Raw genomic sequence first — 117,336 nt, 5'->3', positions numbered from 1 at the left:
TGGACTCTACATCCAATAATTGTGAGACAGCTGTGGGTGCGTTACGGCCGGGCCGCGGTGGATCTGTTCGCATCAAAAGAAAACGCTCAATGTCAGCTGTTCTTTTCAATGCGCGATTTAAACGCACCGTTAGGCGTGGACGCGCTCGCGCACCCTTGGCCTCCGGTCCTTCTGTACGCGTTCCCACCTCTGGCTCTGATACCCCCAACTCTGGCCAGAGTGAGAGAACAACGCCACACACTGAATAGCTCCACACTGGCCTACAATGTACTGGCTGGCGGAGATATATCAGCTGCTGTGCGGGCAGCCGTGGCAGCTCCCGCTACGCAGGGACATACTGTCTCAGGCGGGGGGGACGATTTTTCACCCACACCCAGAGCGCTTGGCACTATGGGCCTGGCCCGTGAGTGGTATAACCTGAATACAGTGGGACTCCCTCAGAAGGTGATAAACACTATTCAGAGTGCAAGAGCTTCCTCCACCAGGTCCCTCTATGACTGTAAGTGGAGGGTGTTTGAGGAGTGGTGCCTTCAAAAAGGACACATCTCTTTTCAATGTCCTGTCGGGGTGATTCTATCATTTCTACAGGACCTGATTGATAAACACAGAGATTTCTCTACGATCAAAGTGTACCTGGCTGCTATTGCTGCATGCCATGTGGGCTTTGAGGGAAAGACGGCTAGCCAATATCCCTTGGTCTGCCGTTTTATGAAAGGGGCTCGCAGGCTCCTCCCTGTTTCCAGGTCACTGGTGCCCTTATGGGACTTGGCAGTGGTTTTAGATGGGCTCACTCGACCTCCATTTGAACCCCTGGAAGAAGCTGACATGAAACACCTGTCACTGAAGACAGTGTTGTTACTGGCTCTGGCATCTGCCAAGCGAGTCAGTGACATTCATGCGCTCTCTGTACAGCCTTCATGCACTCAGTTTGCCCCGGGGAAAACGAGTGTGTTGCTGAAGCCCAACCCTGCCTTTGTACCTAAGGTGGTTGGCTCATGTACCCCCATTGACATTGAGGCATTTCCTCCGCCACTGTGTTCCTCTGAGGAACAGCGGCCGAATTTGCTGTGCCCAGTCCGTGCTTTACGCACCTATATGGACAGGTCAAAAGAGTTTCAATGCAATGACCAACTCTTTGTATCCTGGGCTAACCCTCATAAGGGCAAGCCCGTTACCAGGCAACGGCTCTCCCACTGGATTGTGGAAGCGATTGCTCTGGCTTATACGAGTCAGGGTTTGCTGGCACCAACGGGCCTGCGTGCTCATTCTACTCATGGACTGGCTACATCCTGGGCTTTGTTCAAGGGTGTTTCCATCCAAGACATTTGTGCAGCAGCGAGCTGGTCCTCACCGCTCACTTTTGTCCGCTTTTAAAGGCTAGATGTTTCTACTCCAAGTGTGGCCCGCGCAGTGCTGGGCCCCGTGTTGAGACAGGGTTCTACCTGTTAAGTTCTAGTTGTTTTGGTGATTTTCGAGATAAGCATGTCTAGCAATACGGGAGTTTCAATATCCCATAGTGAGACATCGAACGGAATGTTATGAATGAGAACTATAGGTTACTTACGTAACCCCAGTTCTCAGAGTAACATGAAGTGAGATGTCTCACCAGACGGCCCTTCTTGCTAAGGCGAAGCGAGAAGAGGTGCTTATTTTGAATGACGCTGCGACGTAGCGCAAGCTACTTAAAGGGTGGGTGGATTCCCTGACGTAGACGTCAAGATCACCAGCCAATCAGGATTGGCGTAATGAGATTGATGCTTCTGTTTGCATACGCGTTGAGGCGCATCCCATAGTGAGACATCTCACTTCATGTTACTCTGAGAACTGGGGTTACGTAAGTAACCTATAGTTTTCTATACAGCGGACTACAACATGGATGTATAATAAGAACGACGGACTCATCTAGAGACTGCACCGTGCTCTGATGCTGTTGCTTTATGAACAACAGAGAAACATATTCTCCATGACCAAAGTTGGAATGGAAATAAAAAAGTGAAACTTATGCTCATCACCCTCTCCCTCCGGTCCACATTAATACAAATGATCCCAATACGTATGATTGTATGAACTATGAAAATATCTTAAAATCAATACAAATGTATTTATTATAAACGTTAGTCTTTAACACCTATCACTGTGTATATCACCATTCAAACATCTTTTAAAAGTTGAACAACCCCACACAGCTCAGTAAAGACTGTGAAATGTTGACTTTATTTGATCATTTCAGTAAAAACTAACGTTCATATTTCTCTTTTTGATTATAATACTGATGAACGTTCAAAACAAAGCACTTTGGCAACTTACCACATACGTTTTAAAATGCTTAATAAGCACCGTAACTTTCATGATATCATTTCTCCGTCATAATCGTTTGTGTCCGTGAACGGCCGACTGTTGTGTGACGTCAAATGCTGCGGCTGCAAGGCATTGTGGGGCAGCATTTTCTCCTCTCCTTTCGGTTAGGGAGGTCCAGTAGTTCCTAAGCTAAAGGAGGTTATAAAGGAAGTTTGAAACCTCCTTTCCTATCATTTTAGAGAATTCGAACGGCACTTATCATGGCTGCCACTGAGGGACTTCCAGGTCATTTCACTTGGTTAGGAAGGTTCCTAAGCTAAATGGACTATTCGACTGCAGCCCTGCTCTCTCCCAAATGGAGCTTTTCCCTACCTAACTTCACTCCTTCCTCCTTTGAATTCCATGCCGTTACAGTAACCCAGCCTATACAATTAACCATTGTTGTTCTCTACCGTCCACCAGAGGCCTGTACTACGAAGCTGGTTCAACCTAACCTGGATATGTTTGAGTTAGCCGGTTGGCCTAATCCAAAACATACGCGCTCTCGCTAAACGGTACTACGACGCGGGTTATCAAGTGGATCGCTCAAGCCAGCCGTGTCCTATCTAGTTAGGTGCGCGTTCACATAAAACGGGTGGTATCTGGAGCATTCGACCAATCACAAACATGGACAAGCGTACTGACAGCGCAGCGCGTCCTACTTCCTGAATGAAAAGTCAACTATATAATTAGACAAATATGAAGACGTTAAACTTTAAACATCCATGAGTTAAACACTTTATCCAGGACAAAAGCCACATAGTTCACCTGCAAGGTGCATACAGCTGGTAAAAGAAAAAGTGTTTGAATGGGTACATTAACAGGTTTATGATATCACTGCCCCGTCTAAGACACGATCTGACTTTAATTACATTTGACTCGAGTGTTTCGTCAACTTAATGTGTTGCTTAATATAATACTTCTGCATACAGTATGTGACACTGTGAGTGTTGCATGGCCAGATACGGCTCAAGAAGCTGACTCAGATAAGGAGATATATGATACATTATGATGTGATATGCAGCGGACTGTAGGCTACTGTTACTTTGATCCGGTTACTTATGTTGTGGCAGATGTTTAATTAAGCTTTCTTAATGCTAATGTTATAATAGTCAGATTGCTCTGAAGATGGGAGGTGATATTCTATTAATGTTCACGTTCACACAGTCGGTGATTTTTGCCGGCCGTCTTTCCTGCAAGTTTCCTTTCTCCTGTAATATGACTTTAAACTCTGCACACTGAGCTCTGATTGGTCAGCAGGCAGTGCTTTCACTGAGTTGATCTCTTAGCCTGCAACCTAACCTGCTCCGGGGCAGGTTAGCCGCTCAGCATAAGTTACCATGGAGATCTAGCCTGCTAAAAAGAGAACCAGCGTCGTAGGACCAGAAACCCAGAGTTTTCCCTGAAGTTAGCTCGCTAAGCGAAAATCCTGCTTCGTAGTACAGGCCTCAGGCGCCTTGGGGGACTTCTTGGAGGAATTAGATAATGTCCTCTCACACATCCCTGAAACTGGCCCTTCCGCTGTACTTCTCGGAGACTTCAACCTCCAGACAGAGAAGATATCTGAACTAACATCTCTTTTAACCGCCTTTGCCTTCTCACTGTCTCCATCCCCACCAACTCATAAAGCTGGCAATGTCCTTGATCTCATATTCTCAAGGAACTGCTCTACTTCTAACCTCTCTGTAAACCCGCTTCACACCTCGGATCACTTTTTCATTTCATTCTCTCTACCCTTTTCCAAACATAACAAACTAATCTCTTCTCATTCTGCACCTGTCCGCCGCAACCTTCGTTCCCTCTCCCCCTCTACCCTTGCCTCATCGTGGTCTCAGCCCTCCCTTCCTCTGACTCGTTCCAACTCCTGCCTCCAAACTCTGCTGCAGAAACTCTCTTCTCCACTCTCTCATCTTCTCTGGACTCTCTCTGTCCTCTCACATCTCGGCAGGCTTGTCCGTCCCCTCCTGCTCCATGGCTAAATGACGCACTGCGTGCTAATAGAACCATCCTTCGGGCAGCTGAGCGGAAATGGTGGAAATCCAAACACCCTGACAACCTCCTAACCTATCAATCTCTCCTCTCCTCTTTCTCATCTTCAATCTCTCAGGCAAAAAGTACTTTCAAGATAAGATCCATTTTTCCTATTCCAATCCCCAAAAACTATTTTCTATCTTAGCCCCTTCCCCCTCCTCCCTTCTTCCAAGCGACTTTGTTAACTACTTTGAAAAAAAGGTTGATGATATTCACTCTTCTTTTTCCGACTCACCACTGGGTCACCAGACCCACTGTTCACCCACACATTAACCTCCTTTTCCCCTCTCTCTCCAAGTGAGGTTCTTACCCTCATTACCTCTGCCCGCCGCTACCACCTGTCCTCTGGATCCTATCCCCTCAAACCTCCTTCAGACTATCGCTCCTGATATTCTACTGTTTCTCACCCATTTCATCAACACTTCTCTAACTTCTGGTCATTTTCCAAACAGTCTCAAGGAGGCAAGAGTAAACCCTCTCCTAAAGAAACCCACTCTCAACCCGTCCGATGTTATAAACTACAGGCCTGTCTCTCTCCTCCCGTTTCTGTCTAAAACACTTGAAAGCGCTGTCTTTAAATAACTCTCCTGTTATCTCCATCAGAACAACCTTCTGGATCTGTATCAGTCTGGTTTCAAGGCAGGTCACTCCACAGAAACTGCTCTCCTTGCTGTCTCTGAGGAACTGCACACTGCTAAAGCAGCCTCCCTCTCCTCTGTCATCATCCTGGAGTTTCAGGCTCTGCACTTTCCCTCCTCACTTCATACCTCAAAAGGCGCATTCACACCGCAGTACTTTTCCCACAAAGGTTCATGAGAACTCTTTTGTCACGTTCACACCAAAAATAGCCGGTACTAAAATTAGTTCATGAGAACCTTTTTACCCCCACGAAAGTCCCTGCTAGAGAGCAGAGAGCTGCTAGAGAGCAGGGACTTTCATGCGGCTCTCTTGTGAGAAAAGAGCTATATTTCTGATTGACTGGGCGGATTGCAAACCACGCCCCGTAAAACTCCCAAAAAGTTTTGTGAAGCCGCCATTTTATTATCCTCGCATTAGCATTATTAGCATTAGCATTAGCCCAGCGCAGAAACGCAGAGAGAGACTTATGGCAACACAAAATAAAACATGGGAGCGGTGGAGATGAGGAGGTGTCGGCGTTCTGGCGATTTAGTCGGAAGTCCAACTCCGGGGACTTCCGGCCGGGGACTTTGGGCGGCAGTATACGCCGTGAAGTGGTTTGCGGCCTGCCAGTAAACCCAAAGCAGAAGAAGAAGAAGTGACGTCAGCGGCTTCATTTGCCTAATCCACCCCCAGGGACTTATTCCGGTGTGAACGCGATCTGTACTTAGTTCATGAGAACTAAAGAGTTCTCATGAACTAAGTTCTCATGAACCTTTGTGGGAAAAGTACTGCGGTGTGAATGCGCCTAAAGACCGTACCTACAGGGTAACTTGGAGAGGGTCAGAGTCCGACCCTTGTCAATTAACTACAGGGGTCCCTCAGGGCTCTGTCCTTGGTCCCCTCCTCTTCTCTCTGTACACAAAGCCTGCATGGTTTTTCATACCACTGCTATGCTGACGACACCCAATTCATTCTGTCTTTTCCCCGTTATGGTTGTCGCACGCATCTCTGCTTGTCTAGCAGACATCTCTCAGTGGATGTCTGCTCACCACCTCAAGCTCAACCTTGACAAGACTGAACTGCTTTTTCTTCCGGGAAAAGAGTGTACCACCCTTGACCTAACAATCAACATCGGCCCCTCTGTTGTTTCCACGACTCAGACTGCAAGGAATCTGGGTGTGACCCTAGATAACAACCTGTCCTTCACTGCAAACATCGCTGCAACAACCCGCTGCTGCAGATACACACTTTACAACATCAGGAGGATACGTCCCCTCCTGACCCAGAAAGCGCCGCAGCTTCTGGTCCAGGCTCTCGTCATCTCACGCTTAGACTACTGCAACTCCCTCCTGGCTGGTCTACCTGCATGTGCCATCCGACTTCTGCAGCTCATCCAGAATGCAGCGGCTCGTCTGGTCTTCAACCTTCCTAAATGTTCCCACACCACACCGCTCCTCTGCTCCCTTCACTGGCTTCCAGTAATTGCTAGAATCCACTTCAAGACACTGGTACTTGCGTACCATGCTGCGAATGGATCTGGCCCTTCCTACATCCAGGACATGGTTAAACTGTACACCCCAGCACGTGCACTACGCTCTGCATCAGCCAAACGGCTCGCTGCACCAGTGCTGCGAGGGGGACCCAAGTTTCCATCAGCAAAAACACGTCGGTTTGCTATCCTGGCTCCAAAATGGTGGAATGAGCTCCCCATTGACATCAGGACAGCAGAAAGCTTAGACATCTTCCGGCGCAGATTGAAAACTCATCTCTTTCGACTTCACTTCGAGCGATAAAATGAATTAAAAATGAAATGAAAAACCGCACTTAGATACTAACTAAGCACTTACATACTAACAAAGGACTGGCTTATCTAAAGCTAGTTGAGTAGCACTTGAAATATTTTGGCTCTATGAAACCTGATGTACTTATATGATTCGGTTTTCTTCAAGTTTGTATCTTCTTGGTCGAATGCACTTATTGTAAGTCGCTTTGGATAAAAGCGTCAGCTAAATGAAATGTAATGTAATAGCGTAAATAACATAGAACAGAATTATGTAATATGGTAACAAAAAAAGCCATTGCACATTAAGTTACGCTATATTACGTTATGTAACGTTATATTACATTACCCCGGCTCAGAGGAAACATGATAGGAGGCATAGAACTATTATGTGCAAAACAAAGTTTATTTCATAAAGTCAAGCAAAGGTTAGGAACAGGAAGTGATGGCTGATTACAATGCTGCCTGGGAGAGACAGAGGAAGTGGGCGGAGCCTGACAGCTGGCCAACAGGTGCCAAGTAATCAAGAAAGGATAGAGGGAGCACTTCCAGGGCTGAAGTCGAAAAGTCCAGGGGCGGACTGGGACTAAAGATCAGCCCTGGAATCCTGAAATATTTCTTATAGTCCAAAGTGGACTATGGCAAAGAAAAGCACAAAAGCTTCAAAGCTGTACTGATAAAACAAATGAGAACATATTGTAAATCAAGGCACATATAATTTAAACCAGCTCATGGTTTGAAATGGCAAACATTGAAAAGCAAAAGTATTATTAAAACCATGTACTATATCATCACCTTGGTCCCATCATATACTCTGGGAAGAGAATATTTATTGTGCTTGAAAACTGGTATCACATCATCATGTGAGGTTGACTTTGTGACCTGGAGAACATTTCAGCTGCAACATTAGCTTGTTGATAAGCTTGAGATGTGAGATCTTTTTGTAGCCATTCGTGGTGAAGGCATCTGTGCTATTGTATGCATTATTTTTGACCCAACATTTCTACAGGCATGGCAGAATATGGCACTATTTTCACATGAATATTCTAGCCCTTATCTATTTGTATACCACGAGCTGCAACATGACCGCCTAACTAACCCCACTGTATAGGCGAGTTATTGTTTAGATATACCTGGGGAGGCTCTGTTTTGCCGTGGTATCCTCGCACCTGCGGGCCGCAGAGGGGCGGCGTAGTTTGGGGAGACGAAGACTGCTGCTCCGGGGGCGAGTCAGGGGGGAGTAAGCTAGTGTCCACAACGGAGGGTAACGTGATGTCCCCATCTGACCCGTTGCTACTGTCTGCAGTAGATGCAGTGTTGCTGGCGTTTAGTGATGGTTGCTTTAACCATTTTCGTATAAATGATTATCCACAGATGTGTGTCACTGCTGTGAAAGCACTTTGGAAATGATGCACGCGCAGCTGCCCCGAAGATCCCGACGCGAAGCCTTAAGGGTAATCACACCAGGTTTACTAATCTACCCGCACAATTTGTCCGGTGTCGGATATGTCTCGCTATGTTACATTCTTAAAAAACAAAACACCATTTAATTTCGGGTTGAACTGTGTTGTAACTGCGTTACTGGGCATTGTAACGGGTAATATATTACCCACATTTAATAAGTAATACGTTACATTACTTCGTTACAGCAAAAAGTTATACTGTAACTCCGTTACTTTCGTAACACGTTACACCCAACACTGGTCACCACCAGGGGCGTCGCCTGGACCTGAAAACATTCGGGGCTTAGCTCACAGTGGCGCTACAGTGGAATTTTCTACTGCAACACTCCTCACACGCAAACACACAGTACACCCGCGACTGTTACAATGAAGGCTCGATAATCAGCTCACGGCATATAGGCAGGGGGTACAGTGCTATTTTTGTTATGAGTGGGGGGCGGACCTCACCTCCCCCCCGGGAAGATTTTTTTTAAATATTGAAGTTAAAAGCATCAATCTGGTGTAGGCTACTCTGAGAGCAACATTAAGAGATCTATGGATACCTCTCTCAACACATTACATTTCATTTTAGCTGACGCTTTTATCCAAAGCGACTTACAATGACCAATTACAGGGACATTCTCCCTGGAGTAACTAAGGGCTAAGTGCCTTACTCAAGGGCACACTAGTGGTGGTGTTCCAGACGGGAACACCCATATGAAACAGAACTGTTAACAGATTTTCTTTTTCTTTATGGATATTTTACAAATCACTCCCCTTTTAAACTGTACTCTTGTTTTACTGCCATATAGTAGATTTCATAACTGTTTTTCCTTTATTCTCTTGTTTTTTGTATAACTATAAAGATCATATGAAGGTGTGCGGCGGAAATAATCTTTTGAATAATTTGTGACCAAACCGTTTGAGACCCACTGAGATAACTTAGACTAAAGTTAACTATCTAAACACTCAGAGAGTCCTTTGTTTAGCTCACTGAGCCTCTCAGTCTGACAGGAGAGGACTCTCAGTCTGAGAGGACTCTCCTCCAGCTTGTTGTGGAACAAACAGCTCCTTATGTCCGTTAGTGCAGCTAGCTAACCAGATGGGGGGCGCCAGGCTTCAGATGATTTGAGGCCAAATATCATATTTAGACTTTTTTCAAAAAAAATGTGTAACATATAATTGTAACGCAATACATGATTGTCGCAAAAAGCCTTGTCTCTACAATACAATAAAATATAAAAAATAATTGATTAATTAATTTTAATAACAATTCAAGTTAGTAGCTATTATAGGCATAAAAATACATAAATGTATCATTCTTTCTTTAATAGAAATGTTTCTTCTGCCCGTAAATTGTCCAAACCGGGCTTTTCTGGATAAGCGCATTTTTTAAAACATAGTCATTGTCCATGCCGGTTTCAGTTGGATTATTTGTCACAGTTGCTCCGATCAGATCGTTCTCCTCCATTTTGTGGATTATTTACGAATCCACATAAACACATCGGCAAAATCCGGCTTACTTTGAGCATGTGTTTTAAACAGTTTAATCCCTTTGTGAATTGTTTCCACTTGCGCCGTCCTTTAATTTCTTCATACAGCGGGAATCCAAATGAATTAATCCTGAGTCCAATAACCATCAAAGTCACTCCAATAGTGCTCCTTAATTACGCTTTCATCCTCCTTTAACAAAATACTTCACATTCATCCAGTTTGTGACAGTAGTTGTTGCATTTTTGAGACTTTGAAACTTTAATTACCACTGTTGCGCCCCCCCTTGTGTGTGTGTGTGTGTGGGGGGGGGGGGCGCAACTTCCAACAGGAGTCATTTGGGGGGGCTCTTGGGAAAAAAGGTTGGGAACCCCTGTTCTAGATGATAGAATGGACCTCCCTCACCGAAAGGAGAGGAGAAAATGCTGCCCCACAATGCCTTGCAGCCGCAGCATTTGCCGTCACACAACAGTCGCCGTTCACGGAAACAACCGATTATGACCGAGAAATTATATCATGAAAGTTACGGTGCTTATTAAGCATTTTAAACGTATGTGGTAAGTTGCCAAAGTGCTTTGTTTTGAACGTTCATCAGTATTATAATCAAAAGGAGAAATATGAACGTTAGTTTTTACTGAAATGATCAAATAAAGTCAACATTTCACAGTCTTTACTGAGCTGTGTGGAGTTTGTTCAACTTTTAAAAGATGTTTGAATGGTGATATAAGTTTCACCGTCCTTTTTTATTTCAATTCCAACTTTGGTCATGAAGAATATGTTTCTCTGTTGTCCACGTTCATAAAGCATAAAACAACAGCATCAGAGCACGGTGCAGAGTCTCTAGATGAGTTTACAGTAGTCCCTCCTTCTTCTTATACATCCATGTTGTAGTCCGCTATAGAAAACTGTAGTTTCCATAGTTTCCCCACAGCAGCAGACGCACAAAATGACGTCCGCTGGCGCATCATAAACACGTCGGATAGTGATAGTGCAGTCGGATTCTCTAAAGTACCGCAGTCTCTTCTCCTAAGTCCTTTTGAATTCTCCTATCCACTATCCCTTAACCCCATGACGTTTCACTCAGAGGTCAAGGAATAGATGATAGGGTTAGACGTTAGGAGCTGATTTTTGGATTATCCGACCGCAACCCAGGTCCCCTGCAGAATATGTCATACAGAACAACAGAGCAGCTTAGACAGAACATATGTCATGAGGTCATAGGAAAGTCAGAGTATATAGTAGGTCATAAAAACTCATCATAATCATAATATAGAGGTCAAAAAGTAATTGAAAAGAATGTCGAAAATGTAAGGGTAAAGTATTTCTAAAAACATATTTTTTAAAGTCATAGTATAGTATTTAAAAAACATGGAAATAAAATCCTAGTATAGTATTTCAAAAAATATTGAAAAGTAGTTTAGTATGTCATAAAAACGTTCATTCACAGTCCCAGCAACAAAAGTAGGATTGGAAAATAACACCATCGAGCCCCCCCCTCATTTCAACCTATGTAATCTTATGTTCAGAAAGGCCAAATTAAAGCCAGTATAAAGAAAAGGAAAATGACAAGGGTGGCCAATAACTCAAAAGTGAGTATTGAAATGGAATAGCATTAAAAAAACAAACTCTTTAATATTCTTTAATTTTATTTGTCAAATATAAAAATGCTCATAAATCACAAAATATAATTATAAAAACAATTGAAGGCACTTGGTCTTAATTAAAAAATAAAGTACAATTAGATAACATTATTTAAAATATTTTTGCAGCAAAAATGTATGCTAACAGAATAGTTTATAAATGTTTGTTAAAATATTTGGACAGCATGGTTACAAAACAGAAAATATATATTCTGTTTTCTGGACGTGGTTCTTCTGGTCGGGTCGAGACTCGGGGGGTTATGCCTTTTCTGTAAAGTTTGATGCAACAACACATTTGATTAAGCTGCATCTTTTTCACAGGTGTTTACATATTTAAAACCTCTTACTTGTTTGCTCCTGTGTGAAAGTGATGTAGGAGTACACCAGACTGCCTGCGATGCTGGGGAAACAAAGAGAAACACACGTCAGACAGAAACAGCAGCCAGCGCCATGACAGCACTGTTTCAGTCCTGGGTGTCGTACCTGATGTTCAAACCTAGGAAGTTAGTCCAGCTGAATATGTAGTCTCCTCCGAACACCATCCCAAGGTACGTCACAAGGATATTCTGCAGGAGTCAGAGATAGAGTCGTTACACACATCTGTATTTCTGGGTATGGAGGGAGGGAGGGAGGGAGGGAGGGAGGGAGGCAGGTGAAAGACCTACCTTAATACAGCCCACGATGGAGGTGGTGAGTGCTGAGTTGTACTGCGTGCACAGCATGATGGAGTACATTAAAATGAAGCTGTGAGACACATAGAGGAGTTAGACAAGAGCTGCATTGTGGGATATACTCTATTAAAGGCTACAACAATTATGTTAGAAACGTATTGACATGACGAAAAGTAAGGAATATTGACCAGGATTCCTGCACAGAAAACCCTTTTAATAACCGGTGGGTAAAAGGCCCAAACTTGGGTATGGTTATTGTAATGCCCCTCCTACAGCACTGGGGCAACATAGTATTCAGTGGTGTGCAATACAAATGTCATCAGAATACTAATAGTCTAATATCTGATGAAAAAAAAGTCATTAAAAAGTAATTGTATGTTATTATATAAATCATGTCTTGGTATAGTATGTCGTAAAACAGTTATATTAAGTTTGTCATAAAAAAAGTTGTTACAAGCCATAGTATAGTAAGCCAAAACATAATACTATGCTAGGTCACAAAAAAGTAAAGACAATTCATTTCTTTTTTTCTATACAATGCTGTTATTTCCTGATATTTTCGGAATACCATAATATTACTTTTTTTCTCATATTTTCAACAAAGTATACTATGTTGTTTTTCTAATATTTTTAAACATAGGACTTGTGTTTCTCTTTAAATGATATAAGGCAACATATAGTACTGATTCACCGAACTGTAGCTTGCTCTGAATTACTTTAAGCAAAGTACCTTTCAAGTAATGCACATTTATCTGAAAACGATGTTGTCTTTTTTCTTATTTTCAACATATTATAGAGTGGTGCAGAGAGGACGTATTTACCCAGAAGTAAGCTGCTGGTTCCCTCGACAAAAAAGCAATGGGATTTCTCCATAGGATTTTGGAAAATAGCTCGAAATAAGGTCTGTGGAAAACGAACCTGTTTGATAAATACACGTTTTGTTCAGCCGGATAATTTCCACATGTCTACCCTACTTTTATAATTTTCGAATCATAAATCTAATCGCCAGAAGCAAAATGCTAACGTTATGCTTTAAACGAACTACAGCAGGGTCGCTGCTTCAACGTCACGCCAACTTAAGATCCATATTCAAAAATACAGATTCAAAATTGTACAAGTTGAAGCTTTTGTTTTAACAGTTTGCAGGAGGCAGGGACTTGCTTTCAAGCAGAACACGGCAAACAAACTTAGAGGAGTGTTTACGTGTTCGGTGTAATGACGTACAACGTCCTCCACAACTTCTGTAGTCCTATTCAGCCACTTGGTAACAACCATCGTTTTTCAGACATGTAAACTCTTCAAAGATCACCAGTGGGGTCACTGCTGATGGATTTCATGTCGTAGAACCAAACGTGATCCGTCTCTTAAATGTGTTTCAACCACAGACCTTATTTCCAGCTATTTTCCAAAACCCTATGGAGAAATCCCATTGACTCTGAGACGAGGGAACCGGTAGTGGTTAAAATGCTGACTCACTTCCGGGTTTTAGGACTCGTCACTGCACCACTCTATACTATATAGTTTTAATGAATATTCTTGAAATGGAATACTATTACTTTTCTGTTTTTTGTAAGTCATTAAAAATGCAATCTATAGTACTATTCGTCCGACAGAAGTAGTTATTTGACAGGCCTAATGAATAAACAAATGATGGATAAAGAGTTTACCCCATGACGCAGGAGAGCACAAACTGCATCACAAACAGCTGATCAGACCATCCATCAAACTCCAAGCCCTGCACACAAACACACAGAGAAGACATCCGCTTTAGTTGTCCCAAACTAAAATAAAAATATAAACATGAATTTATTTGCGATAAAAAAAGCAATCCTTACCACTTGCAGGTCCCCTGAGAAGTAAGCGTATGCCGCAGTGGGGAATATCATGATTAAAGCGTTGTAGTACAGAAGCCCATATTTGCCGAGCTCCTATGGGAACAGCAGAACAATCCTTCACAAACAAAGCAGCAAACAAACATCGCACACAGTGAGGGGGGGTACAACTAGGAGCTCCTCACCTTGGAATCAAGTTTCTGCTTCGTATACACCCCACCGGCCGCTGTCAGAGCATTGTTCAGCATTATGCACATGTATCCTTCAAGGTCGAAAGCTAAATCGGCGCTACAAAAACATGTGAGAATAAGACACTGTGAATCGGATAATACCAGTGTTTTGTGTACTGGTATGTATGGTGGCCGACTCGTGAAAACGCGTTACAACGGCCTGAAACACATACATTAGGAGGAACACGCTACACATTCAAACCAATGTAAATATAAAAACACAAATGTGCCAAAACACATGCAAATGAAGAAACATCTTCACCAAATTGCAAAACATGCGCAGCATTTACTAAAAGCGTTGCATAAACAAAACGCTGCAAGTAAAAAAACTCAGCATGAAGCTGAAAACACCACGCATCGTTTCTGAAAGTGTACCGCGTTTCTCCTAATGGACGTGTTTTAGGCCGTTGTTGCGTGTTGACGCCTTTTGGCCACCGTATATTGTGGATATCTTACCTTGCAGCAATAAAAGCCCCAAATATCATGGTAAACACTGTAATCTTGATTGACGTAGAGAACGTTTTCCTGCCAGGAGAGGAAACCATTTTTTTAATTATTTATTGGCGGGTGAAAGAACAATCTTGTAAAATATTAATGAGGAAACTTACTTCAGCAGGAGTCCCTCAAACACCATGGTGAGGAAAATACTGAACCTCCTCAAAACTGTAAACATGGGTAGACTAGGAAAAGGGGAAAATGTGGTTTAATTTGCGATTTCCTATTAAGGAAAATATGTTTCATATCATTCATATTTTAAATAAAAGCTCTAACTTGAGTCGTTGTGTCCCAAACAGCCCTGATATCTGATTCCCGACATACAGTAGAGGCAGTGGAAACATCTGGAAGGACAAAAGAAATGTTGAAAGCAGTAGTTTTGATCGTATTCTTGTGTATCACAGAGAATTGATTCACAGTGTCACCTTGCGAGGTATACTCAGATCCGTATCTGGAAAGGAGATAATGCCAAGCGCCTTCCCGATCCTCAGAACTACGACTGTAGCCAACATCTGCAGATATATGGAAGCACCCACACACAGTCAGGAGAGGCTTCTCAATTCTTAAATTTCCCCTCCTCGACTCCTCGGTCCTCCGGTAGTGACCCGGAAATGGATTTCAGCGCGCCATGTTGAAGGACATCTAATTTCTCTAAATGCACTTCGAGGACCGAGGATCGAGCGTCGAGGAGGCTCTCTGGAGGAGCTCTAACCGAGGAGACACTGATGGGTCCTCCACGGCTCCTTCGTGGATGCATTTCCGGGAACGGTGGAGTCGTGACGCACGGCCGGACTTATCTCAGCCAACATATCCAGTCTCTGATTGTGTTACGTTATTATGAGAGTGCTCTCATACTTGTTTGAATCTGAAATTGTATATATTTATTTATATATGTGTGTGTGTGTGTGTGTATATGTCCGCATCTGTAGCCTGTTATTGTCTCATTATACCGCACTGTGAATGAATCAAAGTAAATATATAAGTGGTCATGAACACATCTGTCCATCAGACAGAGGGCTGCTGTGCCTCCTGTCATCATTAATGGAGGTCTCTTTAAAATGCCCGCTCAAAGGAGAGGAGTTCTCATTTCTCTAACCGCCTGCTGCTTCCCCTCCTCTCTCCTCCGCTCGCATCTCCTGTGGGCGGGACTAAGTCTCGAGGAGGGGAGTCGAGGAGGGGAGTCGAGGAGGGGGAATTTAAGAATTGAGAAGCCTCTAGGGTCTGTTCAGGAGGACAGGAAGTGTCTATGATCAGAATAAAGACACACTTACCTGGCCGAGTCCGACACATGTTGACGATGGAAATCTGTCAAACACGTACAAAATGGTATGATTTAGGAAAAAAAGTTTGTTTTAGGCACAAAAAGGAAATGAAAGACTTTTAGATTTAGCATTTTGCATTCTATAATAGAATTGCTTTGTTGCATTTGAAAATAAAGTAGTAACAGTGATTGAAAGTGAATTTGATAAATAACTGTACTAAAATACCATGTCAGTAGAGGTGCTTGTATTTGAATACTTAACATAAAAGCTATTTGGTGTTCACTTTAAAAAGGCGTGACCGACCTGTTATGCAATACAAATATTTGTTTCTTAAACAAACATAGGGTAAAGTGATGAATAAGCTGCACTTTGGCCACATACAACATGCTAACACATTAATGCACATTGTTGTTCAGTAACACTGAAAGATTCATTCTGCTGCATGAACACCTTTACTTACATTTAGTTTAGCAACTTTTTATGTAACTTTTAGCAATTAACAGACAACAATTTAATATTAGAGAAAACAGTAAATGGCAAAACCTAGTTTACCAGTAACAGCATTCATACATAATAGTCATACAGTCATTGAACTGAGTCTGACTATGCCTCAGTGGTAACAGCAGACCAAGACCCTGTGAGTGAGTGGACAGGGAAAGCGTTTAACTGCTTATGAAGTCAACTTTTTTCTTTAGGATAGGAACAAATGTACATACTTTGCTTCATGACATTTCCAATGCAGGAGTATCACATTAATAGAGTATGTTTACATTGTAAAATGCATACTATTACACAAATAATATGTTGAACACATTTTTCCTATAGTGTTTAGAGATATCTGAAGATGATATAGTTGACATTTTGAAGATTTTTCTCTGAAGATTGTACATAGTTTGAAGTGAAGGGGGGTCGGGGGACATATTGCTTCAGTATTTATGTAGGTATACAGTAACTTAGTACATACTTCTATTCTAAATATTGTACTTGGCGTTCCACTGCAGATCTTGTAACATTAATGTTATAAGACAGATGTGTAAGGAAGACTTTTTTCTGAGTCCAGAATCTCTAAATAAAGGTATTTCCCCCTGCTGTCACTGCTCATAACGTGTCCGAAACGCAGCTTCCGCCAGGGTAACTTGAACTTTGCCCCTTTACCTGTAGCTGGTGAGGACGCTTTTGTTGACAATAACGATGATGAATGAGCTGACTCCGTAAAACCCCGCAGCAAACAGCCTCAGATACACCGAGTAGCTATCACCGGAAGTGGCTGTGTTTGTTGCGGAGGATGGTCGTGTAGGTGACGGCTTTCTGTCTCCGATCTCATGTCGCCGTCTGTGCGGCTCAGCCATTGTTTATGTAATGAACACTATGGACGTTTCTAACGGAAGCCCACGAGTTCTGCTGCGCATGCGTACAACTATCTGAAAGACGATATCGGTGAAGAATGAAACGGAGAGGGAATCATCTTGACTCAACGTCATACTTTGAACATTCAGGGGGATAAAAAAACACAGACTTTATACTTTTTTTTATTTACAGTCTATAGTTAAAACGCTAGATAGAACATTGCTTTTTTCAGTACGTACATATTATCATATTTTGGTGAGGACATTTTACCTAAAGAACACGATTTCTTATTAAAATTCTGCCATCCTAATTTCTCCAACAATACATTTTAGCCAAATGTTACAGTCATTGCAATTATCAATATATTTAAACAAACATATCTTTAAACACTATTACATGAAAAACATGTAATAAATAAATTAAACAAAATGAGTAATTCATGCAAAATGTCTAATATCAAGTTTTGTCTGGGTTCTCGTTTGCTATTTAAAAAAAAATTGAATTCATAATTCTATTCAACAAACTTATTTGTTGTTTTTTAACTATTTCATCCATATTTTACCACATTTCCTTAAGACTGTCCAAAATGCATTGTTAAAAAAATATTGTTCAACTAAAGTAAAACAAAACATTGGAGTATTTAACACTGTTTTAGTTTTAAATACTTTAAAACACGCCTGAAGTTACTTTTGGAGAGTAATTTCTCGAAATACATGTAATTCCTGCTTTTAAAAATTGCACTTTACATATAAAAAACAGTTAATGGAGTACTTTTATTGAGTTTGTTGTTTAAAATGTTCTTACTCGGGACAGCCTCAATTTTTATGTTGCACATTATCACCGGTGCCTGTTTCAAAGACTTTGGTTTAAAAATCTCACTATTATTGACAAAACATCATTTTATGTAACTGTACGCAAAGAATGGTTACATTTACAGGTAATACGACAAAACGTTATGGTCATTCTGGAGGCAATAGTGTGTGGTGCTGGTGAATTTAACCAATCAATTTTTATACATTAACATTATAAACATCTTCTCGGTACAAATTAAAAGATACATCAACATTAAAGCCATGGAATGAAGGATGATGTATTAGTAAAATGCCTCAGTTGTAGTTAGTTGTACCGAAAATAACTAGAAGCTTAAATAACACTACGATGGTTGCCGCTTCAAGCAATGACGAGAGTCCAAAGCACGTTTTTTTTTACACCTTTAAAATCACAGTAATGATTTTAAACAACCCAAACAGCCATTGGCAGAATACATGTAACACCTCTAAAGCGATTTATTAGAACAGGGATGTTTGCAGAGAAAGTTTCACTGTCATGTGTCTCAAACAGAAAGAAAGAAAGGCTCCAGCCGTCTGTATCAGTGCATCAAGCCAGCCAGTGTTTGCAGAGCACAGCATGTAAAGCTTTCAATTCTCTCCTTTTTAATAACCCCCACCTAATGTTAAATACACCCGCTTCACTCAAATATAAACACTCGGTGGATATGCTGACACAGGGGCTAAAGCTCCGTTAGCCTATATTACATTCTGTAGCTCCAGATTGTTCCAAAAATGGCATTTGTTTCAGACAAATTATGCATTGGTGCTGGTTAAATAAAAAATAAATAAAAATAAAACGTTTACAGAAGAGGGGAAACAATCTTTAGAGAACTGGTGCCGGTAAAACCAAGTGCTTCAAAAGACATTCGAGATGCTCTAAGAGCAAAGATATGTCCACAGTCTATGTTTCTCACTCGGGCACCGCGTCCACATATTGCTTTTGCCTGGAAATATATTGTTTCTTTCACAACTACAACCGACTGGATAACTAATTCTCACACTTTGGCTGAATGAGCTTCAGCACTCGGTCTAACAGCTGTAGAGCGAGAAGGACGATTTGTATAATGAGAAAAAGTACAGCACTCGTAGATGTTGTACATATTAAAGTACAACACTCAGCCAGTGGCAGCAACAGTTAAGGCCGACCTGCCAAGCTGCTCCAACAAATCCACTTTTTGGTTCAGTTAGGGGCCCTATTAAGCTCTTTATCTTTCTCATACTGCAGCACCTCTTTTCACCCTCTGTCTGAAACCAGAGCCCAGTCTGCTCTGATTGGTTAGCTGGCCGGCTCTGTTGTGATTGGTCAACCACCTAAAAGGTGTCCTGCCCCTTACCCTATCACGTACGTACAAAGTGTCGGAGCACTAGCCAATAGAAGCACGACTGTTACGTAATGATGTCACTAAGCTACAGTCCAATGGTATATACAGTACAGGAAAGGGAAAACCACCAAAAGCATAATCGGTAAATATTATAAAATACAACTGAAATGACTGCTGAAAAAAGGTGGAGAACTCAGAAAAAAGCGCTATGTGGACTCAGGCCTTTAAATCTTTACCATCACTTCTCAAAAGACTGTATGAACTACCTCAGGTGAGAGGAGTACTTCAATTCTAAGTAGCCAGCTGTCAAATTCACTCATTCATTCTTTGCACACACACTCACAGCCACACACATATCCTTAACAACAAAAATACAATATTTCCTTAGTGGTCCAGAAGTAACATTAGCAGTCGGTATGACCTACGAGGACCAACCTAAAAAAATATACACATTGGGCCGTGGGACACCCTGAAAACACAGGTAGCACATCTGGATCAGGGGCAACAAAGCATCACTAACCACTGGTCCACCAAATAATGGCAAGCTATCAAAAAATTGGAATAGAGGCATTTACCTTCACTGCACAACAAGCAGAAAATTACCAAGCTTTTAAAGTCACTGCCTGGTTACCCATCCAAAATTTGTGCCTTGCAAAAAAGGGGATGGGTATTCAGAATCAGAGCGATGACACTTTAAATGCAGTTTAAGCCATACTCCAATAGCATGTAGTAGATATCTAGAACACGTTTCCTATGTGGTGTAGTGCTACCACATCAGTGTGTATTACTGGGAGGAAAACCCTCCAGTACAAAGTCTTTTCTAAGATCACCCCGTAATACTGAGCTGAAGTCATGAGGGGCATAAAAAGCACAAAAGCTTCCGAAGGGGGGGGGGGGAGATACACACACTTCAATCTAAATCGCAAAAATTCATTAATTTAAGCAGCACAACAAATATCAATGAAGTATGTATCATCTCTGAAAAGAAAAAAATAAAGAATGAAAACATCCCTGCTTTCATGTTCCTAAATACAAAACTTCATTGTAACAAGAGCTCCTTTTCCCGCCTTTTGTTCTCCTTTAAAACAGGTCATTTAGAGTCCTCTGGTGGTGCGAGTGGTATGGGATGACAGTCTCTCTTAAGTCATTTAAAATCTTTTTTTCCCTCTGTTTTTAGTTATATATTTGAAGATGTGGTGAGCATGCAAGCCTTGTAGAGGAGGGGCCCGGAAGGGGCTGATGGGGGGGGGGGGGCTGCTGGTAGAAGAGGGGGGGGCCTTCAGGCCAGTGCGGGGAAGGCCTCAGGGTCGTCCACGTTGGGGACGGACACTCCGCCAGCCTGGGGAGAAACACAGACACACCAGGACACATTAGGAGAGCTGTAATCAGTCCATTAAATACACATTCTTTTATAATATTATTTTTTTTTAAACATTCAGCAACTTCAATGTTTAGGTTCACTTGCTGTGTTTGTTCAACTCTGTCTGCAGAAAAGTTATTATTAAAGTTGCTATAGGTCACTGTTAGAGTTTATTGAAGGATACAAATGTGTTTTCATAATGTATTCTCATTTGCTGTGTTACAAAATGTGTTGATGGAGGAACAAAGCATAGTCTGTTTAAAATGACACACACACACACACACACAGATTCACATGACTGAGAGACACAAGATCCACACGAACAAATAAGGCGTTGGTCAAGAACACATGATTGTCTCATGTTACTGTATTGTTGAAATAAAAGGACTGCACTGAGAGGAGGCGAGTGGGAGTCGGTTAGAGAGTTGGCTCTCCTAGCAGAGTTGGCTCTCCTAGCTGAGAGTTGGTTAAGGAGTGGACATGGCATATGTCACTCGCCGATTCTCCTAGCTGGGAGTTGGTTTTGGAGTTGACATGACCTGTCACTCGCTGATTCTCCTTGCAGCAAGTAAACTGGAAACATGAGTCCTGTTATCTTTGTTCACTGGGTTCTGGTTATTGAACCGAGCTGGGGTTTACTCTTACAAAGTAATATATAGATACCTCACAGTCACATTTTGCTTTAACTTAAAGCTCCCCTATTATACTGTTTTTCATCAATATATTATAGCTCTCAGATATATACAAACATGTCTCTGAAGAGTTTGGCTCAAAACACCAAACTGATCATTGCAGCATTACCCATAATCCCCTCTGTTTCAGACCTGTTTCAAAAGTGCTGATTCTCTGTCTGTTACTTGATGAAAATAAGGAGCCCCTCCCCACGCCCCTCTGAGAGAGATTTGGTTAAAACAACACAATGGTGCTCTAGGAGGAGATTCAAGTGATAAGGTGGGGGGGGGTTACCTTGGTTGCTGATTGGCTAATGGTTACACAAGCCGAAAAATCGTTATGACATCATTAAGTGGCCAAAATCTGATCAGCTCATTTTCAGACAGGTTTTTATAGAAATGGATCAGGAGAAAAAGAGAGAGAATCTTTGTTCCTGAAACTTTCAGAGTCTCTTTACACAGAGGGGACACATGTTGATGTAGAAGAGAAATGAAGAAGAGGGACACATGTTGATGTAGAAGAGACATGAAGAAGAGGGGACACATGTTGATGTAGAAGAGACATGAAGAAGAGGGGACACATGTTGATGTAGAAGAGACATGAAGAAGAGGGGACACATGTTGATGTAGAAGAGACATGAAGAAGAGGGGACACATGTTGATGTAGAAGAGAAATGAAGAAGAGGGGACACATGTTGATGTAGAAGAGACATGAAGAAGAGGGGACACATGTTGATGTAGAAGAGACATGAAGAAGAGGGGACACATGTTGATGTAGAAGAGACATGAAGAAGAGGGGACACATGTTGATGAGAAGAGACATGAAGAAGAGGGGACACATGTTGATGTAGAAGAGACATGAAGAAGAGGGGACACATGTTGATGTAGAAGAGACATGAAGAAGAGGGGACACATGTTGATGTAGAAGAGACATGAAGAAGAGGGGACACATGTTGATGTAGAAGAGACATGAAGAAGAGGGGACACATGTTGATGTAGAAGAGACATGAAGAAGAGGGGACACATGTTGATGTAGAAGAGACATGAAGAAGAGGGGACACATGTTGATGTAGAAGAGACATGAACAAGTGGATTTTGCATAATAGGTCCCTTTAACATTACGAAGTAAAGGTTGATTGCCCAATGTAATGGCCATACAAATATGACACCATCTGTGTTTAAGTTTGTTCCCCATCGGCCTAGCTTTCACTGCTTTCAGCATCAACATCAGTCTGCCATCAGAGAGGAATTTGCTAAGATGCAACTCAACAAAATCGCTTACAAATCAAAACATTCTCTTATATTAGCTATGCCCAGGTAGCAGAACAACCACAGTAATGGTACAGTTGAAACTAAATGGCGAAAAAGCCCCAAATGACTGAGGAAGAAAGGTGAATTCAGAGAATGAAAAAAAAGCCATGCCTACTTATGAATACAACTGGGTGTTTTACTCTGACTTTATCGTAGCACTGAGATCAGGGCTTCTCGTTTTTTGGGATTCTTACTTGTTTCTTGTTTTTGAACAATATTGCTAACAAGGTTTTTTTTTTAATTAAATGAGAACACTCTACATTCAATAATAAATATGAAATGAGGATGCATTTGAGGCAGCTTTTGGTTATTTTTACTTTTTATAAACTGTAATTCTTACGTCCAAGCACTATCACCACCCAGTTCCCCCTGAGCGCTGAGCTGACAGCAGCCTGTTCACGGCTCTGTTATTTCAGCCTCAGTGTTTCCAAGTCACTGCTCCACGCTCACTATCTAAATCCCCTGTGGGACAGTAGCTGTTATTGTTACCTTTTCAGGACGTCCTCCTCCGCGTGCCGGCCTGCCGCCGCCGCCGCCACCCCCTCCAGCTCCACCTCCACTACCCCCGCCTCCTCCTCCTCCTCCTCCACCTCCACCTCCTCCACCTCCTCCTCCTCCTCCCCCACCACCACCTCCTCCTCCTCCTCCTCCTCCTCCTCCTCCCCCACGGCCTCCCCTGCCTCCACGAGCCCCGCCACGCCCGCGGCCGGGGCGGCCCAGGTCTCCAAAGTTGATCTCCAGCTGGGATGTGATGTCGTTGGCGGGCTTGCGGAAGTGGTGGTCACTGGACTCGTCGAGGGGGCCCTGCGGCTGGAGTCACATGAAGCACAGGTTAGAAATCACAGCCGTCAGTATAGGGATGCATACCGGTATCCGGTATTACCGAAATACCGGTTACTGGTGGCTACAGTATACCGTACCGAAATCAGATCCGGTTTCGATACTTTAAAAAAAAATAATATATATATATATATTTTTTAAATTTAATTTTAAAAGTGAGCCGTAATATCCTTAAACTCGGGCCCAAACCGTCAAATTACGATGTCAATTTCGACGTGAAACTCCACAAACGAGTCACTGTGGAGTGTGGGCTGCACCATATTGTTGACATCCGCCAGCCAATCAGATCGCGGGCCTTGCACCGGCTTCGGTGTATGTATTTTTCATTGTTTGTTCAATACTAGAAAGGTAAAAGTCCCACAAATGAACTGTGATGGGATTTGTTTTCTCTCACCAGTGAAGGTAAATGTTGATTTTAAAGATGAGATTTGTTTGTTTGTGCAATGCAGAGATCTCATGACCTTTATTCTATTATTTATTTGTTCTATAGTCGAATCTCAGGTTTAACATGAATTATAACGGTCTGTTTGCATTGACAAGATGTGCTATTCACGCGGCACACCTGATGGCGGGTGTTATAAAAGATATTCCATAATCGGTTTTCTTCATATTTGTTATGTATTTTTCATTGTTTGTTCAGAACTAAAAGGTCCAAGAAGCCCCACAATTTAATTTAATATTCATTTGACATGTTAACTATATCGTAAAGCGCTTCATGGGAGTAATTGTGGGATGATACATTTTCAAAGTATCACGATATGTATCGGTTGAGTATCGTGAAAAAGTCAACGATATGCATCCCTACGTCAGTACACACCGAGGAATGACATTAGTTTGTGTTCTCTGGCTTCAGTCAAAAGTCAAAGTCAACTTTATCGTCTATCTTCTGTGTGTGTGAGATTCAGACAGGGACATCGAAATGCTGTTTCTCACAATCCCGAGAAATATAAGTTAAAGTATCTAAAAATACCTACATAATCAAAACAGACACATATTTACAAATTCCCACATTAAGAGGCATCAATACAAAATATATATATAAAAAAGGCACAACAGTCAATATACAAAAATAACAGTCACTTATAAACGGATGAAGAGGAATTTATTACAGTAAAACTATGTACACTAGTGCCCATAGCAGCGTAGTTAAAGTACGCACCAACACTATATTTAGATTCTTGATTCATCTGGAGCCACCTTAATTAAAATTAGAGCTGCACAATTATTTTCTACATTTTATCGGAATCGCAATAGTCGTGCTGAAGGAGTCCTGAAAACCTGAAATTAGGAAGCATTTGACCAATTCCGGTCTAGAACTCAATCTTTTTTTGAAAGCGTTTTGGTGAGATGCTTTAAGTAAGGTCTGTGGTAAACACTACCTTAAGAGATTTTGCTCTACGACAGGGGTGGGGAACCTTTTTCCTCTCAAGGGCCATTTCAATTTTTTCAACATCCTCCGAGGGCCGTACAAATTATTGACCTCTGCTTAAAAATACTAAAATCACAGCCCATTCATTTGGCCTTTCTTTCATGCTGTGCAAAGAAAAAGCAACCTCTTAATCCAGATATCTTACCATGACTCGCTCATAGACACACAAGATGTGTGCAAATGGGTTTAGTTTCCTATCCATGTGGACATGATTTAAGTGGGGGGGGGACCTAACCTCCTCTAGGGGGGTCGGGGGGCATGCTCCCCCGGGAAGATTTGTTTTTATATGTTGAAGTTAAAAGCATCAATCTGGTGCACTTTTGATCTATGGATACATCTCTCAACACCCAGATGAAACAGAACTGTAAGCAGATTTATTTTTCTTTATGGGTATTTTACAAATCACTCTCCTTTCAAACTGTATTCTTGTTTATTAATAACAACTGTTTTTTACTGTCATATAGTATTTTATACCAGTTTACTTTATTCTCTTATTTGTTTTATAACTATAATGGTCATATAAAGATGTGCCTTTACCTCACTGGTTGAAGAAAAAGCTTCTTATATTCGTTAGCATAGCTAGCTAACCAGATGCTAATAACAACAAAGTTATTGACTGTATGATCAGTATGACAGATGAACAGATCGCCACTGGGCTTTCAACTAAAGACACAGCCACGTAAAAACTACGGCATGTGTACGGCTCCTTATCTGAAGTGCCGGAGCGACGTTCTGGTGGCGAGACATATACCACATGATGACACGTTATGCTCGTGTTGTGTTCAAGGACCCTGACCTTGGCCAGGAAAAACGGGCACTAGCTTGTTTAATTTTTCTGCGGTCTAGATTTATTTAATTGTTTTCTTTTTTTGCGTGTGTTTATAAATTACCTTGAGGGCCGTACCAAATGGTCTCGCGGGCCGTATACAGCCCGGGGGCCTGAGGTTCCCCACCCCTGCTCTACGATATAAAATACGTCAGTAGATAGTATACCCCACTGGTGAATGGCCGAAGCTTCTATGCGTCATAAAAACAGCTGTTGCTCAATTAGTTTTTTCCCAAAAGGTGCAGCCACACTATGCCATTAGAATATTTGGAGGTGCATTGGACCCCTCAGCTGTCTAACAGGTGGGTTTACACAGAGTGCTACACTGGTGTTTGATGGACTGTGTGGATGGAGGGCAGTGAGAGCTGCAGGCACCTTGGTGAACACGGGGGCGGGCTCCACTTCTGTCTCTGCAGCCTCGATCAAAGCCCCCACAGGCCTCTGGAACACAAAGACAACAAAGGAGCTTCATTAATATCATGTCAGATCGGCTGGAGGGACCGAAAGGCTGCAGGAGTCACCAGACCAGGTCTAACAGTGTCAATACATCTGTGAGCATCTTTATCTATTACAAAAGCTTCTGAATTAGCTGCCTTCAAACACACAATTATACAAAATAAATGGCTCAATTTACAGAAACTAAATCTATAAGTATGTTGCTTATGTATAAATAAGTAGGGCTGTCAAAGCTTGTGATTCATCTGGAAACGTGTTCAAAAGAAAATAAACGCAAAATCTTAACATCATAAATGTACGAATACAAGTAAATATTAGCATTTTAAAATGTGTGATTATCATAATTATTACACAATTAAGTGGTTTAAAAAGGACATCATATTCACATTTTCAGGTTCATATTTGTACTTTGTGTCTGTACTGAGACTCTTTATTTTTCTCATAGTGCTTAAGTTTCTAATGTAGGCTCATTCTATATCTCCTGTTGTTTTGTTTTTTTACATTCTAGACATTTAAAAAACCATTATGGTTCAAATGTAAAAGCACCAGTTACTGCTGACCGGTTTAACGTATAAAATAAAGTTCAAATGGTAAGTTTACACTCTGAAAAACAACATTTGAGACAGAAGAGACGTTAGAGGTCCCAGTGATGGAGCTGAAACATGAGAGAATGCACTCACGTCTTCACTCTTGGACTTGTGCAGCACGTATCCTTTCTTCCACTGGCTGTCGGCCCCCTCGTTGGGCTTCCGGATGTTGAACTCCACCTTGGTGCGCTCCTTGTCCTGCATGGCCTTCCACTCGTCCAGGGTCATCTCTTTTGGGCCTTCGTTCTTCACCTCTTCGACCTCGTTCTCCCTGGAAAGCCAACACACAACAATGTGGGGCGTTAGAGCTCAAACCTGACAATCCTCTTAGCTCTATACATGCTCTCTAATCCTGAGGCCAGGGGGTCAGAGACCACGGTGATCCCATTTGCACAAAAGCTTTGTGATGAGAATGCACATGCAGAGATACTGTCTGTGGCACAGAACAACTACTAGAATCAGAAGGAAAACACCTCAGTACGATGACATAACCAGGGCTCGAGCTTAAGGACGTCCCGTCGTCGAAAAGAATAGTGTCGGGGAGGATAACAAAAAAAATTTGGGACGAAATTGGGACGAGAGTTAAAATAAAAATACCCTGCTAACTCTACTACAAACGGCGATGAAAATGAAACCGACTGCACGTTTTGTGTAGCACACAGTTATTAAACCTCCTTGTCAACATAACCACACACGCACAAAACATTTAGCAACCCGCGAAATACACACACACACAGTAGGCTACGTAGCTACAGCTGTGCTTCTCGGGTCTAGCTATGTACTGAGTGTGTGTATTTCGCGGGTTGAGTGATGTACAATGGCATCCCGTGGAGGAATTCTGAAATGTTTTACCGTTACATCACAAAAACGCACAGCAGAACCAGACCCTGGAGCGCCGGCCTCTTTATTTACTTACTCCTCTTCATCCCCTATGGGTAATAAGGCTGAGATGAGAACCCTCCATCGTATTGAGTTCTTAGCAATATGCTGCCTCTCCCCATGTAGGGATGGGTACCGAGCCCCGGTATTAAACGGGCCCCGGGCCGGAATTAAAGACAGTGGTAACGTTAAGCTCCGACATTATCGGACTTTTTATCGGTACTGGAGACATTTAAAAAATATATGTCATATGTATTATTGCTACATACACATTATATCGCAGTTTTAGTTTCACCAACTCCGTTTCTAATATGCAATAAGACTACAACATGCGTCTATGATGTGTTTTCGAGCTTTCCAATCCAGACGAGATCTCTCTCTCCCGCCTGTGTGCGAGGGGGCGGGGCCGTTTGTAAAGGTCTCCTGACTGTGTTACAGACTGTCATCCTGGTTAGTGGTTACTCTGGGTTCTGTCTTCAGGACAGTGTTGGATTGTTTTGTTAATTGGATGGGACTTGATTGGATCAATATTAGAGTAACTTTCTCGTTTGTGTGTTTGTTTAAATATATTTGGCCTTTGTTTATGTGATTGAATGATTTACTCAAATAAAAAGGTTGATGAATTATCATCTAATGATTTGTATGATGTTTTATTTATGTTAAAGGTCACTTTGAATGATTTTAACTAATGATAATGTAGAAAAACTAACATTTTAAATTCGGGACGGTCCACATTAATTTCGGGACGGCTTAGATTGTATTTCGGGACGGTTCCGGGAGGATGGGGGAAAAAGTTAGTCGAGAGCCCTGGACATAACAGTGCCTTTAAACTGCTGTTTTATGGAGTCGTTAAACAGGGGAGATCCATTAGGTGAACATCAGACAGGTACTCACTTGTTCTCAGAGCCAGCAGGTGCGCTCTCCTCTCCCTCGGGGGTCGTCTCTGGAGCAGCAGTCGGTTCAGCCTCACTGGGAACACACACAGCCACTTTGTCAATAGTGATATACTGCCTGCAGCTCAGACATGATCTTTTACTAAAGTAGCTCACAAATGCACCTCTAGACTCTTTACTCTGAACTGCCTGGGGCTGCAAAGAGTTGGAACATTTCCAGGGCAAGTCAAGCTTGGGAATTTTGCACTCTAAAAATAGTTGAAAAAAGGAGCCCGATGTTCCTTTCCATGTTCATAATTTGTATTCTGTGTAGGGCTGAACGAGTAATCGATTTTAAATCGAAATTTGAAATGATGCGATTATCAAATCGGAACCAATCAGAAGTGGCCCATGATAGAAGGTGATAGACAGATTGATCCAATCACCTGCTGTGCTTTTGAAAGTGCCTGCCCTTTCCAAACGGCTTCCAATGGAGCTTTAGATGGTTTGGTGAAACCAACCATCTGAGTCAGGTTAGTAATGCTCCATCACATGTTTCTATTACAGGGTGAATCTTAAACTGAAGCTTGACTTTAAAGCAACCCAACGGAAGTTTCATGTAAGTTTAGTTCTTTCACTCGTAGCTCGGGCTGCGGGGCTGCTAGAGACGGGAGCACGTTGATACGACCTTCCTAGCCGGAGTTATGGCCGCATTTTACAATAAACTTCCGTTGGGTCGCTTAAAAACAAATATCGCAAATTGAATCGCAATCGCTGTCAGAAAAATCGCAATTAGATTATTTCCCCAAATCGTGCAGCCCTAATTGTGTGTCTCTACTGTGACATGTCTCCATGCTTTAAATCTTCAAAAAGCTCTTTATCTTTCTCATCCTGCCTGTGCTGCAGCACCTCTTTTCACCCTCTGTCTGAAACCAGAGCCCAGTCTGCTCTGATTGGTTAGCTGGCCGGCTCCGTTGTGATTGGTCAACCCCTTAGAGATGTCCCGCCCCTTAGCCATCATGTACAATGTGTTGAATCGCTAGCCAAAAGTAGTGTGAGAATTACGTAGTGATGTCACTATGTTACGGAAGTAAAACATGAACTTATTTCAAAGGTGATATTAGTTCTTATTTCATGTTTTGGTCAAAGCATGCATTAAGTTATATGTTACTTACTTTTATCCAAAGCAACTTGCATATGCTTCAATACTGTAGATATGACTACAGGAGCAGTTTGGGGGTCGATATCTGACCCAAAGACACTTCAACATGTTGAACCTCTGATTGGTAGATCAGTACATTAACTCCCTGAGCCGTATAATCCCATTAAATGGCACATGCTCCCATCACTCCTGCCAACACTACTAACAAGAGCCACAACACTAAATGCTTTCCGATGAGTTTTGATCGCAAAGCTGGAGTGAATATCTTTTTAATATTTAATGTTATTCAGTCTGCATTCAAAAGTAGCCTAAAGCAAAGTACACCGTTTATAACCTGTTTACACCTTCTGCTAGTTTATCAAGCAAGCTGTTACTACGAGGGATGTAACCAACCGAGGAGTTTCAAACATTTCCCATCATTATTTATTGTTAAAGTTGTTCACTTTTAAACTTTAAGTTTAAGCATGGCCCCAGGTTTTGTAAGCTTACATTTTCAAATAACTTTTTACAATTAGTTAAACTTTAAAAGACAACTTTTCAACAACAAGGGGCTAATGGGGAACCAATCTAAACCCTTATAGTGTTATTATTACTCAGCCATAACATTGAGTTCATAATGACAGAGCAATACATGTGTCTATGGCTACTTTAGCTTGCTAAATGGCTAACTCACCACACAGCACATTAATAATGTTTTCATGAAGCTCGTCACATTATATAAATACAGCCCGAGCAGATAACCCTTTTATTTTCCATGGAAAGTTCCCACCTTGGATATTTCCATTGCAACCCTAGTGATGAACATATTTGATCAAATTGTATTAAACACTTACAATAGTTACTGAAGTTAAAACTCATTGTGAACTTTATAGAATGATCACATATGCATTGACCCAAAAGTAAATAATGCACCCGTTAAAACTGGATTATTTGAAACGCACAGCAAGCATCATATGAACTCATATCCCCTGTGCATTATCACGCTGCAGACAGAACAGACAAGCAGGCCGTGTGTCCGTTCTTTAACCTCACCTCGGTTCATCCTTCACGGCGCCCCAGTTGTGCGAGCCGCTGCGCTTCTCCTCGATTTTCTGATTGCTGGAGCAAACGGAGAGAAAACACACACTGATTTATGCTGCCTAAAAATACACTCAGCCCACAATGAACAGTCAATTCTACCAGCAACAACAACCCTTGACCTCAATTTGGTTTTCAAAGGAAGCTTAACGGAGCGGGGTGTCTGCATTAGAAAATAATTGGTTCCTGGAAGATTTTAATAATCTGACACATGGTGAATATTCTGCTCAAATATGATGTGTGTTTATTGACCTAAACCAACTGATCAGCAGGCATAGGAAGAATGACATCATCGTTCTTTTATCACAATGCAAGTGGTAGGTTTGCGCCACTGAGATCTGCTCTACAAACAATCCAGTCTTTCGTTTATATGAACACAAATAATAATTATTGACTGCAAATATTGGCAGTCTGGTTTTTCTCCCTACATTTATCTTACCAGTACCAGCTGGCAGTTGCTAAGAAACTTTATCCCTTGCGAATCCAATTGCAGTCCAACCCATGTTACACAAACTCTGTGAAAAAGTTTCACAGCGCTGTACTCGGTCCAAAAACAGAACAAACAATCCCACACAATCCCAAGACAAAAGCTCACCGTCTGTGACTCACACAACCCAATGCTGTGTGTTTGTGAAGTAGAAATATATAATCTTCAGCACATCCCCTCTGCATCAGATTTTTTATGTATACCAAAGCGGACATTATGAGCGGAGGGATATAAATATGTGTGCATTTAACAGATTTTCTGGGTAAAAAATAGCCAGTAATTATCGGATAACGGAAACCCTGTAACTGTGATGTCATTAAAGAACGTTTTGTCAAGATGCCATTTGGATTGGACAGTTCAATGCATATCCAATATAAAGTACATGTACCTTATTGAGTAGGATACAACTGCCAATAGACTATGGAGTGGTGCAGAAATGAGCCCTAAAACCCAGGAATGAGTTCACATTTGACCACTTCCTGTCCACTCGTCTTAAAATCTATGTTTCTTTTAACATGTTTTTGGTTAGAGACCTGGATTAAAGGTTCCCTATTATACTGTTTTTCATCAATATATTATAGCTCTCAGATATATACAAACATGTCTCTGAAGTTTTTGGCTCAAAACACCAAACAGATCATTGCAGCATTACCCATAATCCCCTCTGTTTCAGCCCTGTTTCCAAAGTGCTGATTCTCTGTCTGTTACTTGATGAAAATAAGGAGCCCCTCCCCACGCCCCTCTGAGAGACATTTGGTTACAAAGAACACAACGGTGCTCTAGGAGGAGATTCAGGTGATAAGGGGGGGGGGGGTAACCTTGGTTGCTGATTGGCTAATGGTTACACAAGCCAAAACATCGTTATGACATCATAAAGTGGCCAAAATCTGATCAGCTCATTTTCAGACAGGTTTTTATAGAAATAGATCAGGACAGAAAGTGAGAGAATCTTTTTTCCTGAAACTTGCAGTCTCTTTACGCAGAGGGGACACATGTTGATGTAGAAGAGACATGAAGAAGAGGGGACACATGTTGATGTAGAAGAGACATGAAGAAGAGGGGACACATGTTGATGTAGAAGAGACATGAAGAAGAGGGGACACATGTTGATGTAGAAGAGACATGAAGAAGAGGGGACACATGTTGATGTAGAAGAGACATGAAGAAGAGGGGACACATGTTGATGTAGAAGAGACATGAAGAAGAGGGGACACATGTTGATGTAGAAGAGACATGAAGAAGAGGGGACACATGTTGATGTAGAAGAGACATGAAGAAGAGGGGACACATGTTGATGTAGAAGAGACATGAAGAAGAGGGGACACATGTTGATGTAGAAGAGACATGAAGAAGAGGGGACACATGTTGATGTAGAAGAGACATGAAGAAGTGGATTTTGCATAATAGGTGACCTTTGAAAGGTGGGGTAGGTAATTTTGGAGAACCCAGCTCGAGTGCGCTAGAATTTGAAAATTCACAGCCGGAAAAAATCTGCCACTTCCTCACAGAGCCCCTCCTCCAACACACACGAACGCGCACATGACCAATGAGGGCACGAGATAAGTTTGTGCACAGATGGAAGGCTGACAGGCAGGTAGGCCATCCAGTTATTTTAGCCGGGCCGGCTAAAATTATTGGTCGTGCTTTTTACAGTACTTCCACAGAAGACATTTTTTTAATGTATTTATTGTCAAAGCATTTAAGATATTCATTGCTATCGGGATGTTAAGAGCATTCCATGGAATATAACAAAAAGTGTTTCTGAGGTGAATTACCTACCCCACCTTTAAGGTCTGTGTTTAACACAGGTTGAAGACATTTTTAAATGTTGTGCTAACAAGTTGCTAAATAAGACTAAAGTCATAACACAGAACAGAACCGCCTTTAGCTTAGCGGTGGCAAATGATATGAAGTCATGTAGATGTGATGTAGTTTGTTTATAGGTTAGCTTTTTACTTCTGCAGATTGCTTTTACCATAGGTGCAATAATCATAAACGTATGTTTGCCACAGTTTTTGCAGAATTACAAAATCTGATGCAAAAATCACATTGTTTTTTGACGAGGGACCACCTAATACGATAACTTCCAGGTCGGACTACAACATCCTGACATCACCACTTATTTATGTGCCACTTGGTCCTGGCAACATTTGGATGTTAAAGAGCTCAAAAGCAACCTCTTGATAATAAAGATTCAAGAATGGGATGCTTTTGTAAGTAGTCATTTCTATTTATACATCCACTGGTCTGCTAAGGTCTCAGTTGAGGGCTGACTCACGATTTGTCATTGCCGCTGTGTCTGTCGAAGTCTCGTTTGCCACGGGAGTCGAAGCCCTCTCCCCGGCCCATGCCCCGTCCTCTTCCACCGCGCCCACCCCGTCCGCCACCACGCCCTCTGGGGGGCCTGTCTCCAGAAGGCCTAATGGACACAAACATAAAAATAAACCGTATCAGTCGTGATCAACACTTAAGCTCATGTGACAGAGATGCCTATCTGCTCTTAATGCCTGGGACAGTACAACGCTTCACATAAATTACAGACGGCAGTGATGTTGAGGTTAAGTGAGCTCAGATTATATCAAACACTTAATCCATGCATACACCCCCACATGGTCGTGTGACCGAGGCAGACAGCCTTGAGTTTATCAGCCTGTCTATATGTGCACTTGGTTATTCATCACAGCTACCCACTTGTCCACGGAGAACTCTCCACCTCCCTCAGGCTTGTCCTCAGTCGGCTTCTCAAAGCGCCGCTCGCGAGGAGGTCTCCGGTCCGGCCTCTTGTCTCCAGGTCGCCCTTCACCCTGCCCCCCCTGGTTCTGGGAGCCAGGCTGGCCCTGCTGGTCTGGTCTTCGGCCCACTCGCCTGATACCTTATGATCAGGAGCATAGAGTCAAACCTTCAGAAGGCAGTGATTTATAACTCTTTATTGTAGTTATTTGTGCCGGTGACGGTCAGCACTTGCTGTTTTTTAGAAAATGCTTTATTGGGCAAGAAAAAGTGGGTAAATTAAGTATGTTTTTTTAAGTAAGCCAAAAATATAATAGCCAAAACAGGATGAGGTTAATATGAATATTGAAAATGTATTATGCAAAGAATAGGGCTGCAATTCATGTATTTCACTTTCATCGCAATGTCAAATGGTGGCATAAACACAACACAAAAGACTGCATCTTTTCAATAACAACTGCAGTTAAAATCTTTTTATGTTGTTTATTTTGTGTTGAGTTCAATTTTTTTTGATAGATTCAATAAAAGAATGTCCTTTTATTTTTACAACAACAAGCAATTTGTATCATTTTAGTAGCAATCACAAGTAAGTACACTTTAATATATATATATATATATATATATTATTTGGTTAATTTTTTATTGCAATATTTTGCATATTGTTATATTATTTTCCTCATATTGTCTGCCCAAATGCAGACATTATAAATGTATACATAAATAATATATCAAACAACCAGTGGCGTAACAAGGTTGTGATTGGCCCCGGTGCAAATATTGTTTTGGGCCAACACCCATATGAAACAGAACTGTAAACAGATTTACTTTTTCTTTATGGATATTTTACTAATCACTCCTTTTAAACTGTATTCTTGTTTTACTGCCATATAGTATTTCATAACTGTTTTTCATTTATTCTCTTATTGTTTTATGCAGTGCTTCTCAAAGTGTGGTCCGCGGACCACTGGTGGTCCGTGAGTGCCCCCTAGTGGTCCGTGAGTATATTGGTCACATTTCACATTTTAAGTAAATAAATAAATGTAAGCTATCCGCACTCTCGCGGGAATATCTCTGCAATGGAGCGAGCTTAACTTTCGATTGCATGATATAGCCCAGTGCAACACCTTCATCAAACATGTTGCCACTTGTTTGTACCATTTTCAGGCGATTTGTAATCTGTTCTAGAAAAACGATGTGATTTTGGATATTTGTGGAGTTAGGTGGTCCGCGAGTGTTTTTTTTATTGGTTAAGTGGTCCTTGGTATGAAAAAGTTTGAGAAACACTGTTTTATAGCCTAACTATAATGATCATATGAAGGTGTGCCTCGGAAATACTTGTTTACATAAATCGTGACCAAACCGTTTGAGACCCACTGAGATAACTTAGACTAAAGTTAACTATCTAAACACTCAGAGAGTCCTTTAGCTCACTTGAGTCCCTCAGTCTGACAGGAGAGGACATTCCCTTCACCTTGTTGTAGAAACAGCTCTTTATATCTGTTAGTGCAGCTAGCTAAACAGATGCTAACAACACGGTCCCTGGCACCGGTGCGCTCTCTCTCTTGCTTAATCACACTAAATGCGCGCCTGCCACACACACAGCCCAGCTTGAATGAAACACAGAGACCTAGAAGTACTTGTTCTGTACTGTGGCATATTATTTTCGAATAAATAATTTTTCAAATTATGACATACATTTCTTGGGGGTGCTTGGGGGTGCTAAAGCTCCCCCTAGCGCCCCCCTGGCGCCGCCTATGACGGACATACACAACCACTCAGAAGCGCCACATGTAGGCTATCAACAACAGCCTGCCTTGGCCTCAAACCACCACAGCCTGACAACGACACAGCGAACTAAGAAGAGGATTACACCGGTTTCCTTCATGTTTGTCTCTGGGGAATGGGCCGGTAGGCCTACATGGACCGGTTGCTATAATATAGCTTTTGATCTTGGCGTCGGGGGTCTCAATAGCGCCATAGAGTCCCCTATCGGTTGGGGCCCTTGGGGGAACTGTTGGACCACTGCCGGGCACAGGCAAATCCAGCCTCTCTTCCTGGCTGTCAACATTGCTAACGCTAGCGCTCGATTTCGAGGACGATGTATGACAAAAAAATCTATTTCTAATTTCGGCAGTTTAGCTGTTACATCTCCTTGTTCTCTCTTGTCCTTTCTCTTTTGAGCGCCGCTCGTGCTTTGGTTTGCTTTACATTATAAATGCAAGCTATTACATTTTTTATAATGCTGCCGAAATTGCTGCTGCTAGCTACAGTACATTACAGGTTGATTAAACGGTTCGCTCGTCACGCAACGTATCACATGACATGAAAGGGAGCTAGGTCATTGGACAGACAAATTACAAATTAATTTAGGTTGCTTGGTTACTTTAAAGACTTCGTGAACCGGTCAATGCCATAGAGAGGCGAAGTCCCTCCCTTTCCGGGGGACCTCCATGGGACCTTATTTCGGAAAAAGTATGTATTGAAGTCAATGGCAAGAGAAAGATTATATTTCGATCCCGTTTGAATTGTGCCACGAATTACACATATGATGTTTATCAATTTAAAAGATAATTTTGCAAGTCAATTTTTTTTTAAAGTGTAGTAAAACTGTGAAGTAACACTTTTTTTTGTGTGAAACTGCTCAATGAACTACATCTCCCATCTCGCACCACACACCAAGACGGCCGTCACGTTTGCACATTTCACTTCTTTCTTTCAGAATGAGGCGGAAAGTATTAAAAGAGGTGAAAATTACTACAAGTCTGGGCATGTTGAGAGCTGTACATACACACAAGGGGAGTTAGTCGGTTCCGTAAGAGTCAGCTAAACCAGCATAGCCCAGCATGGATGTCATGCTGGTCTATGCTGGTTTTAGCTGGTCTATGCTGGTGAAGCTGGTTATGCTGGTCTACCAGCAGTCTTGCTGGCGAAACTGAAACAGACACAGACAGACAGAGAGGGCGGGACACGGGGGAACGGCGAGACGGCAGTGGTTGAAAGAAAGCGGTATGTTTTGACTGGCACTAGGTCTAGGTCAGGGGTCGGCAACCCGCATGCTTAAAGGGCCGCATGCGGCCCTTTAAGCCCTCTGCTCTGGCTCCCTTGAGCTTAGACAAAAATAAGAAGGAAATAAAATAAAAGTATTTGTAGGACTATTTATATTTTATTGCATGGTTGAAAATGTTTCGTATCTTGTATTTTGAGGTGATACTGTGACACAAATAAAAAACAAAACGGTTTTAATTAGGTCAACTAAAATATGCGTCACATCCTGCTACGGTCCCGCGCGAGCGCCTTTTCTTGGAGGCGAATAACCTGACCCCCGGCTCGATGAGCGAACTATGGATAAATCAAAGAAAAGTACCGGAGGAACACAGGATTTAATTCTGTGTGGACAGAGTTATATGCTTTCACAGCAAACGATGCTGGTTTACCGGTATGTTTGATATGTAGAGAGAAGTTGTCAACGGTGGTGCAGCCTTTACGTATCGAGGAACAACAAGGGAGAGGAAGACAGCTGACGATCTTCAGTCATAATTCAATGGGGTATGTAATTTATTTCAGAAAACACTTTTTGTTATATTCCATGGAATGCTCTTAACGTCCCGATAGCAATGAATATATTAAATGCTTTGACAATAAATACATACAAAAATTAATCTCTGGAAGCCGTGGTGCTGTAAAAAGCACGACCAATCATCTGAGCCGGCTAAAATAACTAGATGGCCTACCTGCCGGTCAGCCTTCCATCTGTGCACAAACTTATCTCGTGCCCTCATTGGTCATGTGCGCGTCCGTGTGTGTTGGAGGAGAAAAGTAAGAAAGTCTGAAGGAAGAGGCATATTTTTTCCGGTTGAGTACTTTCAAATTCTAGCGCACTCGAGCTGGTTTCTCCATTCTTACCTACCCTACCTTTAACTCTTTTTAGGGTGCAGCTATATGTTTTATTTATTTCAAAGTGGGCCCATTTTAATAATATTTGTTTTCCCTTCAAATGTGCAGAGGACTCCCCAAGTGCTGTGTTTAATTTATTTTAAAGTAGGCCTGTGTATTATTTGTAATTCTTCTTATAAGAGTTCTTTGTTTCTTATTAGAGGTTAACAGTTTTATATCATGTAATAAATAGCCTAATAAATGCAAAAAAACTGTAGTTTTTGTCTGATATAACAATAAAAAACTATGAAATATGTTTTGCGGCTCCAGACAAAAAATGTTTGGGGAAAAAGGAGCAACATGGCTCTTTTGGTCAAAAAGGTTGCAGACCCTTGGTCTAGGTCAGTGTTTCTCAAACTTTTTCATACCAAGGACCAATAAACCAATAAAAAAACACTCGCGGACCACCTAACTCCACAAATATCCCAAAACACATCGTTTTTTACAAATCGCCTGAAAATGGTACAAACAAGTGGCAACATGTGTGACGAAGGTGTTGCGCTGGGCTATATCATGCAATTGAAAGTTAAACTTAAGCTCGCTCCATTGCGAAGATATTCCCGCGAGAGTGCGGAAAACTTAAATGTATTTATTTAAAATGTGAAATGTTACCAATATACTCACGGACCACTAGGGGGCGCTCACGGACCACCAGTTGTCCGCGGACCACACATTGAGAAGCACTGGTCTAGGTGAAGATCAGTTGAACGTTTCTGTGACTCCGCCCAGCTGCTGCTCTTCTGAGAGGCACAGCTCTGTCTACTGGGAAACGCGCTAAAAGTCCTTCTGGAGGTAAGCACACTACACAATTTCACCAAGTCTGAGAGTAAAAGCTTTCTCGAAGGTTCGTTTTGCTTTCTTACAACGTTACGTTAATGTTAACTTTTAACCTTACGTTTGCTAGAAGGCTAGCTGTCTTAGCTAACAGCAGTTAGCAGCTAACGTTTTCTGCAGTTTGTGTTTCCCCTGAAAAACGTGATGCAGTTATAAGTTGTAAGTTAACTTGACGTTATCTTACAAGTTGAGAGAGTTACGTTTTGTTTAAAATCGTCAATGTAATGCCATTAGAGGTGTTGTGTTGAACATGAAGTTAGCTAACTGTAGCTCTCTACCAAAGGTTAGCATGTTAAGCTGTACTTTCTGTGGCAGCTAGCTTAATACAAAGAGGGTTTTTGTGCTTCATTGTAAACTTTTCTTACAAATGTGTGTTAATCTACCTGAAATTGTGGGGACAGTTGTTTTCTACTCAATGATACAGACCATTGTTGAGGAGATGCAAAACATACATATACTTTGAGTAATGTTACTTTGCTGCTAAAAAATGAAACATTATCAGATGAGGACATCACCAAAGTGTGTGAGTCTGTCGGGATTTGATCTGTTCTTTGCATGTCTACAGGGCCTATGTACACACTGCTCTGGTATTAATAAAAAATATAATTGTAAAATGTAAGTCTCGCTCTTGTCATCGTTCATTGCATTTGAACCCCTATGACTGGTTGCAGACTTGAAGGGAACGACTTCCTGGCCTTCCTCACATCCAGGAAAAAGGTGAGATTCTAATCTATTTCTTATCTTTCTTTCAGGTGTAACATCTACCAATGGTTGTACATGACACCACCTCTTTGCTGTCCTACTAGTCAACCCTCCTGATCAGAGCCTTTCCTAAATAGTGGTAAGTTGTTTTACAGTTCAGTGTACGTTAATTTAGCAACTTAATGCTTTACTGCTGTTGAATAAACCCTATATATATATATATATACAGCAGGACACCGCTCCACTGTTCTGTTTTATTGTTGGTTGTAACCACTGTGTTGGATAAAATAAATGATTGTTTTGGGCAACTCCGGTGTGGAACTGTTGTCCTTATGTTGCAAGCAGAGCCAGCTTGTAACATATGGGGGCTCGTCCGATCCAAGAACCAGGTGATAGTTGTTTACTTGATTTGTTTGCCTTGATTGTGTAGACAGTTTGTTCCTGGTGTGGGGCATTAAGGAGTAGCTTTGGAATTACCTTTCCTGATAGGCATAAGCAACATCTCCTTCAGGGGAGCTTGTTGGTTTGTTATTTTTGTTTGTTATTTTTGTGCATAAACATGATTTGACATTTTTTTGTCATGGGTACACGTCCGTGGCTGTCTTGGTGAGTAACAGCTTCGCTGGGGCTTTACCGGGTCATTGGGTAAGTGTTTAAAACACCTGTCGTGGCATGCATGAAGACTAGGGCGAGACAAGATAGCTAGTATTGGGTAGGCAGTTAGCTAGGGGAGAGGTATTCCAGAGTGAAACAAAAATATTATATATATATTTGTAGGTGTCTGTACACCAGGTTCAAGGGAGTTTGCATAATCATGGCTACATTGACAGATTTTGTGAAGTGTCCCAGTGTGGAACTACTGGAAAAATGTACTAAAGACCAACTGTTAAAAATTGCAGAGCATTTTGAGGTAGACGTTCCAAAGCAGGGTCGTAAAGACACCATAGTGACTATGTTACAGGCCCAGTTGGTACTGCAAGAAGTTCTGCCAGCAGTGGCTGGCGATGATGGTTCCGAGGAGGAGTTGGCTGAGAAGGCAGCTATAAATCCAGAGCGGCAGAGAAGTGCAGGTTTTTCTTTGTTTGACTTTGGTGAAATGACATTTGAACAGAGAAAGGAAATAATGCTGCTGCAGTACCAACAAGACAGTGAACGTGAGGAACGAGTAAGTGCTCGTGAGGACCGGGCTAGAGCTCGTGAACAGGAAACTGAGATGGAGCGTTTAAGGTTAACTACAGTGGTGCGGGAAGCTGAATTGCAACAAGAGCGTTACAAGTTGGACCTCATCCAAGAGGGTAAGCTTTCTTCTGGGGTGTCCCCAGCTACTTTTGATGTAGCTTATAACTTGAGGTTGTTACCGAAGTTTGAGGAGAAGACTGTAGATTCTTTTTTTGGACTTTTTGAGCAACTTAGCCAAAGATGACAGTGGTCTGATTCAGAGAAAACATTGCTGTTACAGTGTGTGTTAACTGGTAGGGCTCAAGAAGCATTTTCTGCATTAAGTATGGCTGACAGTGAAGATTACTTAAGGGTAAAGACTGCAGTGCTAAAAGCTTATGAGCTGGTGCCTGAGGCCTACCGTCAGCAGTTCAGGAAGCTAAGGAAGTCAGAAGGACAGACCTATGTGGAACTTGTTCGGGAGCTGACGATGAAATTTAAATCGGTGGGTCACGGCTTCCGAAGTAGTAAATCTTAATGATTTGAGGGAACTGTTCCTTCTTGAACAATTAAAAGATATTCTTCCAGAACGCGTTGCAACGTACCTGAATGAGAATAAGGTTAAAAATGTAACAGACGCCGGGGTATTAGCTGATGAATACACTAGTGCTGTAGCGACGCGTCGACTTTGTCGACTTCAAAATATCGTCGACGACATATTTCCGCGTCGACGCGTCGCTACACATACGTGGGTCACCCAAAGCAACAAGCAGTTCGCAATCGCACTTCAAACACAATGGAGACTGAAACGGCTACCACCTCCTCCTCACAGGATTGCGCACGAAGCCCCCAAACGAAAACATCTCGCCCTAGGTCTTCAAAAGCATGGGAATATTTTAAAGTTAGTCCAAAACGCAAAGATATTTATATATGTATATCTCACTGAGACTGCTGCATAGCCTAGCAGAAGCAGCAGCTAGCTGTGGTGGCTACCATTAGCAGCTAGCATTTGCTCTCCGATTTTTACATAAAATGGAATTATGGATTATAAATTCAATCATTTTTTTATACATAGACGTTAAAAACCTATGGATTAACCGATTCAGACGCGTTTTTTCTCATTTTATTTCCATTGAACCATAGCATTGAACACGTCTTTTGATCAGATTGACAGCTACGGTGGTGAGACGATCTCCCTAGAAGCTCTGTGAAGGTACGTGTTGTGATGACTGTATTTGCTTCCCCTGTCGCGAGTCCGGATCACTCAGTGATGATACTATATACCTACATAATCTGTGGAGTCTCAGCTTTAATCGGATATATTGTATGTGCAGCTACGATAAGTAATAAGGGTACTTTTATCTTGAGTTCTGTGCCAATGTCCGTTAGCATTTTTCGCTCAGGGGTCATTTAGATGCTTCTTATGAGACTTGTGTTTTGTTTTGGTAAACATGGTTTGTATCGTCAGTTAGCTGAGATTATTTCCGTTAATCTGGTATAACACATTAATAGGTTCTTAAATATTAAGATCCCCTGAGACACAGTATCGTGAAACAAAACATTTTTACATTACGTTTTTTTTACATTACGTTTTTTATGAATTGAACAACAGAAAAATAATCGTTCGATTAGTCGACTAATCGATCAAATAATCGCCCGATTAATCGTTTTCAAAATAATCGTTTCCCCCCAGCACTAGTTAACACACAAGATTCATTCAGGGGAGAGATTTGACTGGGGGAGCAGAAATAACTGGTCTGGTGACCCCAGATGTAAAGTAGATCTAAGTACTTGCTACTTTTGTTTGGGTAAAGGACACCAGAAAAAGGAATGCCCAGTACTTGCAAAAACCAAGGGACTCCAAAATGTTCAGTTTCCCAGGCCTGTTGCCCTTGCAGCTTCTCCCCACAAGGTTGCTAGGGATGAGGCTATGGCTGCGGTTAAACTCTATACTACCCCGCAACCAGTTGCTGCTGCGGTTTCTAACTACGGACCAGCCCTGCAAGAGGTGAAACCTCGCCCCTCCCAGTTGGCAGATTAAATTGATCCAGGGTATGCCCCTTTTATACGAGAGGGTTATGTGTCTTTGCAAGGAAGTGAAAAAAAATTCCTTGTTAAGATACTGAGAGACACAGGTGCTATCGATTCATACATAACTGAGGGTGTTCTTCCATTTTCCTCGGTAACTGACACTGGAAGTGGTGTATTGTTCAAGGGAATGGGGATGCAGTTGTTGTCTGCTCCAAAGCATCGGTTGGTGTTGTCCTGTGATTTACGGCAGGGTGAGGTTGCCATGGGAGTCCGGCCATCTTTGCCTGTTCCGGGAGTGGCAGTCATCCTCGGAAATGAATTGGCAAAGCAGGAGGATCCAACTTTGCAGGAGCTTTTGTCCCTGTGGTTGTCCACCAGTTGGTGCTGCTGTAACCTGTGTTTCTTGTAATCAGCAGTGATGGGACCTACCTGTGGCACTTGATTCCAGGATATAAGAGGGCTGCAGAACAGGCTCCTCTGTTCCGTTTTATTGTTGGTTGTAACCACTGTGTTGGATAAAATAAATGATTGTTTTGGGCAACTCCGGTGTGGAACTGTTGTCCTTATGTTGCAAGCAGAGCCAGCTTGTAACAATATATACATCCATCATCAATCAATAAAACAAATCATCCAACACTAAATAGAAGAAATCTGGACCTATTTATTTTTATACCACAGCATCTATTGGGACTGCTCATTGATGTCATCAAGAGCCATTGAGTCTACCTTTTGTAGTCGGCCTCTCAGAATGTTTAGCATTTCTTTGTCTCTTAACATTCCTATAATCATTTGTTTTTTTATTGTTGATATTGTTTTGTTCTTTATTTTTGTTGTGAGAATCACTTTGCAATTGTGTAAGTGAATAAATAGTTATACTAATATTATTGTTGTTACCATCATTACTATTATTAATAATGTCTTCTTTGTTTTCTTTATTTATCGCTGCAGAAAGGGTCAAAAAGTTTCCTGTACATGGTACCATGCCTGTCCTCTGTTCCACATGTCTTCAGTCCGTTCTGGACCCATGACTCGGACACTAGTTCTACCAAGGCTCATTAGAGGTAAGCAGTGGTAGCAGAGTGGAGTTATCTTTGTATTTAGGCTGCAAGTCAACAAGAATAGATTACAAATCGCTTAAAAAATGGTTCAGATAAGAGGCACCATGTGTTACGCAGGTGTGGCGTTGATATAGTTTATATAATATGCGGTTGAACTTTCAAATGAAATTATTTCCGGTGCAGAGACAAACACTCGAGGTGGATGTAGTACATACTGGTGTTAATAAAATATAGCGTGTATCCCTCAATTTATCGACAATAAGAATGACAATACATACTTCCGGGTGTAAAGTAATATATCTATCATGTAGATCCTACACATCCACTGGAGATAGATTCTGAAAGTAAAATATACACTTCTCACTAGAAATGTGATCATAAAGCATTATTATGGCCAAACTATCCTACAATTTAGGATTTTACACTGAAAAAAGTGTTGGATTCAAGATTCAAAGGTTTTATTCTTATATGCTCAGCAGCTACAGTGTAGAAATGTCAATGAAATTCTTCTGACCTGAGCTCCTCCAACAATGCAACATATATAATAAAATACAAAATAAAAAGTAGTGCAAAAAGTGTATACATGTAATATAATTCAAAACTAAATTTGATAAATTTTTCTTTTTCACAGTGCACATATTTAAGTAATCATAACACAAAGCTTAAAGTTAATCTGTTTTTTCTTTCTCTTTTGAAGAGTGCTTCAGAGGATGGCTGAATTAACAAAACGTGGAGAAGACCGAGAGGGAGAAGTTGGCCGGTTACTACATTTCACAAAAAATACAGGACCTTGTGAAAAACTGAAAGAAACAATTGAAGGAAACTGCTTAAAAATATGAAGTAATGGGTGCTTTGAAAATATTTTCAAATGTGTGTTAATGTTCATTGTGTTATAAATTATTTTACTGCTTCTAATCATTTGATTTATGAGTATGTATTTACATACATTCTGGTACCTTTCTGGTAAGGTAGGTGCTCTGATCTGAAATGATAGATGTTCATTGAGCTACTGCAATTGGGTGAGAGTGTTTCATCATCATATCTGACCAGCTTAACCATCAAGTAATACCAGTTAAAATTCTACTCGAGATCATACCAGTTTGACCAGCAAATGGTGACCAGCTAGAACACTGTGACCACCAGCTTTTACCAGCTAAACCAGCTATCCCGACCAGCTAATGGTAACCAGCTAGACCACTGTGACCAAACCAGCTATTCTGACCAGCTAGACCACTGTGACCACCAGCTTTTACCAGCTAAACCGACCAGCTAATGGTGACTAGCTAGACCACTGTGACCACCAGCTTTTACCAGCTAAACCGACCAGCTAATGGTGACCAGCTAGACCACTGTGACCAAACCAGCTATCCTGACCAGTGTCCAAAACCCCTCTTAACCAGCTAACTAATCCAGCCTAATATTGACTGGCTAACCAGCCTGACCAGCCTTGTTGGTCTTAGCTGGTTTTTTCAGCAGGGAGCTGTGACTTTTTTTTTTACATGGAAATTATTTTTTAAGATTGACAAACATCATGTGTAATTCGTGGCACAATTCAAACGGGATCGAAAGATAAGTGTTCTCTCTCCATTGACTTCAATACTTTTTCCGAAATAAAGGACTTCAACTCTCTATTGGGCCCCCCCCAAAAAAAAAAAAAAAAAAAAAAAAAAAAAAAAGTATACGGTGCAGCTGGTGCAACTGCAAACAACACCACAACGGAGTGTTTAGCCAGTACGAAAATAGTGCTGAGTGCAAAAGGCGCTGAAAATATATATGGAATTATTATGTTGCTTTATATAAATGAGGTATTTCAAGTGGCAGTAAGCACAGTTTATATAATATCATTCTTATATTCCTAATGGCAGTGATATTTAAACGTTACAAATAATGTTTTAACCGATGTACGTGCAGGAAAGATCAATATGTCACGCAAAGCTCCCACTGTCTCCATCCAGCAGCTTAAACAACAGCTCTCACTGCACACTAATAACAACACAGGCTAACAGGGGGCCTTCTTCATTACCTCGGTTTGTTAAATCTATTTTAGAGGACTAAACTTAAACAAAATCTAAATTCACTGTTGTAAATTTTTTTGACAGATGCAAACAAAGAGCCGTCTGTCTGGTTTCTCTGCGCAGGTGAATGTCCCGCTGCCTGCAGCCGCTAACGGAGCTGCGTAGTGCCCATCCTCCAGCGGACCCGAGCCTGGCACCGTCCTGCGGGATGCTGCGGGAAACCGTGCCCGCTCACAGGCTCTCTGGTCCGCAGCAGGTGTACCCGCGCCCCCCCCCACACGGTGCAACCTCCTCTTGGTCTCTAGCTAACCTCGGTCTGTCAGGTTGACCCCTCTGTTTTCAGTCCAGCATCAGCATCAGCAGCTAAGATGTACATGACAGTTTATAGGATAACGATGAAAATAAACATGCACTGCTCACAAGCTAAAGAGCAGGTGAATGCTTGTGTTACCTTCTTTCTTCAGTGGGACCGGAGCCTGGGGCTCGTCCTTCTTGTCCAGCAGCGGGTTCTTCCTGTCCTTCTGTGACTCCTTCTTCGGCTGCTTCGCGGCTTGAGCTGCAGTCTTGTTGGAGCCAGCGGCGGCCGCCTCCTTCTTCTTGTTTTCCGCCGCTTTTAGGATCTCAAACGGGTCGGACTCATCGTCCAGTAACTGGTCGAACCGGTTGGTTACGACACAGCCGAAGCCTTCCTGCAGGTGTCCGGGCATGATGGCGCCCCTTCAACGGGATTCACCTCCGATTCTACGAGGTTTGATGCGAACAATTCGCTGGATGCTGCCACAAGATGGCTGGGAGAGCTGCCCCTTCTCTTCCGGTGCGAGCACCATCCGGGACATCGTGCACAGCGCACCAATCTGAACACACTGAGGCTGCAATGTTTTTATTTACATTATGTAACTATGTGCTCTGATATCCTCCTACAGTAATCCGGGTTTTAATTTCTGAGAGGAAGTCACATGCAGGGGAAGCTTTCCATAGTCTGCTGGTCCTGTTTTGTCAAAAGTACATGATGCTGTACAGAACAAAACACTATTACATATTTCATGGTTTGGCTGAAGAAGTGTCACTTAGGTATTTCAATCATAAACCAATATACCTCTATTAGTCTACATTACTTAAATAAACATTACATTACATTTAGCTGACACTTTTATCCAAAGCGACTTACAATAAGTGCATTGACCAAGAAGATACAAACTTGAACAGAATCATATAAACTATAGATTCTATACAATTATTGCTGTTAAAAAATATATGCAGTGTGTTCAAGTCCTTGTATTTTGTAGCATTGACTCTGTGCTGCTACAAACACACATATCATAAGATTAAGTGGGATTTGTCAGTTTATAAAAAGCAGCAAATGTTGTGTTTAGAGCCAGCAGGGGCATGCTGAGCAACAGCTGGCGGAACAATATCTGACAAGACCGCCCTGTGCACAGACAGCTCTCAGCACTCTGAAGCTGTCACACTGGATTAAGACATATTCAGGAACTTTTTCATGTAACTCCAGTTTGTTTCACCAATGGATGTCATTGATTTTAAAAACAAGAGTGAAACTCTATTCAGGCCCAGGGCACGTGTTTATGACCATTGCTAATTTTCATCTTAGCGCTTCATTTTTTAGAGAACAACCATCCAGTCAAAATGTGTAATGAAATAAAGAAATAACCTAGAATGGTTGATTCCATACATTCACAAATAAATGGGTTTTTCCTTGGTCAATGCTACACTGTTTAATAAAGTTGAATGAAAATCAGGCAAGTAATTGTTCCCTAATGTTGCTGACAAACAAGAAAAAGCAGAGCTCGGAACATTTCACCGATTAAAGTTCAGTTACTTTTCTGAAATGGCTTTAAAAGAAGGCCTCTGATGCACATTCGTCATGTATATTTTTCTCTTATATTCCTATAATTAAAACAAAAAAAAGGCAATCATCTTGCAAACCAGTGTGCCGGGAGCAGCTAAAGCAAAACACAATGACATTAAGCAGTTGAGCCTCCAAAGCCCTATTGTTGCTACCACAAAGCAGTTATATTTTAGAATTTCAGTGAAATATCAGTAAAACAACTTGTGCATAAGAGCTTGTGAAAAGAAGAATTGTTTTACCCTGCATGTGTCTGTTAAAGACCTTGTCAGTGAGCATGTCATGCCTTTCAGCTAACCACATCATAATGTATGATCTGTGGTAAAAGGAGACCCTGGTGACAGCTGATGGAAGAGCTGGAGGTAAACCAGACCTTACAAGCAAACAGCTGATTCAAGTCTGTAAGGTTAGAAGCCCGCTGAAGAAGAACATGATACAGATATCAGGTGTGGTGGTATTTAGTTACAACATGAGACCTCTGCTGGTTATTGATCTCAGAAAGGGCAAATGCAAAGAAAAGTCTTGTGGAATTGTACTTATGTAGAAAAGACAACAGAGACACATTGTTCAGTGATACGAGACGCAAGCATGAAAAGAATAAGAGCACTTTATTCAGAGAAAAATGATCCATTACAAATGACTCACTATTTCACTGCACTAATTTCCTCGTCGGCATTTTCTTCACTCTGTTTCCTTCGGACTTCTTTCTCAAGCTCGAGGAGTTTGGAATAGAGGACATCGGACGTTCCTTCATCGATGTCCATCTGAGACAAGAATGAAAAACATTATTTTGACTTAAAAACACTTTTACTTCACTTCTTATGTTTATATAAATATTTGATTTCAACCTTTATTGGACTTTTTACTTTAGCTTCTTATGTTTATATAAATATTAGTAATCAATTTCTTTAAATGTATCTTTTATATAATTCAAAGCTGGAGCAACTCCCAAAACATTTTTCCTTGGAATAAATCAAATGTATATACATTAAAAAGTTAAGATATTCTGATTCAAATACATTCTAAATCACTGCAGTACTGTATTTAAAATATAGCCTACTTTAGTTCAATTGCACATATTGTGCTGTTTACAAATAAAGAAACAGCAGTTGTGCAAACATGCTAATGAGCCACGACTTGGCAGTGCATTTCTATATTTTTGAACAGGCCTAAAAATAAACTAGGCTTTCAATCATTAGTATAAAATAAAATATATGTATGTCAAATTGTATGTGGTCTAATGTACGAAAATGCACAAAATGAACCCTGTAAGTAGAGGATTATATTGTTATTATTATTATAAGCTAATTATTTAAACAGGTTTTGTAAAGAAATATGTCTGACACTAGCTTTGTAGTAGTAGTAGTAGTTACTGTGATCACTGTAAGTGGTTTCCACTGTACTCAGGTTCAGCTTGTTTCAATTTCACGTAAAGCAGTATGATGTCTCTCTGTGCCGGTCTCTGGTTACTCACCTGGCGAGGCTGAGTGTAGTTTGTTCCGAGTCCTGATGTTAAACTGTGATACTTTGCTCTGGGGTCCAGAGACTCAGGGTTTTGTAGAAACAGCCAGTGCTGTTAAAAAGCAGGACGTCGTGTTTATAGGAATTCATTTTAGAGATATGTGTGCATTATTTCGTACTGACAGCAACATACCAGCGCCTCTGCTCCGTTGTGTGGTGTGAGCGTGAATGTGTTGGTGAAGATCCTTATCTATTAAGCACAGAGAGTCACAATGTCAATGACACAATGTCATACTCCTTTCTGCACATATTCTGATTTCACAGTTTATATGCAAAAATTCATTCATAGCATTCTATTTTCATGTAAATTACTGCTTTATTTTATTTTTATTTTATTGCTAGTTAACTGTATTTTATTACGGTGTAAAATAATTTGTGTTTTATATTAGATTTCTTGTTTTTTATATTTTATGTATGCACCATGACATCAAGTCAAATGCCTAGTATGTGCGAACCTACCTGGCAATAAACCTGTTTCTGATTCTGAAAATACATCCCATTACATTATACAGTGCAAACCCTATGGAGTCCTTGGAGCGCCATAAAAACTAAATATGAGAAAACATTTAATGACACAAAAACATAATAAATAGGTAAATAACAAATAATGTAAAGATAAACAAATACAACAATGATTACCCAATAAAAAGATAATTAAATGCATTATCATTTTGTTCACATTTGTTTATTTTATTTTCTGTATTATGTATTTAAAAAAAAAAATACAGTATTTATTTTCCTTGTTCTTTTTTCTATTGATTTTGCTTTAAAAAAAAAATAAAACAGAAAATCTTGAGTAATTTATCTGCAAAAAACATATTTTAAGAAATAATGCATTATAATATTTCTTTATAATAATAATATATTTTTATTATGGCACTCCTATGGCTCCATAATATGCGATTCTAATCATGTTTCCCAGAGATGAGTTGGTTCACTTACCAGCCACATGACGGGCATGATGAGGGTCCAGAAGAAGGAGGGGAGGATCCCGTAGGTCAGGTTAGTCATCACCAGCCCGGGACAGATGACAGAGGAGAACAGCCCCTGTCACACACATTTATTTCAGGAACATTTTTACGATCTACCTGATGCACATTGTCAATAACTTTCTATTTAATTAACAAAGTTGATAGTGCTTTAAGAGTGGTGAGAGTTCTAAAAGTTATTTTATGCTTTAAAAAAAAAAAGGTAAATTAAACATTATTTGCAGGTCAATTAAAAAATCTAACTCTACTGGTATATCCAAAGGAGATCTAAAACTATAATATTTCACAGTGCAGATTTTTTACCCCGTCAACCAACGAAAAAATGAATTTTGCTATCATTTTATTCATTGGTCTCAAAAAAATACAAAACAAAGAGTTTAAAGAAAACAAACATAAAGGGAAACATCCGGGGAACGATAGCAGTTGCTTTTGATGGTTAATAGTATGTTAAAAAAGTATGTTCACATACATTTTTTTACTCTAACAAACATGCCTTTTGGCGCCACCTAGAGGAAACGGGACCACATTGTAACTTTTTTACACTGTTAAAAACTGTTTTACGGCCTGCTAAGACTTCTTTGCAGAAAAGGACTGCCTGCAGCCACTATAATGACCTTGTGACCAACCTAAATGTTGGAGTGTGTGTCAAACGTCACTCCTGAATCGGTAGTGTGCAGACTGTCTGATGGACTGACCTGGCTGTTCTTCTGCCTGTTGAGAGCCAGGCTGAGCATGTCTGAGGCGTACTTAGAGGAGCTGTAGGACTCCCTCCCCTCTCGGTGCTGCATGTCCTCCATGCTGAAGGCGGAGCGGCGGGCGTTACTGGAGGAGGTCCACACGAGCCTGGAGAGCAGCGGCTCCAGCTCCCTGATCTGCACCACACGGTACATGACTTATATACTATATATACTTTATGCATGTACGACTATAATACTAAATAACTATACTGTAATATCATATAGTATTCAGGACTGTATATAGGCTACAATGTCAGATTAAAGGGTTTTTTGTTATATTTTAGATTTCATATCTGTGGTGTACCAGGAGAAAATGACCGAAGAGGTTGGTGGCAAACACTTCCTGCAGACCGTCTGAGTTGAGGCGGTCCTGTTGGGTCAGGATCCCCTCGGCTGTGGCAAACATTCGGACCACATTCCTGCAGAGAGGAGAAAGTGTTACAGAACAGCATGGACACGGACAGGGTTTACAGCCATCAAACTTTAAAGACAACATTTGATGTTGAGAAGTGTGGTTGTATGAGGTAATTATCCATATTCAATTTATTACCAAATTGTAGTTATTCATAGTTGCTGTTTCACGGCAATGTTAAGCGGTGACACAATTGTAAATAAACAAATTAGATAGACTTTAACGCTTTTTTGTTTTCTTTAAGTGGGCCTTTCTTTTACGTACTTCCTGATCCACAGTAGTACATTGCTTAGATTCCTGCCTATTATTTTACCCGACTTAATTTAAATGTCTTCTTTTATAAAAGGCTCCCTTTTATTATAAAGGTCCTTAACGTTATTATTATTTTATATATATGTTGCATTGTTGGAGGAACCTCCGATTTAAGATTAAGATTTCCATTGCTAATCTACTCTGTAGCTATTGTGCAGTCACATATTTGAATCTTGGTACTCCTGTCTTCATCTCCAAACTGCCTTCGTGCTACGTTCCTCATACAAACTCACTTAAAAAAAATCGAACTTTATATAAATATGAAATCAAATTATAGGATGCAAATTAAAGTAAATTAGGAACTGGATTTTGGGACTAACCTGGAGAACAGACCCTTGAAAAAAGCATTCAAATCCAGTTGTGGATTGGGCATGATTCCTGCATTTAGATACAGGAAGTCAATTCTGTTGTATCTGCAGAGAAACACAAAGGTCAACCTCTTCAGGTGAGTGCAGGTATATCAACAGTGTCATGACATCACTGTGTCTCTGTGTCAGTACCTGGCCTTGACCTCCTGAGCGGCGCTGAGCACCGATTGGACAGAGCCCACGTCCAGCTGCAGGAGGTCCACATGTGCGTTGGAGTGAGAGGTCAGCAGGGCGGCGCGGGCAGCCTCCGCCCGCTGCATGTTCCTGCAGGCCAGACACAGCCGCAGCTGGCTGTCCTCCGTCAGCAGCCGCTCACACAGGGCCAGGCCGATGCCGCTGGACAAAGTGAGAGGAGGCAGACAAACATTAGGGTGGAAACAAACACCCCTAAGGACTCATCCTACAGACTTTGGAAGTGAAACGAGTTGTAAACATAGAAAACTTGTTATGACAGTTGTAGAAGAAATAAATATTAAAGACAGATACAGAAACAGGTTGTTGTCGCAAATTATAACACATCTAAATTAAAATGATTACAATGCATGTTGATAGTAAGAACCTATAATAGACCTACTCTGTAGAGTGTATTGAGAAAGTTTTAATGTTTTTGATGGAGGTAATAAATCACAGATAGTACCGCCGTAGATACACCAGTATTTTCTCATTTGTGTATGATTTTGTTTATCTTGGATGTATTTTTTTTGTGCAAGTTTTATTTATTATTTAAAATACATATTTACATATACATTTAAATGCATTTGAAAAAAAACCTTATGTGGATATATCTTTCAAATTGAATTAGCAATTTATGCATAACTGGTGCATAAATGTATGTTACAATTATAGTGCTAACACCATATACAATAAAATAAAACAAGTCCCATATTATTATTAAAGAATCACAGACCTGTGCATTAAAATAAATCTAAACACATTATAAATAATGTGGGTTCTTCCTCATTATAACTATGTTCCTTATGGTACATAAGTATAGTAGTACAGGTACTTTTACAACCTTTACATTTAATATATTTTGTTGTAGGCTATGGGTTGCGGTTAGCTTTTTTTGTAATTCCCCTAATGGTATCTTAATGTGCATGTTTTCCAGTGTACGTGATGGATGCACTTACAATAACATTGTGGATAAAAGAGGATTGAACTAACTAGCATTGTTATAACAGTTGTAAAACATCAGTCCGTTCATCATATTTTAGAAGCACTTCTCCCTCAGTGACGCTTTCAGCTCGTGCAGGTGTCACTCTGCAACAATGTTAAATACCGAGTGTCTCTTCATCGTTATAACGCTGTTTTAGTGACCTACCTGTTCGCGCCGGTTATGATGACAACTCTCTCCATGTCTGCCCGGAGCTAGCAGCGTCTGTACGCGAAGACGGGACCGTAATAAAGTTTAAACCAGGTGTGAATAATCTCTAAACGAAGCAGCCCATCGTCCGATTCCAATGAGATACTTTAGCCTATGTGTAGGAGCAGAGACGTGGTGTGATTGGATGTCAACAAACAACCAACCAATCAGGTCACTCACTACGGAGAGCGAAGAGGCCCAGAACAGCTAAAGAGCGCAACGACTGAAAATGTCGATTATTGATTATGTCTGTAATACGGTCCAAAACCAATTACAGATTCGAAGTAATAGTGCAAAAATACTGTGACAAGTTGAAATCCTGTCCATCTCGAAATTATTGTGTACAATTGGATTACAATTCGTGGTGCAATGTGTACATTATCTTTATGTTGCAGCTGGTAAGGTAGTTTGAACTGCTGAGTAGCTTTAAAGGTCACTTATTATGCAAAATCCACGTTTTCACGTATTTTTTACTTAAACATGTGTCCCCTCTGTGTAAAGAGATTCTGAAAGTTACAGGAAAAAAGATTCACTCACTTTTTGTCCTGATCCATTTATATCTGTCTGAAAATGAGCTGATCAGACTTTGGCCAATTTATGATGTCATAACGATTTGTTTGGCTTGTGTAACCATTAGCCAATCACCAACCAAGGTAACCCCCCCCCCCCCCCCCCCCCCCATATCACCTGAATCTCCTCTTAGAGCACCATTGTGTTCTTTTTAACTAAATCTCTCTCAGAGGGGCGTGGGGAGGGGCTCCTTATTTTCATCTAAAGTAACAGACAGAGAATCAGCACTTTGGAAACAGGGCTGAAACAGAGGGGATTATGGGTAATGCTGCAATGATCTGTTTGGTGTTTCAGAAAGACACTTCAGACACGTTTTGTATATATCTGAGACCTATAATATATTGATGTAAAACAGTATAATAGGGGAGCTTTAAATGTGACAATATATAATGAGTTACTTTATAGTTTATAGTTTTGTAAGAATAATCTAAATGTGAAGTAACTAGTAACTAAACCATTCAAAGTAGAAATAGCACATAATGGCAATACTTGAGTCTAGTAAAGAACAACAGTAAATGTAGCCTACTAAAGTATGTAATGAAAACAACAAGGAAACTGACATATAAGTAAAGATGTATTTTCTTTATTAAAAGACTCTTTGGTTTGACTTTGGTTTACTCTTTGCTACTATTCAAAGAAATATACACTTTCTGCAAAAGTCTTTAACATGTTTATAAAACATGTCTGAACAGCTGCGGAGTAAAAACAATATTACCATAATTATAATGTCATTTGTTCACCTTCAAATTACAAAGCATAAATATAAACATTCATCAAAATCCCACCTGTATTGACATCCTCTAATAAATGTGCAATAGAATTAGATTAGAAAAAGAATCAAAATAAAATCTATAGGATTACGGTAGAGTACTCTATAAATAGAAATAGAAAATCAAAAGGAATTAAAATAAATACACAAAGGAGTGAATAGTGCTAATATATATGATATCTACAATATAAAGCTTTGTTCAAGTTAATAGCTTGTTCTCTTATCTTGTTATTTACAGCGCCATTGTGGCTAACCAGTTTAAAAAAGATGGACAACATTTGATGAGCTCTTTACGAGACGAAAGTCATTCCAAATAAATCCAGACTGCATGGCGGAGGGATGATGTTTTGCATTTGCTACGCCAGGCTCTCCATCAGCTGAGTGTGGATGTCCTGGAAGCTCGGCCTCTGCTTGGCGTTCCTCCTCCAGCAGCTCAGCATCAGATCATTGTAAACTCTGTCCGGACAACACAGAGGCTTCGGCAGGTACACCTGGGAGCACGAGACACAATGTGACAGTAGGATTCATGATTAATGGGGACATTACGGGTGAGAAAAAAACAACCATTTATAGATTTCACCAGGCTTGGAGAGGAATGGAATACATGTAACAGGATTAAGATTTAGGATACAAAACTGTATTCTATTACAGGTACATACAAAAAGACACATTCAGATTACTTGTTCATTAAAAAAGAATGACGATTGCTTGCAGGGTTACAATGTTACATAACATTTAAAAAAACAAAACTGATTTATTAAGATGTGTTGAGTTTCTTGTAAGAGGAGCACCTTTCATTAAACTTTACTGTTTTGTCGGCCCATGCTTTTGTTCTTTTATTCATTTCGTATTCAGTAGGGCATTTCAGTGTGATCAGATTGTATTTTTGCTTTGATCCCTCTCCCAGGACTGACAAGCGTGAGTTATGTGTTGCGTGTGTAGATACAAAGAAATATTATAAGAAAACCACATAGATAATCCAAATGACAAAAATATGAATGTTAACACATATAAAAAACAAAGTCAAAAATATCCCAGTTGCGGCCAAATAATATTATGGTGGGCGTCAGGCAGGACCACGGCACAAAGAGAACCGAGACGATCAGAGCTTGTTCTCTGGAGGAAGTGTAACTGCTCACCTGCTTGCCCTGGTCCCTGAAGAACTCTCCTGTGTTCTCGATGACCTGCTCGTCAGAGAGCTGGGAGTACGGCTGCTTCTTACACAGAGTGAGGATCTCCCACAGAGTCACACCGTAGGCCCACACGTCACTGGCCATGGTGAACTTCCCCTGAGAGAACAGACAGCAAGAACAATGAGCATCGTCTTCATGTGGAAGCTGGTTTGTAATAATGATCACAGCTGCTATATAATGAGCAATCACAACTTCTGGATGTATGCTCAGGTTCTCAGGGAAGCCTTGTTTACCTTTATTTATATTTGATTGTCCTTTAGTTCAAACTGACAGAAATAAAATAAGTGAGATTAAAAGATAGTAAAATATAATATAAGTAATTGTAAGTAAAATGTCCAATTAAAGATGAAATCAAATGTAAAAAAAAGATCTATAAACATTGTATGTATTGCATTTTTCAATTGAGTGTAAGGCTGCCAAAACAATTATTGTTGCCAAAATGATTCACCATAATGATTGTGTTGCAATGTTTAAAACGAGGGGAGAAAAACAATAACGATCTTTGTTCATTCATCTTTTAGTTTGTTCTTGTGTAATTTGTCTCTTTTTTGGCAAATAAGGTTAGATGCCCTAAAATAAGATGTGTTGTTAACACAAGATAAACACGACTTGTGGATAATACATGTGTAATTACCCCACTTGTGAATTTCCCAAATTCTATTTGTCAAAAAAACGTGCTAACAAGAGGCCTTTCGCTCAGCGATGGTCTTGCAGATCCATGCGACCATGTTTTAGTGTGTGTATAGCCTACCGGTAGCTTTTACTTCTGCCGAATCATAAATGTGATATTAATATGTTGTATTACCCGGCTGAAAAAAACATGTTAAGTATCATAAACATGTTTTCCACATATAGTATTTTCTGCAAAATTCAATGGAAAAATCCAATTGATTTGTGCTGATTGAGCCCTTGCAATGCTAACTTTCAGATCAGCCTACTAACATACGTCCTCGCTGCAACGCTCTATATTCAATACCTTGAATCCTGTAGTTTGACTGTAGTCCAATTTAAGATGTATATAGTAAAAGCCAATGAACAACCATTTTACAAGTCTTCGAATCCAACTGGACCAACAGGACTGCTTTTTTCTCTTCCTCAGGAGCAGCGCTCACCAGCAGGATGCTCTCCCAGGACATCCAGCGGATGGGCAGCACGGCGCGGCCCTGGATCCTGTAGTAGTCCCCTCTGTACAGGTTCCTGCTCATGCCAAAGTCAGCGATCTTTATGGTGTAGTTCTTCCCCACCAGGCAGTTACGGGTCGCCAGATCACGGTGCACAAAGTTGAGAGAGGACAGGTACTTCATACCGGACGCAATCTGCACAGCCATGGCGATGAGTTTACTGTAGCTGCAGAGGCAACACAGAAACAGAACACAGTTGGAAATATGGTAAACATACAGTAGTGTTCAATGTTGGGGAGTAGCATGTCATTTAACTTGAACTATATTTTGCAACTGTAAGCTTACATTTTGGCTACATTCATAATTGCATGGTAATTGAAATGGGGACATTCGTTTGCTATGTTTGTGTTGGTATCCACTGAAAATAAATGTTGGGCTTTCAAAGAAAAAGGAATATTGTATTACTATTATTTTAACATTGCTTCTAAACGTATAACTGTTAATACTGCATAAAAAGGTCTGAAGCAGTTTTAGCTGTTAATAGTGTACAGATATTGTAAGATATTTTCCGATATTAGAAAAGGACCAGTGCAAGTTGGCAGGGGGTGAAAAGTTAGGACGATTGTAAGGGCCCGTGACTGACAGGGGCCAAAACTATTTTAGAACATTAAGAAGTAACCTTTCATCATTCATCAATAACAGTGGCGAGCCGTGACTTTTATACCTAGGCCCTCTGATCCCCCCCCCCCCCTTCCCTCGAAAAAAAAGAAAGACAAATAGTTATTACGTCACAGCGTATACTTCAGCGGAATATCAAAACAACGGCCAGGGGTGCAAAACACATCAATGACAGCCTGCCTGTTAGTTGACTAAATAGATACATATTTGCAGTTTAAAAATACAAGTTAAATGCAATTATGAATCAACGGTATTAAAAGAGTTCAGTTAAAAATAAAAGAGAAAATAAGGAAACTGTGAAGCTGAGAAAAGAGGTCAGGTGTACAGTAAATGATAATGTATTGTTAGTGTATGAGCCCACCTGACCATACTCTCCCCCTCCTCTTCCTCCGGCTCTGCCTTGTCTCCACCAGCGGCCTCCTTCAGTCGCAGCATGCAGAGGAACTGGTTCAGGTCTCCGTTCTCCATGTACTCTGTGATCATACACAGCGGGTCGGTGTCCACACACACCGCCAGCAGACGCACGATGTTGGGATCCCTGAGGCGGGACATGATCCGGATCTCCTTCAGGAAGTCGTTCCTGCAGCACAGCGGGGCAAACTATTGTCATTTACTGCTTCATTGACTGAGATTGTCACAATAACATCATTTTAAACCTGATACGACACTAGTGCAAAATGCAATACTTGACATTTATTTCGACACAAGAGGAGAAAGGGGAGAAAAGGAACACTAAATGTTTTGTTTCTCTTTTATTTTAAAAGAAAGTTATTGAACACATACCACACATCTAACTGTGTTTGTGGTAATATTCTTAAATATGTTCCTTACCTTTAAGGCCTACACATCCTTATATCTATATATATATTTTTCTTATGTCTGCCGATTCCAATTGTCTGTCTCTCTAAGAACTATAGTTGACACACACAAACATTTTTGTCATTTTTCTTTCATGGCAAATGTAAATGTAATTTTGTATTCATAAGGAAAAGTTGTTACAAGACTTTCCCTTGCCCAAACAAATCTCCAAATATAAATATATTACTGGACACATAATGTTGTTTACTAAGTTCATCCTAAGGTTGAAACACTCACTGTAGATCTGTTTGTTTTGATATGTTCGGTACTTTCAATACTATCGAAGGTAGAAGTAATGTGAATGGTAACAGTGACCTTTGACTGAAAAATAACAACCAGCTGGAGACGAACGTGCTGAGCCCCTTTGTATATTTTTAATTTAACCAAAAAAGATGAGCCTTTTACCTTGCATTCTTGTTGGCATCTTCCCGCAGTGTTTTCACAGCGACCAGCAGAGGGGACTCGTTGGTTCCCTCTATGGACAAATCCTCATCCAGAAAGTCCTGCATGCCCTCGGCCTCACACAGGTGCACCTGTTTTAAAAGCACTTTGTTAGTCCATCTCCCACTTGGCACCACTCAGAACCATGAGTTTAACACCACTTCGCGTTGGCCACTTGTCAGCATGTACTCTATTTTCATGCTTTACCACACTATCACTCAATCTTTCAAATGAGAGCTTTAAAGATACATCATCATAACTTCAGGAGGAATATTCTTTACATATTTAAACGTCCAAATCAATGCCAACAAACATTAAAGCAACAACATTACTTCTCCAAACTGGCCCTCTCCCAGTTTCTCCTTGAAGGCGAGCTTGTGTCGGGGGAACTCTCTCATGGAGGAATCGGTTCCAGAGAAGAGATTCATGTTGACGGCCGTGATGGAGTAGCAGTCTGCAGACTCCTGGAGGCTGATGATGTCCGCCTCCGCATAGTGGGGGGCTCCGTCCAACCCGCTGGATGCAAGAGCTCTGGGGGAGATGCTGGGTCCTGATGAGGTGCACACACAAACACACACACTACAGCACACAGATATGTCATCTTTAAATGGTATGGGTAATAAGTATTTAAACATGTGTTCGGTCTAGACTAAATAGTCTCTGAGAGAAAGGAAACCAATGATGCAACTGTCTCAGGGTTGTGGTCAGTTGCAACATCTCACTTTCTTTTCTTTCAAATGTATATTATGGACGATATGTCATCTGAAAATAGGATTGGTTATTTGCCGACATATGTATGTTTGATATATGAAAAAAAGAAAGCAAAAAGTGTTGCAACCAACCCTGATGTGTGTTGCAACTGTCCCAGATTTGGGGTCACTTGCAACATCTGCCTTTTTCTTCTTTTCAAATATAAATTGTGAATGATACAGTACGTCATCTTTAATTGGTATCAGTATGTAAATCATTGAATATATAAACATTTGGTTGGTCTAGACATATTAGAATCTGAGTAATGGAGAAAAATGCTAAAAGTGTTGACACCATCCGTGCTGTGTATTGCAACTGTCCCAGGGTTGGGTCAGTTGCCAGATCTGACTTCTTTCCGTTCAATTATATTGTGAACGATATATGGAATCATCTTGAAATGGTATGGCTAACTACAAGAGATATGTACGTTTGATATATAAAACAATGATTCAGTTAGATCGAACATTTTCTGAGTAACAGAGAGAAATGCAAAAGGTGTTGCAATCCTCCCCAGTCTTCCCCTATTTACGCATTGTGCTCTCGATCTTACCGAGGTGTTCCGTGGACTGAGCGAACTCGGGGAGTTTCCGGATGAGGCGGGAAGGCTCCTGGTAGTCGGAGCAGAGGGGGAAGATGCTCTCGTAGGTGGAGTTGGAGGTGGAGCCGCTATCGCTGGTCAGAGAGGAGTGGAGGGAGGAGAAAGCCTGCGTCTGCACCGCCAGGCGAGCGGTGAGTTCATGGTCCAGCAGGCGACGGGAGGCCTGTGGAGAGAAAGTGGAGGTTTGTTGTAATGGGAAATCGGTATTGGATGTCCGACTTGTTCAAAAAAGAGGACATTCTTGGAGATATTGTAACTCAAAGGGTTCCTAACCTTTTAAAGCATCATAATCAAGGACTTTTTAAGGACAACATTGCATTGCTAACGTTTTCTTTCTCTCTTGTTTTCTGCTGCTGAACCCATGTCTTTCAACTTTGATTAATAATGCCCACATGTGACTTCTTGAGGCAGGAGCGAAGACATAATGCAGACAGCAGAACCTAGTCTATTTACTAATATCAAGTACATTTGATAATAGTATAAAATAAATCCCATTTCCAGCAATTTAAATCACTTTGAATGACCCAGGCTTATTTGTATGTATTTTCCCAAATTGTAATAACAATATTTTTTTTAGCAGAACTATGTGTGCAAGAACCAAAGCTAGTGAGGTAGACAATAACAACAATTCAACCTGCAAATAAATAAATATATATATAGACATATTGTTGATATATTGTTTTGGAATTTGTGTCGAATCCATCATTTAAAGTATGGGATGACAGAGTGTGATGCATAAATACAGGAATATCTTATGCTTTTGTCTCCACATCACCACCTAAGACTCTGCAACAAGTTATTTAATGCCAATACACCACAGGCTGCTGATGGCATTGTCCGCCTGCTTGAAATCGACTTCCATGTGACTGCAGTCAATTCCAGCTCATACAGCTGGCTTATAAAAACAAGACCTCTTATTGATCTGTTTGGTCTCAAAGAATGGAATGAATACATAAAATACTCCTCACCTTCTCAAGCATCTTTTGCCAGACCTGCCTCCACAGGATGATGACGATGATAGCCAATAAGATTGCTATAATAGCTACCAGGCAGCCAATCAGGATCCTGGTGTTGCTGTCGTCCACTTTATGAAACGGATCCTCTCCTAACAGCCAGAGGAGGTTGAGTTATTTCATCTTATTAAGAGTACATCCAACACAAATGACATTATCATTGCATAATCTGCCTTATGTTTCGTTGAAGATACAGAAAGAGAAGTGACATCTATTTCCGTCAGATGTCTTCCTGCCTCTCTTCAAAAAGAACTACTTAGATATGGGAAGACTTTAATTTGATCTGGGAGCCTTCTATGGATTTTATGGAAAATAAGGATATGTCTGAAGCATTGAACAGCAAGGAAAAATAACCTTTCATTTATTATTATTATTATTATTATTATTGTATTTACTATGTATTTTTTTTTTACATTTATTTAATTCAATATTAGTATTACCTTACCATTATGAGTATATCTTCCTTTTTATAAATGTTTTGTCAGTCAGTGTATTTTGTATTCAATCATTTATTTTAGCACTGTTGTTACATTTGTTTTCTGTTGTTTTATTATTTGTCTTTTAATGTGAAAAAATAATAATGACTGGCAAAAAAAGACAATTTCAGATACTATCAGCAGGGGGCACTGTTTGACCAGAGAACATTTGAGTTCAACTTGGAAACTAACCCACACTTTTAGACTGAAATAAATCACTTTCTTTCATAGCATTATGTATGACACCAATCCCAGCTTGACTTTATTCTACATTTATAGTTTTTTAAGTTATATTTGTAGGTGACTGAAGATTATACTGGACCTGTGTTTTGTTTACCACTACATCACTTCCTAGCATCCGTATATCAAACCAGCCTCCACTCCCTCCTGCCAACATTTCTCTCCCCTGCCTGAAAGTCACTTCACCAAAATTACAACTTTTACTTAAAGGAAAACAAATCCTAAAGGGTTTAGTTTCTGACCTGGCAGTAGGTTTGTGGGACGTCCATGTTTGCGAGGAGTCAGAGATGTGTTGTACACGGCAGAGCCTGAGAGAGAAAGAAAGAGAAGGAGAAGCAAGGTTAGACTAGAGGAATGGTGCAGTAAACATGCTGCCATGTAAAAGCACAACATGTCATATTGGGCCACTTGGGGTCTCTCAATCCAAACAATAACAAAATATAAGGCTTTGTTGTGTCCAATGCTGTCATGGAAGTCAGCTTCAGTTTAGGATTTCTTCATTGTTTACCCTTTAGGAGGTTTTTACCGTAAGCCGAATTACCCCCAGAGATCTCCTGCTTTCAAAAACAAACAGACCGACTAATTAAAAGGGGGGGAAATAATGAAAAAAGCAGTTGCACATAAAAATCAGTGTTTCTCCAATTCTGCTCTGCATATAAAGGATGTCCCATGGGCTGCGAGCCAAGCTGTCGCTAATGTTTGTTCAGCTTTTTGTCTAATAAGATATAGTAGGATATAGATGTGCATGAGATTTTAATCAAGAGCTGAATTATCCCCAGAGGTCTCTTCCTCTCCAAAACAAACAGATTTACTGATTAAAAATGACAAAAGTAATATAAACAGCAGTTTCAAATACACATTTTTGTTTCTCCGATGCTGCTCTGCATATAAGGGATGTCCCATGGGCTGAGAACAAGATTACCACTGTTTGTCCAGCTTTTCCTCTGAACGTGTAAGATGTACAGTACATGTGCAGGAGATTTGAACCAAGAGCCGAATAAACCCCAGAGGTCTCCTTCCGTCTAAAACAAACAGACTAAGTTTGTTTTAAGTTAAAAACAACCAAAATGTGTAATTCTACGGAGCCCCCTAGGGGACACGGAGAAGAAAAAAAATGTATTTAAAATTAAAAAAGAAAAGAAAAAGTTTTGCGAGATATCACAAAGGTTTTGCGATATCATCTCGCAATACTTTTCATTTAGCTCAATGTACTTCCTGGTCAGTTCGGCTGCTACGTCAGCACAGAAACCACAACAATGGAGCGGTTCGCGGTTCATCGATTTTACTTTGAGCTTGGCCTTAAATATAAAGATATAACATCAGTGCTTGGCAATAGGCACGGGTTTCACACATAGACTGTATATATAAAGGGTTTCACATAAGTGAAGACACCTCAAGAGAACACTCAGAGCGAGGGGACATGCACGTCCCTCTGAGCTGAGTTATTGACAGATTCAAATTTCGCGGATCAATAACTCATGAACATAACGTTGTAAAAATACAAACAACATGACTTTACAATCATAGCAAGGTAGAGAACGAGCTACAGAGTCGTTTTTATCAGAACAGTTCGATACGCGCCGTCATCCGAGCTAAACATCAAGAATTGGTCACAATCTGCAGCTGGAGGAGGGAGAGGAGTGCTTAGGGACCGTCTACAAACTGCAACGGGGTTTTGCGATATCTCGCAAAACATTTTTTTTTCTTCTTTTGTTCAAATAAAAAAACATTTTCTTCTCCATGTCCCCTAGGGTGCTCCGTAGTAATTCTATAGAAAAATTGACTTAAAACGGGTTAAAAAGTTGACAGCGCTGACACAACAGACCAATATGTTGAGTTTAAATACAATTGGAAGCCTTTGGAATAAGCTTACATTACAACAAAGACATTTGAATGTGTAAATATAGATATTACTAATATTATACTCAGAGAGGACATCCCATCTCACCTGACTGGAAGGCCACCTCACTCAACAGCATCCACCCGTCGCTGAAGTGGAAACGACATTTGATGGCGCTGGCTGTGCGGTCACCGAGGGGAACAGTGATGAAACGGGCGCCTTGGCTTATGCGGTCCAACTCGGGCCTGAAGGTCACCGGGTCAGACTCCCAGTCCGGTCCCGAGCGGAAGTAGCAGGTGGCCTGACGGAACATCCTCACCCCTCGGCTGAACATGTTATTACAGTGGACCTGGGGGGTGGAGGTGGGATATGTAGTTTAAACCAAGCAAGATCAGCGTACTAAGAGATGTATCCTGCAAATATTATGATGATAAAACTTACAAGGGAATTAGCTATTTGTTGCTCTACCAATTGTTAAACATCAAGAATTGGTCACAATCATGAGGTTATGACATAATTTGATTAGTACAACATTCAAACCTTACGGTACGTCCACACAACAGCTTTTCAAAAATCTTGGAGCTGGGCGTGTCTGAAAGCTTGGGGATTTTTTGCGAGCAACGCGACCAACAACCAATCACATGAATCTCCTGCCCCCGACATACAAAGCAAAAAACCCCGGGGATTTTATGCGAGCAATATATATATATATATATATATATATATATAAACTCCCCAAACCGGCGAAAACCTACCAGTTTCACCCACTGTCTCTGCCACCTCCCTCCATGCCTGGTTCCTCCGGTTTGTATCCCGTTAATAGTTCTGGTCGTAAAGAACCGGGTGATTTGCTACCGTAATTTCTCGTTTGGAATATGAGGAAATGAACTGCGGTCTGGTTCTCCCTGCTTACACGCGGTTTGATTGGCTAGAGCTTCTACTGTCAGATTTGCATAAACGTGATTTGATTGGCTGACGCTTCCAGCTCAGCTTCAAAAGTTGAACATTGCTCAACTTTTGAATCCTGGAAATCCTGGAAATCTTCGCTTCGCTCCCCCACAATGCAGTTCTGCGAAAAGCGAGGCAAAGTGACGTCATCCCCATTCAAAGTCAATGGGCAGAGAAGCGTTGGAAGCGGTGGAAGATTCGTCTAAAGCTGTTGTGTGGACGTACCGTTAGACTTTATACATATTTTCATATTCAACAAGACTTGTGGACTTTAAACAGCTTTTGTAATTTATTTTATTTCATTAACCTGTACTTTTCTGATACTGTATGTTCATGTGCAATGCCAACTATAATATGTAAAAGGTTGAAGTTGTTAGACCTAGATATGGTGTCAGATTTGGGTCAATATTCTAGCGCGCAAAACAAGCTACTCACGAGCTACTCACGAGCGGAAAATGTGCTTTTACACGCGCATTAAATGACCCTCGCGCACATATTAAACCCCCGCGAGCGCCTATGTGCTCGCTCGCGAGAGAGACAGCCCTCTTGCTCCCTCGCGGGAGTGTCAGCCTCACTCGCTCGCGGAGTCTGTCTACGCGCGCGTGAAAAGTTTCTGGCACTTTGGGGCGGAGCCACTGGACTTTGATTGACAGCTGCCAGGAAGCCCGGAGTTGCCAGGTTTGATAAATGCCTGAACTACCAAGAGCCGAGGAGTGACAGCTGCAAGATCAGTTGGACGAGATTGAATGGTAAATGTGTCCATAAAAAACTATTATATTCGTAAAGTGTACAGCTAATATATATATATATATATATATATATATATTAATTAATTAATTTTATATAAAACAATATATTTTTGAGTGGGTTGTATCTGTCGAAAACTGCTAGCTACTGTCTGCTGTATGCACCTCCCTTACGAAATGAACTATAAATGTACTATAGTATTACTATAGTATATTATAAGAGTTGTATAGTGTCCTATAGTAAGTTTGTAGTGTTCTGTAGTATTTTTCACCAGCTATTCTTTCACACACAGTGACGTCACGAGCTACCCACAATGCAACGCGCGCCATATATATATATATAAATACCCCATTTTTCTGGAGGTGCAAAAATCCTGGAGGTGCTAATATAAACAGCTAGCTAACGTAGCCAGGCAGAGCGCACTAGGTTTTTTTTCTGAATTAACGACCGAAGAAATCGCTGCATGTCTTCGGATTACATCTCTGGACTTGAGGGGTGTGCTCTAGGTCGTTACCAGCGTAAACTAGACCTGTGTGGATTGTCGGATTGCCCTTACAATGTATGGAATAACGACCCTCGAAAGTGGCCTTCGGTCGATTTTGGCAGCATCTACATCTATCTTCTAGAAACACCAGGTGAATACCCCACTTGTCACAATAATATTATCATGCCAATGCATATATGTGGTATTTTAGAGTTGACTATATTGATTAAGGCAATAGACTATGATATTCTGCTTGCACCTCGCATGAAATGGCGGATACCGGAAGTACGGTGTCGCCCTCGGCCCAAAACCCGTATGTGTGTGTGAAAGAATTGTATTACTATAGTTTTTTCTGTAGTGCCATTTTATTAGCTATAGTAGCCCTATAATATTTCAATAGTAATACTCTGTATCTAGATCTTTGTAGTATTCCTATATTATTTTAAATAGTATAACTATAGTATAATATATAGTGTTTCTGTAGTTGTTTTTTAAACACACTATAGAACACTCCTAATAGCATGATATTGTCATAGTGAATGCATATTATTACTATAGTGTTTGTAAAAGTATTACTATAGTGTTTTTGTTGGTGTTTCCGTATTAAGACTATATTATTTTAAATAGTACTACTATAGTATAATATATAGTAATAGTATGATGTTGTCAGAATGAATGCCTAGAATGAATGTAATTGTTGTATATCAAATGAATTGAGATATATATATATATATATATATATATATATATATATATATATATATATATATATTAGCTGTACACTTTACGAATATAATAGTTTTTTATGGACAATTTTACCATTCAATCTCGTCCAACTGATCTTGCAGCTGTCACTCCTCGGCTCTTGGTAGTTCAGGCATTTATCAAACCTGGCAACTTCGGGGTTCCTGGCAGCTGTCAATCAAAGTCCAGTGGCTCCGCCCCAAAGTGTCAGAAACTTTGCGCGCGCGTAGACAGACTCCGCGAGTGAGGCTGACACTCCCGCGAGGGAGCAAGAGGGCTGTCTCTCTCTCTCTCTCTCGAGCGGATAGCCTCGCGGGGGTTTAATCTGCGCGCGAGAGTCATTTTATGCGCGTGTAAAAGCACATTTTCCGCTCGTGAGTAGCTTGTTTTACGCGCTAGAATATTGACCCAAATCTGACTCCATACTAGATGACAGTATGAAGCCATGCTGCAGTGATGAGCTGTATTTTCAGCTAAGCTATATTAGTGACACAGATGTATATTTGAATGTGTAAGTGTAATAAATTAGCGGTAATGCAGATCGGACATTATTCACCAACTTGACGAAACATGCGCAGCATTTTCTGTAAGTCTCATATTATTGCAGATCTGCTGAAAGCTTTCTTACCAAGTAATATCTTATGGAGTGTTGGATAACATTGTTAAAATAAGCAGATACAAGTGTCCATTGATAGTTGGCTAACTCTATGTTCCCCAAAAATGTTTCCATTGTGTTTTGAGCTTCTTGCAGTGTATTTATTGTTTGCTTGTTGAATGTTTTCCAAATGCTGTGCATGTGTTGTCAAGTTTCTTAATTTGTATGTGTTTTAGCACATTTGTTATCGTTTCTGATGCTGCAGCGCGTTTCTCCTAATGGACGTGTTTTGGGCCGTTGTAGCGCGTTTGCACCTGCCGGCCACCGTACTGTACCTATCCCTTTACTTGCTTTTTACATGCCACATTGCCTTTGCACATTATGATCCATTGTGGTGGTTGTTGCTCAAGGGCTAATGGGTGTGTACCAATCAGATGGTTGGATCCCCAGCCCCAGAATCTACATGATGAACTTTCGTTGGGTAAAAGTGGATTTCCATATAGCAGGTAATGTAAAGTGGATTCATCATTCAGCAGCTGGGTAAGAGAAGATTGTTGAAATCCACCTGGATCCATCTTCTTTTTTAACATATACACATTATCTATTCTAACATTTGGGCTGTCTATGTTGCAAATGTATTATCTTTTTAAATCTCACTGAGATCCACTCCCCTTTCTTTCCAGTTAATTGTGTTTTTTTAGGAGTTTTTTCACACACTGCATGGGTCTTATAGGGTGTAGTATGGTGTTGTAAAGCCCTTGACAAATGTTTGTGATATTGGGTTATATTTAATTAAATTGTATTGATTGATTTGTCCTTAAAATGGTGGGGTAATATCAGAGAAATGTATCAGAATGTTTCTGCATGTAGCCAATGAAATCTGATCTCTACCACAGCACGTACCCATGATAAATAGTCCAATTAAACTGAAAATATAATTTTCATACTGCAGGGCTATTTTACATGATTTTATACATTTTATGTCTCAATAAAATCTACAGCAGCTACAGGAGATGGGTGCTTTCCCGGCACAGAATGTTAGTGGCTCAGCATTTTTTTAAGTTATTCCACTTTTTCACTATGAAACCGTTTACTGTCCCCTACAACGACTCCTCCTCACCTTCATGGAAGTGAAGTTTCGGACGCGGTCGAACTCAAAGATCATCTCCACGTAACCTTTGGGGAGGCTCTTGTTGTTCCAGCCCAAGTAGTCATACCCCGGCCACATGCCGTATATGTGGCTGTGCAGAAAATCATCCAGTCCCCAGGTGCCATCTGTCAGCTGGCCCAGGCCCTTTGTCAGTCTACCAGAGGGAGAGGGGGAGAATATGAAGAGTGAAAACACAAGGATTGAGAATTATATTCATTGAGGAGTCCAGAGATCCTTTAATTCATGAATCAGAATCAGAAATCCTTTTGTCCGTCCCACTACAGGACATTTAGTGTTACAGCAAAGGGCAAAATACAATTATTAGAGTAAAACTAACATTTATTATATAAATAACTCAACATTGTGTTGATAAAACAAATTAAAATAACTACAAATCCAATAAGTAAAAGTACAAAAAGAGCAAGTGTGCCATCCATGCTCACAAATAAATTAAAGATAGGTATTTACACTGTTGTCTCATGTAGTTCAAAAAGTACTTTAAACAAAGGGAAAAAAACACTTGGTATTGAATAGTAACGGCTATACCAGGCTGCTACTCGAGCAGCACCAGAAGTACTCGGATATTTAATGATTACCGGTATCAGAATGTGGTTTTTGCTTATAATACGTTTTTTATCTCTTCTGGACAACTTATTTCCTTCTGTTGATGTGTCCTGCTTCTTTGTTTTATTGTGCGCATAAATAAAACCTTAAAAATCAAAAACCTCTATATCAGATGATAAAATGATGTGGATGACCAAAATAAGGCCGACCTTTCAGCTGATGCTCCGTCATACACAGAGTCATTGAAGTAGACATCCAGGCCTCTGTAGATCATTTGGTGTCCCTCTGGAATGGTGTAAGACATCAGGCCATCTACAGGGGACAGGTCAGAGGTCAGATATGAATTCACTGAATGCTTATAGTGGTGTAGTGATGACATATTTCTGAAGGCCGACACAGAGGTTAGCATAGCAAAGGCTCCCTCGACAAACAACGATGGAATCTTTGCATTGTAATATTGCAGAAAACAAGGTAAAATGTGTAAGATATTTACAGGTTTTCTTCTGCACGTTAATCTCTACATATTAAACCCACTTTGTGAATTTTAAAGCATCAGAAGTTAAAAGCTAACGGCTGTACATCACCACTGCTAAGCTAACGGGCGGCTAACGGGCGGCTAGCGGGCGGCTAATGGGTGGCTAACGGGCGGCGTGATGACGTTCAGTTGTCTCATTGAGCCACTTGTTTGACATTCACCAATGGGGTATTAACTGATGTATTTTATGTTGTAGAAGAAAATGTGAAAAAGTCTTAAGGTTGTGTTTATCATAGATCCTTTTTGAGGAATCTAACCAAATACAAATACACGTTAAAAAAAATCTTGAGGGAACAAGAAGTGGTCGAATGCTAACTGATTTTTGGGTTTTAGGACTCATTCCTGCACCACTCTAAAGGATATAATCCATTGGATTGTGGATTTGAAAGATCATTCACATTAAAATGAATACAATTATTTTGAAAAACATTTATTTTTGAATGAATCCTTTATTTGGGCCTAACGTGATTCTTGTATCCTCCAATTGTTAAAATATGTAGCTTACACACAGAAAAAAGGGTTTAAACATGTGAGGGGACCAACATTTGCATCATAGCCTACGTACATCTATAACCCAGCAGTTACCCTTTAACTTGAAATATTAATAGCAGTGGAGTTTGCCTTGATAAGCTAGCTATGTTTTTGTCATTCTAAAACAAGGCTTGAAAGAAAATAGATTCTTTGTGCATGGCCATATTTGTTTGCTTTCCAAGCCAACGCTGTATCCTGATTTTCAGCAATAAAATAGAAAATGACAAAAAAATACAAATAAATATTGAAAGACATTTCATTAAAAGGCACATACAGTAGCATTTGCTTAAAGACAGCTTCTCGCCATATCTGCTGAGACTATTCAGTTTCCTGCACCTTGTGTGCATTAGGAATAATAGCCTCCTTTTATTATAGGGCTTAATTATGTTTAACGGCTCTAGACATGTATGTTGATTTGCTGTTTTAATAGTATAAAGGTTGCTGACCCTTGGACTAGGTGATGTTTTCACACTGTGTATAATGGACATGATGACTAACCCAGCCATTGGCAGCCGTAAAGCTCCACTCTCATGCACACTATCATGGAGTGGTCAGTCACAGGCATGAAGCGGACGTAACGCGCTATGATGGGCGGCTCCAGGTCCTTCAACACCACGTCGTACGCATTCCTGTTCCCCTCGATGACCTGTAGACGCAGATTGCACAAATATGAGGGACTGAGAGAACACATTCAGCATATAAAGTACTCTATTTTCCAATTGTTTGTGAAACCTTAACAAATCAGTAAAGAAATGTGTTTCCTTTATCTCATGCCAGCGCTTTGGGTATTTCCTCTGTCTCTTAATTTCTTCATATTCCCATGAACTCTGCTACTTTCTGCTACAATAAAGATCTGCTTTTCATCTCTCACCAGTGACAAAGGGAGTATTCAGATCAGATCCTTTATTTTCTATATATATATGATATATATATGTATAGTACTCAATTACATGTTAAATCACCCCATGGAAAAGGCTAATTGACTAAAGTACTAATAGAAAAAAATGTACTTTAAAGTGTTTTTCAGAAACATCGCACCTCTTTTACTCTCATTTATTCATTTTATTTAATTTTGTTAAAGCTGATTGAGCTGGGGCACATTTTTAACTATTTGATATATTGTTGGGTAAATTAATCTATCCGGTTAAAATATATAAAAATGAACAACATGTTACTTTATCTATTAAAAGTCAAATTTAGGACAGATTCTGCAGTTGACCTTGATTAAAATGACTATAGGCTATAATATAAGTGCGTTTACAACCCAACAAAATATGTAACATATTTAAAGTTGTTTTGACTTTTTTTGTGGAGAAATGCTACATATACCTTTAACATTGGTAATTTCACCATTGCCTAAACTTCTATAACTGGCATTTAGATAAACATGTTTGTCAAGGTTTAATTAAGATACAAGATGAGTCCATGATTATTTATACAATATTACAGATTCATATTAGCTCTATTTAAAACGTCACATATAATACTGTCATAAACAATGCAGAGTCTCTCAGGCCCTCCTAATGTGCTGAATCAAATGATATAAGCGTGTCTTGAATGAGAAACACTGACAGACAGTGGTATCTGCACATGCTCACCTGCCTCCCCTTCCTATCATGCCAGCCAACCCAGTTGCTGCCGTCGCGGCTGTACTTGATCCTGTATCTCTGGGCGAACTCATTACCCATGCCGTCGGCGTGGCGACCTTGGGTACCCACCAGCGTGATGAAGTGCAGCGAACGCAGGTCCACCTGGAGGTACTCTGTGAGGCCGTCCGGCTCTGACATGATGTCAGGACACCAGGCACCGTCCCCGTCTCCGTTATCTAAATCAACTCTAAAGAGGGGTGGGAAATAAGACAGAGTGACAGAAGGGCACACGCATTAAATGATAGAGGAAGATAAAAAAGAGAAAGTTATGTTGCAGGAGGAAGAAGGACATGATTAAATGTATCTGCTATGCATAAATACTAGCATGATCTGTTTTTGCTGCAGGACAACAGCAGGTTGTGTAAACACTATAATTATTCAAAAATGGTGCCAGTTCATTAAATCTTCACATGAGGCAGAGCTACATTTGACCTTAGAAACAGCTGTTGACCCAACAATCGTACCTTAAGGTTCGTTAAATGACTGTTTGTAAGCTAAATCAATCTGCTGTAAACAAAAGAAGATATGATTAAAAGCTCTTGAATAGCTTCTTAATGGACCTCGAGGTGAGATTGTTTTGTGAACTTTGCATAAGAGATTTGCTTAAAGGATCTTAAAACTTAAAGGATGTACAAATATTATAGGTGAAATACACAAAATAGCTAACTAGCTAATTAGCTAGTTAGCTATCTTATGTATTTGATAATTGTTTAAATAATTATTGTTATTAGAGTTGAAGTTATTATTTTTATGAAAGTACACATTTAATTGCACATCATTTATTCAACCTTATTGTATTTGATTGTTATTTATCAATATTGTTTTGATTTCACAGTGCTTTACAACCAATCATACTATTATATCCTTTATTGTAATTCATAACATTTCTTTTGAATCTATTGTCTCGTTTGAAGTATCCTTTGGCTTCTCAGTCATCTGTGAGAGCTCTTGAAACAGCACTCACCTGTATGAAAGGAGCCATACAAATAAAATGTAATGATTAACAAAGCATTGCCCACAGCAAAGGAAATCAAGTTTTAAGAATAGAACGTGCCTGCCGAATCTGGCAGCAGTGGACTCCGACCAATGGCTGGACGCAGAGATGTCCTCGTCCTGAATCTGTCCACCGGTCATACCGAGGGGATATCGACACATTTCTGCAAACACAAAAAGCATCGCTGATACACACTCTGCCCACAAAATCAATATATGTGTGTGGGTGTGAGACCTGTAACATCATTATTTAATTCTGTGTATTTGCAGAACACGAGGAGTGTAAATTGGACACCCCCCTCCTCCACTTTCTGCAGCCCTGTATGGCCTCTCAAGCCAAACAGAGGCATCACTGTGTAAGTGCCAGTCTAAGCAGAATGAGACGGGAGTGGCCTCTGAGCTCATTTTTCATCCTTTTTCATAATCTTTACCACGCCGTGTGAGAGATATTTTGGGGTTTAAAAGCATTTGCATCTGCTGGGCATTAGCATTTACACATTAAAAGTAATTTTGGCATGAACTGATGCTACATTACAGGGTTAAGATGATTTAGTGACTGTAGCGTACATCTGCTTATTGCATCTACTGGAGTGTGACTGTTTATTCTTTCCATCTCTACCTGCTTATTAACACTCCCGCACTGAACGCCTGACTTTATAGGAGAGTGGGAGAACAAATAAGCCTTTTACTGTAAACATATTCAAAGTGGGAAAGTCCAATGAGTGCATGTGTGTGCGTTTGAGAACGAGAGTAAAGGTGTGTGTGTGTGTCACCTACAATTTCTCTTACTTTATTTTTCCATGAATGCCCCCTGCTTGTGAAAGGTCTGCCTGTTCTGACCATATTTGCTGTCTGACCATTAGGTAAACCACACACCCACACCCACCCACCCACACGCACACAAACAAACACACACACACACACACAACCACCCACACACACACACACACACACACACACACGCGCACACACACACACCCACCCACACAGACACGCGCACGCACACACGCACACACACACACACTACATGCTTGCATTCTAAGCCCACCCACCAAAAAATGGCCTACTAGTCAACATTCTTATCCCTCAGAAATATGAGGAGGGTCTTTGAGCGATATATATTTGAACACTGATTGCTTCAATCCGACATTACAAATGTATCGTAAGGCAAATAAACTCAACATTTCCTTTTTAGCAGACTTTAACCCCTATAACATGGATGTAGAGTAAACATTTCTATTATACCTGGGTTGACTTGACATTGCACAGCGGCAGCCAGCAGGATAAAGACGACATGATGAGAGATCTGTTCAACCTTCATGACCTTCATTTCGTCTCAGGAACTGCACACCTGAAAGTTGTATAAAACTATAAACATCAATGAAATTCAACATAAGACAATATTTAGGTGTTTGGTATATCACGTCATTAGAATCGCAGCAGAAATCCTGTGCTATTAATAGCTTCTCTTAAATGTCTTCTAGATTTTTGTTTAGAGAAAAAATAAGAAAAGATAAATTCAGATGCACCTAAAACATTCTAAACCTTCCTAATCTGGTTTTACCCAGATGTGCCGACAAATCATTTGGAGGCGTGGTCAAGTGTTTATTTTTAGCATAGGTAACACTAAAGGCTATATAAGGGCAGGTGTTGGTCCATTTGCCAATTGAGTGGTTCAGTGATGACGTATTTTCGTACGCTGACCTGGAAGTTAGCATTGCAAGAGCTACCTCAATCTTTAAATCATTTGATTTGGAGTATTTCAGAGAACAAGATTTTAGGCAGACAAACGTTTTGTTCGGCAGGATTATCTCCACAAAATATCACCACTTTTATTAGAATTGGGAAGTAACTAAGTAGATTTACTCAAGTAATGTACTTAAGTTGAGTATTTTGTTCAGCATGTTGTAAACAGTAGCTTGTTATGCTACTGTGTACTTTTACTCCAGTACATATATTTAATACCTTTAGTTACTTTACAGACTGGATTAACCCATTGGAGTCCAGGGCTAATTTGGCCGTTTTCGCATACTTTTGATTTGTCTTACTAAACCCCATTAAGAAATGTTTGGCATGTCAATGTTTGGTATCTTTTTTTTAAGGACAACCTCACTTATATAACCTGATAGTTATTTCTGTCATTTTGAGATACTATATGAACATTTTGGACCCAAAATCACAAAAAAAACAACGTAAAAACTGATTTTGAAAATGATATTATTTTTCATAGGTAACACAAACATACACAACGAAACCATTTGAAAGCTGGAAATACATGGGATGTCACTATGATAATTTGAAAGTTTGATTTAGGTAGCATGAACCTATATACAAATGTTATGAACAAATAACAGGTGTATCCATAGGCTTTTTTCCTTCATTTCTCAAGTTCTGTCAAGTGACACAGTAGGCACAACAACACATTTAAAAGCTTAAATAATGTACATGTGATTTCATTCTGATATGGCAAAAGTGTTATTATAAATATAATACAAATATATATATATATATACACATTATGTACAAAAATCTGTTTTTTCTGTCTTTATCTGTGCCACGCTTCAAAGCAGTTTCTGTCAACTACGACACAGAGGGCAACATCACAGGTTCCTCCTCCTCCATGTCAAAAAACAAGCTTAAAGCTTGACTCACGTTCAGAGTTCTCTTCATTATAGTTGAATCTTCAAAACTCTAAATCTATCTAACTATATCTAAATGTTCAATGTTTGTCTGTCACTTTACTTCAATGGCAGTCTCCCCGCCGTCTCTCTTTGTCTCCCGCTGCCAGTCTTCGTATATCTTCGTCCCTCTCCATTTTCCCGCCGTCTCTCTTCGGTTCCCGCCGTCCCTCTTCGTCTCGCTTCGTATCACTCCGTTTACCTGATTACCTCACCCCCTCCCTGGTAAATACATCCTGTTGAGCAGAATCTACAGTTTCCAGTATTTTCCGTTTCGTAAAATGATAAAATACGGCGAAGATATTAAAATATGTGCTTCCATTATTCATACTTTTGAAATAGTAGTATTAACTTTATATCATCGTATCTCCGTGTTTATTGGGTCTTTTTGCATGAAACAAAGACTGGCATATCGTTTCAAGCCAGTACTTTCCACAGAAATACACATATACATCCTGTTGAGCAGGATCTACAGTTTCCAGTATTTTCCGTTTCGTAAAATGATCAAATACGGCGAAGATATTCAAATATGTGCTTCCATTTTTCATACTTTTGAAATGTATTAACTTTATTTCATCGTATCTCCGTGTTTACTGGGTCTTTTTGCATGAAACAAAGACTGGGATATAGTTTCAAGCCAGTACTTTCGACAGAAACACACGGCAATGGTGTCGGACTGTTGTTTTTATGCGGCACCGGCTTGAACAGGTCATGTGATCTGATCACGCCGGCGTGACGGTCGACTCCAAAGGGTTAATGATGTGAAATATAACACTTAAATCAGACTTTAGTTCCACCTGGAGTAAATTCACAAGCTACCCTGCAGTATACAAAGTCATTCAAACTAGCTGCACCTTTACCAGCTTTGAGAACACTTTCATGATCAATCATTATAAAACATATCATTGTTGTGCACCGCCAAAAGTGTTAGTCAGTCATGTTTCATGTTGTTATTTTTGTATTATTTTTCACTTCTCGTTTTGTTTTGTCACATCTCATTTCAGGTTCCTTGATTCCATTTTCTAATGTGTTCTCTAGCGCTCATCAGCGTCAGCCCCGCCCCTGATTGTTTTCACCTGTGTCTTGTTGTCAAGTGTTTAAATCCCCCAGTCTCACAGTGTTCAGTGTCAGTTCATCTTGTCCTGTCCTCATGCCAGAACGCTGCTCATCAACGGTTGCTCTTTTTTGTTACATGCCTTATTCATGCTCCTGAAACTTATTGTAAGTTTGTTCCTCACGTTGTGAGTGATTTTTTGTTGTGCCTTTGTGAAACCTATTTTTGTTCGCCTCGTGAAGAGTGCAGTTATCTTTTTTGAATATCCTTTTTGGCAAATAAAGTATATTACTTGTACTTTATCTCTGGCTCCCGGGTCGTGAATTTGAGTCCTTTTTTCCCTTGTGTATCCAAGTTCATAACAATCATATATTATTCTGAAATGGACCAATCTGCACAATGAGAACTTTTACTTTTGGTTCTTTAAGTATATTTAGATTCTTATACTTTTTTACTTTTACTTGAGTAACATTTGAATGCAGGACTTTTACTTGTAACAGAGTATTCCTACACTCTGGTACTTCTACTTTTACTCAAGTACAAGAGCACTTTTCTCACCTCTGCTTTTATAGAAGTTGAAGCCAAAATCTAATTGCCAGAATTGAAAGCTAACCCTTAGCTATAAACACCTACATCAAGGCTGCATGACTTAACGTCACCACCGCTAAACTAAAGGTGGCTAATCTTCAGCTTTATGGCGTTTAGTGGGCTTTAGTGGATAGAAGTTTAGTGGACAGTATTTAGCCAAATAGACAAATCGAAGCTTCAGACATTCACTAGTGGGGTATTTACTGACACATTTATGTCGTAGTAAAAAACTTGAACACTCTTGTAAGCTTGAATTACAACAAAGCCTATTTCAGGCAAAGCCTCATTCAAAACAGCCATCGACTTTGAGATAAGGGAACCCAGAAGTGGTAAAACAAGGAACTCATTTGCAGGATTAGGACTCATCCCTGCACCAATTTATACTCTTGCACATGCCCAAGAACTGGAGAGCTGCCACCAAAAATGATGTTCAACTATATGAAGAACAATTTGTGAAATTGAGGTTATGTTCATAACTTAAACAAAGTTAATTAGACCAGAAAACATGTAAATCAAAAAGCATAAAAGCATAAAGCAGCTGATCTCACGTTATTTCCCAAAAGTGTTTATAGTCTTCATTACTGTGACAGACAAATTGTATTTATTTAGCCCAGATATATCATAATACAACTATTATAATTACCCTCAAGAATGTAATAATCTAAATGTGATTATATGATACTAATTTTTATTTTTTTTTAGATGGTTTTCTTGCATTGCACAATTATCGGTCTGTGAAAAACAAGAAGTTATTTTGTTATCTTGGCAAGAGTGCTATCTATCTAGCTATTTATCACTCGTAAAATGTTATCTCACCTAAGGGAAAAGCAAAACTAAGATAATTCCATGAAATAAATGGGTAATAACAAAATAGGAACATATCATGGATACAATACCATGTGTACTGGAATGTAGGATAAGCATACTTTTAAATCTGTGCTAAAATACTATTAAAATACACTAATAATAAAGAGTAAAAACAGGATAAAGCATTTGTAGTAATATAACATTTCAGGAAAGTCTGATCGTTTTATAGAGTTAAGCAGCCCTAAAACCCACAGTGGTAAACGCAGACACAGCCCTCCTTGTAACCCGGAGTATTGCTCTCTCCCGCCGCAGTAAATGTATTTTATTTACCTTGTAAAAGTCCTGTGAGTGTGAAGGCCTCAGTGACTTACGCCTCTGACACACTCGGTATACTCTACAACAACGGCCCCTACAGTCTTTCACATGGTGGGTTTGCCAAATATTTGGGGGGACAGTGTGGTTCTGTGTGTAAAGAATGTTAGAGTATAGCGTATAATAAGTGAGAAACCTATGTCTGGAATACTATTTTAGTAGCATTTCCATTTTTGGAGAGCTGACATGATGATCGCTGTCTTCTGGAAAATCTTTTTTCTGTTTATTTTTAGGTTTATATTACAATAAAACTGACAAAATGTTGTGCCTCATCTACTTTTATGTTTACTTTTTTTCTACTTCAGCCTATTTTAAACCCATACAATGTGTTTTCCTGATATTCCCTCTATACTGAGCTGAACTGACACAAACTTCCTTCAGAGTCAACGTGGACACTGGATTTAATAGCCATTATGAGAAAAATATGGATTGACTTACTTTCGCAAGTTCTCCGCTTGTTATTAGGAAACCATCTATCTTTAGGGATAATCCACATCTACTAAGACTCAATGCATTCAGCACTGCGAGTTGCTGACCTCGTCTTCCATGGACCTTCTGGGAATGGAAAAGACAGAGAGAGAGAGAGAGAGAGAGAGAGAGAGAGAGAGAGAGAGAGAGAGAGAGAGAGAGAGAGAGAGAGAGAGAGAGAGAGAGAGAGAGAGAGAGAGAGAGAGAGAGAGAGAGAGAGAGAGAGAGGAAACGGAGGCTGATGTAACAGCCTGACTGGCGGTAGGAAAGAAACAGAGAAAATAACACGCTTTTGGATTTTGAGGTGAGGCCAAAGTCCCAGAATTCCACCTGATCCACAAATGGTTTCAATTATGGCCCTCGGAGGAAGCTGTGAGCAGCAGAGTCTGGCAGCTTCTACAGCAGCTACTGACAAAAACAGAGTGGAGTTCATTTTACTGAACAAGGGAACCTGCTAATTAGTTATGGAGAAAGAGAAAATAAATCTTGTGCTGCATAAAAACAAGCTGAGTCACAGCTGGGATTCAAAGTTAAATGGAAACAGCAGCTATAATAGAATGAGTTTAGGCAGAAGCTTTTGTCTGGTTATCATAAATCAACATGCGGATCAGAATAGTTTAGCAGGAAAAGCACATTATGTATTCTATTATGCCCTTATATGTTTGTTCTATCCTTGATTGGATGCACACCCAAAATGTGCAGTTCTTTCAAATGTAGGCCTATATATTTCCATTTTTCCAAAATTGGATAGAATTTGTAAATGTGTTAGCGTTTCAGGTTCACTGTGAAATAAAATGGAAGTTTTTATCTGTGGGCACCATTTTAATTTAGAACTAGAGAATGCAATTCCTGAATACATAGCTAGTGGGAATGCTTTATGCTGAAAATCTGAAGCTAAACTGCTATGCTGAATTGTAATGTGTAAGAAGAAAGAGAAGAATTTAGATTGAAATGATACATGAACACTGGGGGCTTGAATGTGTGATGAGAGAAGAAAAAAAAGTAAAAAGGCTTGGAAAAGCAGCAGAATATTTGAACTGCAAACTTTTGAACTAACTTGATGGTGAATGATCTGTCGCCATGCCAACAGCATTTGATGACATCCCATAATACGCTTAGATGCGTTGATGGCTGCATCGTTACCAAACCTGTGAAGTTTTGGGCCATTTGGAGCATTTTCACTGAAGTTATGAGAAAACCGTGTTTCATGGCGAGCATTGTGTTTCCATGGCAACGGCATTTGAAGAAATCTCAAAACTGTCCCGTAGATGTCTTCACGGCTGGACTGTTAGCACACATGTGAAGTTTGAGCACTTTTTGAACATTTTCATAGGAGTTATAGCGACATCGTGTTTTATGGCGAGGGATGCGTTTCAATGGAAACGGCATTTGAAGAAACCCCATAATTGACGTAAAGCTGTTGAGGGCTGGACCATTACCCATTATCTGAAGTCTGCTGCTTTGAGCATGGCAGTTGGAGTTATGACAACATCGTGTTCCATGACACAGGTGTTTATATTTGAGCTAACGACGTGTCCAGAGATCAAAGGTTTCCATGGTGATCAAATAAATGTGGCAAAGGCTCACATTTGTTGAACAACACATTTGTAACAGGTTTGTTAATTGACCAAAAAATATGAACAGTTGGAAGATTGAAAATGGGATTATTATTAGGATTATTTGTAGGTCATTGAAAAGTAGAATCATTTAGGAAGATGTGAACATTGAAGTTTCTATTTTAGAAAAGCTGACACTGTAGTGCATCGCTGGTTTTAAAAGTGATTTATAAGAGCCATGTTTAAAGATGTGCAATACTTAAAACGTTTATAAAGATCCTCTGAGTGTGTGTCATTAGTTACCTGATAAAATGCTAGGGATAAATACCTTGACATATTGACTACAAGAGCTTGAATCAAACAAGCAACCTTGTATTTGAAAGATTAACTCACATAGCAACAGTCGCACCTGGTATATAAGTGGTGTGGCTGAGTACTTTAAAGGGTTCATGAATAGAGGGGACTTGAATGTGAAATAAGAACAAGAAAATAAAAGTCTAAATGCATGAAAAAGCAGCAGAATATTTGAACTGAAAACTTTAGAACTAAAAGCATACGTCACCAATAATGTATAAAATATGTGGAACATGTTGAAGTCAGTATGAAGTCTCCATCAGACGGAAAAGAATAGGCTGAGACAGTCTGTTAAACTCCAGTGACCACGTCATTAGTCTGCTGCTCTAATTATGTCAATTGGAGTTATGACATCATCGTGTTCCATGACACAGGTGTTTATATTTGAGCTAACGACGTGTCCAGAGATCAAAGGTTTCCATGGTGATCAGTGAGAGGAGAGCATTTTCTCTCACTAAAGGAGATATAAACCTCTTACATGTGAACGTTTTGTTGAAGAACCGTAACAGATATCGGTGACATTTCAAAGCGTGAAGCATGTCAAGGAACTTGAGCATCTGAAGTGTACTTTTTGTGTACTTTCGGGTTAATAATGTGGCCTTTTTGGCTGCTGTGGTGGGGAAAGGTGAGGCTGAACTTACAATGGAGTTTAATGGAGACATGTTGAAAGTTGTTGTCACTTCATGCCCTCAAGAGGCATTTTGTTTAATTATTTTGCTTAATTTTTTTTTAATCTTTCAAGCTACGAGATGTTTTCCTACGTTTGTCAGGAAAAATGATGTCTCAGGAATGTAGGATTTGGGAATTATGGCAGGTTTAAAAGAAAACATGAAGGCAAAATGAAATCTGTCCTCCACTCTAGCTGTGACATCACACACTCTAAAATCTGAAGAAGGCCTCTTTACCAAGGTCTGAACAACTTTTAATATCTCTAAAAGTAAGAATCAGATTCAAAAGTTGTGTTACACGAATAATGTCAGAAAGATGTGTAACATTTTAAAGATGGAATGAAGTTTCTGAGTGAAAGTATGAAGGAGCAGTTAGCAGTAGAAGAAGGAGCAGTTAGCAGTTGAAGTTGCATGAAGATTGTTGAAGTCTGAAGATTTCTCCATTGACTTCCATGTTAAAAATGTGATGAATTATGGGATGTATCTCTGGAATTATGAAAGTTATGAATGAGAAAAGTAATAGCCATCGATTCCCGACCGAGCTGAACGTTTTGATGTTTGAACGGAGTTTCTACGATGTTTAATGTGGGAGAAGAAGCAGCGCAAAATAACTCGGCGGAATAATAAAGAATTTTGTGCGTAGCATAACAGATAGTTGGAATGCTGTGTCAGCATTCCCACTAAATAACAACATAGGCACATAGGTAAAGTGTAGTGGCTGTTGAAACAGGATTTTATTTATTATCAGTTGTAGGCCCCAGGCCTTCTCAAATTAAACAGATCAAAATAAAATCTATGCACATACAGGAGTTCTGCTGCCAGATCAGCACCTCATCACAACCCTTGGTGAGCATTACAATTTAAGTATTTTAAACAGAGGTGGGAAGTAACTAAGAACAATCATTTAAGTACTGTACTAACAATTTTGATATACTAGTAGTTCTACTTTGTACTTCTAACCCACTACAATTCAGAGGTAAATAGTGTACTTTTACCCCACACAATGTATTTAATACCTTTAGTTACTTTACAGATTTGGATTAATGATGTGAAATATAATCAAGTCTTAAATCAAACTTTAGTTACACCTGGAGTAAATTCACAAGCTACCCTGCAGTATACAAAGTCATTACATTACTTTACATTACATATCATTTAGCTGATGCTTTTTATCCAAAGCGACTGGTTTCCGACTCACCCTGACCGGGAAGTGGAGTGGAGACAGAAGTGTTGTGAGTTAATAAACTGGCAAAAACTGTTTTACAGTGGTTGGGCCAACAGATATGGTGAACCTGCCTCCCCAGGTTGCCCCTCACCTGGCTACTTCTCTAACCCCTCCCGGAGCAGCCCCCAAAGTTGCTCCCAAAAGTCTCCCCTGAAAGAAAGTATTTTTCAGAAATTTACAGTGAGACTTTCAGATCACCCTGACTGAAAAAAACGTATAGCACACACTCCCAGACATGTGACACCCAGTGGGCCTTTAACAACAAGCCCCCACTAAAAGACCTGCAGCAACCAGTGAGCATCTGAGAGTATCCCGGTTAAAGGACCCAGTTTGGCAGCTGGTGGCAGGAAAAAGGCGCAAAACCACATGTAAAAGGTACTAATTTACGTTTTAAATATAATAATATAATACAAATTCCATTCTTGTTGTTACAATTGTTGTGATTATATAATATAATCTTTTCATTGTATTTTTAAACTATAACTCCCCCATTGTCTTTTCTTTGTCTTTCAGATGCAATGCAATACGTTTTCTGGGATCAGTCAATCCAATATTAAAAAGAAAAAAGGAAATTAAGGTTTTAAGGTTTATGTTGGCACTTCAAGTGCCAGGAAATAAAATGCTGACATCTTGACATTGAGAAGAATAAAGTTGAAATGTTGTGTATCAATTTTGAACTTTGGAAAATAAATAATACTCATAGCGTTAGCACGTACACAGAAAGTTTACATTTATTCTTGACATTTCAGATTCATCTATGTCATGGAGAAAAACTAAATTCCCTGGACCCTAGTAGTACTCACAACAGAATAGTACAACAGGCCAAAGGAAATGTAATATTGGAAACCAAAACAGAACTAAAGGAGCAAAGACTTTTACTACAATTTTACCCACACTCTTTATCTTGAAAACGTCAATACTTTGAACGGTTTTAAGCATATATGATTCTGAAATGCTAACGTTAATCATTAAAGATAAAAGCACTTGTTATGATAATGTAACATCTTACTTTTCTTCCTGGTTTTGTCCATTTTGTTGACCTTCGTAGTTTCCCCGCTTTCACTATTCATGCTAAGCTAAGCTAACTTGTAGCATGCTCCACCTATTGATGTTTCTGGTGGCTGCCTGCCTCCGTTTCTCAGGAATACATAACACACAGAGACATAGACCGACTCACATACTTGCTAAACTTGGTAAGAGTCTGAGTGGAATAATGACTAATAATGATTCACTGGAAAGCAGTTGGAATTAATTTTGGTAGGTTTTGACAAGTCTAAAAAAAGTCTAGAGCCTTGCTAGCAGTTCTGTGAAGCTCATTGCTTTAAGCTAAATGATCATGTCAACAGGCTTACATGCATTAAGTGACAAGGCTGATATTTAGCATATATAGCATAGGCTATTCTGGTGCGATTTATGTATTAGTTGTGTTTGTTAGCATGTTTACAATTAGCTCAAGGTATAACTGAGGCTGATGGGAATGTCATCAGTTTTCCAGGTACATTTTTGATCTAATATGGTGCTTCAGGGATAGTCGGAGGACTAAGAATGACAATTAATCCTGAGAAGGTCATTTCCAATATAGGCTACTATGACATTTAACCCAATACAACAAAAGTCACCTTGAAAATAGATAAATAAGAAAAAACAACATTTATGATACTTAAAGAGTTTTGTTTAGCAAGATAAAACATCTTTACAATTGAACCTTTCCTTTAGGATTTTGTGATTCATGTGTTATGGCCAGAAGTAAAAATCAAACGTAAGACTACTGGTGCAACAACGTTTAGTAGTCTCCTAACAATTTTTTGGCAACATGTACAAACTCAAAAACGAACGAGTTGGGTATTTACTGACGTATTTAATGCTGTACAACAAAACGTAGCATATAGTAGACCTCCATTAGAATTTGTCATCTGGGAGCTACTGTATAATGCCCATACAAATGTTGTACAAATTCATATTTATATTTTGATATTTACTTTATTAGTAAACCTTTAGAAAATGTAATGACATACCATCTATTAAAAGATGTTTCAGTCTGGACAGATGTGGTTGATGTTGTCATCCCATGAGCAAAGTTGCTCCAAGGGACCATCTTTACCTTGCATGCACAGTAAACTATGTTTTTTGAATTAATTTCACCTGCTGAACACAAAGGGGTTGAGCAGAATGACACTACAGAGCATTTGTCATTATAATGAACCAAACTAAAGTAGAGGCCGCCCACTATCTGTGTCCGCAGCAGCTACAATACTGGAGCTGCTGGATGTCATGGCTGGATGTGGGTGAGTAATGGCTGATATGCTTCATCATTTCCAGCTTATCTGCCCACATCTCATTTTCTCAACCAGTTATAAATACTAATGAGAACAACATTTTGAAAAGGTCAGCCTACAAACCGGTGCTGCTTCTCATTATGTACCAGATACATTTCTGGTCATATCACAAAACAATTAGTAACTCACACCGAATTAACCAAATATGACTCTAGACAGCCTTTTAGAAAGGGCATATATGTCCAAAATGAGAAACATTGATTTATGTGCACTTTACTTTTTAGTACACTTTGTGTGAACGGACGTAACCTTGAAGGGAACTGACAGAAATATGGTCACAGCAGACGGATTGTGAGTGCAAGAGAGCGGGGAAGAGGTGGCCAGCTTTGGGAAGAAAAGGGGAGCGAGGGTGAGAAAGAGATTTATCGATCTTGGAAAGAGCTCAAAGACATGTCCCAATTCAGTGATTCAGAGATTTGGCTCACAGTCAGCAAGGTCGAGCTGGTGCTACTGCTGGTCAGAAGAATATGAAAGAGGACAGAAAGTCTTACATACCTCCAAACTTTTCTCTGAATTGGTACTTCAGGACTTACTTTGAACTGGTAATAAAACACTACATTTTATATTGATGCCAAGACCATCAGTGAGAACATTGGCTTTTTCTATTTGGTTCTCCTAATTCTTGTCATTGGTGCCGATATAGAATGTCAAATATGGCCCTTTAGTTTAACAGTTTTTCCCAACGACTATGTACTGGTATGACCCTGATAGTTGATTTGGCTTGCCCAACACATTCTAAAAACAACCTCTTCTTCAGATGATAACAGGACAAAGCTGACGCACAGTGAGAGCAACAGGACATCCGGGAGTCCATCTTATCAGGTGGATAACAGTAATTGTACTTGTACAATGACAAATTAAAGATCTTATCTTATAGCTCCCTGGAGCCAATCTATCCTTGCTAGGAACAGAACTTTCTTTGACTAGTTATCAAATGTTGATTATTCTCTTAGGAATAGGTACATAGTTAGGAGTGAGCAAGAGAACTTCAGAATTGGCTGGGCAGGAGCTGTATCACTTCGTTGCTGCAGCAAATGTCTTTTTCAATTCTCCGGCCGTCACTTCCAATAAACCTTCAGTGTCTGTTATTAGTTGGAGCTCTTCAGTGTTCTCCTTGTGTTTCGAGTCCATCGGTTTTATCACAGGTGCCCAGACCAATTTTGGTGAAATTAGATGCAATCCTACAGGATTACCAGAAACTTCTTCCGCTAAGACTTGCAGCGAGGCCTTAGGCAGTGAATAGCCCGCAACAGACAGACCCAGATCTGACTTTGCTGTCACCTTTGACCGACAATCGAACCTCAGACGAAAATATTGTGGGCTCCACGCCTAACAAGCTACCGTTTTTGTCCAAAGGGGCCGCCAAACTAAATTCTAAATGAATGTTCTTCATTCAATGGCGGCTATGTTTTTAAAGCACCAGAGACTATGTCTTAGCACCTGCACACAGTGAGATGTCTCCCACTAAGAAACAGTTTCACAGAATCAGAATCACAAATTGTTCTTCAATAATGTCATTGAACGGCTAAAATAGTATGAATAAAATCATGCGAAAATGTTATGCAATGCATCAAGCTTAATCAAACTATAAACGATGTATATTTACAGATGATGTGTCATGACAAGCACAGTTTTTAATTGTCTCAAAACATGTGTTAGCATATCCAGATAGACTTTTCCTCAAAAATCTTCATTGGGTGAACAGCAAAAATGACCACATTGGTGCCGAATGTGTCACAACTTCATAAACACAGACACAACCACAGTGTAACAAGCCCAGCGAATCAAGGAACCAAACTGACCAGCACACAGTATGCAACACGTACTAACAGAAAGCAGAGATCTTCGGAAAGGCGGAGCATGAAACACCACAGAGATTATACAGTCCAAGTTTTGAAAAGGGCCAAATTCTTATCTGAAATTACATGTTTTGGTCTTAAAAGCAGCAACAGAGCAAAACATACTTTCAGGCATGGAACATTTTCTCAGTTCACAGGAAGTAGCAAACCGGAACAGAAGAGTAGTAAGTGCTATGTCGATAATGTATTTTACTGATGTCACAATACATGATTGCATCTGTTTCCCATTGGGGTGGTGGATAAGTGCAATGCTGCTTTGTGCAGCCATGTTCCCACACAGTTTGGTTTTGAGTCCGTAATTAGATACAGTATACGGAGAACGTAAATGTACTTTCCTTTCAAATCAATTTGAGAAGTGTAGGCTTTGCTAATCATACATTTAGGCAAATAACATTACTAAAACTTACAATGTGGTAAACTATCTGCATTAGTTAATGGTTCAATATACAATATCAATTTTCAAAAATGTGACTTTCAACATAGTGAAGCAACTGAATTGAATGAAATAGCCTGTTAACTCATTCTCTAATACCACAGGAAGTTAGCATGCTAACATGTGGCATACAGTGTGTGCGGCCTGTCCAAAAACTGTTGCAAAAGTTCCCATTTTTCATTGTTCTTGAAGTTAACTTCCTGACCAGAAAAGTTCTGAAGGAGTTATTTTGCAAACACATTGGGAATTACGGAGGTTTCAAAATGGTTTTACTTTCTGGCGACTTGCATATTTACAGAGATAAATGTGGCACCGAGGCATAAGAGCGCCACTACACCGCCATCTCATCCCCTAAGCAGTCCGGTAGACTTTCTGCGTTCAGCACGTTTAAGAGTCGAGCAGCACCGTCAGCCCCCCCCACTGCATCCCCCTGCCCCAAACTGTCCCGGTCATCACTCTCATCTGTGTTCGACTCATACTCTGACCCGATACCTGACTCCCTGAACCGGAGCAGCTCCAGAGCTCCCAGGACCTGTTCCCCCAGCGGCGAGTAGTCGTCCGGGCCTCCGTCGCTGGGGGTATCCCCCGAGTCCTGGACCTGCTCCTGGCTGTCCGGCTGGCGGGAGGAGAAGCGGAAGCACTCAAGGCGAACTCCACTGCCGGGGAACCCCAGAGGGCTGGTGTCGGTGCACAGGGTGCCAGGAGAGCAGGCCCCGGGGAGGGAGGAGAACCAGGGGCTGTCAATAATCTGGACCTGGGATTGAGCTGCAAAAGAGCCCATCGATAAAGAAGAGCTGGGTGGTTTAGTGCGGAAAGTGATCTCCAGAAGACTGTCCTGGGAGCCCACTGAGGAAGGGGGAAAATATAAAATTAAGAATGTGTAAGATGAAACTACGAAAATATTTTTTTTTTTTTGGCTGATAACTTTCAGAAGTTTATCTCATTACGTACGGGATATTATTGTATCTTATACGTCGAAAATAAACAAAAAAACACTAGAAAAATAATACATCCAACATTTTCCGCAAATTATCCTTTTTAAACTTTGCCTCTCAGGGCTTCCATACGGAACAAAGCAGAGCGAGATTTAGTAGTTATCGTGTTAACAGAGATACAAGACATGAGAAGTGAGGTTTGAGCCAAGATGAGGAGATTACACGGACAGGGATAAAGTCTGTGCTGACAGGATTTAATAATTCATGACTATAAGGTAGCATATTGCCACTGGCTAAGTGCAGTAAAGAGAGAGCAGAGAGCAGTATCGAACCCGCTGAGAGCGCTGCCATTGGATAATTAATTGCGTGACAGAAGTGGATGAAAAAGGAGCCATGACGACAGGAAGGAAGCAGGGATTGAAAGTGGGAATAGGGAGGATTTTATGACAGAAATGATTGAGAGAGGAACAGTAATAGAGGAATATTTGATGCATCCAAACTAAATATTAGAGTAAAAATGTCCACTCACTAGATGTTAAGTGGCCCGCAGCTTTGAGCTCCAGCTCCTGTATCTGTTTGACCAGCAGGGAGATGTGTTGCAGCAGGTCGGTGTTCTGCAGCAGCAGCCTCTGCACCCTGGCCTGCGTTTCAGTCCGCTCACACACCTCCACCGACAGCTGGTCCTGCAGTAGATGGACCTGGATGGGCCAAAGCTCATATCGTTAAGAACATACATACCATCCTGTCAAGAGGAAACCTGCTTATTAAATTCCACAGTGGCTCAGAAGTTTGGATTTGACTCTGCCTTTTTCAGACAGTATTGGCTTCAAGGAAAGTCTCTCGTTTCTCCAAAGGGCATAATAGAAGAGACAGGCTGGAAGCGGCACATCAGCATTATGAATGAACTTCTGTCAGGAGATCGGCCGATGTCAAAAAGCACACTCTGAAAAATGGTTTTCTTTCAGATGTTCAAAGACCTTTAAACCACTGCTCGGGCATTTTTGATCTAAAGTTTTCAAAAGTCTATGTAGTGGTTTAGAGGAATGAAGGGTGAGAATTTAATCACCTTAAATATCTCGCCACATCCTATTTAGCACGGCACTGATTGAAAATGGAAGAAGCACATCACGTCACAACATTTATCAATTATCCTGATGAAGGGATTTTGATCTGCATCTTTACGTCATTTGACATTTGAATTGTTCCTTGGACTTAAAAACAAACATGCTCATAACATTATTTTAAATAGATTCTCGTTTATGATCAATTTGTTTTTAGCCAGACAACAAAGCTCCCAGTGAGGCAATTTCACTGTGATGGTCCTTGGTTGATCCACCACTTTGGTGAACAATGTCATCAACTAGAGGATGGATTGCCATGACATATGGTACAGAGATTTACATTTCCTCTTCCATTACTGGTGAACATGTTTGTATGTCCTTAGGATGACTTGACATTTAATCAATGTTGACATTATTTAATGTCAACATTTGCAAAAATGAATTTACGTAAAACTTTAAAGAGGCCCTATTATCCTCTCTATCACAACAGAGCCGGCCAGCTAACCAATCAGAGCAGACTGGGCTCTGGTTTCAGACAGAGGGTGAAAAGAGGTGCTGCAGCACAGGCTGTATGAGAACAATAAAGAGCTTTTTGAACATTAAAGCATGGAGACATGTCCCAGGGGAGGAATACAATACAAATATGAACCTGAAAATGAGCAATCTAGTTGGCCCAATATGAAAATGTGTATTTAAAAAACGTACATTTTTTTAACATATATTTAAACCTATATTAAGACTTTTGCCTTTAAACTCAACGCTAAAATACATATTTCCTCATTCATCTGCCTGGATGTATGTGAATAAGTCTTACGATGACTAAATTGTTTCCCCATGGAAACCACATAAACTGAGCTGATTTAATTGGTTTCTGAACTGCCTGAACTGTACACCTTTACACCAGTAGAGAACAGACGGATCAATGAAGAGAAGTCTGTTACCAACATCAGCTTCAAAGTGTCATTATCCGGTGCAGACGCAATGCGCCAGGCGACAGCTGCTCGCTGTCTGAAAACACCTTGAATCTTGTTGATCTATATGTAGCTGACATCCTCGTGGATTCATCTTCTTATTACAGACACATGCATTTCCTAACATTCGGTCTATATGCTGTAAAATGTATTATCTCTTCGATTTACACACGGCATCTATTGCACGTCTGTCCGTCCTGGGAGAGGGATCCCTCCTCTGTTGCTCTCCCTGAGGTTTCTCCCATGTTCCCTTTAAACTGTGGGTTTTCTCTGGAAGTTTTTCCTTGTACGATGTGAGGGTCTAAGGACAGAGGGTGTCGTATTGTCATACTGATATTCTGTACAAACTGTGCTGTTGTATTTGCTGTAAAGTGTCTCTACTGTAGGCTATTTTTATTATATGTACAGCACTTTGGCTCGACCAAAAATCGTTTATAAATGTGCTATATAAATAAAACTTGATTTGATTTGATTTGATATTGGGGTCCAATATGTTCTATGCTATAAATCAGGCTATGAATGATTCATAAACATCCTCCTATGTAAAAACCTCCAGAATATAGATTAGGAATGAAACCTGGTGTTTGGTGTATGTAATGCTCAGACTTTGAGAAAAAAATGATTTAAAAAAAAAACCCCACTTAAATAATAAATAAATCAAAGACACTAGTGAATAAGTGAATAAGCATAAAATACATTGTAACTGATAGCAACCATTAAACATCTTCAATTGATTATTGATATTTAGATATTTAGGGAATCATTTAATTACACATCTTCTGAAATGTTTTGTTTTCAAAATTTGAAAAAACATGTTTTACATGTATTATCTGGCCTGAATTTAGATAAAAGCCTCGATTAAATAAGAATGTAACAAACTGTAAGCACTTGAAAGGTAGTTACATGCCATAGCTGTGGTTCTACGGGGAACAAGACTGGCCCTCAGTACCTGCTCTGAGGCAGCCAGCGCCTGCTGCTCCTGCTGACGCAGCTGTTTCTGCAGCAGATGGACCTGGTGCTCCGAGGAGCAGGGGGCCTCCTCTGCAGACAGACCCGACACAGAGGCTCCGAGGAGGGGGGAGCTCAGCAGGAGAGACGGCTCATCTGACACCTGCAACAGATAGCCCAGTTAATGGGTCCTAACTTCTTCTAACGCTCTAAAAAAAAGAAAGGAACAACAAACTACATTTACAAAACCGTGATGGTGATATCAAAGTAAAAACTTGATGGCTAATTTATACCTTCACGACAAGGGTTTGTTCTTAAATGACGGGGTGACGGAGCACACTCTGGCAAAAACCGGACCATTTGTAAACTCAGATAGACTTGCCATTGATGTGCAGCTATTGTGTAAAAGTACATTTTTAGCCATACTATTTAATAAGACATTTAGCTAGCTAACTAGTATACATTTTCTCCAACTCCTTCCGTTAGCTTTAGCCAATTTTTTCTAACTAAAGTTTTTTATTTACATGTTCGTTAATTGATATTTAACAACGCTCTCATTACGTGCAGAGCGTGAAATTGGAAGAGTAACATAATCTTGCATATTAGCACTTTAAATGATGTAACTCAAAAACATATCACAGCAGGAGTACAAATAGTTGTGGATAGTTTGTACAGTAGATGTGAAAAAAGTTAAGTGTTGGGTAATATAGCTAAGGATCCTAAATAATGGAGTAACAGTGGAAAGTAAAACATCATGAAAGATTGTGTGTAACACTTCAAAGACATGGTTTAAAGTTTCTCAGCCAATCTAAGATCCCTGGGGAGGAGAAAGAGACCGCCAGCAGCATAAATAAGTTTCATTACTGCATGATCTTCACCCTTCCAGAAGACACTCCATGTGATAAAGGCTTAAACCTGCTTCATTCATTCAATGCTACGTTAGCAAGTGATATGATTTATTCTGACATTTTCCCCAAATAACTTGTGTCTGGATGAATGCTGATGAGGGGGACTGGCAAACATGTTTAAAAGTGTTATGATCAATGCTATATCTATTATGTCAAGCTGCTTAAATAAATAATAAATAAAGAAGGAATTGTTTTTCACACCAAATGAAGATGAATGAAGACACAGTGGTTTGTTTAGCGAGGCTGCTGTTGATTGATGATCTTGTATTTCTGCCTGCTCGTGTGATACATTTCCATTTGAATTACAGGTGAAGTGCTTGTGATGTAGAGAGGCTGACACACAGGGGTGGAAGTTACATTACTCTTGTTATTGTAATAATGTAGTGTTTTTGTAAAGGCTAAACTTCTCAGACTATTTTTAAATATCATGAGGGTGATTTTTGCTTTTACAAATTAAATTAACTAGTAGTCTAACTATGTCCCTAAGCATCTCCATTACTTCCTGTCTGAGATATTGCAGGGACAGACGTAGGTCAACTTTGACCACCAACACATTACTAGTGCATCCTTAAATCCAAGTGGAGATTTGTGCCAAATTTGACAAAAGATTCTCTACATGCGTTCCTGAGATAACACAGCCTGAAAAAACATTATGCCTCACCAGCCAGATGTTTTCATTCATACCAAACAGATGCATGTTTAATGCTAACAGGCTAAATGCTAAAAATGCGATTGTTGGATCTTCTTGGAAATTCCGTGTTTCTCAGAAGCTGTTTGACTGCCGTGAAGGTTTGCTCAGCTTGTTTCTTTGATAACTCTACATTCAGGTATAACATCTTGTATTTGGTTAAAATACTGTCGAAACAACCAAGATCTAAAAGTTGGTTTTAAAATAGTATAAAAAAATCAATTTATGACTTCTGTCTGGCAGACAACCACAACCAGACAATTATAGGGGACCAAATGGAAGGGAACGTACCTTGAATCAAAATACAGAATTCTCTGGTTTTGACAATTCTTGGAAACATTTAGCAGGGATTTTTCTAGAAAAATATAGTATAGAGAGCCTAAGTCCCTCCCTTTCCGGTGGTCCACCATGGGACCTTATTTCGGAAAAAATATGTATCGTAGTCAATGGAGAGAGAGAAATAATTTTTTTATCCCGTTTGAATTTTGCCATGAATTACACATTATAATGTTTGTCAATTACATTTTTTTATTTCCATGTCAGGAAAGTCACAGTTTGTCGTAAAACTGTTGAAATATAAGACTGAAAATACGCAACTAGAAAGACCACAAATCCAAGTGTAAGTGATGTCATAACTCGTTTAACACTCACCAAAACCTTGTACAGCCGGTCCCGCATGCTGGCTCGTACGGAACCGACTTACTTCCCCTTTGTGTAATAGCAGCTCTCAACATGCGTGTAATGATTTTCAATGATTTTCATTCTGAAAGAAAGAGGTGAAATGTGCCAAGGTGACGGCCATCTTGGTGTTGGTGATGTGTATTGTGCAAGACCAGAGATGTAGTTCATTGAGCGGTTTCACACAACAATAAGTGTTACTTCACAGTTTTCCGACAAACTTTTTTTGTCACATCATATGTGTAATTCATGGCACAATTCAAACAGGATCGAAAAATAATTTCCCTCTCGCCATTGACTACCGTAGGTATTTTTTCCAAAATAAGGTCCCATGGGACGAAAGTAGAAGGGCGGGACTTAGCCTCTCTATGAGGGCGCTAACGTCCCTTCCGGCCAAAATGACAGCCCCGCCCACTTTCCGGTGAAAAATAATGCATTAGAGCGAAGCGGATAATAATAGTTTCATAATTTCTTAAAGCTGCTGAGTCATATATTGCACCTCAAACAACAAACAAATCCTCCTTCTTTACTTCCTCTACAGAAAAAAGGACAGTCAAAGAAACGATCTAATTCAGAAATCACAGTTTCAGTGCAAGCCTGCTGCCTGCCACCCGTCCACCGGCAGACCGAACGGACATCGATCCCCTATTTATCCAGAGCTCCGTAAAAACAAAGCTGTCTATGTCGTCTGAAGGTCTATTTGACAAGATTTATTTCATATTCTTGGAGTAATTATTCAGTTTTTGACGAACAAAAATATTGTTTTCTGGCATTACTTTAAAATGTTATGGGGGAAATCTGCATTCTGGTATGAAGGCGCATGCCGAAAGTAAGAGGGCGTTTAGACAAAACCCTGTTTAGGGAAATGTAAACAACAAAATAAAAAAATAGCTCTTAGACATTTTACTCTTACCTATTAAACATTCAAATAGCGGGTTACTTTGATTGATGATGTACAACACACACATGACAAATCAGTCATATTGTACATGTTAGTCCCATCATGCTCAAGAAATCTCAAGAGTACAGTCATTACATCTAATTGTTAGAAGGGCTTACTAATGGGGATTTAATCAGTGGAATCAATACAGGTTGAATGGGCTGGCTGCTGTCCATTCGGGAATCATGACTCACACAATGATGGCAGGGCAAGGCTTAGCCGTCTTATACCTGAGATGGGAGATCAATATGGTGGAGTCTTTTGTCCTTAATGCCTAAATGTGAAGGACACTTGACCTTCAAATCACACACAAGGGAGGGAGAAATCGTGACTTCAGACATGAAATACTGCTGTTTGAGTTGCAGGGTTGCATTCACTATTAGAGCAAATGTTCTCGGGCTCACATATAACTCGATGTAATATCCATTTAATATAAACCAATTAGCTCCTCGCCAGCACAACACTATAAAGCTGAGAGTGCCACAGAGGCGCAGCTGGAAAATGAGCTGACAAATATTAGAGAGCATTGCACCGCTTGTTCAACAGGATTAATGGAGCGAAGCTTGAAAGCCACGCTATGTTTTCATTAATAAACCATACGATCACATGAATAATGAAGAGCTTGTTCGAGTGTTTTTTCACAAACAAGCCTTAAAGGGATAGTGGAAATGGAACCTCAAATAGTTTCGTTTTAACTTATATACAAGCATAATTACGTACCAAAACAATCACACCTGATTAAAAAAATATAATAATTGCCTTACGCATGTTAGAAGCACTTTATTGCAGCTTCCCCGAAGTTTTTTAGAAACGAAATGTTCGACTCAGCCAAACCGGAAGTGACGAAAACTTAGGAAGACGATAACAAACCATGGCGTCTATGCAGAATGAACGTGGAAGGGCAAATATACCAGACAAAGAAGAAGGATTGTACGAGGTATCCAGTGATGATAGCGAGTCAGAAACATCCTCTCGGCTTTCCTACGAAAATGTCGTTTTAGGAACTGAATCTGAATCCGGTTCAGTAAGCGACGATGGTGACAATATTGAGCCAGACGATGGACCATTACGTCCATATTTGTTCGAGCCCGAGCCCGAGGTGATGGTTCACGGCATGGGCAATGGCGAGGATGACCAGGACCAGGCACCAGATGATGCACCCCTACGCACAAATAATCTTGACTGGTAGGTCCCTAAGCATAGCTCACGCATCTTAAGATCACCTGTAGCCTTTACAAATATTAATCATTGTTAACCAGTTAAGGCCGAAGGTCCCCCCAGTGGACCCCTCCCACAGTTTTTTCTCTCTCACATGTCTCAGGGCTTCTTAACATTTATGAAACTATTAATGTTTCATACCCTTTTAAAGGTAAGAAACTCCGCTAACTGACAATAAGAACAATTGTTAGCTAGAAAAAACACAAGAGAATACCAAGCCTTTGAATTAGCATTGAGCGAAACAATGCTAACTAATGCTAACGCTTTTTTACACACAACACACGGTAGAAATGCCCTTATTACTATCTTAACTGCACAAACAAGATATACGATTTAAAGCTGAGACTCCACAGATTCCACACATGTAATGTCATCACTGTAAGACCTCGAATTCCTGGAGCTATCAGCCAGAAAAGAGAAAGTAAACAACATCCGGTTCCAAAAATATTACAATAATTACGTCTTACCTTTTTTGATTTGTGATCAAAAGTTGTGTTCAACGGAATAAAAACGCATCTCAAGGTTAATCCAATGTCGTTGTGTCACGTAGAATTTTTCTGTCGCACTACAGCCATACAAAACACATCTATTCACCATAATAAAGGTCGGCTATTCACATGCAAATGCTATTGAATGTCCGCCATTGTTTGTGCCCGTCTTCCTATGCTCTGGACCCGAAGATTCCCGACGATTCCCGAAGTATTTCGTTTCATTGAGAGGGCGCAGTAAAATTGAAAATAAAATGAAACTAGGCGCATGAAATTAAAAAAAATTGTTTATTATGCTTCTTTTTAATAAAAATACATAAGTTAAACCCAAAATTCGCGGATTTCCACTATCCCTTTAAAGACGCCGTTGGCTCACTCCCATCATCATCAGTGCCATTTTCTGATCTTCACACGGCTCCTTATGAGGCCAACATGTCCACACTTTCTCTGTGAGCCTGGCAGAATATTCATGTTAATGCAACAGGGAAAAGGAGATTGATCTTATCAGTTGTTTGTGTCATACTGTATAGGGGAAGCAGTTCAGTAGCAAGACCTTAGGAATTGAATTTAGCAAACGAAATAAGCAATTGGTCAATTAATTGAGTAGGCGATCGACAGAAATAGATAGACATTTAGAGGGATTCAGCAGTTATCCTGACTTTCAGTGACTAGAAAGGGCCAAACTCCAAATTAAACTGGATCGTACATTTCCCATAACCCCCAACCTAATAAGCGTCTTTCATTAGACCCTCTTTAACCCTTACCCTTTAACTATTAGTTTATGTACAGCTCATGGTTTCTGCTAATCTAACATTAGCGCTCAACCTGCCAATGCAGTTTGTTGCCTCTCAAATATGTTTTGTTTTTAGTCTTCTATGAACATTTATATAAGATTTATGGCATTTTGACTGTAGGTCGAACAAAACAAGTAATTTGTAAAGAGCCTTTTTCACTATCCTCCTACTCTTTCTTAATTTCTATATTGTAAAAAAGAAAAATAATCGTTTGATTGTGAAAAAGATAGCAGGCATTTCATTCCACTGTACACTTTAATTTAAGATTTTGTATAATATTATTATATTTTCCATGTACATAGTCTACTTACTTATTTACGCCAGCAAGAACACTGTAGCTATTAGATATTAGATAATAAAGTGTTTGTATTGAATCAGGTTAATAATAATAATTGTTGATGTGAATGTGTGGGTGGCCGTGCTACACGTTAGCTGTTGTTTCACAGAGAGTGGAACCATATGAGCAGATGACACATTGCAGGCTTGTCTTCCCCTCTGCAGGTTTTACATGACCTCCGTGTTTCTAATGGAGTGATAAATTGCGGGGCTTTGTATGACATGATCAAGGACTTCTGCACTTTACCTTCCCATCATTACTGAGGGCCTCGTCCTTTTTGCTCTTCTCCAGGTCTGACGAGGAGACACATTCAATGCTCTCCTCTGTAGTGGCTTCAAGGTCGGTCTCCTCCGACAATGCAAACCTCTTCTTTGCTGCAGAGAGACCAGATACATATAAAGGAGACGCTTTAATGCAGTTTTGAGCTTTATAGTTTGCAATATATCTAGCGGCAATGACAGCAGCAGGAGCAGCAGCAGCAGCAGGCGAAGAGCTGGCAGAAGCCCACACACAAGCAAGGGCTTTGATCAATGGCTGGCCAGATTTACTAAAACACATCTGCAGCCAGAGTGGATGCTGATCAGTGGTGGATAATGACATATTTTCTCCAAGAGGTATGGGGAGGAGGAGGATAGCGAGGAAGAGAAGGCCTGGAGTGTATGAGGAGTAGAAAGGAGATTGAGTTTCTGTGTGGGACAGAAAGAGAACGACGGAAAAGTATTTGTTGTTGCAATTTTGTGTGCATGTGAGTCACCTGGCAACGCCTCCGACTCCTCCGCCTTGCCCTCCTCATCCTCCTGGTCATCGCTTTTCTGCTGCTGGGTCAGCTGGTGACACACATCGAACGCCTGACCCACGGTGCGCACGATCCTCATGGCCTGGGACTGGAAGGGAGGACACAGTGAGATAGTGTGTGTGTGTTGAGAGCAGAGACGGGTTAAGCAGCTGTGAGGCACAGTAAGGATAGAATCAGAAATGAGAGGGCCCAGTAGGGGGGGGGGGGAATGAGGTGCCAGAAGAGTTGCACAGGAAGTGGTTAGAATGAACATGTGTGTGTTGGAGCACACGTAAATAGAAAGAAGATGAGAAATAGAAGAAGGATGAAAATGGGAGCAAGTGGAAATGAAGGCATGGGGAATCATGAGGGGAGATAGAGACCAATTTAAAGTCAGAAGATATCACAGAGCTTCACCTGCCCGTCCTTGTCTATCTGCTCTGCACACATTCACCTGTCATAGCGAAGGATTGGTCGATTTCAGAGGTAAGTAGACTTGAATGCATAGGAAGTAAAATAAAGTGTTTAGTTATTTCAGGAGGCTCAGTATGTGAGTCAGTCTTCAGGTCAATAAAAAGGAAAAGTTTAATTTACAGTAACTCAAAAATTAGCAAACTGTTCTTTTAAAGGGGACATATTATTCTTGATTTTAGGTGATATAGTATTTTGGGTTTCTACTTTATATTGTTTATATGCTTTATTTATATATATATATTATATTCTTGTTGTACTTACTTGGTTGTACATTTTTTATGTTTATATTTTAAGGTTAACGTTTTTTATTGTATAATGCATTTTTAAATATTGTTCAAAAATGTTTTATATTTGTTCCTTTGTCTCTCTGTTAACAATTTCATTCCTCTATTGTTTTTATGTTTGCCCCATTATACAAATTCCTTGTATGTGTAAACCTACTTGGCGATACACCTGTTTCTGACAAAACTTCTCATTTATAATAACTCAAAAATTAGCAAACTGTTTCTTTAAAGGGGACATATCGTGCTTATTTTCAGGTTCATGTAGTCTTTTGGGTTTCTACTACAACATGTTTATATGCTTTATTTAAAAAAGAATGTGTTTCATATTGTCGGTCTGAATATACCTGTATTCACCTTTTGCCTGAAACGCTTAGTTTTAGCGGCTGTTTCTTTAAGACCCCAGACTGAAAAAGAACAATCTTGTGTTTATTTCTTTAGGAAGCACTTTAGGTAGTTCCATGGATGCAGAGGGAAAATTACTCCGGATTTGTAGTTAGGCATTTCCTAACTTTTTGTCACGATCTGTCTTTGTGGTGTTTTGTCTTGTCTAGATCTGTTTTTGGTTTTCTGTCTGCATTGTGTCTTGTCTGGATCTGTCTTTGGTTTCTGTCTGCGTTGTGTTTTGTCTTGTTTGGATCTGTCTGTGGTTCCCTGTCGTTAGTTTCCCTGGTGTGTCTGATTACCCGATTGTGTTCACCTGTGGCCCCTGTGTTTTCTCCTCCCTCCTCACCTGTGTCTTGTTTGTGTGATTAGTCTTGTGTGTATTTAAGTTCTGGTTTTTCTGTCTGTCTTTGTCGGTTCGTCTTTTGTTGTTGACTGTGTTCACCGGTGAGTGTTCTGTCTGTCCAAGTTCTATTCGTTATCCTTGAAATAAAGGTATAATCAGTTCAATCTGCATTTGGGTCCAGCTTCCTTCGCTCTACCGTGACAGAACGAACCGACCACAAAATGGACCCAGCAGATGATCCATGGGAGGTTCAATTACAGCATTTAACTTTCTATCTGGCTTGCTGCTTCGATTGGTGGCAGGGAGCGTCCAGTGTTCGGCAGAAGAGGGCCGCTCTGGTAGAGGCGCTCCGGTTGGCAGCAGAGAAACCATGTTTTGTTGAGTTTTTACCTGACTGGATTTTGGACTTCCTTCAAGCATGTGATTCCAGGCATGCTAGCTCCCTGTCTCCCAATTCCCAACCTGGCACCATACGCCTTGGTGGGTTCCGCCTGAAGTCTACCCGTGCTTCTGCCCCAGTTCCTGCTTCTGTCCAGGAGTCGTATTCCGGAACTCGTCAGGCTTATGGAGGTCCATGGAGCATTCAGGAGGCTGCTAAGAGGAGTCGTCGCAAGGCCAGGCTAGCAGCCCGAGCCCCAGCAGCCATGGTTCCGGCTCCAGTACAGGCCCCAACAGCCATGGTTCCGGCTCCAGTGCCGGACCCAGCAGCCATGGGTCCGTGCTCCAGTACCATCCCACATAGCCATGGTACCGTGCTCCAGTACCACCCCACACAGCCATGGATCCGTGTTCCGGTTCCTTGCCCAGCAGCCATGGTTCCGGCTTCAGTGCCGGCCCCAGCAGCCATGTTTCCGGCTCCAAAACTGACCCACACAGCCATGATCCAGGCTTCAGCTCCGGACCTTACAGCCATGTTTCCGGCTCCAGAACTGGATCTTACAACCGTGGTCCCTGCACCAGAGCTGGCCCATACAGCCATGGTTCCGGCCCCAGTTCCAGCCATGATTCCGGCTCCAGTACCGGGCCCAGCAGCCATGGTTCCGGCCCCAGTTCCAGCCATGGTTCCGGCTCAAGTACCGGCTCCAGCAGTCATGGTCCCGACTCCAGCACCTCGTCTCCTGCTGGCTCCCCAGCCGACGCCAGCTCCCCGAGTCTTGTCGGCGTACCGGCCGACTCCAGCACCTCGTCTCCTGCTGGCTCCCCAGCCGACGCCAGCTCCCCGTGTCCTGTTGGCGTACCAACCGACACAAGTCCCCTCTCAAGTCCCCTCGCAAGTTCCTACCCGAGTTCCCTCTCAAGTTCCTACCCGAGTCCCCTCTCCAGTTACTACTCGGGTCCCCTCTCGAGTCCCCTCTCGAGTCCCCTTTCGAGTCCCCTCTCGAGTCCCCTCTCGAGTCCCCTCTCCAGTTCCCTCTCCAGTTTCCTCTCAGGTCCCCTCTCGAATCCCTTCTCGAGTCCCCTCTCTAGTCACCTCTCAAGTTCCTACCCGAGTCCCCTCTCGAGTCCCCTCTCGAGTTCCCTCTCGAGTTCCCTCCTCTAGTCCCTCCTTTAGTCCCCTCTCTAGTCCCTCCTCTAGTTCCCCTCGCGAGTCCCCTCTCGAGTTCCCTTCTCTAGTCCCTCCTCCAGTTCCCTCCTTTAGTCCCTCTCTAGTCCCATCTCTGGTCCCCTCTCTAGTCCTTTCTCAAGTCCTTTCAACCCCTTGTCCTGTCCCGTTGGAGTTCCCGCCGTCTACTCTCCTGCCGGGGGTCCTGCCAGCTCCTTGTCCTGTCTCGTTGGAGGCCCCGCCGACTACTCTCCTGCCGGGGGTCCTGCCAACCCTATGTCCTGTGCCGTTGGAGGTCCCGCCGTCTACTCTCCTGCCAACCCCTTGTCCTGTCCCGTTGGAGGTCTCGCCGTCTACTCTCCTGCCGGGGGTCCTGCCAACCCTTTGTCCTGTCCCGTTGGAGGTCCCGCCGTCTACTCTCCTGCCGGGGGTCCTGCCAACCCCTTGTCCTGTTCCGTTGGAGGCCCCGCCATCCTCTGTCTCGCCGGGGGTCCTGCCAATCCCGTGTCCTGGTCCTCTTCCGTGGGGGATCCTGCCGAGGCCTGTCCCACCAGCTCCGGTTCCTGTCCGGCCGACACAGGGTCCTGCCCGGCCTCCGGCGCTGGCCCGTCAGCGCCTTCCTGCCCGGCCTCCGGAGCTCTCTGGTCTTCGCCCTCGAGCCCGGCCCCCTGAGAGCCGCGGTCTTCGCCCTCGATCCCGGCCCTCTGTGAGCCGTGGTCTTCGCCCTCGAGCCCGGCCCCCTGAGAGCCGCGGTCTTCGCCCTCGATCCCGGCCCTCTGTGAGCCGTGGTCTTCGCCCGCGAGCCCGGCCCCCTGACTCTTCCTGCCGCTGCCCTCGTCCTCGAGCCCGGCCCCCTGACTCTTCCTGCCGCTGCCTTCGCCCTCATGCTCGGCCGCCCGAGTCCCCCACCTTAGACTCTGCCTTGCCCCCGGGCCGTCCGCCCGAATCCCCCTTTTTGAACTCTGCCTTGCCCCCGGGCCGTCCGCCCGAGATCCCTTCCTGGTCCTCTGCTGTGCCTCTGGGCGGTCAGCTCTGTCCCGTCCTCCTGACCCCCTCCACCCACCCTGGTGGCCTAGTGATACGTCCCTCCTCCGGACCCCCTCCACCCACCCTGCTTGAGGTTTTGGACTTTTGTGTTCTTTTTTTGGGACGTCTGGGATCCGTCCCTTGAGGGGGGGGTACTGTCACGATCTGTCTTTGTGGTGTTTTGTCTTGTCTAGATCTGTTTTTGGTAATCAGTTCAATCTGCATTTGGGTCCAGCTTCCTTCGCTCTACCGTGACACTTTTAGCACCAAAGGACTTCTCAAGAGTCCTTACTGGGTCATTAAATTCGCAAAGAAAATAGGAAAAGATCTGCTGATTTACATACATCTCTTTTCAATGGAAGCCAATGGGAAGGAATCTTTCGAACATTTTCTATAAAGCCAGGCTCACTTATTGGGGGCTAGGGTATTCACGATATACAGTTTCTGATGTTTCTCTCCCAAGGCCAAACACAATAGTCTCTGACATCTGAGCCCAGCTGTGACGGAAATAAATCAAATCTCCTCCTATCAGCGGTTCCATCTCCTCCTACTTGAAGCACACATGCTTGGTGCACCCAGATAAGGCTCCATGGCCCCCGGGGCTGTAGTCAGGCACCACTTGCCGTGTCCCTGACGCTGTAGTGGGTGTTTGTTCGGCATTGGTGAAAATGTCTCCAAGCACTGAGTGTAAACAGCCCCTCTTCTTTTCTCTTCCCACCAGAATGATTAGTATTCAGGTTCACTAAGTCACTGTCAGTCTGGTATCCATGGTGAGGGTAATGGAGTCCACCTCACCTAACTGATGCTCTGTCTTTTACGTCAGCTCGATATGCCCATATGTGCACATTCATAAGCATTTAAGCACATGCATGTCTATCAGTCAGATTAATGCGGGGTCCAACAGGACAATACATCACCCAGACACAGCCACAATGTCATCATTAGCAGTTATGCGCACAGCACGGTGCTGAAAACAAAAAGGAATGATTGACTTGCTGTGTATACTAGAAGGATAAAGCTGGAGATCTTCTGCCCTTTCAACAAAATCCATGATAATACCAAAACCAACAATGTGTTTGTCCATCTCTTAATACTTCCCAACTTCCACGGCATGTCCTCTTCCTTCCCCCTGAATACGTACATTTTTAAAGGAATAGTTTGACATTTAAAATATTATTTCGATTTCTTGATGAGTTACAGGACAACATTTGACACCTTTATCGTTTCTGTACAGAAAGAAAAACGGGTTAGCTTAGCTTAGTACAAAGAATGGTAGCAGTGTGAGACCTGTAGCCTTTCCAAAATGTGACAAACCCTACTACAAGTATGCCCTTAGCTAACTAGTTATAATATAAAAGGGGCTATTGGCCACAGTCAGACCATAACTAGTAGAAAGACTCTGGGCCAGGGTTGCGTGCTCATGGCTCTCAACATGGCTCCATTAGCCAACTGCTGTCTGTCAGTCAGCAGGATTAGGGAATAACTAATGTTCTGATTTTTGTGACAGTTGGAGGAAGGGTGAAGCATGGGCTGAGGAAGAACCCATTACATTTTGGAGTGGCTCCAAATCACATGGAGGATTCACAATATGGGTTACTTTTTGTTAACATTGCCAGATTAGTGCAGTACTCATGGTGTAGGAATGATTGTGAAAAAATGAGTTGCTAAAGATTCAACTCGAAAAATAGATATCAATGGTATGTTTACAGGCTCAATGCAATTAATACCACATGTCATCTTTGTAGCGTCCATGTTGTTTCAACAGTACAATTTAAAGCTAATACAAAAAACGAAGTTAGAAGTCCTTATAATAAACAAACCAAAGTTTGAAGAACGCCAATGTTGTTACCAAAGCACAACTTAGATCTCATAAACAAGTTGGACTTTCAACTCTGAAAAAAATGTGAAAGAGGTTATTTGAACGCACCATTATCCATGGCGGAGTTGTCCTTGTGTTGCATAATGGATTAGAGTACATAATATATATCGGCTATAATGCAATACAAGTTGAATTTAGCTCCGCTAAAACCTTTTGACCATTGTCAAAGGTTTAGGATTGGAGGCAAATTATGAATTTGACAGAACGTGTCATAATGACCAATGTCAGTTCTTACATTACACTACATTGGCGTACGAAGCACCTCTACACCGTTGGCCATGCCTACGGAAGCAATTCAGGGTTCTGTATTTTGCTCAAGGACACTTTGACATCTTGGCTGCAAGACTAGGGAACGAACCACTGACCAGAGCCAAATCAAACCGGTTTAGACTTGTACACTGGACCACACCATCAAAGAAGAAATTGGCTAGAAACTCCATAAGCTTCAGCTACACAGACAAATACTCTAAGCATCAATTGATTGAACAGTTACACTTACTTTCCTCTTTGACTTGAACACATTGCAGCGGAAAATGTTGCTCTGTCCTTCTCTGGCAATATAACTGAAGATCTTCAAGTCTTGGGCGTCATGTGAGACATAGAAGATCCTGTTAAAAGCAAGATGACAGACAACATTTCAATGAGTTGGTTACAAATTGCTTAGTTTTTTTTATTCAATTTGAACACCTACCTGTAGATGGGATCCTGTGCCACCATGACTGTATTCTCATCCCATGACCACCCTTTTCGCTGTCCCAACACAAAAACACATTGACGGTTAAAAAACTAATATTTTCTAAAAAACGAAAAGGAGTAATTTAAAAGTCACAAGACTGACCTTCCTCTTTTTGCGCAAGATGACTTTGACATAATCAGTGGACACGACAATGTTGACCTTCTTTTTCTTTATATTCTTCAGTTTGAATTCATACTGCAAAGGAAAAACGACATTTAAATTAACATTCCAGTTTGGAATTGAATATTATACAAGGTGTGACACACAGGCCCGCTGAAGGTAAAGCCCATTACACAAGATAAAGGCTATATTGGAACAGAGGGGAAGGGAACATGCAGAGAGGAAGATATTTTTTGACAATCTTCTTCTTCTAGGAAATGTGAGATTGAGTAAACACTGTCAGATTCTTGTCCCTGGGAGCGGTTTAAGCTTTTAAAGGCAGCGTTCCCAGAGGGAGGCAGAATGTGTGGGACACTTTCATCCCTCTCCTTGATTAATGCTAGAGCGCAAACTCCTCTGCAAGCTCAGACTCAAACATGTAAGGGCCCAGTGATCTAAGAACCACATGGATTTTTGCTAAATAACGCGCCATGCTTTGAAAACACAGCGTCCGACATCAGATGATTAATTGATCAAGTGGAGTTCTGTGAAATGTGTCTGAAACGAACTGCCGCCCGCTCTGTATTGGATATTCTATGTCATCTTTCTTTGGTTTGTGTAAAAATAACAACCTGCTGCCGTCTTGGAACTCTCTTTTCATTCGTATATTGACATTTCAAAATAAAATGTCACAGAAAGTAAAGAAAAGGCGCAGAATTTGGTAATGTCGATAAGGACGATAATGAGAGGAAGTGAAATTCCAAAAAAATGAATAATTTTGATAACAAAATGTAAATTCAACCACTGATGTTTGTCAATATCTAGTAAGATACGGTAAGCTAAGGTAAGGGTATACAATGTAGGACATTATTCTCATTAAACAACAACTTTATTCTTGTTATATTCCTTTTCTTTTCTAAGTCCAGTGGTCTTTAAATGAATTTGTATACATTTTGAATCATGATGTGAATAGGTTCTATACTGCAGGGACAATTAAAGCAATACCTCCCCAAAAAATGACACCAACATTCACATAGGAGTGAATCATTTCGACGTGGTACTGGCAGGAAAGCATGAAATGTGAAAAATGCATCTACAGGAGAGTAATTGAAAATCATTTGAAAGTAATACAGAATGCCAGAGAGCCTTAATGCATTACATTCTCAGTCATTTATTTGTAATTATCTCCCAGCGCATGCATTTCTGTTTAGGTTTAACTAGAAAAAGACATTTGCGCCATGAAAATGTCCCTAAAATGCAGGAAATGTGAGTTTGACATTTCAACTGTTGACGTGTCTCCCCCAATATTGAAGCGAAACCTCTACGTCCTTGAGAAAAACGATTATCGTAACCGACAGGGCGCCTCATTAGAAGCTCCATTGGTCCCTTATTCCTCATTCGCCCTCATCTGGTTCATCCGTCTTATTGTTGTGTGGGAGGAATCCTCCGTTGTAGTTGCCCAGGTGAAGGACACGACTCCCACAATGTGTGTCGTCGCAGGCTAATGCAAACACATGCAAAGTGCGGACCATCCGTCTTTCTGCTGTCAGAGGGCGATGACGTGGAAAACAGAAGGTTCAAGGTTCTTTATTTTGTCATACGAACATAGCTACAGTGTAGTTATGCCGAAGAAAATCTTAGGTCACAGGCTTCTCCAAAAGTGCAACACAATAACACATAAAAACAGAAAAATATAGTGCAAGTATATAGAAATATAGTTTAAAAAAGTGAAATAGTGCAATAAGAGTCTTTATGCAAGTTATTTGAATGATATATTAGAGAAATAGATAAATAATTACTAAGTAGCAGATGAATGTTATGGATGTTGTTTCAACAGTTCAGGTGTTTAGCAGTCTTATTGCCTGTGGTATGAAACTGTCTCTGAATCTGGTGGTTTTAGTCCGGATGCTGCGAAAAAGGTGTTCATGTTACATTTTCATGCATCATCCTCAGTCCCCAATCACAACTAATGCTCTACAGGTAGTGACAACTCTCCTGTCATTCTCCCTCTAAGCTGCTGTGAGTTAGTTAGCTTTGAATGTTAGTTTGTCTCCCAAGAAGCAGAGAGTATTACTAGTTAATTCATTTAATTAGTGGTTTTTCTTTCCACATTTGTATCAAAAGCTTCTTTATGAGAAATTTGATAAAATCTGACATTTAGAAATCTTCGAGATTCCAATCCGGAAATCTGTTTTTGAGTCAGGAAATGAAGCATTATAGCTTCTCTAAATCTTTCCCGGTACAATCAAATGGCTATTACACTGCACTGTACACGAGGGATCAGGATTAAGTGCGTCCGGGTGTCACTGGGGTTGGGAGCGACCTCTGACCAACTCAATTACTCTAGTGTTGGATTAGATCCAACAGCTGACAAGCAGCTAAATCCCCTCCTCTGAAACATGATGTGTAATACGTGGCCTTGTCTGGCCTAAAAGAAGGGCTCGAGAGCTGTTGTTTTTTCCCTTGAACAGTATCACATATACACCTGCACGCTTTACTTCTCCTCAGACATAAAATCCCTGAGAATCCTGCCGTGATGTAAACCGCTCCTGACAGCCCACTGAATCTGCCGAGTGTGGAGTTTTATGCAGACTGGTAATTTGTGTGTAAAGAGGATGTTGAAGAGAGTAGGGAACACAAGGAGAGACATAAAACACAGGGGGAAAAAAGAGTTAATGTGTGTGCACCGGCATCAATCCTAATGTGTTGGGACTGCTTGACAAGGGTCAAGATCAGTGGCGGGGTTCAGAGTCACATATATTTCTCACTCTGATTCTCCTCATCGCAGCGACGATTTCCATCCGGCTGCCGGGGCGACCCACCTCCAGACTGCCGATGTACTGAAGAGTGTAAGAAAGAGGTTTTAGGATTGGTAGTTTGAAGGAATGAATGGCAGTGATTACAGGGGGGTGCTGGGCTGGCAGATTGGTGATGACCATTGTAGTTGACTGCTTGTTCATAATTCTCTTTAATAATCCTTAAGGCTGCAACTAGCTATTCATGTTATTGTTGAATATCCTATTGATAACTCTCTCGATGAATCACTGATTTGGTCAATAAAAAGTCAGAAAGATGGTGGAAAAACGTCAGTAAGTTTTCCGAAAAGAATGCATGTCTTCAAATGTCTTATTTTGTCAACAAATCAAAAGATATTCAGTTTACTGCAGCCCCAGTTCTCCAGTTATAGGTTTTTCAATACATAAAGGGAAATAAACAGTCAGTATACATCGATATACAAAGAAAGAACCACATCTCAATGCAAGCAAGGTAAAAAAGATGAAACAAATCTAAATTGGGCCCAACATTCAATCGATTAATCGAGAGAATAATTGTCAGACTAATAGTCAAAAAACAATAGATACACTTTATTTGCATCTCCAGTTGTGAACTTATGGATTTGTCTAAAAAAGGGGGGAATGAATAATGCCTCGGACATCAAGTCATCAGTTAAGGAAACACATCTCAATGCAAGCAAGGTAAAACATTATAAATATAATAATATTTTAATTTTTAAGATTAATCGACACAATAATTGTTAGACAAATGGTCATACAAACAATAAAATAAACTTTATTTGCAGCCCCAGTGCTGAACCTATGTAAATAAGTTAGTAAATAAAAAATAAAAATGTGTTTGTCTCAACATCTAATCGGTTAATCTAGAAAATAATCGACAGACTAATAACAAAAATAAAAAACTCATGGTTTTTCCCCCAAAATGAATCAGAGAAATAAATGATGTCAGCATACATCAAGCTATCAGCTATATCTCTATGCAGATATGGTGAATTAAAATCAATGGCAAACATTTTAAAGTCACACAAAGTGGATAAAATATCTCAAGTATTATTATAATGTACTTTTGAACACAGAATAAACCCATGGATGGAAATATCATTGTATCAGTATCAGTGGGATCATCTCAACGCTGCACACACACACACACACACACACACACACACACACACACACACACACACACACACACACACACACACACACACACACACACACACACACACACAAAGTATCTGTTGCAGATCTCCTTACCTTTGCCTCGAAGCACACCCCATGCTTGAACACCTCGTCGTTGTGCATGGGGATCCTCAAATCGTGCGCGTCATCCACTAAATTGTACTTGGTTACCCCTGGCATCGCTCTGATGATCGCTGCCTCGCCGCCGACTCCCGTTTTACGACAGCGCTAGAGCACCTGCAGATATGCGCATCTCCTCCGGCGCTGACTCCCCCCCGCACTGTCCCCTCCGTCACTCCGGAGGTCATCCGGGTGGATCGGCACGCAATTGGCACGTTTTTTTTAATTCAATTAAGGCGCTGATCGGTGATCGGTGGGCGCACTTAATGACCCCTTCACGGTCTGAGGCAGCACAGCAAACACACCGCCTCCGAGGTCCCTGTGACGCACGGATCTCACCACCTGATTGTTTTTTCTTCGAGGCACCGCGGCACCAAACTGGCACTAATTTATTATAGCGAGCGATTCATATTCAGCTGCAGCGCGCGCCTATTAGCCGGTGAACCGGGTGTGTGAGGACTAACAGATGAGTGTGCTTGTGAGGACTCTATCAGCACACACAGCTGCTGGGTGTTTGTGGGACATCTAGTGGCTTCACAGGGAACAACCCCAAACTGACTGCTGGGGGATTTACTCATTCACTCTAAAAATAAATCCTAAAAGTACAAGATGAAAAAGGATTATCGGCACTGTGATATCCTGGAATATTCCTCTATTTTTATAACTTCTTATATTACTCTGATTCATGACTGATGGTTGAAATGATTCACAATCTTGCTCCTCCTCCTTTTAGAACAGGGGTGCCAATATATTTGTTTCCATTAAGAGATAAAGCAGAAAGTGAATGGAGAGATATGTGCCACAGTGTGATCCTCCCTATTATTTTGTTACCTCACTTGTTCCAAACTCACTTCCTGCCCACAGTGTCACTCTGCTTGGATCAACACAAATAATAAATGATAAGGGATTGTACATATTGAAAAGCAGTAATACTTCAGATAAAGACAAATTGTATAAAAAGTGGTCTTTATCAGAAGCACTTTTTACAAATGTATTGGTTGCAGAAACATACAGTTGGCTAAATGTAACATGCCCGGCCAACTTCGCGCCACAGGCCCCACTTTGTGCTGCCCTGTCCTAAAAGATGCCCGGCCTTCCCAGTCGCATGCATTAGGATTTGAGTAACTAATTGGTAAAGTTCAGAAAGACAGCCTTAGGTCAGTTTGCTTTCTCAGTTAAAGTGTTTGGGAGGTGGAATTTCACGCCCACAAACATCCGAGTCTCAGGAAGCTGCGCAGTGTTTAAAACCGGCTTTGGCTAAAATCAGCATATTGCTCACCAGCAATGATGCTTTACTTGCCTCTCTGACCACAAACTCAAGGGTCCAATATGTCAGGGGGCCTCAGTTTGAAGTGACAGCTAACATGTTCTGCTTGTTGAAGTCACAAAGAGAAACAGAACTACTACAGGGACAAGAATATACCACCATAAAAAGCTAATCATAATTTTAAAAAAACAAGCAAAACAACACAAAACAACCAGGTTGATGCAACACAACCAAAAAGAAACACAAAGCGACGAGAAAGGTAGAGAATGCAACAACTACTGGAGACAAAACAACAAAAAGGGAAACAAAACAAACCAAAGGATGACTTAATATGAACTCTGCAGTGGATCAAATGGAGGTTTCTGGGCTAATAACAAAGAATGACAGAAGCACCGAGGCTCCTGTTATTATCTGTAACACACACACACACACACACACACACACACACACACACACACACACACACACACACACACACACACACACACACACACACACACACACACACACACACACACACACACACACACACACACACACACACACACACACACACACACACACACACACACACACACACACACAGCAGGTCACATTAAATGAAACTTGCCCTGAAGGCTAATTTTGCAATATAGATTTAAGATAAGACAATTAGTAGGATGTATTTTACTGTTGGGATTATACCCTAAAAGCTTTACAGTTATATTACAATATAACTCTGGACATGAATCTAATGCAAATTATTCAGCCAAAAACATTATGATATTTCACTGATTTATAAAGTGGGAACTTAAAGGTTTTATAAGAAAACAATATATTTGCAAACCATCCATCTGAGGTTTTCAAAGGAAAAGTTTGTTATTAATGAAAAATGCTCATTCTCTTTAAAGCCAAGAGTTAGAGCAGAATAAAAACACCACTCTCATGCTGTAGTTATTATGATGCTAAAGCCAAGAGATGCTTAGCTTAGCATACATTTCTGAAAGCACCCCTTGAGCTAAATTATTATCCACTTTTCTCTAAATACAACATTGACATTTTATTACACTTTAAAGCAGCTTAAGGACTTATTGAGATCTGTTATTGTTAATGTTACTCAATATTTGATCATTTTGTGGTGCTTAAAATGTTATAATCTGCACTTTATCATTTGAATACATTTTCGGTTACATTCACTTTTTTCAGCAAATCATGCTCAGTGTAGGCTATGATGCTGATACTGTGACTCAACAGCAAGGCTGGTGTTCTCTCTCCCACCACTCCACGCTTATTTGACTATAGTTTGCATTGGATAGCTTTTAATGCACAAGTAAGCCCAGTCTTTATTTAGTTAGCTTAGCTAATGGCCATTTCATGCAGAATATGAACCGGGTAGTATGGGAGAGAATTGACAGTATTGACACAAACCTCCTTGGACACATTATAGCTATGTGAGCATGTCAAATGTTTAATAGATCATGTATAGCCCCTGGCATGGTAGATGAACAATTCCCATCTGGCAACACTGACAAGGTAATCACAGTAATGAACCTGCAGCCTGCAGTTACAGCCTGATCCTGCAATTCCCCTTTATGGAGCTTTAGAGTCTAAGCTAATTCTTTAGCTGAAAATGTATTATTACAGTTTACTCTAACTGCTCTTACCGTAGTATTCAGCTGCAGCAGGAAGTTGTTTTCAGTGAAAGAGCCCTCGAAACCCAACTGGTGCCAACAGGGCACCAAACAGCAGAAAGACACAGGTAGAGACTAGCTGGGGGACACAGTGGAGCATTAGCAGCTAAAGGGACTTCATCAAATGTTTAAGCTCCAGATAACAAAAAAGAGTCAGTTATTGCACGTTTAAATGTACAATCAATCAATCAATCAATCAAACTGACTCTATCATCAATCAACCAATCAACTGATCATTTCATCAATCAGATTGTATTTATATTTCCCAATACCAAAGAAAAACGGGAAAAATGTCCCCCCTTAAAAAAACTATAAATGGGGTTACAAATGGAAGAAACCTCAGGGAGATTTGTATTCACTTATCCAGCAGATATGGAGCAACATTGGCATTCATTAGATGCCATGTTTGTTTCTACCTGATAAATAGGACTCTAATAAGCACTCTCCTTGGCCTCTGTCGAATCCTATAGCCACATATTTATCTCAACTTTGTTTGTCTGCTTTTGATGCTGAGCAGTAGAGTATTGTTGTTGTTGTTTGGAAAAGAGCTGCCTACTGGGGCTGGGAAAGAGGCTGAACAGAGCAGACCATTTGGACCAAAACAGTGAACTGAAACATGCTTTAACATTAATCGTGGGATACAGTCTTAGTAGCAAAAAATGCTAAAAGAGTGTCAACATGCAGCATTTTCTTTTATAACACTTAGCATGGACATTTCATTGTAACTTCATATTGTCTAAGTAGCTCACTATCCCAGTGTTTTTAACCCGTAGACTTTAGTGTTCCTTCAAATCTGCATTAAAAGCTACTACTTGGTTCACTCTCACCTGTCAGTAAAATACAATTGTGTTTCTGATCTGACCTCATTCCTGCTATTTGTCCAGCAGGTGTCAGCAGAGCTCTTCTCCTTTTACAGGTAGTAACGCTCACAACATCCAAAGACCCAGTAGAAGAGACAAAGTGAAACATCCAAGTGTATTCACTCACTGGCCACTTTATTAGGTAGACCTGTTCAACTGCCCGTCAAAGCAAATATCTAATCAGCCAATCATGGCAGCAGCTCAATGCATGTAGACATGGTCGAGACGACCTGGTGAAGTTCAAACAGCATCAGAATGGGGAAGAAGAGATTGAAGTGACTTTGAACGTGCCATGGTTGTTGGTGCCAGACGGACTGGTCTCAGTATTTCAGAAACTGCTGATCTGCTGGGATTGTCCATCCCTTTATGACCACATTGTACCCATCTTCTGATGGCTACTTCCAGCAGGATAACGTGCCATGTCACAATGTTCAAATGATCTCCAACTTTCTTGAACATGACAATGAGTTCAGTTCACTTGTACTCAAATGGCCTCCACAGTCTCCAGATCTCAATCCAAAGAGCACCTTTGGGATGTGGTGGCACTAGAGATTTGCATCATGGATGTTCAGCCAACAAATCTGCAGCAATTGATTGATGCTATCATGTCAATGAGTGTTTCCAGCACCTTGATGCGTCAATGCCACAAAGAATTAAGGCAGTTCTGAAGGCAAAAGGGGGTTCAACCCGGTACTAGCATGGTGTACCTTTTGAAATGGCCAGTGAGTTCATATTCACTGTGTTCCATTTTATTCTCTACAGTATGTGCTCCCTTTGTGCAGCTTGTCTGGTTGACCTGTGCAGGAACCACTTCATGTGATTGTTGCACTAAAGCAGGGGTGGGGAACCTTTTTCCTCTCAAGGGCCATTTCAATGTTTTCAACATCCTCCGAGGGCCGTACAAATGATTGACCTCTGCTTAAAAAAACTAAAATCACAGCCCACTCATTTCACCTTTCTTTCATGCTGTGCAAAGAAAAAGCAACCTCTTCCACGTGGACATGATTTAAGTGGGGGGGACCTAACCTCCTCTTGGGGGGTCCGGGGGCATGCTCCCGCTGGAAGATTTGTTTTTAAATGTTGAAGTTAAAAGCATCAATCTGCTGCACTTTGAGAGCAACATTAGGAGATCTATGGATACATCTCTCAACACCCAGATGAAACAGAACTGGAAGCAGATTTCTTTTTCTTTATGAATATTTTACAAATCACTCCCCTTTCAAACTGTATTCTTGTTTATTAATAACAACTTTTTTTTACTGTCATATAGTATTTTATACCCGTTTACTTTATTACAACTGCTAGGGGAAGACAGCTTTTAGATGCGCAGCTCCTCTGTCTTGGAATAGTCTGCAAATTAAATGGAAACTGAACAATCTGGTGCCACTAAATGTTTTTAAAGCTCGGTTGGATGCTACTCAATCGGAAGCTATTGGTACCTGTTTATGTGGATAATTATGTAAACGATGCTGTATGATGTCCTTTTGTTGTTCTAATTATGTTTTTATGTTTCATGAGGAACTACTTGAGCAGGTCTCCCTTGAAAAAGAGATCAATGATCTCAATGGGATTTATCTGTCTAAATAAAGGTTTGAAATGAAATGAAATGAATTCTCTTATTTTTTTTATAACTATAATGATCATATAAAGATGTGCCTTTTCCTCACTGGTTGTAGAAAAAGCTTCTTATATTCGTTAGCATAGCTAGCTAACCAGATGCTAATAACAACAAAGTTATTGACTGTATGATCAGTATAACAGATCGCCACTGGGTTTACAACTAAAACACAGCCACGCAAAAACTGCAGCATGTGTACGGCTCCTTATGGGTACTGCAATTTTTGGAAGTGCCGGAGCGGAGCTGCGTTCTGGTGCTCCCCGTCAGAACTACACCCCTGTCAGACGAGACATATACCACGTGATGACACGTTAGGCTCGTGTTGTGTTCAAAGACCCTGACCCTGGCCAGGAAAAACAGGCACTCACTTGTTTAATTATTTTTCGGTCTAGATTTCTTTAATTGTTTTCTTTTTTGCGTGTGTTTATAAATTACCTCGAGGGCCACACCAAATGGTCTCGCGGGCCGTATACGGCCCGGGGGCCGGAGGTTCCCCACCCCTGCACTAAAGCCTCAGTGTTAAGAACTCCATTAAGGTCAAAATGAACACAATGTCTTGACACTTTTTTTTTCAGGATACAAGCTTGTAGCCACTGTTTCTTCTTGGGACAAAATGTTCTCAGAGCTCACACTTCTACCGAACCGAAATACTATGTTTTGCTTTTTTCCTTTTCAAGTGGTTTACGTGTTGCTCCGGGCAACCAGTTCCTGCAGTTTGATTTGCGTTTTGATTTCTGCATGTGCCACTATAGTGGCATGGTGACTTGGCTCGCACGTGTTGACACTTTATAGGTTTCTTTTTACGATGCAGCACTTCTCAAGGTTCAAGGTTCTTTATTTGTCATACGAACATAGCCACAGAGTAGTTATGTCAATGAAAATCTTAGGTCATAGGCTTCTCCAACAGTGCACAGAAAACATTCAGTAAAATAAATGATTTAGAGGGCTTTGTTTTCCACACAACTACTGTCCAAACACTGCCTTAGGCTATATGTTTTAAGCTAAAGGCTAATGCTAGCATGCAAATCACTACAGTTTCCAAACAAAATATTATGTTCGGGAACGGTGTCAATCATTTTAAAGCCTAATTTGTCTAACATGACTTGCCAAGTGATTCAATACAATAACACTTTATTTGCAGAGCAAGCCTAACAATGTTTCCAACAGAGGGAGTCTTTAATGGGACACACTCACAGATACACACTTAAACTTACACGTGTTCTATGTATTGCTTTGTTATAACTCCATGCCAGCAAAAAAGGTTGCTGGAGACATTGGCAGTGTTAATTTAAGGTTTACAATTAACAATTGAAAAGATGAAAGCACTTGCAAACATCAAGGTAGGCTACTACAAATGTAAACCATATGTGTCCGTCAGTCCATCTGTTTGTCCCATTTTGGTGAACATTATATTTCCGGAACGCCTTTATTACGAACTTGGATTCACAAGGGAAAAAGGACTCAAATGCACGACACTCTTTGCGAGGTGACACAAATAAAGGACTTCAATAAGGCACAACAAAAAACGCTCATAACGTGAGGAACAAAAAACTTCCAAAAAGTTTTCAGGAGCATGAATCAGGCATGTGACAAGATAAGTAAATGCTGATGATCAGAGTTCTGGCATGAGGACAGGACAAGATGAACTGACAACAAACAAAGGGAAACTGGGGAATATAAATAGGAGATAACTGGGCACAGGTGAAAACAATCAGGGGCGGGGCTGGTGCTGATGAGCGCGGGAGAACACACTAGAGTAGGGAGTCAAGGAACCTGGACTGAGACGTAGCAAGTGAGTGACAAAACAAAACAGGAAGTGAAAGACAATACAAGAATGACAAATAACAACATAAAACATGACTGATTTAGCACTTTTGACGGTGCACAACAGCCTTTTCCTGAGAATTTCTTCAAATAAAGAACAAACGTCCACTAAGTCGTTAAATGTCAGTGTGGCCTCACACAACTTCTGGCTTTATCCTTGAGAACACAAATGTTTAATAGGATCAATTGATGAAGTGGTGACAATTTGGACCTGCAAGGGACCTAATCTGCAACTTGGCTGGTTGCCTAAGGCCTACAATACAACCACATGGGAACACACATTTAATGCACATCACAATACCTGAAGACAAAAGATTCAAGACCCTTTATGGTACATTTGATCTCGGAATTAATTAATTTGATTTTAGGGTTGATTGATGCAGAACAGAGGGCTTCAGTCTATCTTTATTCAATTGTGTGAATCTATATCTCCAATTAAAATAGCAAGCCTCAGTATTTTATTACAGTAGGCTTGTTCATAGAGTTTCTCAAAGGGTTGACCTATAATCTTTGAGCAGATTTTCATTGATTGAAGCAGTATGGATTTTAAACTGGTGGACACACACTTGTACCATGTAGAAATGCAAAACTGTAGAGCACTGATTATATACACATAACACGATGAACAAGACAAAAGAAGTGCGTCAGAAACGTGCCAAATGCGCATGCAGCCAAATTCACGGGTATGACAGAGGGCATGAATGCAGAAAAAAGGTGCATTTTAATATTAAACTGGGTTACTTTAAGCACTAGGCTTATGTTTGACTTTCACTAACAGTGTGCAGTAATTTTAAAACTAGAACAACAGTCTCTTAAAACTTGTGTGCACGTTCCTGCTGTTGATACCCGGAATGTGACACACTGATTTTTAGGCAGTCATTGCTCCTCATAGATCAATAAACACATGGCCCGCTGTGTTTGTCAGAGCGCCTGAGTACAAAGATGACCTTCCCGCAAACCTAATTATCTTGTCACTGTGAACACCACACTGTTATCGCCACATGTGCTCCCCATTATTTCTCATTAAGTCATGCGGATGCCATAGAACTCCATCATACTATAGTGTCCTGTTTGTATTTCACATAAAAACAGACCTGAGGAGTTGTTTTATTCAACAGTTAACCTCATAACTGTCGGTTGAGTTCATGAAAAGCTACAGCAATCCTTGTATTGAAATAAAAAAGAACAAGCTTATTGGTCTTCTTTATTAATCTCATTTTCCTCGTCACTGCTCTTTCCAGAGTACTTTGAGATGAACTTTGACCTCAAACATTTCTTTGATTGTATGTGTTTC

At 40.7% G+C, this 117,336-nt stretch overlaps 5 protein-coding genes and 2 long non-coding RNA genes across 10 annotated transcripts; 2 read left to right on the top strand and 5 right to left on the bottom strand.

Moving 5' to 3' along the window:
- Positions 1 to 11,340: 11,340 nt before the first annotated feature.
- LOC117545515 (UDP-N-acetylglucosamine/UDP-glucose/GDP-mannose transporter-like) lies at positions 11,341 to 17,260 on the bottom strand. Its single transcript, XM_034215330.1, has 13 exons — positions 16,988 to 17,260; positions 15,842 to 15,875; positions 14,996 to 15,082; positions 14,847 to 14,914; positions 14,684 to 14,755; positions 14,532 to 14,600; positions 14,031 to 14,133; positions 13,849 to 13,941; positions 13,681 to 13,748; positions 12,008 to 12,086; positions 11,826 to 11,908; positions 11,690 to 11,742; positions 11,341 to 11,611 (listed from the first exon to the last, which is right to left on the bottom strand). The coding sequence occupies exons 1-13, from the start codon at positions 17,179 to 17,181 to the stop codon at positions 11,601 to 11,603; spliced, it is 1,014 nt and encodes a 337-aa protein (XP_034071221.1). The 5' UTR covers positions 17,182 to 17,260; the 3' UTR covers positions 11,341 to 11,600.
- A 673-nt stretch (positions 17,261 to 17,933) lies between these two features.
- On the bottom strand, positions 17,934 to 46,627 carry serbp1b (SERPINE1 mRNA binding protein 1b). The gene is made up of 10 exons (XM_034215341.1): positions 46,201 to 46,627; positions 33,980 to 34,160; positions 33,567 to 33,707; positions 30,757 to 30,822; positions 28,585 to 28,659; positions 26,905 to 27,082; positions 26,144 to 26,209; positions 23,342 to 23,483; positions 23,163 to 23,257; positions 17,934 to 20,670 (listed from the first exon to the last, which is right to left on the bottom strand). The coding sequence occupies exons 1-10, from the start codon at positions 46,454 to 46,456 to the stop codon at positions 20,611 to 20,613; spliced, it is 1,260 nt and encodes a 419-aa protein (XP_034071232.1). The 5' UTR covers positions 46,457 to 46,627; the 3' UTR covers positions 17,934 to 20,610.
- On the top strand, positions 38,690 to 46,231 carry LOC117545527. Of its 2 annotated transcripts, none has more exons than XR_004568848.1 (5): positions 38,690 to 38,743; positions 39,538 to 39,626; positions 43,625 to 43,737; positions 44,432 to 44,574; positions 45,873 to 46,231. It is a non-coding gene; the product is annotated as an uncharacterized LOC117545527 (long non-coding RNA). The 2 variants fall into 2 exon arrangements; XR_004568847.1 differs by having other exon boundaries at positions 45,834 to 46,231.
- Positions 46,628 to 48,204: 1,577 nt separating the features above from the next.
- Positions 48,205 to 53,413, bottom strand: LOC117545516 (3-keto-steroid reductase-like). The gene is made up of 9 exons (XM_034215331.1): positions 53,274 to 53,413; positions 52,085 to 52,288; positions 51,905 to 51,997; positions 51,165 to 51,279; positions 50,819 to 50,995; positions 50,077 to 50,181; positions 49,268 to 49,324; positions 49,088 to 49,186; positions 48,205 to 48,377 (listed from the first exon to the last, which is right to left on the bottom strand). The coding sequence occupies exons 1-9, from the start codon at positions 53,306 to 53,308 to the stop codon at positions 48,258 to 48,260; spliced, it is 1,005 nt and encodes a 334-aa protein (XP_034071222.1). The 5' UTR covers positions 53,309 to 53,413; the 3' UTR covers positions 48,205 to 48,257.
- Positions 53,414 to 54,583: 1,170 nt separating this feature from the next.
- On the bottom strand, positions 54,584 to 78,859 carry LOC117545510 (discoidin domain-containing receptor 2-like). Of its 2 annotated transcripts, none has more exons than XM_034215311.1 (17): positions 78,740 to 78,859; positions 74,048 to 74,153; positions 72,864 to 72,966; positions 71,759 to 71,996; positions 70,659 to 70,806; positions 69,304 to 69,406; positions 68,501 to 68,684; positions 63,971 to 64,211; positions 62,265 to 62,330; positions 61,262 to 61,398; positions 60,246 to 60,456; positions 59,278 to 59,495; positions 58,910 to 59,037; positions 58,008 to 58,226; positions 56,960 to 57,194; positions 55,794 to 55,943; positions 54,584 to 55,145 (listed from the first exon to the last, which is right to left on the bottom strand). In XM_034215311.1, the coding sequence occupies exons 2-17, from the start codon at positions 74,130 to 74,132 to the stop codon at positions 55,011 to 55,013; spliced, it is 2,601 nt and encodes an 866-aa protein (XP_034071202.1). In that variant the 5' UTR covers positions 74,133 to 74,153; positions 78,740 to 78,859; the 3' UTR covers positions 54,584 to 55,010. The 2 variants fall into 2 exon arrangements, with proteins under 2 accessions (XP_034071202.1, XP_034071203.1); XM_034215312.1 differs by lacking the exon at positions 78,740 to 78,859 and adding an exon at positions 75,545 to 75,578.
- A 7,650-nt stretch (positions 78,860 to 86,509) lies between these two features.
- LOC117545513 (carboxyl-terminal PDZ ligand of neuronal nitric oxide synthase protein-like) lies at positions 86,510 to 109,250 on the bottom strand. Of its 2 annotated transcripts, XM_034215327.1 has the most exons (10): positions 108,759 to 109,250; positions 107,478 to 107,549; positions 104,713 to 104,805; positions 104,566 to 104,624; positions 104,374 to 104,482; positions 97,921 to 98,050; positions 97,413 to 97,540; positions 91,117 to 91,278; positions 88,665 to 88,833; positions 86,510 to 88,046 (listed from the first exon to the last, which is right to left on the bottom strand). In XM_034215327.1, exons 1-10 carry the CDS (start codon positions 108,861 to 108,863, stop codon positions 87,532 to 87,534), a joined length of 1,542 nt encoding a protein of 513 aa, XP_034071218.1. In that variant the 5' UTR covers positions 108,864 to 109,250; the 3' UTR covers positions 86,510 to 87,531. The 2 variants fall into 2 exon arrangements, with proteins under 2 accessions (XP_034071218.1, XP_034071219.1); XM_034215328.1 differs by lacking the exons at positions 107,478 to 107,549; positions 108,759 to 109,250 and adding an exon at positions 107,397 to 107,473.
- Positions 95,440 to 97,746, top strand: LOC117545530. The gene is made up of 2 exons (XR_004568852.1): positions 95,440 to 95,514; positions 97,458 to 97,746. It is a non-coding gene; the product is annotated as an uncharacterized LOC117545530 (long non-coding RNA).
- Positions 109,251 to 117,336: the final 8,086 nt, after the last annotated feature.

This window comes from Gymnodraco acuticeps, unplaced genomic scaffold (genome assembly GCF_902827175.1).
Source record: "Gymnodraco acuticeps unplaced genomic scaffold, fGymAcu1.1, whole genome shotgun sequence".
Taxonomy (NCBI): domain Eukaryota; kingdom Metazoa; phylum Chordata; class Actinopteri; order Perciformes; family Bathydraconidae; genus Gymnodraco; species Gymnodraco acuticeps.
Note: the sequence above shows the minus strand (reverse complement) of the source record. Positions and strands in the feature narration are given on the sequence as shown.

What these genes read in the sequence shown, in the direction of transcription:
- LOC117545510 (XM_034215311.1), bottom strand. Translation starts at nt 74,132, where the DNA reads ATGAAGGTCATGAAGGTTGAACAGATCTCTCATCATGTCGTCTTTATC. An exon ending in TCAGTCCACGGAACACCTCG is followed by an intron (nt 59,496 to 60,245) that starts GTAAGATCGAGA and finishes GCACCTCATCAG; the next exon opens with GACCCAGCATCTCCCCCAGA. An exon ending in CCTGGGAGAGCATCCTGCTG is followed by an intron (nt 55,944 to 56,959) that starts GTGAGCGCTGCT and finishes CTGTTCTCTCAG; the next exon opens with GGGAAGTTCACCATGGCCAG.
- LOC117545515 (XM_034215330.1), bottom strand. Translation starts at nt 17,181, where the DNA reads ATGGCTGAGCCGCACAGACGGCGACATGAGATCGGAGACAGAAAGCCG. An exon ending in ATCTGAGTATACCTCGCAAG is followed by an intron (nt 14,915 to 14,995) that starts GTGACACTGTGA and finishes TTGTCCTTCCAG; the next exon opens with ATGTTTCCACTGCCTCTACT. An exon ending in TCTCAGGGGACCTGCAAGTG is followed by an intron (nt 13,749 to 13,848) that starts GTAAGGATTGCT and finishes GTTTGTGTGCAG; the next exon opens with GGCTTGGAGTTTGATGGATG.
- serbp1b (XM_034215341.1), bottom strand. Translation starts at nt 46,456, where the DNA reads ATGCCCGGACACCTGCAGGAAGGCTTCGGCTGTGTCGTAACCAACCGG. An exon ending in GGAGAGTTCTCCGTGGACAA is followed by an intron (nt 33,708 to 33,979) that starts GTGGGTAGCTGT and finishes TGTGTCCATTAG; the next exon opens with GCCTTCTGGAGACAGGCCCC. An exon ending in CACAGCGGCAATGACAAATC is followed by an intron (nt 30,823 to 33,566) that starts GTGAGTCAGCCC and finishes CGTTTGCTCCAG; the next exon opens with CAATCAGAAAATCGAGGAGA.
- LOC117545516 (XM_034215331.1), bottom strand. Translation starts at nt 53,308, where the DNA reads ATGGAGAGAGTTGTCATCATAACCGGCGCGAACAG. An exon ending in TCTTCGGTCATTTTCTCCTG is followed by an intron (nt 50,996 to 51,164) that starts GTACACCACAGA and finishes CGTGTGGTGCAG; the next exon opens with ATCAGGGAGCTGGAGCCGCT. An exon ending in TCATGCCCGTCATGTGGCTG is followed by an intron (nt 49,325 to 50,076) that starts GTAAGTGAACCA and finishes TGTGCTTAATAG; the next exon opens with ATAAGGATCTTCACCAACAC.
- LOC117545513 (XM_034215327.1), bottom strand. Translation starts at nt 108,863, where the DNA reads ATGCCAGGGGTAACCAAGTACAATTTAGTGGATGACGCGCACGATTTG. An exon ending in TCTTGCGCAAAAAGAGGAAG is followed by an intron (nt 104,625 to 104,712) that starts GTCAGTCTTGTG and finishes GTGTTGGGACAG; the next exon opens with CGAAAAGGGTGGTCATGGGA. An exon ending in GCACAGGATCCCATCTACAG is followed by an intron (nt 104,483 to 104,565) that starts GTAGGTGTTCAA and finishes TGCTTTTAACAG; the next exon opens with GATCTTCTATGTCTCACATG.